At 42.8% G+C, this 113,549-nt stretch overlaps 1 protein-coding gene across 1 annotated transcript; it reads right to left on the minus strand.

Moving 5' to 3' along the window:
- Window positions 1-14,096: 14,096 nt before the first annotated feature.
- IGFBP4 (insulin like growth factor binding protein 4) lies at window positions 14,097-90,509 on the minus strand. The gene is made up of 4 exons (XM_040437687.1): window positions 89,996-90,509; window positions 22,310-22,470; window positions 21,907-22,035; window positions 14,097-18,954 (listed from the first exon to the last, which is right to left on the minus strand). Exons 1-4 carry the CDS (start codon window positions 90,339-90,341, stop codon window positions 18,820-18,822), a joined length of 771 nt encoding a protein of 256 aa, XP_040293621.1. The 5' UTR covers window positions 90,342-90,509; the 3' UTR covers window positions 14,097-18,819.
- Between the last annotated feature and the right edge of the window lie 23,040 nt (window positions 90,510-113,549).

A 113,549-nucleotide genomic window follows, 5' to 3' on the forward strand; every position in this document is an offset into this window, starting at 1 on the left:
CAGTGTGAGGTTTGGAGCCAAATGTGCCCAAGGTTGAACGTCTGCTACTCAGGAGCCTACTGTACCTGTTCAGAAAGACAGCGGCAGCAGGCAGTCAACACGGAGTGGCGGGGGAGAAAATCCATACTCGGCGGTGTGGGGATTTTTCATCAAGTTGCCGGAGGATGTCAGTGTGGCCATATGTAGAATCTGTGGGCAGAAGGTGAAGCGTGGCCAGGTTTCCAATGTTGGCACTACGGCCCTGCGTCAACACATGTAGCGTCACCATAAAGTGGCCTGGGAAAACCGTGGCACTAATGTAATGGTACAGTCTGAAGCAGCAACCGCTGCATCTTCCAGTGGCCCTCACCTCTTCTCCTGCAGTCAAGGCTTCACCACCTCAGCAGAAGGTAACTGTGTTTCTTTCCTATCATCTACTGGTCCTGATGCTCCTGCTCCTCCTTCTACTCCTCCTCACTAATTTTGTCAGCAATCGATCACCTAGGTGATTGCAAAAAGACAACAGTATGTGTGTACTCATCCAATGGTGCAGAAGCTGAACGTTCTCCTGGCCAAATTGCTGGTACTACAGTCCCTCCCTTTTCATGTGGTTGACTCTGCACCTTTCAGAGAAATGATAGCTTGCGCCAAGCCAAGGCGGACAGTCCCAAACTGTCATTACTTCTCCAAAAAGGCTGTACCAGACCTGCACACGTATGTTGAGCAAAAGGTGGGCAAGTCCATGAGGCTGTTGGTGTCTGCTAAAGTTAACGGCTACCGGCGATACGCGTGGGGCACTACTTGTCTGCCATAGGCCCACCGATGTAGGTCCAGGTTTACTTGCTGTACATCATACAGGTATTAGGTGTCTTGATGCCACATCATATTTATTGTGTTGTAGATTGTTAACTGACCTTTCAGTTTTTTGGCACTATTTGCTATTGTTTAACCTGGACTTGTTACATTGTGTCCTTATCTGTGGACTTTGGTGGGAGCTGTGTGTGTGTGTGTGTCTGGTTTTATTTTATACCAGCACTTTGTCTATTGTATACAATTTTTAAAGCTGTTTGTGTGTCTTTTTGGTCCAATAAAATGATGTTTTTAAATTTGTTGATGTGCACTTTGTTGGGGTTTTCTTGGGTCAGTTGGCCTGTTTTTTGTCATTATGACATGTGGAGCAAGGACAATTTCCATCCTTTATGGCCCACTGTGTAAATGTGGTTCCTGCCCAGCCACACCAGCAACTTGGCCAAGTGACCGCACAGCCGCCTCTGCATTCTGAAGCTGTGAGTCCTGTGCCAATGTCCTTCTCTGCCTCCTCATCCTCAACCTTGTCCTCAACCTCTTGTAACGGTCACGTCCACACACACACACAGGGGGAAGGATAGTGACCACTGCGCTCCACGCTCACCCCTGGCCCTGCCTACTTGCCTCATGAGTCCTGATGACAGGGGACAACTGGACGACAGTCCCTAACTTAGGATACGTGCAGGGAAGACAGACAAGACAAAATACGGAACATGAACGGACCGGGTCAGAACCAAGAGAGCTACGCAGTACAAAGGGTTAAGCAAAGAATGGTCAGGAGAAGCCGGGGTCAAATACCAGGAGAGTAGAGAAGTACAAGAGGAGTCCTAAGAGAGTAGTCAGGTGGGAGCCGAGGTCACAATACCAGGACGGATGCGCAGTACAGGAGGAGCAGGCAAAAGGATCGCCAGGGAACGGAATCAGGTGAGTATTCAGTAGTCCAACAAATAGCCGGGAACCTAGAAATTAACAGGCAACCTGTGGCTAGCAGGCTGCCTGTATTTATAGTGGGGAGTGAGGTTCATGTGACGTGGCCAGCGTCACTTGACCGACAGACCAACCAATTGAGCACCGAGTGATCAGCTCGGCGCTCAAGGCAGACTTAGGAGCAGGGAGTCACCCAGCAGTAAAGCCGCCCTGGGAATGAGGTCAAACACAGATCCTCATTCCCAAAGCTAAGCAACAGTTCTGCGGGCAGTGGGGGACCGAGTGCACCTTCGGAACCCCGTTACACCTCTACTGCAGGCACAATTCGGAGTGCTCCTCCAGCATACCACCTATGCAGAGCACGGCGGTGTCACGCTGTTCTTCACCTGGTTTGCCTGGGTGAACGGAGTCCCACTGGGGAGGAACTGCTCTGCATCCTTTAAGAGGAAATCGAACCCTGACTCTCTCCTCGCCAACTGAAGATTGGAACCATGGTCACCGATAACGGGAAGAACATCATGTTGGCGCTACTTCAAGGAGGGCTGACCCATGAACTCTGCATGGCACACATCTTTAATCTGGTTGTAAAGTGGTTCATTAAGTCTTCCACCCAACTGCAAGACATCCTGAAAATGGCCAGGAAATGGTGCATGCACTTCAGCCACTCTTATCCTGCAAAACACGCCCTCCTTGAGCTGCAAAGGCAGAATAGCGTTCCCCAACGTCGCCTGATATCTGGCGCTTCCACCCATTGGAACTCCACATGTTAGACCGAATATATGAACAGAGGAAGGCCGTGAACAATTTCTTAATGATGCAGGAAGACAGGAGCACTCCCCTGTGTAACATCAACATTAGCCAGTGGCAGCTCATGGGTGACACCTGCCGTTTGCTCAGGCCCTTTGAGGAGAACACTTTAGTTGTCAGTCCCCAGGACTACGGGATGAACTACGTCATTCCACTCATTCATGTCCTGGGCGTCTACATCTCAAGGCTGCCTGAGCCCTATGGTGGCTGAACTGAGGAGGAGGAGGAGGACATTCACGCACAGGCAATGTATACAGAAATGTGTGGTTTATCTGCACACGTGACAGGAGAGGAGGAGCTGGAGGGTGATGAGGAAGGCAGATGACCCCCGACACACCATGTCAGTATGCAGTGGCGTACATAGAAATCATTGGGCCCCATAGCAAAAATCTGAATTGGGCCCCTAACCCCACCCACTACCCACCCGTGGCCCATTCTACTACTAATTAAACCGTTAGGGATAAATAACTAAAAAACGAACAAAAAAATAATATTTTCCCATAAGGTTTTGCTCTGGAAATTATTAACGTATATTTAAGTAGACATGGTTCCATACGTATGTAGCCCACTACTGACAATATAAAGCCTTAAAAGGGTATTCTCGTTTCAAACTATTCCCTATCCACAAGATGTGTACACTGCTCAAATATCTCCGGAATTTCCATAGAAATTAATAGAACGGCCGTGCACATGTGCGCGACTGGCCCCTCTGATCATTTCAGGCTTCGGGGGATACAGGGCCTCCATTCTCGTGGATAGGGGATAACTTGAAAGAACCTGAATAACCCTTTAAAGTAGGGATGTCCAACCTGCAGCCGTCCAGCTACTGCAAAACTGCAACTTCCATCATGCAACAGCTGTAGGAACGCAGGTTGGACATCCCTAACTTAGAGTACATGTAAACTAAATGAAGTTTATTAGAAACTATTTTAAGTGACTTAGGGTACTTTCACACTTGCGGCAGGACGGATCCGACAGACTGTTCACCATGTCGGATCCGTCCTGCGGCTATTTCGCTGTGCCACCGGACCGCCGCTCCATCCCCATTGACTATAATGGGGACGGGGGCGGAGCTCCGGCGCAGCACGGCAGTGCACGGCGAAAGCCGCCGGACTAAAAAGCCTGACATGCAGTCAATGGGGACGGAGCGGCGGTCCGGCGGCACGGCGAAATAGCCGCAGGACGGATCCGACATGGTGAACAGCCTGTTGGATCCGTCCTGCCGCAAGTGTGAAAGTAGCCTAAATGACTTTTTCTACGATTTTTTATTTTTTTTGTATGAGAAACAGGCACCTGAAATTCAAGTGCCCATAGTGCTTAATAATCCATACTTTCATACACCGCTGATATGACAGTGGTGTACAGAAGTACAGATTTCACTAGGGCTGCAGCGAGCGATGTACAGCACACATCACTAAAGCCTGGCACAGTAGGCACAGGCAGGAAGAGCGATTTATATGCGAGTAGAGCTGAAGGAGGGCAAGGCAGGAGCTTGCATAGCATCGTTCCTCCTGCTTGTGCCCACTCTGCACAACCCCCCCCCCCCCCCTCCATGAACTCTTCTTAATGCTAATGTGACAGAGTTCACTGTAATGGGGGGGAGCTGCTAGGGCATCGTTGTCTATATAAGCATCAACAGCAAGCAGTGTTAATGGGGGGGGGGCTGCTTGAGGCACATTGTTCTGTATATGATAATATTATGTAGAGGGCAGTGTGCCCCCCCCCCCCCCCCCCCTCCCCTTGAACTCTGCTTGCTGATGCCCCCTGCTGCCCCCTCACACCATTCCCCCCTCCCCACACTTTCCCATTAACTTTTTTTTTACTTTTGACGGTGCACAGCTGCACACTACTTACTTTGTCCGTAGCTGTGCAGGGCACGGTCTCTGGAGACATTACCAGTCTCTGGGGATCGGAGTTATAAATCACTGAGCCGGGCAGGCAGCGCAGTGGAAGACAAGTCTAGCATCCCGCCCGCTCAGTCCTGTCTCTGTCTACTGAGCTAGGCTAGCCAATCAGCATTAGGCTATTAACGCTGCTAAATGCTGATTGGCCGGTTCAACACCCAGCAGACAGACAGAGGAAAGCGCACTGGCATAGGCTGGCTGGGCACTGTCTGTCACTGCAGGAGCCGGCAGGAAGATTGATAAAATATGTAAGGGGAGGGGGGCCCTGAGCACAGGGGAAGCAGGGCCCGTCTGAGCCCCAGATAGGGAGGAGTGATAGTGGAGCCACAGCAGCTATGTCAGTGTAATTAGGGGCGGGGCCTTCCATTCACTCCAGGTCCCCCCCTTCATGGGCCCCATAGCAGCCGCGTGGTCTGCCGCTATTGTAGGTACGCCACTGTCAGTATGCACTGTTGATGGAGGCAGGGAGTCCCTCCGAGTCTTGAACAAATGGCTATATGCATGCTGAGTTGCTTGCGTAGTGACAGCCGTATTATCATGATTCGGCAGAGGTATGACTACTGGCTCTCCACCATGTTAGACCCTCGCTACCGGTCCAAAATGGGGGTCTTTTTTCCACCTGCTGAGAGGGATGATCAACTCAACTATCAAGACATCCTATGTAGACAGTTGGTCGCTGCCTATGTGCGGCATTGCCCATCCTCAAAAAAGTCTGACCGGGGGGGCAATCTGCGCTCACGCTTCACTGCCATGACTGCTGGAGGGGGATAGTAGGAGCAGCACCAACTTCATCAGCAGCAACTTAGGTCTGGAGTCTCTAATGAGCAGATGAATCAGGTGTGGATCAGCCAGGATTTCCAAACGCCAGTGCCTGATGAATCAGACTAGATCATTCTGGGTGCCACATCAAAACTTTGTAAAAAAAAGACCTGTTTCTTGCAGCCACCTGCTTCAGCCACTATTTTGATGCTGCCAGAGTGACGCCTGTCAACTGTCTGACGCACAGTAACTGTTTCACTACCACAGTGGACTAGCTATGCATGTTTCTGCAATGTACAGTGTTGTACACTGATATACAGGCTCTCTGCCGCCAGGAAATAGCTGATTTTAACGCGCTTCGTCACTAATTAATTCGAATCGAATCAAATTTTTTTTTTATTCCGTGAAGCGTCCGAAACTAATTTTTGAAAACTATTTACAATAAACAGTAGCTGCACACCTTCAGGCATTGTGCCGAGGGCACAACACCTCTCCAGTCTGTCAGTTTCCAGCTGTAGTGGTCTGCTGCTGCACTCCCTTCTCAAGGCAAGATCTACAGAAAATAAAGCCTCCTCCTAATACCTATTACTATTGGGTGATTTGCAGAGCTGTGTCCCCTTTTTTTTATCTATACTTACCTTACTTTTATATAGTTTGTTACAGTATTGCTACTTTTGCCCAAAATATTTGTACATTTTCCTGAGGATGGTTTTGTGTGGGGGTGCATTTTTTTGCAGGATGAGGTGATGTTTTTATTGGTACAATTTTTGGGTACATATGACTTTTTTACTGCTCAATATTATGTTATTTGTAAGTGAAGTGATGAAAAAATGGCTGCTCTGGTACCGTTTTTATTTTAAAAAATGTGGGTGTTCATCTAATAGGATAGATGATGTGATATGAGGTTATTGATAAGGAGAACAAGGCGCTTTTTTTTTTTTACTTCTTTACATTTTATCCTTCTTTACGTTTTATTTTTTTGTCCCACTAGGGGACTTCAGCTTTTCAGGGTCTGATCTTCTTTACAATGCTGTACAAAACATGCTGTATTGTACTCCATTGGAACTGTCAGTTCATCTATAAGACCTTTGTAAGGGCTTTGGCTTCTATAGCAGCCGTTAGCACCCCGCAATCACATAGTGGGAGCCCCCTCCCTCTGTAAACCCTTTAGATGTGGTGGTCAGCCTTCAAATACTATTTGAAAAAAACACATCACAAACGAGATATTTAAATGACTTGTGAAATCCAACACAGTGGCCATATGAGATCTGCAAGCTGAATGGCTGAATCCACACTCAAGCCAATCAATGCAAAGTTTCCGGTTGTCAAAGACTGTAATAAGCAGTTTGACTTTGGACTATCTCTAAGGGCGTTATCCTGGCAGTCCCCTGGTTTTCAGCCTTTAAGCCCTATACAGGAATCTGGTCTTATCTGCAGGGGAGCCACCTCTTGAGATAGTCCTACTGTAGTTGGTGGCTGACCCACGGGGTCAGAGATGCTAGGGCGAAGAACTGAGGGATCAGACAATATACATATTCAGAAACAGGCTGAGGTTAGGGCAACAGGGTTTCTGCATATCCTTGAGACTGGTCTGAGGTCAGAGCAGGCAGCAATGGTACAATATGATAGTCAGGCTATAGTAAGGGCACGCAGTGGACAATCAGAGTCGATGAACAGGCAGAGGCATGGTACACAGGCAGAAAACAAAATAAGCACATTTCAGTAATAGTCTTTTTAACTCCAGTGAGAATGTTGACGAGCACAAGGCTGGAGATCATTATGTCAGGCTGATTGGGTTAAAATAGCAGACTTGACATGTTAAAAGGAGGGTGATGCTTGAAATCATTGTTCTTCCATTGTTAACCATGGTGACCTGCAAAGAAATGCGTGCAGCCATCATTGCGTTGCATAAAAATGGCTTCACAGGCAAGGATATTGTGGCTACTAAGATTGCACCTCAATCAACAATTTATAGGATCATCAAGAACTTCAAGGAAAGAGGTTCAATTCTTGTTAAGAAGGCTTCAAGGCGTCCAAGAAAGTCCAGCAAGCGACAGGATCGTCTCCTAAAGAGGATTCAGCTGTGGGATCGGAGTGCCACCAGTGCAGAGCTTGCTCAGGAATGGCAGCAGGCAGGTGTGAGCGCATCTGCACGCACAGTGAGGCGAAGACTTTTGGAAGATGGCCTGGTGTCAAGAAGGGCAGCAAAGAAGCCACTTCTCTCCAAAAAAAACATCAGGGACAGATTGATCTTCTGCAGAAAGTATGGTGAATGGACTGCTGAGGACTGGGGCAAAGTCATATTCTCAGATGAAGCCTCTTTCCGATTGTTTGGGGCATCTGGAAAAAGGCTTGTCCGGAGAAGAAAAGGTGAGCGCTACCATCAGTCCTGTGTCATGCCAACAGTAAAGCATCCTGAGACCATTCATGTGTGGGGTTGCTTCTCATCCAAGGGAGTGGGCTCACTCACAATTTTGCCCAAAAACACAGCCATGAATAAAGAATGGTACCAAAACACCCTCCAACAGCAACTTCTTCCAACAATCCAACAACAGTTTGGTAAAGAACAATGCATTTTCCAGCATGATGGAGCACCGTGCCATAAGGCAAAAGTGATAATTAAGTGGTTCGGGGACCAAAACGTTGACATTTTGGGTCCATGGCCTGGAAACTCCCCAGATCTTAATCCCATTGAGAACTTGTGGTCAATCCTCAAGAGGCGGGTGGAAAAACAAAAACCCACTAATTCTGACAAACTCCAAGAAGTGATTATGAAAGAATGGGTTGCTATCAGTCAGGAATTCGCCCAGAAGTTGATTGAGAGCATGCCCAGTCGAATTGCAGAGGTCCTGAAAAAGAAGGCCAAAACTGCAAATACTGACTCTTTGCATAAATGTCATGTAATTGTCGATAAAAGCTTTTGAAACATATGAAGTGCGTGTAATTATATTTCACTACATCACAGAAACAACTGAAACAAAGAACTAAAAGCAGTTTAGCAGCAAACTTTGCGAAAACTAATATTTTTGTCATTCTCAAAACTTTTGGCCATGACTGTATACTGTCCTCTTCAGTGTAAATTACTTTACACAGTTTAGTGTCATCTGCGAAAATTGATACTTTACTATGCAAGCCTTCTACAAGATCATTCATAAATATATTGAAGAGAATAGGGCCCAATACTGACCCCCGACTAGTGACAGTGACCCAATTTGAGTGTGTACCGTTAATAACCACCCTCTGTTTTCTATCATTGAGCCAGTTACTTACCCACATACAGACGTTTTCTCCCAGTCCGAGCATTCTCATTTTATATACTAACCTTTTATGTGGTACAGTGTCAAATGCTTTGGAGAAGTCCAGATATACGACATCCATTGATTCGCCGCTGTCAAGTCTAGAACTTACCTCCTCATAGAAACTGATTAAATTAGTTTGGCATGACCGATCCCTCACGAAGCCATGCTGATATGGCGTTATTTTCTTATTTCCGTTGACATGCTCTAAGATAGCATCTCTCAGAAAACCTTCAAACAGTTTACCCACAACAGATGTTAAACTTACCGGCCTATAGTTTCCAGGCTCTGTTTTTGGACCCTTTTTGAATATTGGCACCACATTTGCCATGTGCCAATCCTGTGGGACATTCCCTAGTCACTATAGAGTCCGCAAATATTAGAAATAAGGGTCTGGCTATGACATTACTTAATTCCCTTAGGATACGGGGGTGTATGCCATCCGGTCCTGGCGATTTGTCTATTTTAATCTTTTTAAGTCGCTGATGTACTTCTTCCTGGGTCAGACAGGACACTTTTAATGGGGAATTTATTTTTACATTCTGCATGTCATCTGACAGTTTATTTTCCTCAGTGAATACATTGGAGAAAAAAATATTTAACAGCTTTGCTTTCTCCTCGTCGCTCTCTGCGACTCCCCCCTCATTACTCTTTAAAGGGCCGACACCTTCAGATTTATACTTTTTAACATTTATATAATTGAAGAACATTTTAGGGTTAGTTTTATTCTCTTTGGCAATTAATCTCTCGGTCTCTAGTTTGGCCGCTTTTATTAGTTTTTTACATGTTCTATTTTTTCCTTTCCTTACCCTCCTGTTTTAGTAATTTATAGGCTTTCTTTTTGTCATTTATTGCTTTCTTTACAGTTCTATTTATCCACATTGGTTTCTTTTTGTTCCTTAACCTTTTATTCCCATATGGTATGTACCTCTCACAATGAGATTTTAGGATGTTTTTAAAGATATCCCATTTTCTGGCTGTATTTTTATTTTTGAGGACTTTGTCCCAGTTAGTTAGGCCTATGGCCTCTCTTAGCTGGCTAAATTTAGCTTTTTTGAAGTTTGGTATTTTTGTTCCTCCCTGTAGAAACGCTCTTTTGAATGATAATTGGAAGGTTATTACTTTATGGTCACTATTTCCCAAGTGTCCACCAACCTGCACGTCTGTTGTTCTGTCAGGCCTATTGGTTAATACTAAGTCCAGTATGGCCGTCCCTCTAGTCGGGTCCTGAACCAGTTGGGAGAGGTAATTGTCTTTAGTTATTGCCAAGAACCTGTTTCCCTTATGAGATATACAAGTTTCAGTTTCCCAGTCTATATCTGGGTAGTTGAAGTGCCCCATAATAACCACCTCATTATGATTTGCCGCCTCATCTATCTCGTTTAGTAGTAGATTTTCTGTGGACTCTGGTATATTAGGTGGTTTATAGTAAACTCCTATTAGTAATTTATTGTTGTTTTTAGCTCCATGTATCTCTACCTACAGTGACTCCACATGTTCATGGCCCTCACTTATATCTTCACGAAGTGTGGGCTTTAGACAAGACTTTACATAAAGGCAAACCCCTCCCCCTCTCCGGTTTTGACGATCCTTTCTAAACAGACTGTAACCTTGTACATTAACTGCCCAGTCATAGCTATCATCCAGCCATGTCTCAGTTATTCCCACTATGTCATAGTTCTCCTCAAACATCACTAATTCCAGCTCCCCAGTTTTATTAGTCAGGCTTCTGGCATTAGTATACATACATTTGAGAGGTTTATGTATATTTTTTACCCTACACCTTTCCTTCTGAACCTTTCTAGTCACTCCTTCCATTCCTCCCCCAGTCCCACTACCTTGCCCCCGGTCTCTATCTGCACTATCTTCCCCTCTTATAGTGTAATTTCCCTCCCCCCAGTCCCTAGTTTAAACACTCCTCCAACCTTCTAGCCATCTTTCTCCCCAGCACAGCTGCTGCTTCCCCATTGAGGTGCAGCCCGTCCCTACAATAGAGCCTGTAGCCGATAGAGAAGTCGGCCCAGTTTTCCAGGAACCCAAACCCCTCCTTCCTACACCAGTTCTTGAGCCACTTGTTAATCTCCCTAATCTCCCACTGCCTTTCTTGTGTGGCTCGTGGTACAGGCAGTATTTCGGAAATAATACCTTTTGAGGTCCTTGCCCTAAGCTTTTTGACCTAAATCCCTGAAATCATTTTTAAGGACTCTCCACCTACCTCTAACTTTGTCATTGGTTCCGATATGGACCATGACCGCTGGATCTTCTCCAGCGCCCTCCCAGTAATCTGTCAACCCGATCCGCGATGTGTCGAACTCTAGCGCCAGGAAGACAGCACACTGTTCGGCGATCACGGTCTTTGTGACAGATTTCCCTATCTGTTCCCCTAATAATGGAGTCTCCCCTCTACCAGCACCTGTCTGGCCTGCCTGCTCTCCATGGTTCCCTGCTTACTGGAGCTGACATTCCCCTGACTGGCAGAGAAAGTGTCCGGCTGCAACAGTGCCGTCCCTGGACTGACATTTCCCTCATCTGCCAAACGTGCAAACTTGTTGGGGTGTGTCAGATCAGGGCTAGCCTCCCTGGCACTCTTCCCTCTACCCCGCTTTCTAACTGTTACCCAGCTAGCTACCTCACTTTCCTCAGCCTCCTCTCTGTCACCCTCCCCCTCATCTACCCCAAAGAGTGCTTCCTCGGTGAGAAGCAAACTCTTTTGCAAATTGTCAATGCCTCTCAGTGTTGCAACTTTCCCGTTTAGAGACTCGATTTGCAATTCCAAACGGGTAATTTGCTCACATCTTGAACAAAGATATACACCCTCGAACGGCTGTTCCAGGACTGCATACATCATGCAAGATGTGCACTGGACTGCGTTGTCAATTGTGCAACACATACTAAATGGGGATTACAACAGTAAAAAAGTAAAACAGTAAATATGATTTAGAATTAGACCCTGTCTGCTGTAGTTGAAGGACTACCTAGAATTAAGCCAACAACACACAAGGAAATTATATCCAACCTTAGTTTCCAACTTCTTTTCTTAAACTCCTTTTTTTTTAACTCCACTTAATAAGAAGCCCACTTAGTAGAGCAAGCCTCAGGAAGAGCAAGCTCTAGAGAGTCTAGTGGTTCAATTTATAGCACCTGGTTGCCCAGGCCACTCCCAATAATCAAGCAGAGAAAAAAAAAATGGGTTTAAATGGCAACACCCAGCAGAGAAAAAAAAAGTTTTAAATGGCAGTACTAAAATGCAAAAACTTAACTTTCAAGGATCTCTGCTTCAAACCACACTCAGCCACCTGCAATCACTCCCATAAAATCACACTCAGCACTAGAACTCTTTTTTTTTTTAACTCCACTTAATAAGAAGCCCACTTATTAGAGCAAGCCTCAGGAAGAGCAAGTACAGGTACTTATCTCAATTAATAAAATCCGTGAAAGGTCCTCTTTAAAGCTCAGGTACCTTCCACCAAGTAACCAGCCATTGACTGTAAGAAACTAGGGTGCATGCATGTTGGCCCTTCAAGAGATGGAGAGAGAGCACATGCCTGGAGGCAATGCAGCACAGGCCACGACCTGCAGGAAACACAAAAGATGCTGGTGGCAGGGACCGCCACTGGTGAGTAGCAGAAGGTGAACAGATCCCAGCTGCCGGCTTATGTGAAGAGGGGTGAGTAGTGTGGCACCTGTGTGGGACAGTGGCTGGCATATGTAGGCATTGTAGAAAGGATAAATTTGACTTGGCCTACAGAGCATGAAAGTTGTTTTTAAAAGGTCATTTAAACATCAATTACCCTAAAGTCAGTATACTAGTAAACTTCTCCTAGGCTCTGAAATTAAAAATCTACTATGAATATTGACATGGACTGTTCAAGGTCCATGTAAGTTTCATTCTGTATCGGTTAGCACTGGCTGCAGGTGTATGTTGGTACGTGAGAGACAGAGTGGGCCCCTTGTCTATTCCACCGAGGAGCTTCACAAGTGGAAAGCATGAGAAATCAGATGCCCGGAGGTTATCATATCTGCCAACGATTTGTCTCACCCTGACCATATCAGTACTGGTATATGTAAGGTATGTCAAAATCAGGTACCCCATAAAAAAATAAACGAATACATATTACATTCCCAGCTTCAGCAATCTAGAAGTATAGCTGTGGTAATAGAAAAGTCAAACTCATAGCATTTCTATTAAATCACCAGTAGACGGCAGCTGAATGACCAGCACAGATCATATACCACTGCTAAATGCAGGGGGAACTAAAAGACAGACCTTTTATTCCTGGTTGGACAGAATACACAGTTGCTCTTCTGCCTACCTGACTGAAGGTTATGCTGTCATTGCAGGTAAGAGAACACATATTTAGGGCAATAAACAGGGCAAAAGTTATTTAATTCATATCCCTGTAATTAGCAAAGGCTGCTGGTGATGCTGTGTGAGTAAATAACACACTGCACAAATGTTAGTGGAGTACACTGACGTGTCACATGGCGCCAGTGTATGGTGAATGTGATTGTAATAGGACCTTATGTTAATATATTATATTATACTGCACTATTTGCCTACTGTGATGCAGATTGAGTATCAATAGATCTGCACATGGTTAATTATTTTATATAAGGACGTTATACCTGTATATGAGAATGTTATTATTAAATAGATAGATGTATATTAATATGTATGGACAGAATACACAGTTGCTCTTCTGCCTACCTGACTGAAGGTCATGCTGTCATTGCAGAACATGTTTCAATAAAAGCACTTCCAGTTTCACCCAGCCGGCACCCTTCGCACATTGAAATTATTGACCATACTTTCAGCATATGTGCAACATATATCATTGAATACTTTAAGACATTTTGTTGAGGGTGGGAAGTTTGGTCAGTATTCCTCTTCTTAAAAATGCTAGTAAATTGACATATTTTATGACATCTTTGCCCTATTTTCAATGTTTCATTTGCTTGCTAAATATAATACGTAACTTTCTGATAGTCTCCTTAAAAAATTCCTACTATTTGCTTTTACAGAGTGTATAAATCCTTCACCTAGCCACTGGAGATGCTGAATGTGACATAAATATGTGACAAAAAATTCATCATGCTTAACCATTAGGTCCTGGAAATTAGCGAGACCCAATTGCAGGAGGTGCTCACCTTCAGTCCACCATCAAAAAGAAGTCAAGAGGGCTTGTTGAGGGGTGAAGTTTTGGTCACTATTCTCTTCTTAAAAATGCTAGAAAATGGACAGATTTTATGGACATCTTTTCACTATTTTCAATGTTCATTTTGCTTGCTAAATATAGTACGCAACTTTCTAAATAGTCTTCCTTAAAAATGTCCTACTATTTTGCTTCTACAGAGTGTATAAATCCTTTACATAACCTCTGGAGCTTCTGAATATGACATAAATATAGGTCCTGAAAATCGAGACCCAATTGCCAGAGATGCTCACCTTCAGTCCACCATCAAAAGAAGCAAGATGGTTTCCATTCCCCAGTGCCGCAAAAGGAAAAACTGAAGTGTGTAGTTACTTTTTCTTTGAGGGAGGTTAGAGATGTACCAAGACAGACATTTTACTGTAGTAGCTATTATGATTTTGGAAGTCACCTGGACAGAGACGTGATGGAAACATCAGTGTGTTTATTGTTTTCACATTTAACACCAAATAGATATGTAAAAAATGCTACATCATTTAAAGGCCAACATTAACCCTTGTCGTAATGCTTCCTTCTTCTTGCAAATGTCTCCGCTTTGGTTGGTTGAGAAGGCAGTTGTACATTATCCTGTATACCATGAAGACTTTAACCTTGGTAGATCATGTGATAGGAAGATTTTTCACAGAAATACCATTGCAATTCAGAGAAACAGGCCAAAACCCACCAGAACATTAAACAAAACACAGAAATTACATAAAGTTAATGTCCACCTTCGACTATATTAGCCCATAAAGGGTAGCCTTATTGCTATACATAGTGTTATAGAAGTCGGAGCTCTTTTTAATGAAACAAAGCTAAATATCCTTTGTATACACATGAAATTAAATGCTGAACACCTGACTATATGTAGTCACACTAGAGGGAGCAAGGAGGTTAGTGAAGACTGTTTTATTATGAGTCTAATGTATAAATTGTATACATTAAGCTACTAGGCTTCCCTCTAGTGGTGATTACCGGAAGCCAGAATTTATATTTAACTCTATGTCCTATGATGAGGATCAGAAAAACTTCTCATCACTATCAAGATATATTAAGAAATTAATCAGCACAGAATTTTAAACCTAAATAACCAACATAGTATTAGAAAGTGGATATTTTCTTTAAGTTACGTTTGCACTTTTTTCCTAAGCAATAGGGAGGAGTGAGTTGGTAGACTGATTACAGTGTTGATTAAAAGTTCACCAGTCACCATTATACAACGACAATAGATTTTATTGGTCCAAGAAAAGAGAATCCAAACTCATATAGTCCATTCACCTCTCCCAGTGCATATTGTTGGCTGGTGAAAGGAATTATTGTGAAATCACTAGTCAGTCATATAGAGTCAATCCCCCTTGATAAAAATAAAACACCATTCAATTCCTACTGCCTACTCTGCAGATCCACATCTCCACTGGTAAGATTTATAAAAAATATCTTATTACACTAAGTCTACTCCAGACACTATTTGCATTGCTTCCTCTATTTGCTGCATATAAGAATAACCCTCCCTCCCACTAAGCTTATAATGTATGCCTTATATAATACATGAGAAAAGAAGATGAGTGCAAGCCTGACTTGAACATCCTGTTGAATGTATCCTGTTGGAGGCTATACAATTTAGATGTCTGAAAACATGAATTAATAATGGTATAAGGTTGCAGTGGTGATCTTCAGTAATGTAATTTCATGATCAATATCCATCTCGACACAGCATTTTATCAAAATACACTCCTCAACATTGAAATTGCAAAATCAAGAAGGACAAGCCATAAGGTTATGCAAATCAAGGAAGTAGAATGTGTCGCTAAGATCTGCAGATTATAAAATTTTAAGCACCTAGCTCCAATCTGTGGCATGTGGGAGAGGCATAAAATCAGATTAAGAGCAAAGTATTTTAAATGAAGTCTCAAAAATTTTATCAAATTGTGTGGGATGATTGTGTGATGCCTCCTGTTCATCAGCATGCCAGTTATCACCACTTGTTGCAAACTGAGAGGAAAAGAATCCTTGAACTGAGAGACCTTGGTTTAGCACTCTGACAGTTTGCTACGTGCCTAGATCGAGATGTCAGCACTGTTCAACTTTTCATGTCCCAGTGGTTGGGAGAATAGCAATCAACTGGCATGACAGCAAGATGTGCACAGGGGTGAACCTCTGCACTGATGGATGGTCTGATTGAGCCAGATGTCCAGTTACAGGTGTTCAATTGACCTCAAGCTGTCAAAGACTAGAAGGCAATGGAGGCTGGAATAGAGGCCCTGCTTTAGTCTTGGATGCAGTAATAGCCGGAGATTGGTCTGTGGACCACATGGGCAATACCATAGAGAGGCTTTCACAATACAACGTCACACCAGTCCTGCTCCTGGTGATATGGCATGTGATGGCATAATGTACGGTAGCCAGAACCCCCTAGAATTAATTTCAGGTACACTAATATCTCAGGTTTATTCTGATTTGGTCGTGGAACAAAAAGGTATTGACATTTCTTCAAAGTGTCCAGGAGCCATTTTTCACAGTGAAACGCTAGGCCATATGTTGCTCATGCTACTGTGAGTAGCGATGTGGCTAAACATGGTACCAATGGTCTTCAGCGTCTCCAAACTTTTCCCATCAAACACACTTGGGACGTCATTGGACGGCAATTATAAAGGGAGCTGCCAGCAGTAAATCTTGATGACTTTGCGTGACATGCAGAACATTCCTCGGACAACCATTATAATGTCACTGATACCATGTCAAAGTGTGTGTATTTCTGCACGTGGTGCTCATGAATAAATCATGCTGTTTTAAATATTTTTCCTTTTTTTAGCATTTGCATATTACGGTATTAATATGTCTGTCGATCTTGTGCTTGCCATAGTTCGACGACTTTTCCTTTTTGTTGTTGCAAGTTCTATGTTGAGGAGTGTAGATCCAAAATTCTGTGCAGATTTATTTCCTTACATATCTTTATTGTAATCGGAGATCCATTGTGTGTTATGCTTATTACCTCCTTACACAGACATATAATTTAAATGGGTTGTTAGAGTTTTTTTTTTATTATTTTAATATCTTAACTGCTTTTACCACAGATGCCAACAAATCCCAGGGCATTTAAGGCACTCCCCAGTTCCAACCCCTCAACCACTTAAATTTGCACAAATCACACCTCTCGATTCTTAGATTTGTCCCATTACCGGGACTGTTGGTGACTATGCTTTCACAAAGACAACCTTCCTTCGGACAACCCTTTTCATGAAAAAAATGTGGCTACCTGCAGCCAAAACAAGAGGGAGTTTATGAAAAACTGTCCTTCTACCCCTAGTGGCTGCTGTAGACAGGAAGAATTTTAACTTGATAGCTGTGTGAATGAAGCAGCAAAAATAGAGTTCTGCTTAAAGCGGTTATCCAATATCTAAAATATCTCCCCCAATGCCCGGGTCCCTTGCATGAATTATACTTACCTGCTCCGGATCCCTGCATGGCCACTGCTGCATCTCCCCGTCACTTGGATCAAAACATCTGGCGACGGGGGGGGGGGGGGGGGGGCGGAATCAGCCTAAGGCAGGCCGCAATGGTGACCTGCCTCAAGGGGGCTCGTCTTATCAATATTGACTGGATTTCAATTTCTCTATTGTCCATTCACTTGCATTTTGTTAATTAATAAAAATAAACTATTAGCACTTCTATTTTTGAAAGCGTTCTTACTTTGCAGCATGTTTTGCACACCTGTCTAAAACTTTACAGTACTGTAAAAAATAATCTTGGTCATGGTGGTCATGATCAGTGGTACACTCCTGAAAGGGAAACACCACTCTATCCAACATACAACATTTTTACAGTTCAAATCTGAATAATATTTTGAGTATCTTGGCAAATATTTTAATTATCTGGTAATGATTTTATTGATATAGTTTCACTCTCCTTTCAGACAGAAAGCTATACATGGATTCTTATTATTAAGGATCAGTGCATTGTGGGAGCTCAGGTGAGAGTTACAAAGTTAGATAAGTTGTGCAGATAAATTATTCAAGTTTTGTGTAGATTTTAATTGAGAAAATTTGTTCAAAAAGGGAATTTTCTCTATAAAGCATAAGCAGAAGATCGTACTAGCATGAAGGTAGTACTGGCAAGGGCCCATGTTACCTATATCACAATACAAACCTCAGTACATATGTTACACAATTACTGAACATTACAATATTTATGGAATCTACTTCGGGATTACCATTAACCAAATGGGCATAATCCATAGGATAAGGCATGTAAAGACATGGTAGAGTGATGAGAGATCCATGCCTTGTTTACACTACGTATATGCACTCTAAATTATGAGTATTAAAAAATATACAAATAATAGAATTTATCAATTGCAGCCAGCCTACTTGCTGATGGACTATCATTTATTAATGTAATGATACTGACACTTTATGCAGACTAATCTGCTTCTGTGGGGGTTTCTGATTCTGTCCTGTTTCCTATCTAGATGAAGAGTGCCACCATCAATGACAATGTATACAAGCCAACAGTTCAATTTTTGCAAGACTGTCCTATTAACTGAATTATAAAGGGGGTGTGGTCTGTGATGAGTTACAAAAAGAGGCATTAGTAGGCTGTTTTGGGGACACCCTTGGTTGTTAAGAAAGTCTTAAAATGTCCAATGATTTGGGATGCAAATGTTTTACGCAATCAATTACCAACTGCGTAAATTTCACTTTCAAAATTCTACAAATCATATAGAAACAAGCAGTCAAAACCTCATCATGCTACACATTCTGTATTTCCACACGTCTTCTACACAACTTCAATTGGCTCATCGAAAGTTCCTAAAAAATAAACCCATCTACTTTGCTTCAGCTGATTTTCTTGAAAGCACTAAATGCTATTCCAAATACTTGACTCCTAAGGTTTAAAAAAACTATATAATGCCTTTTCTCCAAAACCCCGGAATACCCTAAAGCCCACCCAAATAATATGTCAATTTCTCTGCCTAAGTTAACTTCAGCTTATCTAGATTGTGTTCCTCAAAAGGTTCCTCAGGCAAAGAATGAGTGATGTAGTCTCTTTAGATTCAACATTAAGAAGATTGCATGTGCCCACTTGCTAAATCTCCTTTATTAGAATAGTGTGTGGGGAGATGGATTTCAAGTGGAGAAACCTCCATGGACCCTATTTTCTGATGAGCTCTGAGGTCAATTGACAGTCTGGATCATGAGTAGGATCATAAGGCACAGGCAGTGCAACCCCAGTTCTCCGATCAACACACCAACATTTTCCACGTTGTCCATCAAGAGCTGGATGGCACTATGAGAAACAGGCAAGAGTCAAGTCAGTAAAAAAAAGAAATCATGTATTTACCTCTTTATTCTATGTAAGTTACAGATATATTTGTTTTTACTCCCTTTTTAATTATATGACTTCCAAAACGGTCCTTCAACATGATCCATATTTAGGTCATATTCGTGACCGTTGGAATCAAAATAGGAATTTATGCAAACCAAGAGATGATTTACATGAAATTTGGTTTATCAAACTAGAAATGAAATATTATGAACATGTTGGTCATGATTGTTCCTTCTATGCCTCTGGGCATTCATAATACCTAGAATGGGAGTAGTAGACAGCAGCTGAGATCTACTCTAGGAGGTTCTATAACTATTGTTAACAAACCTAGCCTGACCAAAGGTGCTAATAAAAGACAACAAATTAAAGACAATTATTAAAGATCCAGTGGCTCTAACAATTGTTGGCCTTGCTGTAAATTAATGCCGTGCCTTCCCCATACCTTAGAGCTTGCTACTCCAGCACCAAATTTTCCAAAGCAACCTGAAAACTCACCTCTTCAGTAAAGCCTATAACAACTATGCTGGCCCTAAACAACCATATGAACAGCTAATAAAACTACTCTCCTCTTTTACATTGTAAGCCCTAGTGGGTAGAGTCCTCTTCCCCTTTGTACCATTCTCTCTGTACCAGTTATTTCATGTTTGTCTCACTTATTTTTGTATTGTTTTATGTATGGAAACCCTTTAAATATGTACAATACTATGATGCCATGGAATTAATGGAGTGTTAAAAAATCTGAATAAAAATGGTAATTTTACTTTACTATCTATGGTTAATAATCCCCTCACTGCAGCATTAAAGTCTTAAACAGTTCATCACTTCCAGAATGCAGGGACCCCTACGGATTCTAAGTATGAAGAGGCTGTAGGGATGCTTTAGCGTTGCATTTACAGGGTTGTCTCACTTCAGCAAATGGCATTTACCAGGTAGGCAAAGTTAATACAAGAAACTTATGTGTTGTGATTGTCCATATTGCCTCCTTTGATAAATTTTTGTCATCGCACTATATACTGCACGTTTCCAGGAGTTATGGCCATCACTGCAGCGCAGATACGTGGTGGCTTGGATGGGAGCTGCGGATCATGCATATGCACGCTGCCATGGTCCTGGGCACCAGAAAGAACACCGCTTTTTCCTTTAGTGTGTAAGCACAGCCACAGCTGCTGGATTTCACTGGTGGGCATAACCACTGACACTGGTGTAACTATAGCGGTAGAAGCGGTCGCAGTTGCGACCGGGCCCCTAAGCCAGTGGGACTGTACTTTTCCCTTTATAAGATGCAGTGCATCTTGCAAAGGGAATACTCGTGAGTGCTTCCGTAATGGAAGCGCTGACTAGTATGCAGGAGGCGTGAAGCGATGTGAGCGCTGTACTTACCCCTCCTACTGCTTGCTCTTCTCAGGTCCCGCGCTGATGCGTCCTGGCTGCCTGCAGCGTCAGGACATACAGAGTGCACTGTGGCCTAAAGCTGCAGGAGGTCAGGTGACTGTGCAGTGCTGGCCCTGAGAAGTGAAGAGAGCCAGGACAGGGAGAGTGGCGGCAGGAGAGGTAAGTTACTTTATTATTTTATAGTCTGATCTGAGGTCTGATATGGAGGTCTAATTGGGGATCTAGGGGGGGTCTGGAGTGGTCTGACTGGGGGTCTGGAGAGGTCTGATTAGGGGTCTAGAGGTCTAATGGGGGTCTGAAGTGGTCTAATGGGTGTATGGAGTGGTCTGACTGGGGGTCTGGAGGTCTGACTGGGGGATCTGGAGGTCTGATTGGGGGATCTGGAGGTCTGACTGGGGTCTGGAGGTCTGATCTGGGGGTCTGGGGAGGTCTAATGGGGGGTCTGGAGAGGTCTGATTAGGGGTCTATAGGTCTAATGGGGGTCTTATTAGGGGTCTGGAGGTCTGACTGGAAGTCTGAAGAGGTCTGACTGTGGGTCTGGAGTGGTCTGATTGGGGGTCTGGAGGTCTAATGGGGTTTGATTGGGAGTCTGGAGGTCTAATGGGGGTCTGATTGAGGGTCTGGAAGTCTAATGGGGGGCAGATATAGGGGTCTGGAGGTCTAATGGGGGTCAGATATGGGGGTCTGGAGGTCTAGTGGGAGTCTGGAGGTCCAATGGGGGTCTGGTCTGAGGTGTAATGGGGCTCTGGAGGTCTGGTCTGAGGTCTGATACAGGAGTCTGGAGGTCTAATGGGGTCTTATCTGAGGTCTGCTATAGGGTTAGGGTCTGACATAGCGGTCTAAAGGGGGTCTGGTCTGAGATGGGGATCTCATTTAGGGTTTTATATGGGGGTCTGATCTGAAAGGTAGTTTTTTTAATTTTTTATACTGGTGCGGTGTGTGGTACCTGTATTTTCAGGGGACTGTTTCTGCAGGATAGTATTGGGGGGCACAGCGGACACAGTATTGGGGGTGGCAGGATGGGGTGTTGATAAGGTGGGAGGATGATGGAAAAGTAGGAAAGTAAGATGTCTGTTTGTTAAACCTGCAGAGACAAAACACGCTGAAAGAAGTCACCATGATGTTCTGTCTGACAGGAGAAGAAGAGGAAAGAGAGTGTCTACATCAGAGAGGAGACGCCACTGGATGTAAGAGGTACATATCTGGGGCTGTATTACCCTGTATGTTCTGTAGCGCTGTATGTAATATTTTCCAAGTATGTTTTTAAAGGGGTTGTCCGCTTTTCTTTTTCATACGAGCGCTGCCTTCTCTGCTCTGTGTACCTGCTCATCACTGCAAATGCTGCGGCGAGCAGGTGAACAGAGCATAAAAAGCACTGTACGAGATGGAGGAACTGAAAACATTTATTGTTGAACCTGTTTAGTTTTTAAAAAAAATGATGTACTATATTTCAGATACAACTTTGATAAAACATTTAATTATTAATGATCATTATTGAGAATTGGTAAGTGATCAATATACCTGCTTGGGGTTGAAGTTTCCATCCCGGTCACAATTTGGGATTGGGTAACTTAGAAAATCCTCCTGTGTCTTGGTCCTTAGAGATGTCAACCTATCTAATGCTATAGTCAACGCCATGTGGCATGTACCCTAGGAAGAACAACAATTTAAGGTAAATACCACCAAGATAATGAGAAGCCCACACTACATGCTTTGGTTATAGGGGTTGTCTAGTATTAAAGAAGCAAGTCTGCTTTATTCTAAAACAGCTCCACATCTGTCCATGTGTTGTTTTTGGTACTGTATTTAAGCTTCATTAAAGTGAGTGAACCTGACAATACCACCATTCTCGTGTAGTTATACAAGCCAAAGCTTAGTTATGGTCACGTATGTTGAAACCGGTACCATCATATACCTCTCTTACCATTTGGACAGGTAGATTGTTTACTGTCTTTTGGCCGCCCGTAGAGTGCTTTTTCATTCTGTGCATTGTGTTCCGGTTTGCTTTTGCCTGTTCTTTTTGGATGCAGATCTTGTCGTTTGTAGGACACGGATTTAAGCTGACATTTGGGTAGTCATCCTCGGCTGAAAAAAAAAGATACATCATTCATAGTTAAACATATTTTATCCATATAGGAAATTATCTATCACAGTTTGCACAACAGTAATTTGGCCTAAATCCTATGTTTTTTTGCTTATACTATTATGGTAATACCCAATATGACAAATTCACGGTTAAGTGACTGTAAACCTTGGTTATCATCTCAGTTAAGACAAGAATCATTTTTACTTTTTTGTGCATTCAAAGGGGTTATTTGGGCTACAGATACTGATGACCTATTCTCAAGTGAATGGGAGCTGAATTTCAGTACGCAGGCACCCAAAACTACAGAGTTTATGGAACCTTCTGCATCTGATATTGATGACCTAGCCTGAGGATAGGCCATCAATATCTGTAGCCCAGAGAACCTTTTAAACTGGAGAATGCTCTATACATATGGCATCCAAAAGAGCGTTTACAGCAGCACACAGGAGGCCCTACAGTTCCATAATAGGGAACCATATGGCGTTTGTGTACAACCATTAAGCTCTGCCATTAGCACTTTTAACACCTGAAATCATTCACAACCATTATACCTTGAAGTTTAAGGGATTTAAAGGTAAAATTTTTTATTGAAATCTTGAAACTAAAAGATAGACATGTGAATTGAATAAAACCAAACATCCTTGCCAATTCATCCCAAAGTAGTGTAAAGCAGGCTGGTTGCTATGCATACACTGCCGGACAAATCCTATGTATCCTTAGCAACCGGTCTACCTCTACGGACCTGCAGAGAGATTTCTTCAAATAAATTCAGATAAAGAATCTCATTTTCAGAAACTTCTTAGGTTAAAGAAGTTGTTCAGGATTAGAAAAACATTAATGCTTTATTAATGCAATTCAGTTACATTGAAGTTGCAAAACCACACACAACCTGTGGACAGGTGTGGCACTGTTTTGGAAAAAGGTAGCCTTTTTTTTCTAATCCTGCACAACCCCTTTAAGTTTTGTTTTTTTCACCTATGGTTCTGGTTCTGGTTAAAGTTACATTAACGTTGTCTTATTTCTAAGCTGTAAATGCAGGGTTACAAAAATGATGATTCCATCACATTCCATCTCTAGAATATTTAGCTTTCCAAGAATATTTGTTCCAATGGCCTGTCGCTGGCAGGAGAAGTCTATGTCTGTGTAATTAACTTCAGCACTGTCTTACTTTTAGGAATAACACTTGACCTTTACCCTAGAACATAAATCATGAATGTTTTACAAATAACAATTTCTATGACCAATAATGGAGCTTAGTAACATGAAGGATCAAGGCATCGTGTTATTTTCAGAACAAGTTAAAAAGCAATGATAACCATTACGCTTTCATTTCACTTGCTGCTTATGGTGATTATAAGGTACCCAAAAAGGCCACATGGCCCAAGAAAACTGCAATAATGTGCATATTCACAAAATATAAAATCAATAAGACAATTTTATTAGACTACATAGACATACAGACATCATTTAAAATTAGTTTACAATAAATCAAGTGCTGGTACAAATAAGACCAAGCACAAACACAGCATCCACCAGAGTCCACATATAAGGACAAGATGTATATAGTCCAAGCCAAAAATACAAAACACAAACAAGGAATCCGCAATGAGTGAGTAATAATGTGGCATCAAAATGACATGAAATTATACCAGAAAAAAATAAATATATGAGACTCAGACTATAAAGGTGGATCTGAGTCACACAAATGACACCCCATGCGTATCGCTGGTAGAGTCCGGGTTCCTCAGGGGTGAATGTCTGTGTGTTACAGAGTCCTTTATATATACAAATAGAATTAGTTATAATCAATAGTTAATAGAATCACCTGAATATTAACAAAGTACATCCTAGTGTCGTCATGGCATCCTAGGTCCCACACCGTGCATACGCAAAATGGCCACCAACAGGAAACATCAAAACACAGTGATCACAAGTAATAAGCCACGCCTCTTAACAATGGAACGTAAATGCGTTCTACATGGAGTGCAATAGTATGAAGGTCATAATAAAAGCCGTACATTGCGCGACTTCCAAATGGAACGCAAATGCTCTCCATGTAAGACGTGGATATATCTTAATAAAAAAATATATATAGTGTGATGTATGTGAACATAATTAATCATATTAAGGGAAACCTTAAAAAAGAACATGATTATAATGGTTAAGTCAATAACAAATAATTACATGATTATCTATGAATTAATAAAAAAGCATGATATGTGAATATCACAATTTGCAATATGAGCTGTGTGTACATAAAAAAAACATACCCCAAGTAGCCAAAAATATATATATAAAAAACTTAAATATGATAAGAAATAATGTACGTATATAATAATGTATGTATATATCAAAACTAAAATAATAAAACCATTATAATGAATTAATTTGCAAATTCCACACATGATTATATAAAAATAGCAAAAAATATACATACAGAATATCCAAAATTTTATTTATTGATTTCACACATGATTATTTAGTAAAAAATACACATAAAAATGTGTATAAATTACCTATTTCATGATTTATTGGCCAATAAATACTATAGTACCTTGTAAATTCATAATATCAATATACATATAAAGCATCACATATTAAATTCATGATGTCATGATTCTTGATAAATACCATTAAAAAATCCCCAAATAATTTATACAAAACATAATGCACAACAAGAGGCCTAGGACGCCAGGAGTTAAAAAAAAAATGTTTTTTGACTTTATTAAACAGTGAAATGATGTCCATCATTGTGCAAACCTTATAGCAGATATAAGGGTTGCACAGTGATGGACATCATTTCACTTCCTTTGGTCTCTTTTCTCACCTTATAATGGATCTTTTGGAACCCCCTGTATACCTATCGTCCTGGTCTATGGCTACTAACCATATATTGTATATGTACTCTAGTATTTTAAAAAAGTAATTTTTTTTAACTCCTTTTTGGGTATCTTTGCATTGAATTTGAGCCATTAGTGCACTCTTTTTCCATTGTCGTGTGCCCCCCATATCCATTGTTATCATGCTTATCTTTTGCCATGGATCCTCATGGTTATGGCCATGGGAGCCAGTAAATACTGAAAATTACTGTTAATCAGGGCTCATATGTGAGTAGTTGCTATAGGCTCCCATACTGTTTGGCATCCTGTTGCAAAATAAAATGTTAAAGGGGTTTTTAATCTCAGTATATCAACACTAACCGATCAGAATAATAATCCCCTGACTAGAGGCATAACTTTAAGCTCCTGTGCTACAATGCAAAATCTATGATTGGGCCCCCAGTCTCCAGGACGCAGGTGTGATAAAAGATTACAACTTAAATTACCACGTATAAAAAAAAAATCTATAGATAAAGAAGTACAAAAAATGCACAGTAATAAAAAGTCATAGCTCGTATGGACCAAGATGGCAACAATGTCCATGTTGTAATCTCTTAGCCTTTTTGACAATTTACTACTGCAATGTATGTTCTTTAGACTTGGTGGCTTTTTATGTATGTGATGTGTTATTTATTGAATAATATTCCACTAAAGGTTCCTCTGGGAGTAGAATATTGATGACCTATCTTGAGGACTCCAGGCACAGCCACTGATCAGCTGTTTGAAGAGGCCAAGGAGCTGCGGGCTATCCAAAGCATGCTAAGCACAGCACTGTATATTGTATGATAGGCCATGTGACCAATGAGCACCGTAGCCTCTACAAACAGCTGATTGGTGGCTGTGGCAGGAGTCAGATACCCACCAATCATATATGGATGACCTATCCCTTTAACAATGAGTTGACTACTTATTCTACTACAAACTATGAGTAATTTCTGTAGGATTTATAATTTGTGTTCTCAGTTGCAATAATATATTTGGTGGCCAATCCTTCATAGAATAGTGTCACACACACAATACAGTGCTGCATAAGCAGTCGAGTAGCCACACAGCATAATATTAGGCAGGTTGTTGTGATATTATGGCTAATCAGTGTGTAAAGGGAGCTTTAACTATAAGACAAATGATATATTTGCCCCAGGCCCCATGGCAGTGCCCCTACCAGCAGTGGTGCCATCTCCAACAATGTTTGCGTCCTCTGGATGCAAATATAATAGAAAACTAAAGTTTAGCAGGGAACCATCAACTCGCTGCCCCACAATGCACTCACATATAGCATAATTTACACAGCCCCTTCCCTGTCTCCTTCAAGATTAGCTAGCAAAATCATGGGTCTGATTGTAGGGGGGACATGAGCATTCTGCAGAAGAAAGAGGAGGAGAGAGACCAGCAATGCTCATCCCTCTTCTCTGCATTTCTTGTTACTTTTGAAGGACCTCCTTGTCCCTTGACCAGATCTGTGCCGGTCTTTCAAGGGGTTTTCTAGAATTTTTATATTGATAGCCTATCCTCAGGATAGGTCATCAATATCAAATCGTCGGGGTCTAATACCATCCTATCAGCAATTCTGGATTGGCCCCTTCTCCAGAAATAAGCACCAGAAGTATATAGTATACTATGTAGTCGATGGACATAACTGTGTAGTTCCAGTGGCAATTTCCAGCACCAGAGCTAGTCCCAAACAGCTGATTGGTGGGGTGGGGGGTGTCTGACCCCTACTGACCTGATAATGATTGCCTATCCTGAAGACTGGCCATCAATATAAAAATCCTGGAAAATCACTTTTAACCAGAGAACAATTCTGCAAAGTTTCAGACAGAAGGATATTACGAGGTGCTATGTAAGCATCTGGGGTCTGATCTGGGGTGTATATTTTTTTTTTTGGTGGCTGGTTTAGGGATCTGTATACAGGGAGTCTGCATGTAAGCAGGTCTTGTTTGGGGGGAGTCTGTATCTGTTTAGAGTCTAGAGGAGTATTTAGGGAGTTGGTCATGAAACTTTTGCATCTATTTATTTATTTATTTTATGCACTTATATCGCACTACTATATTCCGCAGCGCTTTACAGACATTAGCGTCACACTGTCCCCAATGGGGCTCACAATCTAAGTTCCCTATCAGTATGTCTGTGAAGTGTGGGAGGAAACCGGAGTCCCTGGTGGAAACCCATGCAAACACGGGGAGAACATACAAACTCCATGCAGATGTCCTTGGTCAGATTTGAACCTAGGACCCCAGCGCTGCAAGGCACCGTGCTAACCACTGAGCCACCATGCTGCCCTTTTTCTTTCTTTCTTTCTTTCTATCCATCCATCATTCTCATCTGGATCTTTTGTGCATTTTTATGGTGAAAATAAGACATTACTGTCTGCTGCTCTAATGCTGGATGGCAGAAATCATAGTGAGTTAAGGGATATGCAGCCTGATACACACTGACACAGACAGAAAGGAGCCAGGAAAAGTATTAACACTTTGGAGAGTTGCTGCTTTTGGCAAATTTAATAGTAAAACAACATCAAAGCTGCAGTGCAAACCCCAGTGTTGGGTCCAAGGTGTTAATGGGGTCAACCCTGGCTCTTATAACCTCCCCCACCACACTGTCTGCTTTCTGCCTTTCTGCAGCCCCAGTTCTCTTATGAGTTCATGGAAAGTCTGACAGGCCCTCCAGAAGGTGCTGGCTGGTCCTCTCAAGCATAGCTGCCGTGACATCCATCCAAGATGGTAATCTCAGAAAGCAGGATGGAGCCGAGCCAGATTGGCAAGTGATTTTCTTTTTTTTATGGGCAACAAGAGAGGATGTAAGGAATTTCAGCGTCTTGGCTGCTGGACGACTGTGCAGTTTTTTTTTTTTCAAAGAGATTTCTGTCTTAAAATTCCTGTATAATGGTTTTTTAATTATCATGTAAGAAAATGTTAATGTACCAGACCATTGGTAATTTAATTTTCTTTACTTTATCTATTACCAACTTAATAATAATCCCACACCAAGCTTTTCTATACTCTTACAATGTATGTGTTCACCGTATATCCATCACTTTCCAGCCATTTCACCTTGTGAACACCACTGCCTTTCTCCATAGATGGTACCTCTGGTTTGAAGGCAACTCAATTAAAATTGCAAAAGCATTCCTGCTACAGGTAGGATCTATACTATGTAGGTAATTTCATTTAGATAGACAAACTGATTTTCTCACAAGTCCTAAATATAAAGTAAAATAACAAAATCTAACAAATGAGTCAAATATATTAGACCTGGTCATTTATTTATTGAGGAAAATGATCTCATACCAAATGTCTGGGAGTGGAAAACTATGTCAACTTTTGCTTTCAGTATATGGTGTGCTTCCTATGTGCAGCAATAACTGCAGCTAAACATTTATGGTAATTATTAATTAGTCCTGCACATCGGCTTGGAGGAATTTTAGCCCATTCCTCAATACAAAACAGCTTCAACTCAGTTATGTTGGTGGGTTTCCTCCCATGAACTGTACACTTCAGGTCCTTATACAACATTTCTATTGGATTAAAGTCAGGATTTTGACTTGTTCATTCCAAAACTTTAACTTTATTCTTTGGTACAATGACTTGTACGCCGCTTGAACTCTGCCCCTGGGCACCTTCAGAACCTAAATAACATATGGAATAAAAGTGTTTTTAGCGAAAATAAGCGTCGGACAGCTATACTGTAAGTAGCATTCCAATATGGGGACTATAATGCAGATCATGGTGTTAGTGTTTTATAATGGTCAGTTTAGGTGAAAGACTCCCTTTAATAAAAGAATGACCAATTGCTGTCCTTCACTCTAGCTCCATTTGGCAATATTCTTATTCCCAGCTTGCTTATTCCAGCCAGTGTACAGATGGCGGTCATGTGCACCACCGCAAAAAATGACTGGTCCCAGCGGCGACTTGTCCCAAGTAGCACGTGACCCAGCAGTGATGTGCAACTTAGGGACACATGACTGCTGAGGCCCATCTGAAAGATCATCAAATAGAGTCAGGAGGGCTGTATTGGCAAGGAGAAGGTGGGTTTAAATCTTTTATTCTTTACCACTTACTACAGGGGCTATCTAAAAAGGGCCAAACGCCTGGAAAGCCGCTTTAAGGATTTCTGTCATCTAAACTTGCATTAAAGCCACAGAAACTGCAAGCAAATTTTTGCAAGTGCTGCAAGGTTTGCTGATTACTGCAAAATTACAGAAAAGTGCTGCAATTACAGATAAGTGCATAGTTTAACACTAGGCCACAGTTTAACACAAGGACATAGGAATTAAGGATTGATAAATTTTCCTTGTGCATTCTTTGCTTGATTCTAGCAAGTTCCCCAATTATAGCTGTCAGGGGTTTGAATTTAAATTCACATTTACGGTTTCTTTTATACGTTACTGTTCATCCCCATTTAAACATGTGCTCCATGGACAATGCTACTAAGTGTGCATTCTGTACAGTGTATGCATGCCTTGAAGAGCTGTTTGAGGGTGAATACATTTGCATTAGATGCAAGCATGTTGCATATCTAGAAGCCCAGATTCTGGATCTACAGTATCTCACAAAAGTGAATAACACCCCTTACATTTTTGTAAATATTTTATGGTATCTTTTCATTGGACAACACTGAAGATATGACACTTTGATACAAAGTGTACAGCTTGTATAACAGTGTAAACTTGGTTTGCCCTCAAAATAACTCAACACACAGCCATTAATGTCTTAACCGCTTGCAACAAAAGTGAGTACACCCCTAAGTGAAAATGGCCAAATTGTGCCCAAAGTGTCAATATTTTATGTGGCCATCATTTTCCAGCACTGCCAGAAATCCTCTTGGGCATGGGGGTTCACTAGAGCTTAACAGGTTGCCACTGGAATCCTCTTCCACTCCTCCATGATGACATTATAGAGCTGGTGGATGAGACCTTGCGCTCCTCCACGTTCTGTTTGAGGATACCCCATAGAAGCTCAATAGGGTTCATGTGTGGAGAAATGCTTTACCAGTCCAGCACTTTCTTCCTCAGTTTCTTTAGCAAGGCAGTGGCCGTTTTTGAGGTGTGTTTGGGGTCGTTATTGTGTTGGAATACTGCCCTGCGGCCCAGTTTCCGAAGGGAGGGGATCATGCTCTGCTTCAGTATGTCACAGTACATGTTGGCATTCATGGTTGCCTCAATGAACCGTAGCTCCCCACAGCTGGCAGCATTTATGCATCCCCCAAACCATGATACTCCCACCCCCATGCTTGACTGTAGGCAAGACACTTGTTTTTGTACTCCTCACCAGGTTGCCACGACACACACTTGGCACCATGTGAACCAAATAAGTTTATCTTGGTCTCATCAGACCACGGGACATGGTTCCATTAATCCATGTCCTAGTCTGCTTGTCTTCAGCAAACTGTTTGCGGGCTTTCTTGTGCATCATCTTTAGAAGAGGCTTCCTTCTGGGACGACAGCCATGCAGACCAATTTGCAGGCCTGTTTGCAGCCATGCAGGCCTGTCTGGTCAGCCTATGTATTTTATAATGAAGAATTAAAGAAACTGGATTTTATCCTGAGCCTACTGCTGGATTTTTCCACTGGTCAGGAATCCGTGCACGGAGAAGGAGGACGGTGGGGGAACTGAAATCTCTTTTTTTCATATATGTTATGCAAGCTGTACACTGACTACTTTACATTGTATAAAAAGGTCATATCTTCAGTGTTGTCCCATGAAAAGATATCATTAAATATTTACAAAAATGTGAGGGGCGTACTCCCTTTTGTGAGATACTGTAAATACGCAGCTTGCAACATGCAGAAGCACTGCAAACGTGGAGAGCAGCTTAGACCTCACTGTGCTGGCACTGGCTTGGGTCAGTGAAATGGAGGTGGGAGGAGGAGGGCATGATCAGGACGATGGGGTCAGTAGTTGAGTTAATGTCATGAGAAAGGGTACAGGAAAAAGTGCCAGGGAGCCTAGTCCTGAGCTGAAACACCCTAGTAAATGTTTGAATGATATTAGGGACGCAAACCCAGGGCATTTTTCCTAGCAACCAGGAGAATGACTGCTGTAAGCATGGGAAGAGGAGTGCATCAAAAGTCAGGCAGGTGGCAGTGGTTGCGGATTCCATTATTTGGTGGACATACAGGGTCATCTGTCGTCGAGACCATAAATGCTGAACACTGTGTTGTCATCTAGTTGCTCGGGTTTGGCATATTGCAGAACAGATAGAGAGATTGCTGGTTGGGGCTGGGGAAGACCTGGTGGTCATGGTACACATTAGTACCAATGACAAAATCAGGGAGAGATGGAACTTCCTTAAAAATGATTTTAGGGAACTAGGAAAGAAGTTCAAGTCCAGGAACTCCAAGGTAGTGTTTTCAGAAATACTACCAGTGGCATGAGCATCACTAGAGAGACAGCAGGAGCTTAGGGAGTTAAATATGACACTGAGACAGGGGCGGACATTCCGCCTGTGCAGCCGGTTCAGCTGCAAAGGGACCCAGCCTATGAGAGGGCCCTCCAGCTCAGCTGTCTGTGCGTTCACAGGAGGTACAGACAGCTGATTGTAATGGTGAAGCAGAGAGCAGCAGGCTCCCCGCTTCATCATTTATCATCACTCCATGCAGCATGTAAAAGGGGCCCACCCAGTGGCGTCACCAGGGGGGGCCATGGCCCCCCCTACATCATGCTGTGCCCCCCCCCATGTGCCCCCCCAACTAAAATGCCCCCCCCTAAGTGAGCCGCCGCCGCCGGGCACAGGGAGATGAGCGCTTCCATTGCGCTCATCTCCATTGTAATCTGCCTGTGCCAGCGGAGGTGCAGGGGAGGGAGAGGCGTGTCCCTTCCCCTTCCTCTGATAGGCTGCAGGCACTAGGCCGGCAGCCTATAAGAGGCCGGCGCAGGCGGTGCGATGACGTCATCGCGCCGCCTGAGCCTTACAGCGCGGGACACAGGAAGAGTCTGCGTCGCATCGCTGACACTGAGGTAAGTATAAGTGTTTTTTTTTTGTTTGTTTTTTACAATAGTGTTACTGGCACATTTAGGGGGCTTATTACAATGGGGGGGACTTAATACTGGCACATGATGGGGGGACTTAAAACTGGCACATGATGGGGGGGACTTAATACTGGCACATGATGATGGGGGGGACTTAATACTGGCACATGATGGGGGGGGCTTATTACAATGGGGGGGGGGACTTAATACTGGCACATGATGGGGGGACTTAAAACTGGCACATGAAGATGGGGGGGGACTTAATACTGGCACATGATGATGGGGGGGACTTAATACTGGCACATGATGGGGGGGCTTAATACTGGCACGATGGGGGGCTTAATACTGGAACATGGGGGCTTAATACTGGCACATGATGGGGGGCTTAATACTGGCACGTAATGGGGGGCTTATTACTGGCACATTGGGGGGCTCTTGTTACTGGCAGTGGCACGTTATTGAGGGCACTTATTACTGGCACATTATTGGTGGGCACTATAGGGGCATCTACTGAGGCCACAAAGAAGGGGTGTTTTATATGGGGGGCTCTGTACAGTAGCATTTTATACTGGGACACATTATGGTGGGTGGAGTCATCTACGGGGGGCACTAAGAAGGGGTATTTTATACTTGCAAATTATGGGGGACACTGAGGGCATCTACTGGGGCACGATATATGGGGCATTTTATACTGGTACATTATGGGGGGCACTAGCAGGAAGGGGGGAGAGGAGCACTATGGAGGCATTTACTGCGGCACTATATAGGGGTATTTTATACTGGCACATTATGGGGGACATTAGCTCAACTGTGGGCATAAGGGGGTATGTTTTGCACATTATAAGGAGAATTATTTCTACTAGGGGGCATTATGGTGGGTTTTATTACACCCCCATGGTGTGACCCCCTAGTAGCAGCACCAGCCTCTCCCTGCTCTGCTATTCCTCTGCCCCTTCTCCAAATCCTTATTATGAAATCTTTCTCATTAGGATAAAGCACAACATCAGCTCCACTGAGCCCCCGGCCAAGTGTTGAAGTGGCGTCCGAAATCCCCAAGGGCCAAGCCAAGTAACTGTAAGTGTTCATGTGAAATATGTTTATTTTATATATGTACACTCCTGTGAGAGGCGGGGAGGGATATCTGTGGATGACACTGTTATGGAGGGGGAAATGGGGATGACACTGTCATGGGGTGGATCTGTGGATGACACATATAGCATAAGATGCTATATACGGTATGTGGCATCCACAGATCCCCCCCATAGCAGTGTCATCCACAGATCCCCCTCTCTATAAAAGTGTCATCCACAGACAGCTGGACTTTTCTTCCCTGTTGCGGTTTTAGGTATTGGGTAAAGTATTGCAGCATTTCTAAGCATACTTGTGTAAATGTATCGTTGTTATAGCTGCCCCCCCCTACTTTTGTCCTGGCCCCCAGTGTGCCCCCCCAAAATCTGAAAGCTAGAGACGACACTGGGCCCACCTCACTATCTGACTTCAGTCTCAGGTCCTACTGCACCATTCACAGCTCTGAGGAGCAGAGCCTTAGCAACATGTCCTGAGCTGCATCTGCGATGGCCCCCGCCTCCTTACAGCTCAGTCCTGCCGTGTGGTGGGCAGTGTCATGAATAGTTTGACACCAGCTCAGCCAGGCCTGTGCTGAGCCACTTCACTGTGTACTAGCTTGGCCTCCCATCTAGCGATGTCAGTATCCACTCCCCTGTCGAGTGTTGCTGTAGCTCCACCCCCTTGTAGTAGCCCCACCCACATCTGGTCCTCACCTAGCGCTCCTGGTGCTGAATGTGTGAAGCCTGCAGCAATTTAGGAGGAGGTGAGTGAGGACTGGAGGCTTCCTGTGTGTTCACTGCCTCAGTCAGGCACTGAACCTGACTATGTTATTTTTTTACCCCACCCATCCCCCCTGTCCCCCTCTGGCCCTCCTGTGACTGTCCCTTACTGACATGTAGCTGGCCAGCTAAGACCTGTCCTAGGTTGCTAATATAGCTTATATGTTTATACAGCTATACCTGCCTATAACCTTAATACAGTTCCTATGTTTGTGTGTTAAAGACAAAAGCAGAGTTATTTACAGTGACTTCATGTTGGATGTCATAAAACTGTTATATATATTGTGTTCACAGAAGCAGAAAATATAATGTGCCTTTAAGATTCATTATATAATGTAAGGTAAGCTCAATGACACAGCAGAAACAACAGAAAGCATAGAGTTAAACTGTTGTTGCTGGGCAGGAGTCTAGACCAATCACAGCCAGCCTCACACACAGCCTGTGTGGGAAATCCCCCTAGCAGGAGCTGCTAGAATCATTACACCAGAGGAGAGAAGCTGAACAGACATTCCCTCCACTAAGAGCTGTGTTTTATGGAAGCAAGAGGCCAAAATAGGTATTTAAAACAGTTATATAATGTTCCTACTGTTAATATAGTTATTAGAACTGTATACTGAACCAGTTATATATGTGTTTACTTACAGTTCCACCAATTGCAAACTTATTTTCCACCAATTTATGTAAGTTTTACACAATGATTTCATTTTTGAAGCAAAAAAAAATCATGTTTAGTGTTTCCATAGTCTGAGAGCCATAATTTTTTCAGTTTCTGGGCGATTACCTTGGGTAGGGTATGATTTTTGCGGGATGAGATGACGGTTTTATTGGCACTATTTTGGGGTGTGTGTGACTTTTTGATCGCTTGCTATTACACTTTTTGTGATGTTAGGTGACAAAAAATTGTTTATTTAGCACAGTTTTTATTTTTTACGGTGTTCATCTGAGAGGTTAGGACATGTGATATTTTTATAGAGCCGGTCGATACGAACGCGGCGATACCAAATATGGATAATTTTTTTTATTTATGTAAGTTTTACACAATAACAGCTTTTTTAAAACAAAAAAAATGATGTTTTAGTGTCTCCATATTCTGAACCATAGTTTTTTTATTTTTTGGGCGATTGTCTCAGGTAGGGGCTCATTTTTTGCGGGATGAGGTGATGGTTAGATTGGTACTATTTTGGTGGGGAAACGCCTTTTTGATCGCTTGCTGTTGTACTTTTTGTGATGTAAGGTGACAAAAAAATGGTTTATTTAGCACAGTTTTTATTTTTTATTTTTTACGGTGTTCATCTGAGGGGATAGGTCATGTGATATGTTTATAGAGCCAGTCTAAACGGACGCAACGATAACTAATATGTATACTTTTTTTTCCCCCCCTATCTTTTACCAATTTTTTTTTACTTTATTTGGGGAAAATGACGTTTTTGTTTATTTTTACTTGAAACTTTTAATTTTTTTGGGAAAACGTTATTTTTTCAACTTTTTTTTTCACTTTATTTTTTGTTCCACTTTGGGACTTGAACTTTCGGGGGTATATTCCTTTACAATGCATTCCAATACTTCTGTATTGGAATGCATTGGCTGTATGAGTAATACTGTGTGTATTACTCATACAGCTTCCGGTGCCTGTGAGATCCAGGGGGCTGGATTTCACAGGCTCTTCCCCGGAAGGCAGCGCAGATGCCGCGCAGATGCCTCAGGAAGGCATCGCGCTGCCTTCCATGCCATCGGGTCCCCCCCACAGCCCCATGGGGACCCGATGGCACCACTGCCGCACCAAGTAAAAGCCGCAAACCGCAGGTCTGAATTGACCTGCGGTTTGCGCGATCGCCGACACGGGGGGGTCACGGGACCCCCCCGCGCATTTAGCCGAGGTGCCTGCTCAATGATTTGAGCAGGCACCTTGTACCGATCCCCGCTGCTGGGCGGCGGTGATCGGAACAACACATGACGTACCGGTACGTCATGTGTCCGTAAGGGGTTAATACGCACCACAGTATCTTTTTTTTTTTAATCAGATAATTTTTATTAACATTTTTTCAAACTACTAACACATAAGAAAGAAGAATCCTTCAGCAAGCATAGAATTGGGTATATACATTACACTTGGTCATTCAGACAGTTATCAAGACATTTTCATACATGACAACCAGTTTACAAAATTAAAGGCACTTTATCTACAGATATACCTCTTCATTTGTGATAGCCAAAGAATAAAAAGAAACAAAAGAAAAACAATATTCAATAACCCTCCCCTAACCCTCCAGCCCACCCCCCCTCCAGCGATGAGACGAGCACTCCCCCACTATTATAATTGTATTGCCACTTGGCCCCTAAGTAAAACATAACCGACACCTCATGTGCAGGCCCATCTCTCATCCCAGCTATGTGGAGTTATTCACGAATCTTACTCACCACTGTATCTAAAGGGTCTCCACCATCTTTGATGCCCCTGATCACCCCTTCCTCTCCCTGTAGGATTGGGGGGGAGATGACAAATTGGGGTCCCTTCTGCTGCCACACATCATAGTATTAATCTTTACCTATGACCTATGTTTATGTCTTTATGTGAGGTTTGGGGGTGGGGGGGGCCCAGGCACATTCTTGGCACAGGGGCCCTCTGCTGTCTGTGTCCGCCCCTGCAGTAAGATATGTAGTTCTGTGCAGTCTATGGAAGATGTCCATAAACTACAAGCTGACTTGGACACTCTGAGGGATTGGGCATCAACTTGGCAAATGAGGTTCAATGTGGATAAATGTTATGCATTTTGGTAGTAATAATCTCCATGCATCATATGTCCTAGGGGATGTAACACTGGGGGAGTCATTTATAGAGAAGGATTTGGGTGTCCTTGTAGATGGTAGATTAAATTACAGCATACAATGTCAATCAGCTGCTTCTAAGGCACCAGGATATTGTCATGCATTAAACAAAACATGGACTTGTGGGACAGGGATGTAATATTACTATGGCTTCATCTGGAATATTCTGTTCAGTTCTGGGCACCAGTCCATAGAAAGGATGCTTTGGAACTGGAAAAATTACACAGGAGGGCGACTAAAATGATAAGGGGCATGGAGGGTCTTAGTTATGAAGAAAGATTAAAATAATTACATTTATTTAGTCTTGAGAAGAGATGTCTAAGGGGAACATGATTAACCTATACAAATATTTAAATGGGCCATACAAAAAATATGGTGAAAAACTGTTTCATGTAAAATGCCCTCAAAATACAAGTGGGCACTGCCTCCGATATGAGAGGAAACAGTTAAGTCTCCAGAAGCGTCAAAGCTTCTTTACTGCAAGAACTGAGAATATGTGGAAAAGACTACCTCAGGACCTGGTCACAGCAGGAACAGTGGACAGTTTTAAAAAGTTTTTGTTTTTTTTAAAGTAAATTACATTAATGCTTATGAAAATGTGTAGAAATCTGAGTCTAACTTCCTTATGGGATTCGTTTCCCCACCTATCCCTTAGTTGAACTTGATGGACTTATGTCTTTTTTCAACTGTATTATATATGTAACTATGTAAATAAGTGGCTCAGAAGCTGTTGCAGGAAGAAAGGGTTTGGGTTCATGGAGAACTGGGCTTCTCAGCTACATGCTCTACAGTAGGGACGGGCTGCACCTTAGTGGAAAGGGTGCAGCTGTGCTGGGGGAAAGAATGCTAAGACGGCTGGAGGAGCTTTTAAACTAGGATCTGGGGAGGTGGAATCATACCAATAAGGGGGTGGACAGTGTAGATAGAGAGTGGGATATAGGAGTGGATAGTAGGATTTAGTGGGGGCTGAGGTTAGTGAGGAGAGTAGGGGGAAGACTGGGCACTAATGTACATACATGAAAAACAGAGCTGCTGGTAACATGAACCTGTTACAAACGAACAATATAAACCAAGGTTCCTATAAAAATGTCAGATATTCACTTTCCAGGAACTGAATGTCAGAAGTCAAGCAAGCAAAATGGGGAGCTGGAGTCTATGGTACTAGTCAAACACATAGATGTAGTTGGTGTGGCTAAGACATGGTTGGACTCTTCTCATGACTGTGTCTATTTTTGCAGAGGACACCAAGCTACGTAGTACTGTGCAATCTATGGAAGATGTTCAAAAACTACAAGCTCACTAGGACACTGAGTATTTTGGCACCAACTTGACAAATGAGGTTCAATGTGGACAAATGTAAAAGTTATGCATCTGGGTAATTATAATCAATGGTCATCATATGTCCTAGGGTAAGTAACACTGGGAGAGTCACCTATAGAGAAGGATTTGAATGTACTTGAGGGAAGATTAAAATAATTAAATTTATTTTTACCTATACAAAAATGTAAATGGACCATACAAAAAATATGTTAAAAAGCTGTTCCCTTTAAAACTCCCTCAAAAGGCCAGGGGGCACTGCCTCCATCTAAAGAAGTTAGGTCTCCAGAAGCCTCAAAGCTTCTTTACTGTAAGAACTGTGAATCTCTAGAATAGTCTACCTCAGGACGTGGTCACAGCAGGAATAGTGGGCAGTTTTAAAAAGACCTTAGATGAATTCTTACAAGTAAATTACATTAATGATTATAAAAATGTGTAAAAATCTGGGTCTCACTCCCCTTTTCCTAAAATCAGTGTCCCAACCTATCCCTTGGTTGAACTTAATGTATTTAACCGTATTAACTATGTAACTATGTCTAACCTGAACTATTTTTCAGTTTCACTGATTATCATTCATCATTCTACCATCACCATGCTTATTTTTGGACAATGTTTCAACATCTACTGCAATTTTTCCTATATGTGTGCAATCATAGCTAGGTTTTCCTTTCCCAGGGACAAAGCGGCCAAGGCAAAGTTCCTGGCAACCACACTCAGCACTCAGGTCACATGCCCAATGTACACCCAAGGGAATAGATCAGCCCGCTTCCATTTTTATTACATTTTCTGTCCTAATGCTACCCTCTCTTTTTTAGCTTTTAGCCACAGAATAAATTGATGGAATGTTCCTTTGTCTTTCGCTCAACCCAAATGTTTAGAGTGTTCTGGTTGAAATATATTTGAAATGCCCATGAGAAAAAGCCATATATAGTTTTGTTGTGTTTTTGATGCAGTTTTGCCTTTTACAGGTGAAACACATCAAAGCTACGTTTCCCTGTGAAAACTGCAACCACATACAAAATTGATGTGGATTTGACTATGGCTTAACCGCAATGTCTGAATATGCCCTGATAAACACAGAATGAGGTCACACTTACTAACATAAAGGTAGGTTAAAACATCAATTTCCAGCAGCATGCAAAAAGGAAAAAATGCTATACAGGGGAGGTTAGACAAGTGTATATTAGCACAGGGTCTTGCAAGACAATCGAACCCTCAATCCATATCAACTAATACCACATGCATATTTTAGTTGGATATAGTTTTAATGGTACATGTAGGAGGTGGGGACCAGCCTGCCTCATCTAGTAGTATGAACGTGACAAAAGGTGTAAGCCTGCATGGTACACTACGAGTAACCCTATGACTAATACCACACAGCCACCTCCCTCATGAATGACCGCTAGGTGAAGGATGTTCATCAGTATTTTGCACCTCTGCAGCCTCATTCATATACCACTGTGACTTCTCTGCATCCTGTTGGGAACTGGTGTTTAGCCTGCCCTTGTATAAGTAAGTTTGTCATCTTTCTGTGGTTTTGAGTAGACTTGATGGCTTTTTCTGTGATTTCTTAAGTCCATGATTTTCATGTGCTTTATCTTCCTACTTATGGCACTTTAATTGTAGGTGATGTGAGCCTAGCCCACATGCGTTTCATCCTGATATCCAGGAAATCCTTGCAGATTACTCCTGCCAAAGCTTTATTGCTTTAAACTCGAGGAATGTGTGGCCACTCTCCAGGTCTCCCTACTGCTCAAACTCCAGCTGCTGAGGGGACTCTAGACCTCATCCTTCTTCCTCCTCCTACCAGGCTGGTTGTCTTTAGGACATTTACTTTAGTTCTCTACAGAATTTCAGATAACCTGCGCTATGGCCTTCCTATAGGAAAATAATAAAACCTGCAGCCACACGGATTTACTGAATATTATCTTTATGGTTAAAAATATCCTGTGCAATTGGCAAAAATACAATAAAAACAATCACTTAGATTATACTGTCTCACTCTTCTACTAAAACTCTATTCTCCATCAACATCATTTCTCCCTATATGTTCTCCTATTACTCCATGTATCCTCACCTATATAACCTCCTATTACTTCATATAATCTCTCCCTATATCTCCTCTTATTATTCCATATAACATCTCCCTATATCTTTTCCTATTACTCCATATAACCTCTCCTCATATATCTTCCTATTACTCCATATAATCTCTCCTTATATCTCCATATAACCTCTCACTATATTTCCTCCTATTACTTCATATAACCTATTCTTATACGGTATCTCCTCCTATTACTCCATATAACTTCTCAATATCTTCTATTACTCCATATAACTTATCCTTATATCTTCTATTACTCCATATAACCTCTCCCTTTATACAGTGGGGCAAAAAAGTATTTAGTCAGCCACCAATTGTGCAAGTTCTCCCACTTAAAAAGATGAGAAGTCTGTAATTTTCATCATAGGTATACCTCAACTATGAGAGACATAATGAAAAAAAAAAATCCAGAAAATCACATTGTCTGATTTTTAAAGAATGTATTAGCAAATTATGGTGGAAAATAAGTATTTGGTCAATACCAAAAGTTCATCTCAATACTTTGTTATATACCCTTTGTCTTCACAAGGTTTTCACACACTGTTGCTAGTATTTTGGCCCATTCCTCCATGCAGCTCTCCTCTAGAGCAGTGATGTTTTGGGGCTGTCGCTGGGCAACACAGACTTTCAACTCCCTTCAAAGGTTTTCTATGGGGTTGAGATCTGGAGACTAGCTAGGCCACTCCAGGACCTTGAAATGCTTCTTACGAAGCCACTCCTTCGTTGCCCGGGCGGTGTGTTTTGGATCATTGTCATGCTGAAAGACCCAGCCACGTTTCATCTTCAATGCCCTTGCTGATGGTAGGAGGTTTTCACTCAAAATCTAATGATACATGGCCACATTCATTCTTTCCTTTACACGGATCAGTCGTCCTGGTCCCTTTGCAGAAAAACAGCCCCAAACCATGATGTTTCCACCCCCATGCTTCACAGTAGGTATGGTGTTCTTTGGATGCAACTCAGCATTTTTCTCCTCCAAACACGACGAGTTGAGTTTTTACCAAAAAGTTCAACTTTGGTTTCATCTGACTATATGACATTCTCCCAATCCTCTTCTGGATCATCCAAATGCTCTCTAGCAAACTTCAGAGGGGCCCGGGTATGTACTGGTTTAAGCAGGGGGAGACGTCTGGCACTGAAGGATTTGAGTCCCTGGCGGCGTAGTGTGTTACTGATTATAGCCTTTGTTACTTTGGTCCCAGCTCTCTGCAGGTCATTCACTAGGTCACCCGTGTGGTTCTAGGATTTTTGCTCACCGTTCTTGTGATCATTTTGACCCAACGGGGTGAGATCTTGCATGGGGCACCAGATCGAGGGAGATTATCAGTGGTCTTGCATGTCTTCCATTTTCTAATAATTGCTCCCACAGTTAATTTCTTCACACCAAGCTGCTGGCCTATTGCAGATTCAGTCTTCCCAGCCTGGTGCAGGTCTACAATTTTGTTTCTGGTGTCCTTCGACAGATCTTTGGTCTTGGCCATAGTGGAGTTTGGAGTGTGACTGTTTGAGGTTGTGGACAGGTGTCTTCTATACTGATAACAAGTTCAAACAGGTGCCAATAATACAGGTAACGAGTGGAGGACAGAGGAGCCTCTTAAAGAAGAAGTTACAGGTCTGTGAGAGCCATAAATCTTGTTTGTTTGTAGGTGATCAAATACTTATTTTACCGAGGAATTTACCAATTAATTCATTAGAAATCCTACAATGTGATTTCCTGTATTCTTTCCCCCAAATTCTGTCTCTCATAGTTGAAGTGTACCTATGATGAAAATTACAGGACTCTCATCTTTTGAAGTGGGAGAACTTGCACAATTGGTGGCTGACTAAATACTTTTATGCACTAGTAAATATAACTCACAGCAGAATTCAGTTTCTTTGATTTTGTCTTATTATTCAGTTTGCTCGGTACATATAGTTGAATGGCAGTGTCTGATTTCACAAAATACTGATTGACGGGTGCGATATACCTGCTTCCACAAAATACTGAATAAGGGGTTTGATATACCTGCTTCCACAAAATACTGATTAAAAGGGATTGATATACCTGCTTCCACAAAATACTGATTAAGGAGATTGATATACCTGCTTCCACCAAATATTGATTGAGGCCTGCGATATACCTGCTTTCACAAAATAATGATTAAGGGGTTCTATATACCTGCTTCCACAAAATACTGATTAAAGGGTGCAATATACCTGCTTCCACCAAATATTGATTGAGGCCTGCGATACACCTGCTTCCACAAAATAATGATTGAAGGGTGCGATATACCTGCTTCCACAAAAAACTGATTGAGTGGTGCGATATACCTGCTTCCACCAAATATTGATTGAGGCCTGCGATACACCTGCTTCCACAAAATACTGTTTAGGGGATGAATATACCTGCTTCCACAAAATATTGATTGAGGCCTTCAATATACCTGCTTCAGCAAAATACTGATTAAGGGGTTTGATATCCCTGCTTTCACAAAATACTGATTGAGGGGTGCGATATACCTGCTTCTACCAAATATTGATTGAGGCCTGCGATACACCTGCTTCCACAAAATATTGATTGAGGCCTTCAATATACCTGCTTCAGGAAAATACTGAATAAGGAGTTTTATATCCCTGCTTCCAAAAAATACTGATTGAGGGGTGCGATATACCTGCTTCCACAAAATACTGAATTAGGGGATTGATATACCTGCTTCCACAAAATACTGATTAAGGGGATTGATATACCTGCTTCCACCAAATATTGATTGAGGCCTGTGACACACCTGCTTCCACAAAATACTGATTAAGGGGATTAATATACCTGCTTCCGCCAAATATTGATTGAGGCCTGCGATATACCTACTTCCGCAAAATACTGATTGAGGGGTTTGATATACTTGCTTCAACAAAATACAGATTGAGGGGTGCGATATACCTGATTCCACCAAATATAGATTAAGGGGTTCTATATACCTGCTTCCACAAAATATTGATTAAGGGGTTTGATATACCTGCTTCCACAAAATATTGGTTGAGGGGTGTGATACACCTGCTTCCACCAAATATTAATTAAGGGGTTCTAAATACCTGCTTCCACAAGATACTGATTAAGGGGATTGATTTTTCTGCTTCTACCAAATATTGATTGAGGCCTGCGATATACCTGCTTCTACAAATTACTGATTAAGGGGATTGATATACCTGCTTCCACCAAATATTGATTGAGGCCTGCGATACACCTGCTTCCACAAAATACTGATTAAGAGGTTTGATATACCTGATTCCACAAAATACTGATTGAGGGGTGCAATATACCTGCTTCCGCAAAATACTGATTAAGGGGTTTGATAACCTGCTTCCAGAAAATACTGATTAATGGGATTGATATACCTGCTTCCACCAAATATTGATTAAGGCCTGCGATACACCTGCTTCCACAAAATACAGATTTATGGGTTTGATATTCCTGATTCCACAAAATACTGATTGATGGGTGCAATATACCTGCTTCCGCAAAATACTGAGTTAGGGGGATTGATATACCTGCTTCCACCAAATATTGTTTGAGGCCTGCGATACACCCACTTCCACAAAATACTGATTAAGCGGTTTGATATTCCTGATTCCACAAAATACTGATTGAGGGGTGCAATATACCTGCTTCCGCCAAATACTGATTTAGGGGGATTGATATACCTGCTTCCACCAAATATTGTTTGAGGCCTGCGATACACCCGCTTCCACAAAATACTGATTAATAGGATTTATATACCTGCTTCCACCAAATATTGATTAAAGGGATTGATGTACCTGCTTCCACCAAATATTGATTGAGGCCTGAGATATACCTGCTTCCATAAAATACTGAATAAGGGGTTTGATATACCTGCTTCCACAAAATACTGATTAAGGGGATTGATATACCTGCTTCCACCAAATACTGATTGAGGCCTGTGATACACCTTCTTAAACAAAATACTGATTGAGAGGTGCACTATACCTGCTTCCACAAAATACTGATTAAGGGGTTTGATATACCTGCTTCCACAAAATACTGATTGAGGGGTTCTATATACCTGCTTCCACAAAATACTGATTAAGGGGTTTGATATACCTGCTTCCACAAAATTCTGATTGAGGGTTGCAATTTACCTGTTTCCACCAAATATTGATTAAGGGGTTCTATATACCTGCTTCCACAAAATACTGATTAAGGGGTTTGATATACCTGCTTCTACAAAATACAGATTGAGGGGTGCAATATACCTGCTCCCACCAAATATTGATTAAGGGGTTCTATATACCTGCTTCCAGAAAATACTGATTAAGGTGATTGATATACCTGCTTCCACCAAATATTGATTGAGGCCTGCGATACACCTGCTTCCACAAAATAGTGATTAAGGGGTGCGATATACCTGCTTCCACAAAATACTGATTAAAGGGTGCAATATACCTGCTTCCACCAAATACTGATTGAGGCCTGCGATACACCTTCTTAAACAAAATACTGATTGAGGGGTGCGATATACCTGCTTCAGCAAAATATTGATTAAGAGGTTTGATATACCTGCTTCCACAAAATACAGATTGAGCGGTGCGATATACCTGCTTCCACCAAATATTGATTATGGGGTTCTATATACCTGCTTCCACAAAATACTGAATAAGGGGATTGCTATACCTGCTGCCATCAAATATTGATTGAGGCCTGCGATACACCTGCTTCCACAAAATAATGATTAATAGGTTTGATATACCGGCTTCCACCAAATACTGATTGAGGACTGCAATACCTCTTCCACAAAATACTGATTGAGGGGTGCGATATGTCTGCTTTCACCAAATATTGATTGAGGCCTGCGATAAACCTGTTTCCACAAAATACTGATTAAGGGGTTTGATATACCAGCCTCCACCAAATACTGATTGAGGCCTGCAATACACCTGCTTGCACAAAATACTGATTGAGGGGTGCGATATACCTGCTTCCACCAAATACTGATTGAGGCCTGTGATAGCTGCTTCCACAAAATACTGAATAAGGGGATTGATATACCTGCTGCCATCAAATATTGATTGAGGCCTGCGATACACCTGCTTCCACAAAATACTGATTAAGGGGTTTGATATACCAGCTTCCACCAAATACTGATTGAGGCCTGCGATACACCTGTTTTCACAAAGTACTGAATAAGGGGCTTGATATACCGGCTTCCACCAAATACTGATTGAGACCTGCAATATACCTTCTTCCACAAATACTGCTCTTCTCTAGGGACTTTGGCACAGGGTCATTTTGAAAATGACAGGCAGAGGAAGAGGCCGGCTGTTCCGCAGGGGTGGTAGGGGTTGGGCAGGTGCACCAGGCTGGAACCTAAGTGGGAAGTTTGAGAAGGTGCGTGCGATTACGTCAATGGACGCACCAGAGTTGGTTGATTGGCTCACTCAGCCTTCCGCTTCTGCACCCTCCTCATCCTCATCCTCATACACCTGCTTCCACAAAATACTGATTAAGGGGTTTGATATATCTGCTTCTACAAAATACTGATTGAGGGTTGCAATTTACCAGCTTCCACCAAATACTGATTGAGGCCTGAGATACACCTTCTTAAACAAAACACTGATTGAGGGGTTCACTATACCTGCTTCTGCAAAATACTGATTAAGATGTTTGATATACCTGCTTCCACAAAATGCAGATTGAGGGGTGCGATATACCTGCTTCCACCAAATATCGATTAGTAGGTTCTATATACCTGCTTCCACAAAATATTGATTGAGGCCTGCGATACACCTGTTTCCACAAAATACTGATTATGGGGTTTGATATATCTGCTTCCACAAAATACTGATTGAGTGTTGCGATTTACCTGTTTCCACCAAATACTGATTGAGGCCTGTGATACACCTTCTTAAACAAAATACTGATTGAGAGGTGCAATATACCTGCTTCCACAAAATACTGATTAAGGGGTTTGATATACCTGCTTCCACAAAATACTGATTGAGGGGTTCTATATACCTGCTTCCACAAAATACTGATTAAGGGGTTTGATATACCTGCTTCCACAAAATTCTGATTGAGGGTTGCAATTTACCTGTTTCCACCAAATATTGATTAAGGGGTTCTATATACCTGCTTCCACAAAATACTGATTAAGGGGTTTGATATACCTGCTTCTACAAAATACAGATTGAGGGGTGCAATATACCTGCTCCCACCAAATATTGATTAAGGGGTTCTATATACCTGCTTCCAGAAAATACTGATTAAGGTGATTGATATACCTGCTTCCACCAAATATTGATTGAGGCCTGCGATACACCTGCTTCCACAAAATAGTGATTAAGGGGTGCGATATACCTGCTTCCACAAAATACTGATTAAAGGGTGCAATATACCTGCTTCCACCAAATACTGATTGAGGCCTGCGATACACCTTCTTAAACAAAATACTGATTGAGGGGTGCGATATACCTGCTTCAGCAAAATATTGATTAAGAGGTTTGATATACCTGCTTCCACAAAATACAGATTGAGCGGTGCGATATACCTGCTTCCACCAAATATTGATTATGGGGTTCTATATACCTGCTTCCACAAAATACTGAATAAGGGGATTGCTATACCTGCTGCCATCAAATATTGATTGAGGCATGCGATACACCTGCTTCCACAAAATAATGATTAATAGGTTTGATATACCGGCTTCCACCAAATACTGATTGAGGACTGCAATACCTCTTCCACAAAATACTGATTGAGGGGTGCGATATTCCTGCTTTCACCAATTATTGATTGAGGCCTGCGATAAACCTGTTTCCACAAAATACTGATTAAGGGGTTTGATATACCAGCCTCCACCAAATACTGATTGAGGCCTGCAATACACCTGCTTGCACAAAATACTGATTGAGGGGTGCGATATACCTGCTTCCACCAAATACTGATTGAGGCCTGTGATAGCTGCTTCCACAAAATACTGAATAAGGGGATTGATATACCTGCTGCCATCAAATATTGATTGAGGCCTGCGATACACCTGCTTCCACAAAATACTGATTAAGGGGTTTGATATACCAGCTTCCACCAAATACTGATTGAGGCCTGCGATACACCTGTTTTCACAAAGTACTGAATAAGGGGCTTGATATACCGGCTTCCACCAAATACTGATTGAGACCTGCAATATACCTTCTTCCACAAATACTGCTCTTCTCTAGGGACTTTGGCACAGGGTCATTTTGAAAATGACAGGCAGAGGAAGAGGCCGGCTGTTCCGCAGGGGTGGTAGGGGTTGGGCAGGTGCACCAGGCTGGAACCTAAGTGGGAAGTTTGAGAAGGTGCGTGCGATTACGTCAATGGACGCACCAGAGTTGGTTGATTGGCTCACTCAGCCTTCCGCTTCTGCACCCTCCTCATCCTCATCCTCATACACCTGCTTCCACAAAATACTGATTAAGGGGTTTGATATATCTGCTTCTACAAAATACTGATTGAGGGTTGCAATTTACCAGCTTCCACCAAATACTGATTGAGGCCTGAGATACACCTTCTTAAACAAAACACTGATTGAGGGGTTCACTATACCTGCTTCTGCAAAATACTGATTAAGATGTTTGATATACCTGCTTCCACAAAATGCAGATTGAGGGGTGCGATATACCTGCTTCCACCAAATATCGATTAGTAGGTTCTATATACCTGCTTCCACAAAATATTGATTGAGGCCTGCGATACACCTGTTTCCACAAAATACTGATTATGGGGTTTGATATATCTGCTTCCACAAAATACTGATTGAGTGTTGCGATTTACCTGTTTCCACCAAATACTGATTGAGGCCTGTGATACACCTTCTTAAACAAAATACTGATTGAGAGGTGCAATATACCTGCTTCCACAAAATACTGATTAAGGGGTTTGATATACCTGCTTCCACAAAATACTGATTGAGGGGTTCTATATACCTGCTTCCACAAAATACTGATTAAGGGGTTTGATATACCTGCTTCCACAAAATTCTGATTGAGGGTTGCAATTTACCTGTTTCCACCAAATATTGATTAAGGGGTTCTATATACCTGCTTCCACAAAATACTGATTAAGGGGTTTGATATACCTGCTTCTACAAAATACAGATTGAGGGGTGCAATATACCTGCTCCCACCAAATATTGATTAAGGGGTTCTATATACCTGCTTCCACAAAATACTGATTAAGGGGATTGATATACCTGCTTCCACCAAATATTGATTGAGGCCTGCGATACACCTGCTTCCACAAAATAGTGATTAAGGGGTGCGATATACCTGCTTCCACAAAATACTGATTAAAGGGTGATATACCTGCTTCCACCAAATACTGATTGAGGCCTGCGATACACCTTCTTAAACAAAATACTGATTGAGGGGTGCGATATACCTGCTTCAGCAAAATATTGATTAAGAGGTTTGATATACCTGCTTCCACAAAATACAGATTGAGCGGTGCGATATACCTGCTTCCACCAAATATTGATTATGGGGTTCTATATACCTGCTTCCACAAAATACTGAATAAGGGGATTGCTATACCTGCTGCCATCAAATATTGATTGAGGCATGCGATACACCTGCTTCCACAAAATAATGATTAATAGGTTTGATATACCGGCTTCCACCAAATACTGATTGAGGACTGCAATACCTCTTCCACAAAATACTGATTGAGGGGTGCGATATTCCTGCTTTCACCAATTATTGATTGAGGCCTGCGATAAACCTGTTTCCACAAAATACTGATTAAGGGGTTTGATATACCAGCCTCCACCAAATACTGATTGAGGCCTGCAATACACCTGCTTGCACAAAATACTGATTGAGGGGTGCGATATACCTGCTTCCACCAAATACTGATTGAGGCCTGTGATAGCTGCTTCCACAAAATACTGAATAAGGGGATTGATATACCTGCTGCCATCAAATATTGATTGAGGCCTGCGATACACCTGCTTCCACAAAATACTGATTAAGGGGTTTGATATACCAGCTTCCACCAAATACTGATTGAGGCCTGCGATACACCTGTTTTCACAAAGTACTGAATAAGGGGCTTGATATACCGGCTTCCACCAAATACTGATTGAGACCTGCAATATACCTTCTTCCACAAATACTGCTCTTCTCTAGGGACTTTGGCACAGGGTCATTTTGAAAATGACAGGCAGAGGAAGAGGCCGGCTGTTCCGCAGGGGTGGTAGGGGTTGGGCAGGTGCACCAGGCTGGAACCTAAGTGGGAAGTTTGAGAAGGTGCGTGCGATTACGTCAATGGACGCACCAGAGTTGGTTGATTGGCTCACTCAGCCTTCCGCTTCTGCACCCTCCTCATCCTCTGTATCTGCACCTTCCTCACTCTCTGCTGTGTGCACCCCCAAAGACACCACCACCATCATAGCCCCTCCTCTCGAGTCAGAGGTATTATTTTCCCATCCATTCCCTGACCTTACCGATGCGCAGCCATTTTTGGCATTGGATGAGGAAGAGGAGGTAGCAATGGCCGCTACCCAGCGGTCTGACGACAGTACCCAGATCAGCCCAAGGAGGGTGGTCCCCACTGTTGCTGCCTACTCTGAGATTTCTAATGTCAGTGGTGGAGAAGATGACGATGGACGTCACCTGAGTTCATAGGGAGAGACGGAGAAGCAGATAGGGAGGAGAAGCAGGCAGAACTCGCAGTGCACAGGAGGCAAAAAGGCAGACTGCAAATGTATCTGGAGCAAGCCCGCCACCATGCACGGTCACATCATGCGCTCCCTGGACGCCGACACATGGCTCCGCAGTGTGGGCTTTTTTTTTACGTTTTAGCTGCTGACAATAGTGTTGCCATCTTCAGCCTGTGCTGTCAACACATAAATTGCGGTAATCCCAACACTCACCTAAGGACGACCGCCTTAAAAAGACACCTGGCCTCCTATCACCGAGCCCAGTGGGAGCAACACCGTCAGAACCTACAAAGCCACACTCCCGGCACTCCACGTCCTGCCTCTTCTCCTTATCCTATGGCCACGTTCAGCGGCAAGTGAATATATCTCTGACACACAGTGTCGGTGCCAAGATACATTTGACTAATAATGGACGAACATCTGCCGGGACGGTTCGCGAACCGCAAGTTCACGGTGGGTCCCTTCATTAATGGCAGGCGAACCTGAAAAATGTTCACCTCATATTTGCAGCAAAGAAATAATTACTAGAAGTGCACAAATAGTCCCACAACATGGACAGTGACATACCAGATGTATTATTCGAATTTGCGATCTCCATTCATTATTTTTTTCAATGCGAAATATCGGCAATGTAATTTTCACATACGCGCATGCGCACACAAGTTATAATTATTTTTTCCAATACCGTTTGTCACTACGTGTAGCAGAGGGAACGCAGTAAAACAGAAAACAAATGCTGCAGTACCCAAATGCACTATATAGAAAGTATATCATTGGTATACACCCCGCTTCTATCAGTTTTTTGGGGGGCGACTGGTATATAACACCAGTTATTATTTTTTCCAATACCGTTTGTCACTGTGTGTAGCAGAGGGAACGCAGCAAAACCGCAAACAAATGATGCTGTACCCAAATGCACTATATAGAAAGTATGTCATTGGTATATAACACCCCGCTTCTATCAGTTTTTTTGGGGGGCGACTGGTATATCGCACCAGTTATAATAATTTTTTCTAATTGCGTTTGTCACTCTGTTAGAAAGTATGTTATAAGTGTACTGCACATCTATCAATAGTACACCTATACCAGTCCTTAAACAGTCTGTCCCTGCTCCACACAGCAACCTTTCCCTACACTGACAAAAGACTGAATGTAAAATGGTGGCCAGATCGGGTCTATTTATAAGGTAGGGGGTATGTCCATGTGCTGAAACTTTTCAATTGGCTCTCCTGTACCACCTGATGGATGTGTCATAGGTCAAAGTTCTTCATAATGTAAAATAATATGGTGGGCGCGAATATCGCTATATGTTCGCATGTTCGGCGAACGAGCAAAGTTCGGGGCGAACTGCAAGGCCATCACTACATCTGACCACAGACACGTGGTCTAGCAAACACTGGCAGGGAAGGTACATAACTTTTACTGTCCACTGGGTGAACCTTCTGATGGCCGTCAAGCATGCAACCCGTAGCACCCGTGTGGATTTGGTGTTACTGCCACGGATTGCATGCAGCCCTGCCTTTTCTTCTTCTCCTCCTACTCCATCCTCCGTCTCCTCCTCGGCTGACTCCTCCTTTTCCACTGCTACCGCCTCTTCCGCTGCACCTTCCAAGCTCCCCAGAACCTATTCGACGTGCCAGTTGAGACGTTGCCACATTGGTCCTGCACTGCTTTAAGCTCTGCATTCACAAGCCGATCAGTGGATAACCCCGCTCAATTTGACAGTTGGTAAAGTGGTGTGCGACAACGGTGCCAATCTGCTGAGCACGCTGAAACAGGGCAAATGACACACATGCCGAGAATGGCACACGTCCTGGACTTAGTCGTGCAGCGATTCATTGCCAAATAGCCCGGGGTCCAGGATGTCTTGTGGCAGGCCAGGGAAATCTCTGGCCATTTTAGAAGATCTTACATGGCCATGGCTCGCCTTGCTGACGTTCAGCGGCGACACCAAGTGCCCGTCAGACGTCTGATTTGTGACAGCCCAACACGTTGGAACTCCACCTTGTATATGCTTGATAGGCTGCTGGACCTATCAAGCATATACAAGGTGAAGTTCCAACGTGTTGGGCTGTCACAAATCAGACGTCTGACGGGCACTTGGTGTCGCCGCTGAACGTCAGCAAGGCGAGCCATGGCCATGTAAGATCTAAAATGGCCAGAGATTTTCCTGGCCTGCCACAACGTGCCGTTATGACTACCTGTACGAACTCTGCAGTAGGACAGGGTTCTGGGGAGCTTGGTTTCTTTTCACCGCACCAGTGGCTGCTCATGCACGACGCAGGCAGACTTCTGCGGCCATTTGATGAGATCACCATACTGGTTAGTCGCAGCCAGGGCACCATTAGTGACATCGTACCTTATGCCTTTTTTCTGGAGCGTGCATTGCGTCATGTCATTGATCAAGCCGTCGAGGAGCAGGAGCTGGAAGATGAGGAAGTCGCAATGCTGAATGAATTCCCAGGGGGGGCTACTCCATCTGAGACAAGTCAGCAGGAGTCTGAAGAGGAGTCAGAGGAGGATGGTGGCTGGGGGGAGGAGGAGGAGGAGGAGCAAGAAAGGCAGGCTTTGAGGGGGACTTTAAACTTTTCAAGGATCCCTGGTGTTGTCCGTGGCTGGGGGGAGGAGACCGAGGATGACATTCTCCTGGGCGATGAGCAGGAGCCAGGGCGCTCCACCACTTCCGATTTAGTGCAAATGGGGGTTTTCATGCTCCAGTGTTTGAAGAGGGACTCCCGTATAAAAAGCATAAAGGGCAAGGGCCAGTACTGGGTGGCAACGTACTTAGACCCCCGGTACAAACACAAAATGGCGGACATGTTACCAGCATCACAGAGGGCTGTCAGAATGCAGCATTTCCAGGCCTTGCTGCGAGAGATTCTGCATTCTGCTGTTGCGGGCGCTCGCAGAGGAATTTCAACTCACAGCGAAACAGGTGCGGGTACCAATCCTACCGCACCCACAAGAAGAGGGCGGTTTGAAGAAATTGCAGAAGGCCTCAATGGTAAGGTGTGTCTTTTTGCTGATGACACAAAGATTTGTAACAGGGTTGATGTTCCTGGAGGAATACACCAAATGGAAAAGGACTTAGGAAAACTAGAGGAATGGTCAAAAATCTGGCAACTAAAATTTAATGTTGATAAGTGCAAGATAATGCACCTGGGACGTAAAAACCCAAAAGCAGAATATAAAATCAGTGATACAGTCCTAACCTCAGTATCTGAGGAAAGGGATTTAGGGATCATTATTTCAGAAGACTTAAAGGTAGGCAGACAATGTCACAGAGCAGCAGGAAATGCTTGGGTGTATAGCAAGAGGAATTACCAGTAGAAAGAGGGAGGTGCTCATGCCGCTCTACAGAGCACTAGTGAGACCTCATTTGGAGTATTGTGCTCAGTACTGGAGACCATATCTCCAGAAGGATATTGATACTTTGGAGAGAGTTCAGAGAAGAGCTACTAAACTGGTACATGGATTGCAGGATAAAACTTACCAGGAAAGATTAAAGGACCTTAACATGTATAGCTTGGAAGAAAGACGAGACAGAGGGGATATGATAGAAACTTTTAAATACATAAAGGGAATCAACAAAGGTAAAAGAGGAAAGAATATTTAAAAGAAGAAAAACTGCTACAAGAGGACATAGTTTTAAATTAGAGGGGCAAAGGTTTAAAAGTAATATCAGGGAGTATTACTTTACTGAGAGAGTAGTGGATGCATGGAATAGCCTTCCTGCAGAAGTGGCAGCTGCAAATACAGTGGAGGAGTTTAAGCATGCATGGGATAGGCATAAGGCCATCCTTCATATAAGATAAAGCTAGGGGCTATCCATAGTATTTAGTATATTGGGCAGACTAGATGGGCCAAATGGTTCTTATCTGCTGACACATTCTATGTTTCTATGTTTCTATGTGTTGGTCACTTTGGATATAAGATCATTCTTGCAGCCAAACCATCGACAGCCGCCCTCCGAATCCAGCCTCAGGGAATGCCTAGACCGACAGGTGTCTGACTACATCGGGTTAACGGCCGATGTGGACCCTCTGAGAAGCGAGGAACTACTGGGTGTGCAGGCTTGACCTGTGGCCACAGCTGGCACAATTTTCCATGGAACTCTTGGCTTGCCCCTTGTCGAAAGGACATTCAGCGCAGCAGGGGGGATCGTAACCAATAAGCGCACTCGCCTAGCTCACGACAGTGTGGACTACCTCGCATTTCTAAAAATGAATGAGGCATGGATCGGGGAGGAATTCAACACCTGTGATGACTACGTTTAATTAAATTTCCTAATGTCAGCCCACACATATCCGCCACCACCCAGAACAAAGAATGGTCCTTGTCTTATGTATATACAGTGGCATAAAAGTCCTTTTCTGTCAGGCGAGTGCCTAATTTTTGGGGCCTGTACTGGCCTACAGTAAAATTGTTATCCAGTGACCATCTAGTATACCTCCAGCCACATAATCACTTATTATTTTCTGTCAGGTGAATGTCTAATTTTTGGGGCCTGTACTGGCCTACATAAAAATTGTTACCCAGTGACCGTCTAAAATACACCAAGCCACATAATAACTTGCTCTTTTCTGTCAGGTGAATGCCTATTTTTTGGGGGGCCTGTACTCCACTGGCCTACAGTAAAATTGTTATTCAGTGACCGCCTAATGTACCTCCAGCCACATAATCACTTGTTCTTTTCTGTCAGGTGAAGGCCTAATTTTTGGGGCCTGTACTCCACTGGCCTACAGTAAAATTGTTATTCAGTGACCGCCTAATGTACCTCTAGCCACATAATCACTTGTTCTTTTCTGTCAGGTGAATGCCTAATTTTTGGGGCCTGTACTCCACTGGCCTGCAGTAAAATTGTTATCCAGTAACCGCCTAATGTACCTCCAGCCACATAATCACTTGTTCTTTTCTGTCAGGTGAATGCCTAATGTTTGGGGCCTGTGCTCCTGTGGCCTAAAATAAAATGTTCTAGGCTCCAGCAGGGCACATTTTTGAGAGTTTCCATTTAAGATGCATAAAAATGGCCCCTGATTAAAATACATATTTTTTGTGGGAATGTTTGCCATTGATCCCCCTCTGGTATGTCACTGTCTATGTTGTGGGACCATTTGAGCACTTCTAGTAAGTATTTGGTGGCTGCAAATATGACCTGAAGGTTTTTCAGGTCGCCTGCGATTAAGGTCAATGGGGTCCGCCACGAACGCGCGGTTCGCGAATATTTGACCGTTCGCGAATCGTCCCGGCCGATGTTCGTCCATCACTACATATTCGATATCACCGTGTCCATAACGACCAGCTCTATAAATATATCATATGATCCACCCTGTCTGATAAACACCATACAAAATCAAATAAAAACTGTTTTTAAAAAAGCCATTTTTGTCACCTTACATCACAAAATTTGCAACACCAAGCGTTTAAAAAGCCGTATGTCCCACAAAATGGTACCAATAAAACAGTCACCTCATCCCGCAAAAAATTAGCCCCTATATAAGAAAATCGCTCAAAAAATAAAAAAAAACTAAAGCTCTCAGAACATGGAGACATTAAAAACTGCTATTATTGTGTTAAAGTGAAATAAAAATAAAAAAGTAGACATATTAGGTATTGCTGCGTGTGTAACAACCTGATCTATAAAAATATCACATGACCTAACCCCTCAGGTGAACACCATAAAAAATAAAAAGTCATTTTTGTCACCTAACATCACATAAAGTGCAACACCAAGCGATCAAAAAGGCGTATGCCCCCCAAAGTAGTACCAATCAAACTGTCACCTCATCCTGCAAAAAATGAGACCCTACCTAAGACAATCAGTCAAAAAAAAAAAAAGCTATAGCTCTCAGACTATAGAGGCAAAAATTCTATTATTGTGTAAAACATAAATAAATAAGAAAAAGTACGGTATATATATATTAGGTATTGCCACGTCCATAACTATCTGCTCTATAAAAATGTCACATGACATAACTCCTCAGGTGAACTCTGTAAAAATAAATAAATAAAAACTGTGCCAAAACAACTAATTTTTTGTTCACCTTGTTCTATAAAGTGTAATAATGAATGATCAAAAAATCTTATGTACCCAAAAATTGTACGAATGAAAACATCAACTCTTTCTGCAAAAAACAAGCCCCTGCACAAGATGATCGGCAGAAAAAATAATAATATGGCGTTCAGAAAATGGAGACACAAAAACATAATTTTTTTTTGAAAAATGCTTTATTATGTAAAACTGAAACAAACAAAGTAGACATATTTGATATAATTTCATCCGTAACAACCTGCTCTATAAAAATAGCACATGTTCTATAACCTGTCAGATGAATGTTATAAAAAAATAAAAACATTTTTTGGTTACCTTGCCTCACAAAAAACGTAATATAGAGTAATTAAAAATCATATGTACCCCAAAACAGTACCAATAAAACTGGCACCTTATCCCCTAGTTTCCAAAATGGGGTCAGATTTTGGAAGTTTCTACTATAGGGGGGCATCAGGGGGGGCTTCAAATGGGACATGGCATCTAAAAGCCAGTCCAGAAAAATCTTACTTCCAAATACCATATGGCGCTCCTTCTGCGCCCTGCCCCTGCCATGTGCCCTTACATCAGTTTACGACCACATGTGGGGTGTTTCTGTAAACCGCAGAATCAGGGTAATAAATATGAAGTTTTGTTTGGCTGCTAACCCTCGATGTGTTAAAGAAAAAAAATGGATTAAAATCTGCCAAAAAAGTGAAATTTAGAAATTTCATCTCCATTTTCCTTTAATTCTTGTGGAACACCTAAAGGGTTAACAAAGTTTGTAAAATCAGTTTGGAGTAACTAGAGGGGTATAGTTTCTACAATGGGGTGATTTATGGGGGGTATCCACTATGTAAGCCCCACAAAGTGACTTCAGACCTGAACTGGTCCTTAAAAGGTGGGTTTTGGAAATTTTCCAAAGTTATTACCACATAAAGTGGCAAATGTCAGATTTGCAGAAAATAGCCTGGGCAGAAGGGCGAAAACTGGCTCAGGGTAGAAGGAGTTAAAGACTGTTCAAAAACTAACAGTGCCAGCATTTTTCTTTAAAAACATGGAGTCGACCAATTTCTGACATCTCTGAACACGTATTCTTCTGCATCTTTGAGTTTTCCCTCATAAACCACTTTTTTTTTTCACTCCACAATTTTTCTATGGGAGGTCAGGGGACTGGGCTGTCCACTCCATTACCTCAATCTTGTTTGTCTGTAACTGATTTGTTCTGGGTCACGGTCACTGTTAAGACACCCATTTCAAGGGCCTTTCTTCTTTGGCATAGAGCAACATGATCTCCTCAAGTAATTTGATATATTCAAACTGATCCATGATCCCTCTTATGCGATAAATAGGCCCAATACCATGGTATGAGAAACCTCCCCATATCATGTTTTTGCACCACCATGCTTTACTGCAGGGGTGCACAACCTTTTCTGGTTGGGGGCCACATTGTCAGCCTAAACCAATTCCAAGGGCCGAAAATAAAACTTAAAGGGGTTCTGCAGTTTGCTTCCAGAGCTTAGCCGCGCCCAGGCCAGTTGATACAAATCGTGACGTCACTGGGCCTGCTGTAAACAGTGAGAAGGCCGCGGCGCTCCTGGAGTGCTGCTGCCTTCTCAAACAGTTGATCGGCGGGGTTCCTGGGTGTCGGACCCCCGCCGATCAGATACTGATTAAACAAACTGCAGAACCACTGGTGCTACTAACTGAAATACTATATTTTTGGCATATTGAACATACAGTATATATCATAAATGTCTAGTCACACTTCTAGTACTCCCATCTACTGGGAGAATACATGTGAGCAGCCACAAGACATAGACATACATGTCTGTTACCAGATGGTTGGGGGCCACACAGAATGGTATCAAGGGCCGCATGTGGCCCCTGGGCCGCAGGTTGTGCACCCCTGCTTTACTGTCTTCACAGTGTACTATGGCTTGAATTTAGTGCTTGGAGCTTGTCTGACATATGGTCTGCAGCCACTAGACCCAGTCAATGTGTGGGTCAGTCAATGTGTTCTTTGGCAAACGTTAACCTATTCAGGACGTCTGTTTTTTCAACAATGGGACTTTACAGGGAGTCCTTGCTGGTAATTTGACGTCACTTAATCGTCTTCTGATTGTAGCAGTACTCACTGGTAACTTCAGGTCTTCTTTGATCTTCTGGAGTTGATCATTGGCTGAGACTTTTTTGCTATCTTTGGTATCTTTCAAGGCATCTGAGATCATTTTAGCAGAGCAGCCTATAATTTTGACTTCACCAATTTAACTCCTCTTTGGTATTATCTTGAACATGCCACTTTCAATTAAAGATGGTTGTTTCACGTCAGATATTGGGAGCATGTCGCTAGTATACGCCCCCAATGTCTGATAAGTGTGGGTTCCACCTCTGGTACCCATTCCTACCCTTAGAATAGAGCCTCCATATATTCCTATGGGAGCACTGAAAATAGTGGGGCAGCGTGCTTGGCTAATTTTGGCAGTCCCATTGAAATTAAAGAGAAGTGCACCACATAAGTGCGGCGACCACTCAATTCACTTTTATGGGGCTGACAGAAATAGCCGAGCCAGTGCTAGGCTATTTTCGGTGCTTCCCATAGGAATGAATGGAAGGTGGCCGCACATGTGCGGTGCACCCTCCTTCATTTTGTGTTCCATTCTAAAGATAGGTACGGGTCCCAGACGTGGGACTCACACCTATTAGACATTGGGGGCATATTCTAGCGATGTCTGAGGTGAGACAACTCCTTTAATGATTCAATTACTCATAATGAGCATCATACATGTCCTAATTATAGGGTCTGTTTTTTTTCTTCTACACTTACAAGTAAATAATTTGCTATGTAGAAATATCACTTCTACCAAAAACAGTGATTTATCAGGTTAATGATTTTGGACTGCAATTTTTTGAACTCTGCTGTATTATTCCATATAACCTGTTCTTATATCTCCTCTTGTTACTCTATCTCACCTCTCCCTATAAACAGTTTTGTTTAATTCCTGATACTCAAGGTAACATTTTAGAATTAGAATTACATATATTGTCTTCTATGATAGAAGAAGCTCTGAGAGTATTCATTTTGCAAAATATGCCATTGTTTGAGCCCTGAAATACATCTAATGATGACAAAACAATTCTGGTCTTTTTAAGAAAACAGGTGAGAATTTAGGAGATGATATATCAGGGATCAGCAAACTTCGGCACTCCAGCTGTGATGAAACTTCGACTCCCAGCATGCACATTTGCTTGGCTGTTCACAGAACTCCTGTAGAAGTAAATGGAGTATGCTGGTAGTTGTAGTTTCACAACAGCTGGAGTGCCGGAGGTTGCTGTCCCCTGCGATATATGGGGTTGAGAGCTGGGTGTAGGGATTTCTCTCAGCTCATTAAAACCTAGGGTAGGGTAGCATGCCAAAGTAAATGTGCTCTATTTTGTCAGCCTAACATTTTCATTTTCAGATTTTCTTCCTAAAATGTAATGGAAATCATTATTCACCAGAGTGAGAAGCTGAACAATCATTCACTCCACTAAGAGCTGTGTTTTATGGAAGCAGAGAGGCCAAAATAGGTATTTAAAACAGTTATATAATGTTCCTACTGTTAATATAGTGATTAGAACTGTATACTGAGCCAGTTATATGTGTGTTTACTTACAGTTCCACCAATTGCAAACTACAAATACCATACATACAATTGCAACCATTCAAATTCCATATTGCAATCCAAATTGCATACAACCATACCAGATCATACTCAACCAATCTGCAAATAGTTACTGCTAACTGCATACTGCAAATTGCGACCAAATTCAGCAAGTGAACTATTAGACCTCATATATACTTCTCAGAGAGATCATAAAGTGCTTAAATAACTTAAAGTGGAACAACCATCTTAATCATAACAGTTGAACAACCATCTTAATCATACCGCCATTTTGTGATATCTTTTCAACACGTGGTATGTACATGGACTATCTGCTGCGGAGGCGGCAGTGTTATATATGAAGAAAAGTGGAAGTTAATAAAGAAGTTATTTCAAGCATTTGGTGTGCTCTTTAAACCTACTGTTTCCATATAACGGCGCTAGAGGAATTACAGAGTAACAGACAATCTGGTTAGACTAAAAGTCAGAGATATCAAAATTCTTCTAATGCCACAGCGCAAAAGGCACTTCATAGTGCTGCTTTTGCCACACTGGAATCACACTGAAAATGGGGTCCTATACCCTAAATGAATGGGGCAGCAGGTCGCACATGACTACTGCCAATCCAATCATCTACATGGGACTTACAGCCAAATGTTAGACAAATTCAGCAGTCTTTAGAACTTTGCACAAACCAATCAACAGACCTGGGAATGTGCATTTTCATTAAAAAATGGGCATGACCGAAACACAGATTCTTTGTGAAGAGAATCCATAAGAAGTGAGAAGACAATTATACGTGAAATGTCATAAGTGGAGTATAGATGACCCACATGAGGTGACCACCACAGGCGGGAAGGATGGGGCACAAAGCATACATTGTTTGAGATGATCAGCCTCACATTGCATTTCTTAGTATTTGAGGGAACTGACACAACACAATGTTTGAGTCTGGTTAACATTTAACTGTCCTAGCTGAGGGTCACATTTAAGGTCACAAAGATCAAAGGCTCATTTACCCTTCAGTTTGATACAATTCACTTGTCCTAACTTTCCCTCTTTTTTCAGTTCAAGATTAACATATAACCCCTTAGTGACCGACCTGTTTTGGGCCTTAGCAACCAAGCAATTTTTTTCATTGTCACATTCCAGGAGTTAGAACTTTTTTTTATTTTTTTGTCAATGTAGTCATATGATGACTTTTTTTGTGAGAAAAGTTGTAGTTTTTAACGGCACCATTTTGGGTACACATAACTTACTGATTAACTTTTATTAACTCTTTTGGAGGGGGATGGGAAAGAAACAGCAATCCTGCCATTGCATTTTTATGTTATAAATTTTGTGGTGTTCATTTTTCGCCATAAATAACAACATTATAACTTTATTCTCTGTGTCAGTACAATTACAGTGTTACCAAATACATATACTGTATTTTTCGGACTATAAGAAGCATGCAGGACGGCATACAGCATGAGTAGGTAGTGCACATAGGTGAGCACCATGACCTGACGCTGTGGGACATCAGGTCACAGTGCAGCACGGCTGGAAGAAGACCAGGGAGCAGTTAGTGGCAGTGCCATCAGGAGCAGACGAGGTAAGTCTATTTTTTTTTTTTAAACGTCTGATCTGAGATCTGATGGGGGTCTGATCTGATGCTGATGAGTTCTGATCTAAGGGGGGTTCTGATCTTAGGCTGATGGGGGTCTTATCTGATTCTGATGAGGGTCTAAGCTGAGGCTGATGGGGGGCTGAGCTGAGGCTGTTGGGGGGGCTGATATGAGGCTGATAGGGGTTCAGATCTGAGGCAGATGTGGTATGATCTGAGGCTGATGGAGCTTGGGGGTCTGATTTTGGAGTCTGATCTGAGGTCTGATGAAAAACATTTTTTTAAATTATTTTCCTCATCCAAATCATCGGTGCAACTTATAGTCCGAAAACATACTTTTTTTTAAATGTTGTACTACTATTACACAATGAAACTCTTAAAAATGTTGTATGAAGGCTTTTTTTTTCAGGATGACTTTTTTATTGGTATCATTTTAGGGTACAAACACTTTTTGATCACTTTTTTATTCCATTGTTTTGGTGGCAAATAAGCAAAAAACATCATTTTTAAAAAAATTTTGTCACATCGTTCATAGTACGGGATAAATTACATGATAACTGTAGTGTGGGTAGTTGAAGATGTGGTGATGGCAAATATGTGGAGGGAATTTTATTTTTCCAATTTTTTCATTAAAAAGCTTTTTTTATATAAAAAGGTGTATTTTTTAACTTTTTTTTAACCATTTATTAGTCCCACTAATAATCGCTTCTATAATGCAATATACTGCTTTAGCAGTTCAGTGTATTATACTGTCAGTGCTATACTGACAGTCACCAGCATGTTGCAAAGAGAGGCACAACTGGATACAGATATACTTCAGGCTTGCCCGGGGGCCTTCATTAGACCCTAGGCTATCATGCAAATACATCAGCACCCTGTAATCACATTTGCAGGGTGCTGATGTGAGGCAGAGGGAGCTCCCTCCCTCTAAGCCACTTAGATGCTATGGTTGCTATTGACTGCAACATCTAAGGGGTTAAAAAGTCCGCATTGACACTTCTGCCAGTCAGAGCCATTAAAGTAGGAGCCCAGCTCTCACGTGAAAACCAGGAGCATACTCCGCTTTGCGCTGTAAGGGAGACCCATACAGTGCTAAGACTAGACTGTCATAGACTGTCATAAAAAGGTGGCGACCAAGCCTAAGGCATCTTAGCGACTGGCATAAAAAGGTGTACAGGTGGTCACTAAGGGGTTAAAGGAGAATTCTGTTTCAGGCTTGACAGTCCAATATCCAAGATGCCCTACTGATAGGACCTACAGTGATCCGCTGTAACATGTCAGGAAACCTGGCAGCAAGTGTTCCTTGCAACACCACCACAGGAGAAATGAAGCTCCTCTTTGAAATGGAGGACTGTCTGTGCAATAGGGCAACATGGTGGCTCAGTGGTTAGCACAGTTGCCTTGGGTTCCTGGGTTTGAATCCGACCAAGGAAACATCCGCATGGAGTTTGTATGTTCTCCCCATCTTTGCGTAATCTCATTTGCAGGCTGCTGATGGGAGGCAGAGGGAGCTCCCTCTCTCTGAACCACTTAGATGCTTCCTCCAGGTACTCTAGTTTCCACCTACAGATTGTGAGCCCCATTTGGGACAGAGTGATGCTAATGTCTGTAAAGCGCTGCGGAATATAGTAAGTTAATATAAATAATGTATAGATGTTCCAGCTCCTTTGTAGCTGCTCCATACAATAAATGGGTTTTCCGCCATACACCGATTACAGTCACTGACTACAACTTCCAAATCAAGGCACCATACATCATCCCTCTCATTATTTACCTTTAAAAGTGTGGTCACATATATTTCCAAAAAACAGGCAGTATAGATGGCGATGTGAAATAAAACATAGTCTGGTGCTTTACTTTACATAAAACGTCTGAGGCCAATATCAAACTATTCATCTTTACAGGATCTTATGCAGGTAGAAGACAAAAAAAAAGCTGAAACAGCAGAGATCTGGAAGATGTGACACTAGTGACTCAGATTACGTGTATAGCTTTCAGCTGAAGATTTTAGATGGAAAACTCTTCCCATGGATCAGCACAGTGCTGACCACTGGTCTATATAGCAGGACACAATCATACTTTTGACTAATGTGCAACTTGATCCACTGTGAGACCTAAGTCTCGGCCTACAAAAGCTTTTACCTGCTGACTCTGGAAGTTGGGTACATTAGTAGCAAGCCTATCTGCTCTATAGCAAATATTTGACATAATTCCTGTAATTTCTCCCAGTTCTCTGAATTATGAAGCCCTTTATCTTTCCGTCACTTCCAAAAAATAATGTGACTCAGCTAAAATCTCACAGGATACTTTGCAACTTATGACCTCTGAACAGCAAACAAGCATTACTTTATCATCTATCTATCTATCTATCTATCTAATGTCTATCTATCTATGTCCTATCTATCTATCTATCTATCTATCTATCTATCTATGCACAGTGTTTAACATCTTGCTGCATTATCTATATAGCTACAGACTAATCCACTGTATTATGATGATTGATAGATGGATAGACGATAATGTAGATAGATAGATAGATAGATAGATAGATAGATAGATAGATAGATAGATAGATAGATAGATAGATAGATAGATAGAATTTAATTTTTATTTTAAATTAGATAGATAGAATTCAATTTTTATTTTATTTAATTTTAAATTCTATAGATAGAGAGATAGATAGAAAGGCAGATATTAGATGAACTGATAGATATACATAGACCGATAGATATACATAGACCGACAGACAGACATCTTTCAGCAGTTACATAAAACATTACAGTACTCTGAATAACCGCATTAGGAGATTTTTCTCTGTTGACTTTTACCTTATGAACCCTGTAATATTTTTCAGATCTGGTCATACTCAGTACTAGTGTTGAGCAAAGCAAAGCAGTCAAAGCAGAATTCGATCATAAGTTTAGGAAAACTTTGATTATCAACTAATCCAATTTTTATTGCACCTCGTAGTAAAAAAATCTGGTTTTCCTAAAATGGCGGTTGCACATGTCTTTCAAAGTTGTAATGGACCTCTTTTGTGCCCCCTTCACAGTAATAATCCCCATTGTGCATCCTTCACAGTAATAATCCCCATTGTGCCCCCTTCACAGTAATAATCCCCATTGTGCCCCCTTCATAGTAATAATCCCCATTGTGCCCCCTTCACAGTAATAATCCCCATTGTGCCCCCTTCACAGTAATAATCCCCATTGTGCCCCCTTCACAGTAATAATCCCCATTGTGCCCCCTTCACAGTAATAATCCCCATTGTGCCCCCTTCATAGTAATAATCCCCATTGTGCCCCCTTCATAGTAATAATCCCCATTGTGTCTTCTTCATAGTAATAATCCCCATTGTGCCCCCTTTATAGTAATAATGCCCACTGTGCCCCCTTCACAGAAATAATGCCCATTGTGCCCCCTTAATAGTAGTAATGCCCACTGTGCTAGTAATGCCCTCTGTGCCCCCTCCATGGTAGAAATCCCCTTTGTGCCCCCTTCACAGTAATAATGCCCACTGTGCCCCCTTCACGGTAATAATGCCCTCTGCGCCCCCTTCATTGCAGTAATGCCCTCTGGCTCTGCTTTTCAGCGATGATGAGCTTTTTGAGGACAGTCAGCAGTTACAGGCCAGCCCAGACTTGAAAGAGAGGTTCGCTGTGGGCTCCTCTAGGTGTGCAACTAATGATGATGATGACAGTCAGGTGAGAGCACATGTTGCGAGAGGTCAGGAACGTGCACAAGAGACAGGTGAGGGTGACACAAGTAACGACCAAACTTTTGAAGATGATGATGGAGCCGATCGCATGTTGGAGTCGGGTGAAGAGGGAGCATGATCATCATCATCAGGGAGTGAAGGTGGCAGCTTGTCCGTGAGCCAGCAGGTTGGAAACAGTGGGAGATCTGGAGCCAAATGTGGGCGAGGTATACCATCTGCTACTCAGGAGACTACCTGTGAGAAGCACATTTGCAGTGCACAGGTTCATAAACACAGCGGCAGGCAGGTATCACGCAGTGGTGGATGGAAAATGCAATACTCGTCAGTGTGGGAATTTTTCAAGTCACTGGGGGACATTAGTGTGTCAGAATGCAGGATGTGTGGGCAGAAGGTGAGGCGCCGCCAGGGTGCTAATGCTGGCACAACAGCCCTGTGTCAACGCATGATTCTTCACCATAAACTGGCCAATCATTTAGTCTTACAGCCTGATGCATCTTCCACCAGCCCATGTCCTCTCTCTCTGGAAGTCAGGGCTTGTCAACGTCAGCAGAAGGAAGCAGAGCTGTTGTTCTTTCCCATCGACTTCAATGTCGTCTATTGCTCCTGATGCCCCTCCTTGTCACTTCTTTCGACAGCAATCGTTCACGATCGATCACAACCGTATGCATGCACTCATCAAATGGCGCAGAAACTGAATGTGCACCTGGCCATGTTACTGGTACTACAGTCCCTCTTTTTCCATATACAGTTGCAAGAAAAAGTATGTGAACCCTTTGGAATGATATGGATTTCTGCACAAACTGGTCATAAAATGTGATCTGATGTTCATCTAAGTCACAACAATAGACAATCACAGTCTGCTTAAACTAATGACACACAAAGAATTAAATGTTACCATGTTTTTATTGAACACACCATGTAAACATTCACAGTGCAGGTGGAAAAAGTATGTGAACCCTTGGATTTAATAACTGGTTGAACCTCCTTTGGCAGCAATAACTTCAACCAAACGTTTCCTGTAGTTGCAGATCAGACGTGCAGAACGGTCAGGAGTAATTCTTGACCATTCCTCTTTACAGAACTGTTTCAGTTCAGCAATATTCTTGGGATGTCTGGTGTGAATCGTTTTCTTGAGGCCATGCCACAGCATCTCAATCGGGTTGAGGTCAGAACTCTGACTTGGCCACTCCAGAAGGCGTATTTTCTTCTGTTTAAACCATTCTGTTGTTGATTTACTTCTATGCTTTGGGTCGTTGTCCTGTTGCAACACTCATTTTCTGTTGAGCTTCAGCTGGTGGACAGGTGGCCTTAAGTTTTCCTGCAAAATGTTTTGATAAACTTGGGAATTCATTTTTCCTTCGATGATAGCAATCCGTCCAGGCCCTGACTCAGCAAAGCAGCCCCAAACCATGATGCCCTCACCACCATACTTCACATTTGGGGTGAGGTTTTGATATAGGTGTGCTGTGCCTCTTTTTCTCCACACATAGTGTTGTGTGTTTCTTCCAAACAACTCAACTTTGGTTTCATCTGTCCACAGAATATTTTGCCAGTACTGCTGTGGAACATCCAGGTGCTCTTGAAGAACTGTAAATGTACAGCAATGTTTTTTTTGGACAGCAGTGGCTTCCTCTGTGGTATCCTCCCATGAAATCCATTCTTGTTTAGTGTTTTACGTATCGTAGATTTGCTAATCTAGACAATGGACATCCAGGTAAAATATCGGAGCACACACTACTCACTAAAAGTTAGGGTTTGGCTTGTGGGTGAAATTTCAGGATGTACCTAAAATGCACTCTAACCTTTACAGGTGACCTTCTATAAACTTTTAAATGCACATATTCAATGTTTCAGTACTTTTTGCACAACTTGCTGTTCTCTAACAAAAAGCTTAACAGCAAAATTCCATGAATCGTCCAATAGATTTGCTGCTTCAATTAGAATTAGTATTACAACAGACCTCCTCATCATGCTGTTCACGTTTTGACATCATGAGACCAAGACGACACCTAATAATTGATCAACAGCACCTCGCCATTGCGAGGCTTCAAGCAGGATGTTTTTAGATGGAAGTGGCCACTGAGCTTAGAGAGAAACAGCATGTCATCAGCAGGTTGCCACAGAGATACAGAGAGACTGGAAGACTCACAGAAAGGCATAGAAGTGGACGTCCTTTGGCCACATCCCACATTGATGACCACTTCATTGCGAACAATTCCCTGTGGAACCAGATGATGAATGCCACGCAACTCCAGGCACATTTAAGGGGGGTGAGAGGCACCCAAGTGTCACATCAGGCCATTTGAAACCATTTAAGGGAGGTGAGAGGCACCGAAGTGTCACATCAGGCCATTTGAAACCATTTACATCAGCGTGGTCTGCATGCTAGATGATGTGCAAGGATACCTGACCACATTACCAGGCATCATTGTCTTAGGCCAGGGAGCATCTACGCTGGATAAGGGACCAGTGGGCCTCAGTGCCGTTCACTAATAAAAGTCAGTTCACGCTGAGCAGAAATGATGGCCACCAACGATGTTGGAGACGTCAAGGAGAGCACTATGCATTAGCCACTGTCGTCACCAGACAAGCCTTTGGTGGTGGTGGTGTTACAGTGTGGGCAGGTGTGTCTAGTCAATACAGAACTGCCCTACACTTTGTGAATGGTACAGTGACAAGCCCATACTACTTGAATAATGATTAATCCAGTCATTGTGCCTCTGCATGAACAACACAGGCCTAATTTCACCTTCATGGACAATAATGTGTCAGCTCATCGAGGTTGTATCATTAGGGAACGGCTACTGGAGACTGGAGTGGGCTGGCCTGCACTTTCTCCAGATCTGAATCCCATTGAAAACCTATGGAATCACCTGAGTCACTGTGTAGAGGCTCGTAACTCTGTACACCAGAACCTCATGGGATACCATGCCTCAGCAGACAATAAGTCATGAAAAGCATGAGACGTCGTTGTCAAGCTGTAATTGATGCTCAAGGCCACATGACAAGTTTTTGAGACACTGACATTTTTGTGGAGGTATACCCACCACTGTTTCAATCACTGTCTTTTTTCAATAAATTGTTTAAGATAAGGAAGTCACCATTGCATGCTTCTACTTAAATGCCCTTCTTTTATGATATAATATCACTGTAGCATGAACTTTTTTACGTGTTCCATAAATTTCACCAGAAAGCCTCCCTAACTTGTAGTGAGTAAGCGAGTAGTGTGTGTATATACTCTCTCTCTCATATATATATAAATATATATATATACATACATACATATATACATATATACATATACATATACATACATACATACACATACATATACATACATATACATATACATATACACACACATACACACACACATACCCACGTACAGACATATATACCATGTAATATTCCCCTGCAGGCACACTATAAAAATATCTTCCCCATAAAGCAAATGGCAAAAAATTTCAAAATCGATGATTTGCCACTCTTGGTCGGTTCATTTCCAACAATTTTTTTTATAAAAAGTGATCAAAAGTAGTACACACCCCAGAATGGTAGCAATGAAAAGTACAAATCACCCCGTCAAAAATGAACGCTTACACAGCTCCCTATACATAACTACAAAAAAGTTATAGGAGTCAGAATACAGCAACGAAAAAATAAAGAAGACACATATAAGGTATCACTGGATTCATACTGACCTGTAGAATGAAAGTAAGTGGTCAATTTTAGCGCACAACGAATGTCGTAAATAAACACCCTGTATAAATGTGGTGGAATGCATCATATGCACAATTAAGTGGTGGCATTGGAAAGTACAACTTGTCCTACAAAAAACAAGCCCTCATACGGCTATGTGAACAGAAAAATAAAAACGTTATGGCTCTGGGAAGGCAGGGAGCGCAAAACGAAAAAGAAAAAACACAAAAAACCTCCGGGGGGAAAAAGGGTCAAACGTACTTCTCTGTATTGTTTACAGAGCATAATAACTCCTTCAGTACCAGGCCCATTTTTGGTTTTGCATTTCTGTCCCCCCCCCCCCATTCCAATAGCCATAACTTTTTAATTTTCAGTTCATATAGCCACATAAGGGCTTATTTTTTGCAGGACAAAGGCTAGCCAAAACTAGGATTGGAGCCTCCACAGACATAAGGTATAAGAGAAAGATATGCACCTGTTCTTGTTTAGAGCCACATCTGGTTTTGGCTCACAATCACTGATGGAAATCACTGACCAATCACTGACGTGTGAATGAGGCTTTGTCCTGCAAAAAATAAGCCCTCATGTGGCTATATGAACTGAAAATTAAAAAAGTTATGGCTATTGGAATGTGTGTGGGGGGAGGGGGCAGAAATGCAAAATCAAAAATGGGCCTGGTACTTAAGGAGTTATTATGCTCTGTAAACAATACAGAGAAGCACGTTTGACCCTTTTTCCCCCAGAGGTTTTTTGGTGTTTTTTCTTTTTCGTTTTGCGCTCTTTGCCTTCCCAGAGCCATAACGTTTTTATTTTTTTGTTCACATAGCCGTATGAGGGCTTGTTTTTTGCAGGACAAGTTGTACTTTTTAATGCCAACGGCACCATTTAATTTACCATGTCTTTTTTACTGGAAAACGGGAAAAAAATTATTTGTGGTGAAAACAAATAAAATTCCGCCAAGGTTTTTGGGGTTTTGACATCATGGCATTCACTGCACACTACAAATGACACGGTGTCCTTATACTGCGGCTCAATATGAATACAACAATACAAAACTTGTATATTTTGTTTTGTCTTACTACTTTATAAAAAAAATTAAAACCTTGAGAAAAAAAACAAAATTTTCCTTTCATAACAATTTTTTGACAGCCATAACTTTTTTTTATATTTCGGTCTACAGAGCTGTTACGGTGATCAGCGCAAAAGAAATAAAAAAATATATATATTTTAAGAGTTCAGTCTTGTTCAGACTCGGTGATACCTAATATGTTTATTTTTTATTGTTTATATATTTTAATATGTAAACTTGGGAAAGGTGGGCGATTTTAATTGAATTTAATTTATCAAACTAGTGTAAAGTAGAACATGCTTAGTTGCCCACAGCAACCAGTCAGATTCCACCTTTCATCTTTGACAGCTCCTTTGGGAAATGAAAGGTGAAATCTGTTTGGTTGCTATGGACAACTAAGGCAGTTCTACTTTACACCAGTTTTAAAAATGATACCATTAATATTTAATTTTTTTATTTATTTATTTTTTATTTTACAGTGATAACTTTTAACCCCCTTAGGGGGCTAGAACCTCGGATCTTTTGATCCCTTGCCCTATTCACGCTAATAGAGAACACAAAAAAATAAAGGGAACACAAAAATAACACATCCTAGATCTGAGTTAACTAAATATTCTTCTGAAATACTTTGTTCTTTACATAGTTGAATGTGCTGACAACAAAATCACACAAAAATTAAAAAATGGAAATCAAATCTTTCAACCCATGGAGGTCTGGATTTGGAGTCACACTCAAAATTAAAGTGGAAAAACACACTACAGGCTGATCCAACTTTGATGTAATGTCCTTAAAACAAGTCAAAATGAGGCTCAGTAGTGTGTGTGGCCTCCACGTGCCTGTATGACCTCCCTACAACGCCTGTGCATGCTCCTGATGAGGTGGCGGACGATCTCCTGAGGGATCTCCTCCCATACCTGGACTAAAGCATCTGCCAACTCCTGGACAGTCTGTGGTGCAACGTGACGTTGGTGGATAGAGCGAGACATGATATCCCAGATGTGCTCAATTGGATTCAGGTCTGGGGAACGGGCGGGCCAGTCCATTGCATCAATGCCTTCGTCTTGCAGGAACTGCTGACACACTCCAGCCACATGAGGTCTAGCATTGTATTGCATTAGGAGGAACCCAGGGCCAACCGCACCAGCATATGGTCTCACAAGGGGTCTGAGGATCTCATCTCGGTACCTAATGGCAGTCAGGCTACCTCTGGCGAGCACATGGAGGGCTGTGCGGCCCTCCAAAGAAATGCCACCCCACACCATTACTGACCCAATGCCAAACCGGTCATGCTGGAGGATGTTGCAGGCAGCAGAACATTCTCCACGGCGTCTCCAGACTCTGTCACGTCTGTCACATGTGCTCAGTGTGAACCTGCTTTCATCTGTGAAGAGCACAGGGCGCCAGTGGCGAATTTGCCAATCTTGGTGTTCTCTGGCAAATGCCAAACGTCCTGCACGGTGTTGGGCTGTAAGCACAACCCCCACCTGTGGACGTCGGGCCCTCATATCACGCTCATGGAGTCTGTTTCTGACCGTTTGAGCAGACACATGCATATTTGTGGCTTGCTGGAGGTCATTTTGCAGGGCTCTGGCAGTGCTCCTCCTGTTCTTCCTTGCACAAAGGCGGAGGTAGCGGTCCTGCTGCTGGGTTGTTGCCCTCCTACGGCCTCCTCCACGTCTCCTGATGTACTGGCCTGTCTACTGGTAGCGCCTCCATGCTCTGGACACTACGCTGACAGACACAGCAAACCTTCTTGCCACAGCTCGCATTGATGTGCCATCCTCGATAAGCTGCACTACCTGAGCCACTTGTGTGGGTTGTAGACTCTGTCTTATGCTACCACTAGAGTGAAAGCACCGCCAGCATTCAAAAGTGACCAAAACATCAGCCAGGAAGCATAGGAACTGAGAAGTGGTCTGTGGTCACCACCTGCAGAACCACTCCTTTATTGGGGGTGTCTTGCTAATTGCCTATAATTTCCACCTGTTGTCTATCCCATTTGCACAACAGCATGTGAAATTGATTGTCACTCAGTGTTGCTTCCTAAGTGGACAGTTTGATTTCACAGAAGTGTGATTGACTTGGAGTTACATTGTGTTGTTTAAGTGTTCCCTTTATTTTTTTGAGCAGTGTATTATGGTGAATAGGATTTTGACGGGCTCCTTATCGAGCAGTGCCTCGTGCACAGCGCACCAGGGAGGTTACTATGGCAGCCATGGGAAGCTTCAGAAATGTAAAGGCTGTCATGGTAACCAATAGGAGCCTCACAATTTCACTGTGGGGGCTCCGATTGGAAGGCAAAGGGAGCCACATCCTTAAGTATGGTTTCCATTAATTTCCGCACTATTGATATATTAGGCTTACTGGCCTATAGTTGCCCGATTCCTCCCTACTACCTTTCTTGTGAATGGGCATAACATTTGCTCATTTCTAATCTTTTGGCATGACTCCTGTTACCAGTGATTGGTTAAATAAATCTGTTAATGGTTTTGCTAGTTCACCGCTAAGCTCTTTTAACCCCTTAGGGACGCATGACGTATCGGTACGGCATGTTTCCTGAGTCCTTAAGGACCCATGACGTACCGGTACGTCATGTGGTGTTCCGATCACTGCCGCCCCCAGGCACCACGGCTAAATGACCCCCCCCCCCCCCCGTGTATCGGCGATTGCCGCAAACCGCAGGTCAATTCAGACCTGCGGTTTGCGGCTTTTACCTGGTGCGGCGGTGGTGCCATCGGGTCCCATGGGGCTGTGGGGGGGACCCGATGGCATGGAAGGCAGCGCGATGCCTTCCTGAGGCATCTGCGCTGCCTTCCGGTGAAGAGCCTGTGAGATCCAGCCCCCTGGATCTCACAGGCACCGGAAGCTGTATGAGTAATACACACAGTATTACTCATACAGCCAATGCATTCCAATACAGAAGTATTGGAATGCATTGTAAAGGAATATACCCCCAAAAGTTAAAGTGAAAAAAAAGTTGAAAAATAAAGTTTTCCCGAAAAAAATGTAAAAGTTTCAAGCAAAAATAAACAAAAACGTCATTTTCCCCAAATAAAGTTAAAAAAAATTGGTAAAAAATATATACATATTAGGTATCGCCACGTCCGTATCGACCGGCTCTATAAACATATCACATGACCTAACCCCTCAGATGAACACCGTAAAAAATAAAAAATAAAAACTGTGCTAAATAAACAATTTTTTGTAACCTTACATCACAAAAGTACAACAGCAAGCAATCAAAAAGGCGTTTGCCCACCAAAATAGGACCAATCTAACCGTCATCTCATCCCGCAAAAAATGAGCCCCTACCTGAGATAATTGCCCAAAAACTGAAAAAACTATGGCTCTCAGAATATGGAGACATTAAAACATGATTTTTTTTTTTTTGAAAAAAGCTGTTATTGTGTAAAACTTACATAAATAAAAAAGTATACATATTTGGTATCTCCGCGTTCGTATAGACTGGCTCTATAAAAATATCACATGACCTAACCCCTCAGATCAATACCGTAAAAAAAAATTAAATAAAAACTGTGCTAAATAAACCATTTTTTGTCACCTTACATCACAAAAAGTGTAATAGCAAGCGATCAAAATGTCACACGCACCCCAAAATACTGCCAATAAAACCGGCATCTCATCCCGCAAAAATCATACCCTACCCAAGGTAATCGCCCAAAAACTGAAAAAATTATGGCTCTCAGACTATGAAAACACTAAAACATGATTTTTTTTTGCTTCAAAAATGAAATCATTGTGTAAAACTTACATAAATAAAAAAAAAGTATACATATTAGGTATCGCCGCATCCATGACAACCCGGTCTATAAAAATATCACATGATCTAACCTGTCAGATGAATGTTGTAAATAACAAAAAATAAAAACGGTGCCAAAACAGCTATTTCTTGTTATCTTGCCTCACAAAAAGTGTAATATAGAGCAACCAAAAATCATATGTACCCTAAACTAGTACCAACAATACTGCCACCCTATCCCGTAGTTTCTAAAATGGGGCCACTTTTTTGGAGTTTCTACTCTAGGGGTGCATCAGGGGGGCTTCAAATGGGACATGGTGTCAAAAAAAACAGCCCAGCAAAACCTGCCTTCCAAAAACCGTATGGCATTCCTTTCCTTCTGCGCCCTGCCGTGTGCCCGTACAGCGGTTTATGACCACATATGGGGTGTTTCTGTAAACTACAGTATCAGGTCCATAAATATTGAGTTTGGTTTGGCTGTTAACCCTTGCTTTGTAACTGGAAAAAAATTATTAAAATGAAAAATCTGCCAAAAAAGTGAAATTTTGAAATTGTATCTCTATTTTCCATTAATTCTTGTGGAACACCTAAAGGGTTAACGATGTTTGTAAAATCAGTTTTGAATACCTTGAGGGGTGTAGTTTCTTAGATAGGGTCACTTTTATGGAGTTTCTACTCTAGGGGTGCATCAGGGGGCTTCAAATGGGACATGGGTATCAAAAAAACAGTCCAGCAAAACCTGCCTTCCAAAAACCGTATGGCATTCCTTTCCTTCTGCGCCCTGCCGTGTGCCGGTACATCCGTTTTACGACCACATATGGGGTGTTTCTGTAAACTACAGAATCAGGGCTATAAATATTGAGTTTGGTTTGGCTGTTAACCCTTGCTTTCTAACTGGAAAAAAATTATAAAAATGGAAAATCTGCCAAAAATAGATTTTTTTTTAATTTCTGAAAAATATCAAGATTTGCTTCTAAACTTCTAAGCCTTGTAACATCCCCAAAAAATAAAATATCATTCCCAAAATGATCCAAACATGAAGTAGACATATGGGGAATGTAAAGTAATAACTATTTTTGGAGGTATTACTATGTATTATAGAAGTAGAGAAATTTAAACTTGAAAATTTGCAATTTTTACAAATTTTTGGTAAATTTGGTATTTTTTTATAAATAAAAATGATTTTTTTTTACTTCATTTTACCAGTGTCATTAAGTACAATATGTGACTTAAAAACAATCTCAGAATGGCCTGGATAAGTCAAAGTGTTTTAAAGTTATCAGCACTTAGGCCTCTTTCACACGGGCGTTGCGGGAAAATGTGCGGGTGCGTTACGGGAACACCCGCGATTTTTCCGCACGAGTGCAAAACATTGTAATGCGTTTTGCACTCGCGTGAGAAAAATCGCGCGTGTTTGGTACCCAAACCCGAACTTCTTCACAGAAGTTCGGGCTTGGGATCGGTGTTCTGTAGATAGTATTATTTTCCCTTATAACATGGTTATAAGGGAAAATAATAGCATTCTGAATACAGAATGCATAGTAAAACATCGCTGGAGGGGCATCTCCTTCTGGCTTCATCTGATCTCTTTGCAGCAACAGGACCTTTGGTGATGTCATTCCGGTCATCACATGATCCATCACCATGGCAAAAGATCATGTGACGTACCATGTGATGACCGGAGTGACGTCATCAAAGGTCCTGTAACTGTATTTAATGCTCACCACAGGTCCTATTCAACAAAGGAGACAGAAGGAGATGCCGGCTACGCGATCAAGTGGACTAAGGTGAGTTAAATTATAATTATTTTTTTTTTAACCCCTACAGCCCTATTTTACTATGCATTCTGTATTCAGAATGCTATTATTTTCCTTTATAACCATGTTATAAGGGAAAATAATAATGATCGGGTCTACATCCCGATCATCTCCTAGCAACCGTGAGTGAAAATCGCACCGCATCCGCACTTGCTTGCGGATGCTTGCGATTTTCACGCAACCCCATTCACTTCTATGGGGCCTGCGTTGCGTGAAAAACGCTGAATATAGAGCATGCTGCGATTTTCACGCAACGCATAAGTGATGCGTGAAAATCACCGCTCATCTGAACAGCCCCATAGAAATGAATGGGTCGGTATTCAGTGTGGGTGCAATGCGTTCACCTCACGTATCGCATCCGCGCGGAATACTCGCCCGTGTGAAAGGGGCCTTAAAGTGACACTGGTCAGATTTGCGAAAAATGACCAAGTCTTTAAGGTGAAATAGGGCTGAGTCCTTAAGGGGTTAATAGCTTTGGGTGTATCCCATCAGGCCCCAGTGACTTATTCGTATTAATTTTAGACAGCTGACTTCGAACCTCTTCCTCTGTAAAGACACATGCATCAAAAGATTCATTAGTCTTCCTCCCTAACTGAGGTCCTTTTCCTTCATTTTCCTTTGTAAAAACTGAACAGAAGTATTCATTGAGGCAGTCAGCCAGTTCTTTATATTCTTCCATATACCTTACTTCTTTTGTTTTTAATTTGGCAATTCCTTGTTTTAGTTTCCTTTTTTCATTTATGTATCTAAAGAATGCCTTATCGCCTTTTTTCACTGACTGAGCTAATTTCTCTTCTGCCTGTGCTTTAGAAGCTCTTATAACTTGCTTGGCCTCTCTCTGCTTAAAGGATAACTGTCGTATATATATTTTTTTGGAGTATTGGATTGTGGTGATTAATATCACCTTGGTGGCCCTATTTCAACTTTTCACTGTGTATTCAATTACCCCTTAATTCCACATTTTTGTTCCCTGTACTGCCTACTTTTACCTGTGCTTAAAATAGGGTTGCTAGGCATGGTCCGTCTATCTGTTGATAGACGGAGCACGCAGCGTGCAGGCTCACATTACTGACAGCCAGAGACTGTAAGTAAATGATTAAAGCCAGGTCCTCCACAGCACCTGATAACAGTGCCTGGGCTGTGTGCACTTCTCCCTGTGCCTGCGCTTGGCAGACGCTCCCTCACTCAGCAGACTTTTAGAATGCAGAGTTGAAGCAGCGCAAGTCCAGGGAAGGGAGATCTGCCATCTGCTCAGTGTATAAATGAAAGCAACATGTGGTAAGAGGACCCCTTTGTGCTGCAGGAGATTAACCCTTCAGGGGGGAGGGCTCTGGTTACTGACACTTTTGGGGGGCTATTGTTACTGGCTAGTGAGGGCAGGCGGGATTAGCCTCAGGGTGAGGGCAGTGGTGGCCATCTTAACTGAATAGTGAAATTGCAGTTTTATACAGACTGGTTGCTAAGGGCTGAATCTTATTAAATATGGGGTAAGTCAGTCTAATAGTAACTGATTCTGGAATATCATGTTATTAGTAACTACATTAGGGTCTAAATGTGACAGTTATCCTTTAATCTTATAAATTTCCCTTTCATCCTCGTTTTGTTTTTATAATTACTAAATGCTATCTTTTTGTTTTTAATGATTTTGGCCACTTCTGCTGAGTACCACAGTGGTCTCTTCCCAGTGGCATAGCTAGAAATGACTGGGCCCCACAGCAAATTTTTGAATGGGGCCCCCTTCCCGAAGTAATTTTTTCGCAACCCCTTCCTTTCATGCCGCCCTCATTCCTGTGGCTAGTAAAGATCGCTCTCTCAGACCAGGCCAGCAGCTTTTCCATCCGTTTTCTACACTGTCTATACTGTCACTGTATATAATTTAATTGTGTAATACTGTTGAGGGGGCCCTGACAAAATCTTGTAGTCCTCCTTCTCCTGGATGGGCACCAAAGCAGCCGCTTCCCCTGCTTCCCCTATAGTTACGCCCCTGTCTCTTCCTTTTTTTGCTTTTACTGACTAGCCTAATGCAATTATCTGTTGCCTTCAATAGTGCCACTTTTAAGTAGTCCGATTTCTCCTGGACTCCATTGAAACTGTTCCAATCTGATAGGGACTCGGATACCTCTAATCAAATTTTAGAAAAGTCAGTTTTTCTAAAATCTAAAACTTTGTTTTTTTGTAGTTGACTCAGTCACTGTACTTATACTAAACCACACTGACTGGTGATCACTAGATCCCAAGCTTTCCCCTACAGTAATATTAGATCCCAAATTCCCATTTGTGAATACTAAATCTAAAATGGCCTCCTTCCGGGTTGGCTCCTCAACTACTTGCTGTAGAGATAATCCAAGTAGGGAATTTAGAATATTTGTACTCCTGACAGAACTAGCTATTTTGGTTTTCCAGTTTACATCAGGGAGATTAAAGTCTCCCATAATGATAACTTCCCCTTTCAATGTCATTTTAGCTATTTCCTCAACTAGTAGATCATCTAATTCTTTGACTTGGCCAGGTGGTCTATATATCACACCTACACGAGTTACCTTATGATTATCAAACTGCAACGTAACCCAAACTGACTCTAAATTGGTCTCGCTAACTTGTATTAAATTATATTTTATGCTATCTTTCACATACAGGGCCACCCCCTCCCCCTTTCTTGCCTTCCCTGTTTTTCCTATATAGAGAGAACCCTGGTATTATTATATCCCAGTCATTACTCCCATTGAACCATGTGTCAGTAACAGCCACTAAATCTATATTCTCAGATGCCATTATAGACTCAAGTTCATTGATCTTATTGCCTAAACTGCGAGCATTTGTAGACAAGACTCTCAGGTTGTCATTTCTTAACCTATGTGCTACTGGCATCTTCTGGCATTGTTCCGGGGGGCAGTCGGACTGCTGGATTATCACTCTTTTGCCCCCCTTTCCCAGTTTAAATGCTCTTTAGCAAATACTTTGAACTGTTCACTGAGGACATTCGTTCCCTTGAGAGAAAGATGCAAACCATCTTTCTTGTACATTTCTTTTCCATTCCAACGAGAGCTAACATGAGACACAAAGCCAAACCCTTGGTGCAGACACCATTCACCAAGCCATACACTGAATTCCTTAATGCGCATCTGCCTGTCATGCTGAAGGTTATGCACAGGCAAAACTGCTGAGAATGAAACAGTCGATGCAACCTCCTGTATATCATTACCAAGTGTGTGAAAAGCTTCCTTCACCTTTGAAACCTCATTGCAAGCCAGATCATTTGTCCCAAGATGGACAATAACATCCACCTCCCTTTCCTCCTTTGCTTGCCTAACAATATTAGGATACGTCGTCTGTCCCTGCTAGCGGTAGCACCAGGGAGACGTCTCACAATTTTTTTTTCTCAAACTTCAGACTTCTTATGATAGAATCGCCCACCAACAGCTGCTTACTATCAGTCCTCACCTTATCCTTTTTGTCTTTGGCTGCAGTCTTGCATACTTTAGGCATGGGAGATGATTGTTCCTCACCCACTGTGCCTGAACCATCCTCCATGTTGCTCTTGCGCTCTGAAAGTGCTGCAAATGAATTATGGAGAGCCACAGGCTGTGGGACATGTCTTCTATCCACAACTCTAAGTCTACTAGAACCTGCAGTAACCCATCTTCCATTTCTAGGGGGCCTCTGTGGCAGTGGCATTGCAACGTTCCCAGTCTGAGTTTGTTTAACAGTTAATTTACAAATCTCAGATTTCAAAAATGCAATTTCCTGCTGCATTACAGAAAGCTGTCTACAGATCAGACAGCATCCAAACCTCCAAAAAGTGGAACCTGAAATAAAAACACAACAATTCCTGCACTGAACCAGGTCTGCTATTTTAAAGAGGGGAAAGATTTTAAACAAACCTTACTTTTTTAGATTGTATCCACCTCCAGATTACCTCCTGAGTATTTCCAATGCACCTATAAATGCTGCACTTTGAGAATGCTGCAAGCTATAATTAGGCAAGCTAATACTATGTTGCTATATATACACAAAAGCACCTCCCCAACAACAAATTTAACACCGTAATCACCCTATGCTCATTTGCAATCAGACAATAGCAAAAACCTGTCTAACAAATTCCTTACCTGTTCTGAAGCAGAGTGTCTGAGTAGCCACCAATTCATTATATACATTTTATTATATTCCTGATTAATTATCCATATACTTACCATTACCATGTCCGCTGAGGATACAAATAAAATACCTGGGACTTCAGGTTCAGTCATAGTGGAAGAAGAAATTCTACAGTCCATGATTAATAATTCACTGACAAAATCTGCGGTCTATTCCGCCATATCTCCATTACAAGAGGCGATTGCACAATCTGTAGCCATGGCTATCACCAATGCCCAAACCATGCAGTCTCCTAAAGACTGCTACCCCTTCCGACCAATTTTGGTCTACGGAGGCCGCTCAGAAAAGGAGCTTTTTTACAGATCCCACCCCTACGAAATTGCAAAAATTACATACAAAAAGGGATCAGGATACTACTAAAGCTTTTTCAAAAAGCACAATTACCGCTGCTAAAGCAGTCAATATTGAACCCTCCGCCCCTGAGGTTGTCAACATGAAGCGGGCTTCTAAGGCTTTGAGAGTTAAGCCAGACTCATATAACTCTTCCCCTTCTGAGTCCCCCTTAGATGAGGCTGTTAATTCAGACATTGATAATATGTCCCTGTATGAGGACATTTCTGATGAGGGAGACAAAATTTTGGGAGAAGATGAAAGTTCTTCATCCCTTATCTTGGATGGGTCGGGTACTCCTTTCTTTGACCCTGTGATGATCAAACATCCTCAGTCAGATCAGTGGATACTTCAACCTCAAGTATCCAAATTTGTTTCATTATGGCTTAAGAAACCATTAGACAAGACAGCTAGAAGTAAGCTGCATTCTGAATGCCCTAGGCAAACGCTCCCGCACAAAATTGCAGATACTCCTGAAATAGATCCAACTCTTATAAATTTTTTGTCTAAATCTGCCAAAAATCCTAAAAAAGGAGTCGATCGTTCTTTTAGAACGATCCAGGACAGACTGTTGGATGTAGTCGGTCCACTAACAAATATTTTAGATTTGACTGAACAAGCCTCTACCTCTGGAAATCCGGTGGACCTATCGGTCCTGAAGGGTTGGGCCCAGAGGGCAATATGTTTAGTGGGCAACACCAATGCATCCATTTGCATGGAAAGTAAGAGGTCTATCCTCATGCGGCTAGACCCGCAGCCTGTACACTTGGACGCTTCAGACAATACCCCATCCTCAGAAGGTTTACTCTTCGGAGATTCCTTTGTGAAGGACATACAGTGCTGCCCATAATTATTCATACCCCTGGCAAATTTTGACTTAAAGTTACTTTTATTCAACCAGCAAGTAATTTTTTGACGGGAAATGACATAGGTGTCTCCCAAAAGATAATAAGACGATGTACAAGAGGCATTATTGTGGGGGAAAAAAAACATTTCTCAGCTTTTATTTACATTTGAGCAAAAAATACAAGATGTTCCGCCCTGTGGAAAATCTCAGATGACGTGGTCGGAAACCAAAAGTGACACCTGTGCTGGCCAGGAGGATAGTTAGAGAGGTGAAAAAGAATCCAAGGATCACCACCAAGGCCATCCTGGTGAATCTGGGCTCTGCTGGTCGCAATGTCTCATGGAAGACAATCCAACGGACACTGCACACTGCTGGGTTCCACTTCTCCAGATAAGGCACACAAAAGCTCGCTTGGCCTTTGCAAAAGCTCATCTGGACAAAGAAGAAGACTTCTGGTCTTCTGTGCTATGGTCAGATGAAACAAAAATTGAATTGTTTGGTCACAATGATGTTTCCTTCATTTGGTGTAAAAAAGGAGAAGCCTTCAACCCAAAGAACACCATCCCCACTGTCAAACATGGTGGTGGGAACCTAATGCTTTGGGGGTGTTTTTCAGCCAATGGACCAGGGAACCTAATCACAGTAAACGGCACCATGAAAAAAGAGCAATACATGAGGATTCTCAATGACAACATCAGGCAGTCTGCAGAGAAACTTGGTCTTGGGCACCAGTGGACATTTCAGCATGACAATGACCAAAAACACACAGCAAAAGTGGTGAAGAAATGGTTAGCAGACAACAACATTAACGTTTTGGAGTGGCCCAGCCAGAGTCCAGACTTGAATCCAATTGAGAATCTGTGGAGGGAGCTAAAGATTAGGGTGATGGCAAGAAGACCCTCCAACCTGAAAGATTTGGAGCTCATTGCTAAAGATGAATGGGCAAAAATACCTGTGGAGACATGCAAAAAGCTGGTCTGCAATTATAGGAAGCGTTACATTGCTGTAATAGCCAATAAAGGCTTTTCTATTGATTATTGAGAAGGGTATGAATAATTTGGGACTGGAAACTTTTTGCTTAAATGTAAATAAAAGCTGAGAAATGTTTTTTTTCCACAATAATGCCTCTTGTACATCGTCTTATTATCTTTTGGGAGACACCTATGTCATTTCCCGTCAAAAAATTACTTGCTGGTTGAATAAAAGTAACTTTAAGTCAAAATTTGCCAGGGGTATGAATAATTATGGGCAGCACTGTAAGTAAATACGTAGGGCTCTTTTCATCCCTAGAAAAGGCCCAGACATCACTAAAACGTGTCTTCCAAGGCCGTGTTTTTACAAGGGCTGATTTCCCAGCCGGGTGTCCCAGGAGGGACAATATTACAGAGGCCCTCCCCCTCCTCGGCCAGAACATCCTACTTTCCCAATCACCTACTATGCCACTACTCCGTTCCAGAGGCAATAGAGTATTCCCAAGATCAAGATCCTCTGCAGGTAAAAGATCTTCTTCCGTATTCTTCCTACATTCCCTTGGGTGGTTGAATAAGACATTTTATCCACGTCTGGGCTATGATTTACTTTAGTCACTTCCCTTCCTCCATAAACCTGCATTAGCAAAAAGGGGCGTATGCCAGTCCATGATAACTAGGTGTGCTGCCGGATGCTGCACTCATTTATGATGAGGTGTACGTATCGGGCAATCTGTGCACCTATACCAATTTCAGAGTTCTTTTATGCCAGAAAACTGGCGTAAAAGATGATAAATGTGATGGGATCACTGCCCCTGATCCCTCATCGCCTTCACCATGCCCCCTTTTGGAGAACATTTTTGTGCAAGTGGAATTTAAAAAATCGCAAACCTGCAGTTTGTGACATTTTGACAGGACAAAACTTTCAGATTTCAATGATAAATGTGCCCCAAAGTATTTGGCAAACCCATGACTTGTCCACTAATGTTCCTGATGATATTTTTGGAGGAAACTAAACACAGGTATAAAATACAAACTTGGAATTTGGTTCTTAAGGGCCACAGTTTGGTTGTGAGCGCAGTATGAGCACATCCTCCCCGTCTAGCTGAGCCGCTGTGCACTAGAAACCTTGTCTGTTTACTGACTTTTACCACTCTGCCCTGAAAGTCTTTGACAAATATTGAATTCTAAAGTACAAATAATAACAAGAAGATAAAGAGAGTCCCATAGACGCCAGATCCATTATCCAGATCAGTCATCAGGCACAATAAGCTCAGGGATTACACGTAAAACCTGAGAGCACTGCGGTAAATTAGGATAAGGACACTAGGAAATTACGGTTTTACAGTTTGATGAGAATCTTGAGCCACTCTTGTCCATGGGTTATGACTGGTATTGCAGCTGACCTCTATTTATGTGAATAGAAATGAATTGCAATACTAGACACCGAACAATAGAAAGGAACCGCAGCACTCACAGCATACTTGAGAAAGACCATGTAAGGTCGAAACGTCACACATTTTGGTGAATAAACAGGGGAATTTGTGAAGACCTGTGAGTGCTGCAGTTCCTTTCTACTTTTCACTTAAATGGGGACACTCAGGACTGGTACCCATCACCGCTGGCACCACAATCTATTAAGCTAAAGATATCAACCCGTAAGTACTGCTACAATCCATACTTATGTTTAACCTAGAAACCGAACAATGGCAACAGTGGCACTGTTTCTAGGAAAAAAGTACCCGCTTTTTAAAATTATCTCAGACAACCACCTAAAGGCTATGAACAATTTCCATTTTTTTAACTATTGATTTAATTAAGGGCTAAAAATTATTTTTCATTTAGTGTTTAGGTACACAGGAGCAGGCAGTGTGAAGACTTAGAGGTGGAGCAGGCACGTGTGGCAGGAAAGCCTGCTCCGCTCCTCATCTGCCTACTCCCGCGCTCCCACCAACGTTCTCACCGCAAATCTGCCGGCCGGTCCCTATCAACCAACACCAGACAGGGCCGGACGGTCTCTATCACCCTACACCAGCTACAGCACACCTGACCCTGCCACCGAGTGCATGCTGCGGCCGGTCATTATCAGCAAGCATGGGCTGCGGCCACCGGGCTCTCCCTCTTCAGGTAACTCGGATGTCTGGTACATTGCAGGCTGTTGTTCCTATGCAGCGCAGCCTGCGATGTGCCAAGCATAAGCAATGCACCACACATTTTATATTTCTTTGCCATGTATTAACCCCATAAGACAGTTTTTGCCCCCATTTTAGGAGGAAAAAAAGTGCATCTTACGGGGTGAAAAATACAGTGCTATCCAGACGTATACTAAATGTTTTAACAATATATGTAAATGCCAACTGGTTCTAAGCACGTTGAGCCAGTTCCATACCGTTGAAAAAGTAATATCAATGAATACCAGTCCAACAACAGGGCATTCTTTTGCCCTTGGTCTCCATCAGGGGAATGAGGCTCTATGGATGCATGTGACAAATGATCTAGGAGCTTTCCACATACACCAAGCAGACACCGCAAAGGAATACACCCTCAACTGTATGAACCTAGCCTAAAACCACACAGAGAGCTTCATTGGATGAGTGAATCAATCAACTATTCAATCATTTAGAATTATGCTGTCCTATCCTGCACAGCTTTTGAGATGGGCAGCGATAGTCCTAACTTTCTTAGATGGGAATTCATGGAGGCCTAGGTGACAAGTGATAAATCCCACACCAAGCTATTTCATCCCTCATGAAGTAGATGATGTCTGGTGTGCTGTCTGGGCTGTAAGTTGCTTTGTGCATGATCTGAATACCTTTCACAACAGCCAAGTTTCACTAAGAAAGATGTTTAAAAAAAATCCAGCTCTGGGTTGACTCCAGCATACCTCCTAACATTTGAAATCACCAAATAGGGACATTTATTGTATAGCTTAAACAAAGAAATATCGCATACCTCCCAACCGTCCCAGGTCCGGCGGGTCAGTCCCGGATTGCAGTGGCTCTCCCGCGGTCCTGATACAGTGGAGGTATTTCCCGCTTTCTGGCAGCTGTCTCTGCTTCCATAGGAAACAGAGACAGTTGCCAGTATTATGATGAAGCAGAGAGCTGGCATCAGCTCCCTGCTTCATCATTCCTCCCCCCTGCCGGCTCTCCACACCTCTGGTCTGTGTGGGGTCGGGGCCGGCCAGCCATCAGCCTCGGCTCCACCTCCTCCACAGACCAGAGTAGCCGATGTCCTGCTGCTGTTAGGAACAAGGTAAGTATGTGGTGTTTATTTTTTTTACTTTCTGTGAGGGGGACATAACTGGGCACATTACTGGGGGCACAGCTAGGCATATTACTGGGGGAACAGCAGGGCATATTACTGGGGGCACATAACAGGGCATATTACTGGGGGCACATAACTAGGCATATTACTGGGGGCTCAGCTGGGCATAATTCTGTGAGGGGGCACAATGTCCTGTTCGGTGGCATGAAGGGGAAATAATTACTATGTGGGGGCATTAAGAGGACTGGTTGGGATTAGGTGCATAGTTATGTTTTGGGCAGAGTTAGAGGTGTGGCTGAGAGCAGAAAAAAATTGTACTTACATGTATTTATAGGCAAGTTTGGGAGGCCTGCACTAGAAGTATAGGACAGGCAGTCTAGCTACAGCATAAAACACACATTGCTATGTCACCTGTTGCCTTCAAATATTTTACTTTGTATCCTAGTGGTTAAATCTATACAAAGTCAAATGGATGCACCCATCAGATCTATAGAAAAGGTTTTTGTGTCTGGATCCAACAGTCATGACTTAAGGGTAAATTTCTATTTAAGGGGTTATCCAACCCCTATAATGCCCCCTCTAATGCCCAGGCCCCTTACACAGGCTGTACTTACCTTGCTCCCCGGCACCCGCGCCGCTTCTGATGCCCCAACAGTCGCCGCTGCATCTCCCCGTCGTGCGGATCAAAACATCCGGCAATGGGGGGGCAGCCAATAGCAGGCCGCGACGGGAACGAGCCTCCCTAGCATCGCGGAGATGCAGCGGTGGCCGTGCGTGCATCAGAAAGCGACGCGGGTGCCATGGAGCAAGGTAAGTACAACCTGTGTGAGGGACCCGGCCATTAGAGGGGGCATTATAGGGGTTGGATAACACCTTTAAGGTAACTTTTCAGGACAAGCACTACATTAGGAATAACAGTATATGACTTGTATCTTGCATTTATCAATTTTGCCCTCTAAAGGTTCCATCTCTCTTGTCAGTTTTCCCTACACTCAGCTCCGAAGTGGGTAGAGATTAGCTGCTGATGGCTCCCTTACATAGCACACATAAAGAAGAGGAGATCCTGCTTCCCTATCTCTCACATACACATAAGCAGCATGGAAGACATTTTACAGAAGTAATTAATAGTGTAGTTGTGAATTCAACACTCGGTGCAATAAAACACTTATTAGGGCTAGGAAAGCTGTAGCTAGTAAATTTATTGTTCTCAACCTGTATGTCAATACCTTGGTCCAAACAAAGTTGACCCCCACCACCACCAGCTACATCCCTGAGAACAAGTAGCAGCATTTGTGCATATGTGGGTCTGTTTATCTTTCACTGTGCAGCTTCTACCTTCTCCCTTATCCAATCTTCGTTGACTTATATGGGCAGCATGTAACTGGTTTCCTCAGTCGGCTGATAATCTATCTTGTATCTCAAAATGGATTTTAGCATTGAACTGAGTGAATGATCAGAGTAGGTGGCAGGGGAGAAGTGAAAAAGTGACTCATAAATAGAGAAAAAGTCATTTTTCTACAATAAGATATATTAAAAAGTTTATTATATTCATTTATTCTATTGATTTATGCAAAGTTTGTTGAAAAGTGACCATTTTAACAATGCACCAGACTGACTCAAAATATTGCAAATTGCAGAATGAGGGCCGCTTAGTGTATAGGAAGTTTTTACATGGATTCAAAGACAAAACCTATCAACACACGATACTAAACCAGATACATAGGTTGGCTTCCCCTTATCTGTGGCAAAGATTTGCTATACTGCCCTAGTACTGTCCTGTATTCAATTACCCTGGCCACTGCAGAGTAATTTGTTGGTGCCCCCCCACGGGCAATGAGCATCTGGGGCACATGCCCACTAGTCATCCTTTAGCTAAGCGCCTGTGCCTATGCCAGAAGGCAGTGCTAGGGGCATTAGTGTTCAGTGGCATAGCGTGGGCGGGGGCCCGGGGGGGGCCATTGCCCCATGCGCCAAATTGCAGTGGGCACCAGGCAGCAGGCAATAAAATGAGGGCGATGCAAGCCTATGACTCCCGTCCCCTCTGTTATGCCTCATAGTCTTCAGGCCACTATGCCTGAAGCCTATGAGGCAGTTGAATGGCGCAGGAGATCACGATTACCTGACTGTGACCTCCTGCGTCGGGTCTCACGAGATGGGCGCAGGAGGGCATGGTGATGTGTTCCTGACCACCTGTGTCAGGACGCCCGAACACAGGCCACAAGCAGTGACGAAGAGAGATGAGTATATATATTTTTTTTATGTATGCGCCCTAAGGCAGGCTCTACTGGGAGCACTATGGAAGTGGGGAGGACGGAGGAAGATTACTATATGTATATAGTGGGTAATAATGAGTAATAATGATAAAGAGGGGGCCAATACTTCATACACAGAGGGGGCCAATACGTCATACACAGAGGGGGCCAATACTTCATACACAGAGGGGGCCAATACTTCATATACAGAGGGGGCCAATACTTCATATACAGAGGGGGCCAATACTTCATATACAGAGGGGGCCAATACTTCATATACAGAGGGGGTCATTATACTATTAATACAGGGGAGCCAATACTTCTAAATCAGAGGGGGTCATTATACTATTAATACAGAGGGGTTTATTATAGTAATAATACAGAGGGGTCAATTATATATAATAATAAAGAGGGGACACTTTGAAGGGGCTTTATAAATACTTGGGCTACTACAGTAGTCTTTATAAATACTTGGACCACTATGGGAGGCATTATAACTACTGCAGAGGATGATAGTAAAGTGAGGAATCTGAAAAAAATAATTCTGTGATAAACTCTGCAGAGATGAGACACAGCTGACAGAAGGTATCATGGCGGTCCTATCTCCGAATGAAGACGTTGAGGAAAGAGTGTACAGTATCTCAGAGGAAAAGTGACTGGATGTAAGGTATGGTGTTGTATTCTACTGTATTTTTTGTACCAATATATGTAATGTCCATCCACATATTTCTTTCAAACTAGGGTTGGGGGGGGGCTTCAGGCCACACTGTGCGTGATCTGAATTCTACAGCCTCCCATCCATCTACTAGATTATCTGTACTCAGAGAGTTATCATTGTGTTACGTGTGGTGTTACATAGGACTGCAGTGGACATCTACTACACTATCTGTAAAAAAGGGGCGTGTCGACAGGTTTGGGAGGGGGGCACAATAATTGGCTTGCCCTGGGTGCTGGCACCCACACTACGCCACTGCTAGTGTCTCATGTATCATGTAACATTTTTACATTGACTAGTGGGGTCATTTATCAAACTGGTGTAAAGTATAATTGGCTTAGTTGCTCATAGCAACCAATCATATTCCATCTTTCATTTTGGACAGCTCCTTTGGAAAATGAAAGGTGAAATCTGATTGGTTGCTATGGACAACTAAGCCAGTTCTACTTTACGCTAGTTTGATAAATGACCCCATAGATCTATATGACTGATACCAAGTGACTGAGTGATAGTCATCCCAACCAACATCAGTTCTGATTGGCAAGGTGTATTGTAGCGCTAGCAATATCGCACTGGACTGTTACAATATATTTTAAGGAAATCCGGCTAACTGTACAGATTGCAATTTCACAAGAAAAGACAGCAAATACATGTAGGAACAATACAAAGCTGGTTTTAGGAAACCGTTCCTGAGGTTAAAGGGAATCTGTCATCAACTTTATGCTGACCTCACTGATGGCGGAATAAAGTAGTTACAGATATGCTGATTTCAGCGGTGTGTCACATGAGCTAAAAGTAAGTGGTTAGTGAGCACCAGCTTTATCATCACAGCCCGGACCTGGAAAAGAGTCATGGATGCCTGGAGAAGAATCCTGGCTATTCACGAGCTCCTGCTGTCCCCACCCACCTGCTGATGATTGGCAGCTTTCTCCTTAGTTTTTTCACTAGGAGAGAACTTTCAATCATCAGGAGGTGGATGGGGAGAGCAGGAGCTCATAGGTCACTGTGACTCTTCTCCAGTATCTGTGACTCTTTTCCAGGCCCTGGCTGTGATGATCATAAAGCTGGTTATCAGCATCCATTTACTTTTAGCTCAGGAATGACACACCACTGAAATCAGCATGTCTGTCACTACTTTATGATGACATCGGTTGAAGGTAGCATAAAGTTGATGATGGTTCCCTTCCAATTGGCTGCATGGAAAGTTAAATTGTGAGTATTTATAAAAAAAAGAATGGGTATCCAAGTCCAATTCTGGGATGTCGCTCCAGAAATTAGGATGATCAGACAAACAAAAATGCTAAAGCAACCAAGAATCCACAGTATGAATAATACAAAATACAAATACATAAAAACTACCCTCTAGAGATATTGGTGCCTGTTTATTATACATTGTGATATTATTCAAGAAATATGTCTTGGGGCAATAGCTGTGTGAATGATTGTGGAAACCGTGCACTGCTCTGCAGATCTACAATACCATATGAGATACAGACCTGCTGTTTTCTCTGTGAGGAAAACCAGAAACAAACCTATCACATTAATTCAACCTACCAAGAATTTCCATATGCCTGTAAAAGTCCAAACAATTTTATGGGTTATTGTCTTATGTAAACTGAACACCAAAAGTGGACAGAGAACTGCATTCCCCGCAACCGTCCTTCATCCTACCTCTATACATGACTTGTCATTTAATCCTATAACTGCATATGCAGATGTGGAGCTGGGAATAGGATCTCACAAAACACACTCTTGTAGGCGACAAGTATCAACAACACCCCCAGTCCATTCCCATCAGTCACATGTAGATATCAATACATTTGCCATAAGATATTATTATACAAGTAAATCTGGTGCTAAAAGAGTTAAGAATTTGATTCAGTGGTATAGTTATATCCTGGAGGCATTTCCTGCCTTTGAAGTAGGAGAGACACAATTGCAAGTTCCTTAAGACACAAGAGAAGAACAAGGTTGCATGAAATTACTTTTGTCCTGTGGTCAATGTTGTTTAATTCTCACCTGCTGTTGGAAAAGTTCCCTGTATGGCTTCTATCTCCCCGATTTCGGTGCAGACCCCCTGTCCATTCATAAGGGTATGCAGGGGCTTTTCAGAACCTTTTGTGGGGTAACAGCGAAGCCCTGAACCACATCGGGCAGTGTAGACCCCACATGTCATCCCTTTTTGGAGGGCGCAGGTGGCACAGCAACCACACCCAGGTTCTCTTACCAGCTCCAGGCACCCAACAGGGTCCAGACAGCGAATAAGCTTCTCCTGTGAGCAAGGAGGGCACTGTATGGCTTCATCAGCCACTCCAAAAGATGCCAAGGAGATCAGGATTAATGCAAGGTGGCAGTGCCCAGACATTGTGTGGTGTGTGACTATCAAGTAAGGTTTAAGGTGAATGAAAAAGTGTTGCTGGGGCAGAGCGGGCAGCTTGGTTAAGAATTAGCACACAAGAATATGAAATGATGTAGCTCTGCTTCTCTCCATAGCAAGAATGAAGGGGACTGAGGTTTTACTGCACTGAGCAGATAGATGTGGACTTTATACTGGCTATAAGCCACTCCTATCTCGAGTCCCACTGCTAGGAGAAAGGGGGAGAGTGTAAGGACTGGGAACGAGAGGGACAACAGGAGATGTAGGAGAACACAGAAATAGGAAGAAGAAAGGAGAGAGAAAAATCCAAATGAACAGAGCACTTGTAATGCTGTATATACAGAGCCCATAAAAAGTATTCACCCCCTCCCTGTTTTTCCCAGGTTGTTGTGTCTAGTCAAAATAATAGAAAGCCTTATTCAACCCCTTCACTTAGCAGTGGCACCCTTGGCATCAGCCAAAGCCTTGAGTCTGTATAAATACAGTAGGTCTCCACCAGTGTTGCTGATGCTTCAGTTTTTCTCTATTTTTCTTCCTTTTACATTTAACAAGAATTTTTTTCTGCACTTTTCAAAACCAACAGTATTCAAGACAGACAACTGCAGGCTGGATAGATTCCAATGAATTGAATAGCACACGGGCAGACATTGAGTTTGGATGAAAGTGTTACATTTGGTGGTCTGTAGAGCACCTGGCTTGGGGAACGAGTTCTGGACCCTTTAGAAAAGACTGGGTGAGTCAGAGGGGATATATGGTGAGTAATAAAGAACAAAGAAAAAAAAAAGAAAGATTAGGGAGATTCAAGTCCACGCAGGAAAGTCTTATTTGTCAGGTAATTGAATCTGCATCAAGCTAGTAGAAAAGCTCTTAACTCTGTGAAGTCACTGATAAAAGTTAGGGACATGGTGGTGTCACGGACACTCCCATGACAGGTGCCAGGAGATCAGAGAGACTTGCTCTTACAGTCCCTCCAGTGACAGAGTTTAGAAGATCTGAGAGACTGGCTACACGTTAGGTCATCTGACAACCTGTCTGTTTTCACTTGTTGCAGTGTTGTTGTTGGTAATGACCACACCTCTTGTCTCAGGTGTAGCTTGTGGTCATTACTGCTCCTCTATTTAGTCTGGACTCACACTTCATACCATGCGGTTGATATTCTCTGCCTAGAGTTGGAAGAGCTGGTGTGTGGTCCTCATCTGAGTTCCTGCTCATCCATTTTGTATTGAAGGTAAGTGTACTTCTCTTGGTATTTTGTTGCTCCCATTTGCTTGTTGTTTACTAAGTCTCAGGGAGACGCTGGTTCATTCATCTGGGAACCAGTGGTCTCACACCCTGTCACTAATCCTAGGGATTTTCAGGGTGACTAGGGCCTAGGTTTACGGTGTATGAATATTCCCACCTTCAGGGTCTATTCATACTGACAGGAGTCAGGACTAGGTTTAGGGTTTCCTTAGGTGCTCACCATTTCCCTTTCGCTAGCATTGAGGCCTAGTTCCTAGTCATTTTCCTTCTGGTGTTACTCCCCCTACACTGTGACATTATCAACCGCTGAAAAACCGCCATTTTGTTTGTGTCAGTGCAGCGATGGATACGATTTCTGCACTGGTTGGACAACTGCAAGGGCTGTCTTTGGAGGTAGCTGACCTCCGCAAGACCGTCTCACAGATCCAGAAACCACAGGTGGCTGGTTCCGGCAGCGGGAATCAGGCCTGCCTTGAACCTAAGGTTGCTCTCCCGGACAGATTTTCCAGGGGAAGTGACAACTTTATTCGGTTCAGGGAGTCGTTATATTTTAGACTACGTCCTAACTCTTCTGGGGACGAGAGTCAAAGAGTGGGTATAATCATTTCTTACTTAAAGGTGACGCTCAATGTTGGGCTTTTTCGTTGCCGACCCGATTACAGTCCCTCTGGTCGGTAGATTAATTTTTCAGAGCTCTAGTGTCACGGCCTATGGTGTATGCTGTGACACCGTTGCCATGCTTGCTGTTGCTAGTGGCAACATGTTGCTGTTTTGGCATGTTGTGGCAGTGTCACGAGTTTTGCTGTGTGCGCCGTGACTTGCTGGCCACGCATGCTGTTGTCTGCGGCAACCTGTTGCCTTTTGCTTGCGTGTGCAATTCCCCTTTAAGCAGTGTCTCCCTGCTGTGTGGTGTGTGTGTGGGGTTAATACACTGGCTGGAGCAAATTGGTGAGTTGGGTGTGGTCTCAGGTCTTCTTATATACTCTATCTTGGAGAATGAGATCAGTTTGGTTTGTCAGCCTTGCATGGATGAGATCTGAGGGCCATCCAAGTTTGACATCAAGGTTATTAGCAATGTCACCGGCTATGCCATACGGAGTGCTTCCTCCTTGTCTTCCTTCCCCTCCTGGTGTGTTGTTTATGGTTTGGGTTTGAGTTGGAGGTTTGTTGTAGGTCTTATTTGTGGTTGCATGTCTGGGATGTTGTTGGCGTTTGTCCCTGCATGTGTGCAAGACGTTTCCCTTTGTGTATGTTACCTCCAAAAGGGGGTCCCATTGGTTTCCCGAAGGGGTGAACCAAAAAATATTAGCAGCCTTGGCTGGAGCCACCTTGCATTGGTGTCCGCATGGGGGTCCAGGTTGTTTTGGTGTTTTTTTATCTTTGCTGCAGCAGGTGTTTGATGTTCTCTTGTTACACTGTGTTCTTACCTGCCGTGCAGTTGCTGCATAGTCTTTCTCCCTGTCAGCTACTGCGCCGCTGGAGACGCCCTCCTGTGATGGATGAACAGGAGGTCTCTGCCCTGTCACGATGTTGAGGGCGATGCAGGGATTTCTAGACTTCCAGATTCGTCGGTAGAGCCACCTTATTATTGAAGGCGGCTCATGCAGCCAGGAGACTAGGGCTATTTTAGGGAAGCTTTAGGAGGTGACAAGCTCCCTTTTCCCTGCCTATGGCCTAGTATTTGGTGACATTGTACGGTGGGGTGTTTTCCCCACTCCCCACCGTGACATCTAGGTCTTATCTACGATGACCTGGATCAGATCTCCCTGGCCGAGACTAAGTTGCGTGGCTTACGGCAGGGAGAGCGTTCTGCGGAGACCTATTGCTCTAAATTTAGGATATGTGCTACGGATATGGAGTGGAATGATCCAGCTCTCCGTAGTCAAGTCTGTCAAGGGTTATCCAAGAGCCTGAAGGACGCATTGGCGTTTCACGAATAGCCTGAATCATTGGAAGCGGCCATGTCCCTTGCTGTACGTATTTATAGACGCCTGAGGGAGAGATCTAAGGTTCCTCATTCTCAGGACCTACTATCATATAAGGTGGTGGCCTCCTCCGACACTCTGGGTAGAGAGACACTTGAGTTCAAGTCTGGTGATGAACCAATGCAGCTGGGAGGAGCTACTCCTGAACCTGGTGATAAGAACTTTAGGCTTAAGAAGAGACTCTGCTTTTTCTGTGGAAAAAGGGGAAATTTTGTTAACGTATGTCCTTATGTCCAGCGTCAAGGTGAAAAAGAAAAAAAAAAGTTTAATCCTCATCTCATTCTTGGTGGTGTGGGTGGAGAATCTGAGAATTTACTTTTGTCATTTGCCGGTAGTACTCGATTTCTCCTGTCTGCCAAGGTGGCGCTAGATTCCAAAACTGTGGGAATTGAAGTGTTTATTGACAGAAGGGCAGGGGTTAACCTAGTTGATGGTCAGTTTGTCCGTATGCATGGGTTGACAACAAGTGCATTAGACAAAAATATTTTGGTATTTGCAATTGATTCCGCTCCATTCACACAGAAATGTTTATCACAAATGGTGCAGGACATTCGTTTAAAGGTGGGTAATTTTTATCAATTATCCATTTTGTGTTTTGTGCTGGAGGGTCTGCCTGCTCCCTTGGTGCTAGGTTTACCATGGTTAAGCAAACATAATCCTACCATCGATTGGCTAGCGAGAAAGATTCTTGATTGGAGTGATTATTGCATAGACAACTGTCTTAGCACATCGCTTTCTGTTGTAACCACTAAAGTTGTACCTTCGTTTATTTCAGATTTTTCTGATGTATTCTCTGAAAGTGGAAACCAGGAGTTACCTCCACATCAGGAGTATGATTGCCCCATCAACGTTGTTACCGGAGCTAGGTTGCCCAAGTCTCGGTTGCATAATCTTTCTGAACCCGAAAGAGCAACCATGTGAGAATACATCACCGAGAGTTTGGCTAAAGGTCATATTAGACCATCCAAATCCCCAGTGGATGCAGGGTTCTTTTTTGTTAAGAAAAAGGACTGAACTCTTAGGCCATGTTTGGCCTTCCGTGAGCTTAATCGCATTACTGTCCGTGATCCCTATCCCCTTCCTTTGATCCCGGATTTGTTCAATCAGATTGTCGGTGCCAAGGTGTTCTCTAAGTTGGATTTGAGGGGGGCATATAATCTGGTAAGGATCAAGGAGGGGGACGAATGGAAGACGGCCTTTAATACCCCTGAAGGTCATTTTGAGAATATGGTCATGCCTTTTGGGTTAACCAATGCCACTGTGGCTTTTCAACATTTCATCAATGACATCTTTCATCATCTGGTGGGAATGTTGTTGTGTATCTTGATGATATTCTAATTTATTCTCCTGACATGGAGACTCATCAGGATCACGTGAGACAAGTATTACAGATCGTAACGGAGAATAAATTGTAGGCTAAGTTGGAAAAGTGTGTATTTGCAGTTCAGGAAGCGCAATTCCTGGGTTACATACTCTCATCTTCAGGTTTTCGTATGGATCCAGAGAAGGTCCATGCTGTGTTGGACTGGGATCTACCCGAAAATCTGAAAGCACTGATGTGGTTTTTGGGGTTCACTAACTATTAAATTCATTTTGAATAACTCGACTGTGGTTAAACCTTTAACGGACATGACTAGGAAAGGTTTGGATGTCTCAGTCTGGTCTAATGAGGCATTATGAGCCTTTTCAGTGGTGAAGGAATGTTTTGCTTCTGCTCCTATACTGATGCAACCGGATGTGTCACAGCCATTCATTGTGGAAGTTGACGCATCTGAGGTAGGGGTAGGAGCAGTCTTGTTGCAGGGCCCTTCACCTAGTAAATGGCGCCCATGTGCTTTCTTCTCCATAAAGCTCGCAACTGCTGAAAAAAATGACGTAGGTAATAGAGAGTTGCTGGCCATTAAGTTGGCTTTTGAGGAATTGCGTCATTGGTTGGAAGGAGCGATTCATCCTATTACGGTAATTACCGATCACAAAAATCTGGTTTACCTGGAGTCGGCTAAACGTCTGAACCCAAGGTAGGCCAGATGGTCGTTGTTTTTTACCAGATTTAAGTTTTTTGTCACCTATCGCCCTGGGGTAAAGAATGTTAAGGAGGAAGCTTTGTCGCGTAGCTTTCCTGGGGGGAGTGATTCGGAAGATCCTGGTCTGATATTGGCTAAAGGGGTGGTAATATCTGCTCCTTTATCCTGACCTTGAGGCAGAGGTGTGGGAGGCCCAGGGAGATGCACCGGAGTACTGTCCTCCGGAGAAGTTGTTTGTTCCTTCCGAATTACGACACAAGGTGTTCGAGGAACATCACTGTAAAGTTCTTACAGGACACCCTGGGAGCAGATCGACGGTCGATCTCATTTCTCAAAGATTCTGTTGGCCGGGGTTGCGTAAATGTGTTGAGGGCTATGTGTCAGCTTGTTGTACTTGTGCATGTGCTAAGGTGACACATACTCAGACTTCAGGATCTCTAATTCGATTGTCCATCCCGTCCCGACCTTGGACTCATTTGTCCATGTACTTTATCACAGATTTGCCGAATTCCTCAGGAAAAGCTGTGATTCTTGTGGTTGTTGATCGCTTCAGAAAGATGTCGCACTTTATAGCATTATCAGGTCTACCGAATGCTAAAACTCTTGCACAAGTGTTTGTCGATAACATCGTGAAGCTACATGGTATTCCCTCTGATGTGGTGTCTGATAGGGGGACTCCGTTTGTTTCCAGATTCTGGAAGGCGTTCTGTACTCGCCTGGGGGTACAATTGTCCTTCTCTTCGGCCTTTCATCCTCAGTCGAATGGACAAACTGAATGCGCTAACCAGAATCTGGAGACTTATTTGAGATGTTTTGTCTCAGAGAATCAGGAGGAGTGGTCTTCATTTTTGTCTTTTGCCGAGTTTTTTTGAGGAATATGGGTTCCATCCGCAGTTTGGCACATTTTCTGGTACTGAGACTTCTGGTATACCTGAAGAGAAAAGATATTTGCCTCTTCTTTATCATAGATTTGGGGGGGGGAGGGAAGAAAAAAAAAGGGCAACAAGTATAATAGTATGGCTGACAAGAGACATATGAGTGGTCCGGACCTGAGAGTGGGTGATTCTGTGTGGCTGTCCACAAGAAACATTAAGTTGAAGGTACCTTCTTGGAAGTTGGGTTCAAGGTTTATTGGTCCATATAAGATCTCTGCTATTATTAACCCAGTAGCCTTTCATCTTGAACCTCCGTAGGCTTTAAAAATTCATAATATTTTCCACAAATCATTGCTGAAGAGATATGTTGAACCTGCTGAACCGTCCTCCTTGCCTCCCACTCCTGTCATGGTGGACAGTAATCTTGAATTTCAGATTGCCAGGATAGTGGACTCACGAATTCTCCGTGGATCCCTTCAGTACCTCGTTCACTGGAAGGGTTACGGTGCAGAGGAGAGAATGTGGGTTCCAGCAGCCGACGTTAATGCTAGTCGCCTTGTAAAAAGCCTTTCACAGGGCCCATTGGGATAAATTCGGTCCTGGGGGTCCAGAGGTCACCCGTAGAGGGGGCGGGGTACTGTCACTGTCCCTCCAGTGACAGAGGTTAGAAGATCTGAGAGACTGGCTACATGTTAGGTTATCTGACAGCGTATCTGTTTTCACTTGTTGCAGTGCTGTTGTTGGTAATGACCACACCTCTTTTCTCAGGTATAGCTTGTGGTCATTTCTGCTCCTCTATTTAGTCTGGACTCACACTTCATACCATGCGGTTGATATTCTCTGCCTGGAGTTGGAAGAGCTGGTGTGTGGTCCTCATCCGAGTTCCTGCTCATCCATTTTCTATTGAAGATAAGTGTACTTCTTTTGGTATTTATTTGCTCCCATTTGCTCATTGTTTACTAGTAGCTGGTTTGTTCATCTGGGAAGGAACCAGTGGTCTCAGACCCTGTCACTAGTCCTAGGGATTTTCAGGGTGACTAGGGCCTAGGTTTACGGTGTATGAATATTTCCACCTTCAGGGTCTATTCATACTGACAGGAGCCAGGGATAGGTTTAGGGTTTCCTTAGGTGGTTACCATTTTCCTTTTCCTAGTCCTCGGGCCTAGTTCCTGGTCATTTCCCTTCTGTTGTTATTCTGGTGTTCCTCCCCTCCCCCTACACTGTTACACTGGCAACATATGGGTTAATCTGACTGGTTCCTTGTGGATCATTTGTGTCTGTGTTGTTTTGACAATGACTACACCTCTTGCAGGTGTTGTTAGTTTGGTCATTTAACTTCCCCTATTTATTACTGCTTACCCCTTCTGGGAGTGCGGTTTATAGCTTCAGTTTCTGGACTCTGGGCTAGCTGGTTGTTGTATTTCGGTTGAGCTCCTGGCGCTGCCTTTGCTCCACGTGAAGTTAAGTGTCGTCTTCCCTATTTGTATTTTGTTTGTTGTATTTCCCTGTCTTTTGGATCTAGGCCTGAGGGAGACTCCTGTTCATCCTTCTGGTGGAGGAATAGGTTGTCTCAAGTCCTGTCACTATACCAGGGCCCTACAGGGTGTGTTAGGGCTCTAGGTTCCTGTGTACGAACTTTCCTACCATCGAGGTCAGTTCATACTGATAGTTAGTCAGGTCTTGGATTAGGGTTGTTCTAGGAGGTGAACTTCTCCTCTACCCTAGTTTCCAGGCCTAGTTTCTGTCCCCTTTCCTTCTGTGCTTGGTGTGGAGTTTCCAACCCACACCACATCCGTGACAGGCGGATCTCGAAAAGCTCTGGGGCATATGTCCAGGCAGTTCTAACTTGATATAAATGTACGCCTGTACTGACAGAAGAGGAACATTTAGCTCCATGTCCAACAGCAGCTTGGAGATTCACCATCATACCATGCCATCAGAATCTTATGAGCTTATGGCACAACCAGATGCCATTAAGGCCATAGAGGTGAGTCTGTTTACCATCTGGAAAGGATTGTACAGTACATTCATCTTAATGATACTATTTACACAGCAAAACCCCATCCCTTTGAGGAGAACAGCACTCAAGCACTCCTTTCATTGGTAAAGAAGGGGAGAACTGCAGTTCTCATGTAGAATGCAGCGGATTTTCCTCCAGGATTTCTCATTATTTCCTGCATCCATTTTACCATGATCTGTCTCAAGCTTTCCATGGCCAAATGATGGAAATAAAATGCCACCACCATGCTTCTTGGAAAGAATTTCATTGCTGATGTGTCATGGATTGACCTCTCTCATAACTGTCCTCTTTGCACTCAATGTTTTAAGATAATCTGCTGGGTTTCATATCCTGAAGCCCAGTATGCTGGGTATGTCATACACACATTTTCACTACATAATGAGAGCTTTTGCAATTTTCTAGCATTGTTTTCTTATCAGTTATCCATGGTTTGCAGATCTTTTCTGTTAGTAATTAAATCTTCATGTTTACTTTCAAATGATGAGAATCTGTCCTGGTCATGTGGTGATCACAGAGGTGCACAGCAGGTTACTGATGCAGTACAGATCTTGGAACTGTGAACCGTGGATTATCACATGACCGGGACAAATTTTTTAAAATCTTCTCATTCAATTCCTACAAGCAGAGATTTTGAGAACCATGAGTCATTGATACAAGTGTCTATTAGAAAAGTACATAAATATACAGTTATATTCAATATACAACAAATGAAAGTATCTCTTTTGGGAACCCCATATAACATCATCATTAGTGATGAGCGGCAGGGGCAATATTCAAATTTGTGATATTTTGTGAATATTTGGTAGAATATTCATCATATATTCGCAAATTTGAGATTATTTTCTGGATCGCGAAAAATCGGCAATGTAATATTTGCGTAATGCGTGCGAAATACAGGTGTGGGCCACTATAGCTACATTTTTCAAGCTGCTAGAAGTTTCATGAGACTGGAGAAAATGGTTGGCACGGCAGAACATTACAAAAGCTTTTTATGCAGATAGAGTGCTCCAATATATTCACGTTTGCGAAATCGGCACTAATGATGCAAATATTTTGGCACAATACATGCAAATTCACATTTTAACAGGTCTGACTACGTATTAGTGATTGGTGCACTTAGTATTGTGAACTTGTGACATCACAGCACTATGTATGTATGGACAGCACACAGCTACACTATATCACAATCTAACCTACACTGACTATCTGTATTATATACAGTATATAAGCTAACTAACTAACTATCTAATGTAATGACACGGCAAAGCACAGAGCACAGCAATAAAACTCATGTCTCTCTCAGATCTGCAAAATACTGCAGAAAAGGGCTGCTGGGGAGGTTCTTATATAGTAAGGGGTAGGCAACTTTCCTATTGGTTGCTAGGGATGTTACTAAGCTCAGACAAAGACATTGCAGCCTTTGCAATGGCCCACAAGCAAGAAGGGAGGTTACTGATGAGAAAAAAATCTAGAATATTTGAAATTTCGAATATATATATATATTCTAAATATTCGCGAATTCTCGAAGTGCCGATATTCTCAATTAATATTCGAATATTCGCGCCCAACACTAATCATCATACCCATTCTAAAAGTTACAGCTCTTCCAGGGGACCGATAACTTTCCTAGGGACACGGGACTCAAACAAGTACATCTGCACAATGAGAGAAATGAGATGGGGGAGGGGTTTCTTCCACTGTGACTGAATGCCACTGAGAACTGATAGGTAGAGACAGTGACCAGGTGACAGAAAAATAACCCAGTGAGAAACAATGTAACTGACAAATGACTGGTCTACTTCCTGTCCCAGAAATCTAAAGGGCCCTTTACACGGGCCAAGAATCACAAAGATGATTGCTAACAAGCATTATTAGGAACAATCGTCAGCGATTATCTGGTGGTGTAAATGTACCAACATTCACCTGATGAATGAGCGAAACGCTCGTTCATTGGGTATTTCACTCATTTGTGTGCACACAAAAATCATTCGTTACTGCTGCTGGCAAACAACGAGCCTATATGGGGATAAGCAATGGCATTAGTAAATGCAGTACTCTCCTCCACCAGCGATCAGCAGATTGTTGGGAAGGAAGGCTTCCGTCCCGACAATCTATCGCTCTGTTGTCCCTTGTAGAGGGACCTTAAGGCCGGAAAAGTCTAGAGCAGGGATGCCCAACCTGCGGCCCTCCAGCTGTTGCAAAACTACTACTCCCAGCATGCCCAGACAGTCTACAGCTATCAGCCTACAGCAGGGCATGGTGGGAGTTGTAGTTTTACAACAGCTGGAGGGCCGCAGGTTGAGCGTCCCTGGTCTAGAGGACAAACAACTATGTTCACAAGAAAAACACCCACAGAATTCAGTTAAAAATTATAGCCTCAACCTGTCCCTTCCATACATCTTTGACCTAATCTAATAACTCACCACATGTAAGTTCTGGTCCTCACAAGACCTACTTCTTTGCTCTCCTCTTACGTGCGCCTAATACAACCATCTCCAGAATTTCTCCCATGCATCTCCTATACTCTGATTCTCACTACCCCATCAAACTCCCCCCACCATCCAAACTTTCAAAAGCATTCTGAAATCACACTTCCCCAGGAAAACGCACAGCGAACAATAACCTTACTACAACTACATCTGAGCAACTTCTATACTCACCTACAGTACTGCCTCATTTTTTCACTTGTAGTTTGAACGTGGGCAAGGTCCTCTCCCCCTCCAAATCAGTCTGTCTCTCACTTAGTTTGTGCTTATTGTACTTGGTTTTTATACTATATTTTGTATGTCAACCTTTTCATATGTACAGTACCCTGATATTAATTACATATTAGCCCCTTACCAACATTTCCATACATATACTACGTGGCAGGCAAGTCTTCCTGCAAAATGATGTAAGTATACAGCATGGTGATCAGGCGACCACAGTTGCTGTACAATCATTGTGGGACCTGTGACTTACAGTCAGGCCGAGACTGAATGAGAGCTGAGCTGCAGTACCCAGGAACGGCCACTACACAGAGTATGGGATCAGTGCTGTAGGAACCATCTCTATCCACTGCACAACAATGCTACTGCAGAATAACTGATCGGCAGAGTTGCGAGGTGTGGGACCCCGCTGATCAGATAGTGATGGCCTATTCAGAAGACAAGTCATTACTTGTAATGGACTGGCCCTTTAAGGGTTGTAAATGATGTAATATGGTCACAAAACCATTTTTTGGGGGGGGGGAAACATATTTATTTATTTTTTACAATTTTTTGTTTTGTTTTTAAAAACAACTGCGGCAAGATGTTAGCTTAGATTCCTTAGGCCTCATGCACATGACTGTAGTATTAGTTCGTGTCTGATCTGTATTGTTTTGGGCCGGTGTCATCTGTGTGCTGTCCACATCCGTGTGGCCATTCCACAAGTTATCAAACATGCCATATTCTTGTCTTTCTTGCACAACAGAATAGGCATTTCTACTGATGAGAGTGAAAAATGTGCAGCATGGGGAAATATAAAATGCAATTCAAAGTGTGTGTTTTGGTGCATTTTTGGGTGAATGTTATTCCCCCCCCCCCAAATGCAGCATGGCCCAAAAAATGGCAGGAAAAAACTATATCTGAGGAAGGCTTAGAAAAAATGCCAGATCCAGCTATGCCATATTAAGAGACATTAATTTTGCTATAGGGCCCTGTGATTTCTGTGTAATTAATCCTGCTCTGGTACTGCGGTTTGTCAGCTACTGCACAGGCTATGTGTTTATTAGTCCTCTGCATATAATGAGTATTCTTGTGTTTTTACCTGGCTTCTTTAGGCTACTTTCACACCTGCGTTCAGGTGTCCGCTCGTGCGCTCCGTTTGAAGGGGCTCACGAGCGGTCCTGAACGCAGCCGTCCGGCCCTAATGCATTCTCAGTGGAGGCGGATCCGCTCAGAATGCATCCGCCTGCCAGCGCTCAGCCTCCGCTCCGCTCAGTGAGCGGACACCTGAACGCTGCTTGCAGCGTTCGGGTGTCCGCCTGGCCGTGCGGAGGCGAGCGGATCCGTCCAGACTTACAATGTAAGTCAATGGGGACGGATCCGTTTGAAGATGACACAATATGGCTCAATTTTCAAACGGATCTGTCCCCCATTGATTTTCAATGTAAAGTCTGAACGGATCCGTTCAGGCTACTTTCACGCTTAGAAATTTTTCTAAGTTATAATGCAGACGGATCCGTTCTGAACGGATGCAAACGTCTGCATTATAGGAGCGGATCCGTCTGATGAAACATCAGACGGACCCGCTCCGAACGCTAGTGTGAAAGTAGCCTTACTGGAGTACTGTTTGCTTTCTTCTTGCTTGCTACTGTGTTTGACATCAGACTGTTTATTGACTATTCTCCCCAGGGTTGCCAACCGTCCAGAAATTTCTGAACAGTCCATAAGAATAGGTGACTTTTTTCTTGTGTCCGTGATTTTAATCATAATAATAATAATTTTACAGCTCAGAGTAAATGCTAGTAATAAGTTCTTATTAGTATATTGGGCTATATACATGTATTACTTAGAATCTTTATCATTCATTATGATTTTCCAATTTGTCCATAAACATTTTTGGCTGTCTGGGATTTGGGATAAGTTGTCCAGAAAAAAAAAAAAAATCTGCTTGGCAACCCCAATTCATCCACCTTTGCATCTCTGTACCTATTGTCTCTCTTGGTTTTGACTCTGCCCTTTTTATGACATTGCTATTGGATACGGTTTTGGTTTTTACATTTGACTGTTCTGTATCTTACCCTGTCTAGTATGGATACTTAACCTGCCAGCAGCTACCCAGTGAATGAAAGACATATTGCACACCACTCACAGGGACTGCTCAGGGTTATCTAGTTAGGTTCCTGACAGTGAAATCACTTTTCTCAGGGCAGCTATTCCACTGTAGGCAGGAACTTGTACTGTAGGGTGTTGCAGGACAAGTTAGCCAGTTCTTGTCGAAACAGGTATCTAGCACCAAGTCTGTCAATGGATGTGTTGTTTTCTGGGCAGGTTACTTGTGTTCTATCAGTTTTGCTACAACATGGTAGGTGAAGGGCCGTGTTAGAGAAGTTCTTGGGCTTTAAAGGGCATTTGTCAGCAGATTTGTAGTGAAGGCATCTGTGTTGGTCCCATGTTCATACATGCCCGCATTGCTGAGAAAAATGATGTTTTAATATATGCAAATGAGCCTCTAGGAGCAACGAGGGCATTGCTGTTACAACTGGAGGCTCCACTTTCTTTGCAGCTACCATGTCCTTTCCACTTTGATTGGCTGGGCCAGGCATGATGACGTTTTCACTGTCTGGTCCTGTCAAAGTATAGAGGGTGTGGCAGTTGCAGAGAGAGCTGAGCCTCAAGGTTAGTTGTAACGGTTAGTTGCGCCGCAATCTGCGACTTCTCCTGTCACACGTCAGGTCTAAAAAAGTGGGCATGTCTGCTTCAGGCGTAGAAAAAGGTCTAAATGTAATACAGTAAGGAAGTTGTCTTACACTTAGAACTGGTGGCGTATCCACTGCCAGCTTAGGGGTTTATTAAGGCCGGCGTCTAAAATGCCAGTCTTAATAAATGTGCCCCTATGATTGCACCTGACATCTATAGGTTTTCCAACTGCATGCTAAGTGACCTACAGCCTGGAACAGAGCATACCACAACACACTGCAAAGACAAGAATTTCACAACACCAACAAATATATCTCCATAGCCTCCAACACATAGTTCATGAATCTGATTCATACACTGCAGCACACTGTTCTCAGTTGTTGACCCTCCATACCACAGACTCTTATCTCTAAGAGCATCTCACAGGGGCTTCTTTGTCCCTAGCAGGTCTCTCTGGAGCTGCAGCATTCTTTGCAGAATTCTGAGGTCCTCCCTTCGTCAGGCCCCTTCTTTGGTAACTGCCTCATGCCTCCAACCTAGTTATTTCCTTTCCTCGGTAACAGGACACCTGTGCCTTACACATAGCTTCAGCCACACACTGATTCACTTCCTGCTAGCAACTAACTTATATAACTTCTTCCTGGAACCTGATACAACTGTGAAATCTAGTGAAAACAGTATTAACAATTACAAAAGAGACAACAGTAAACACATTTACATAGGCAAACTGCCACACTGGTAGGGAGTGGGATACTCCACTTCCAAAATTCTGCATATTACCATGGAAGAGCCCCTACAAATTGTTGTCACTCCAAGGAAACCCTACTTCCATTCCTACTTCAAAGAATCTTGAAGTAGAGTGAACTGGAAGAGACAGAACTGTTTTATGGTCCATATTTGTTGACTGCTGTTATCTCAGAATATACCAGTTTGTTAACTTAATTGTATTTATTGCATAGAACACTACAAATATAAATGTCAGACTAACCACGATTGACAGACCAGGACCAGGTTTTCCCCTATGAGAATTGGCAGATAGCTTGTTCTGGATTAGGAGAGATCGGAAGAAAATAAACCATTTCTGTTATTTTAAAAGACAACTCTGGCAAATATCAAATTCTGGATTAGATGAGATTGGCAGAGTAGATGTTTTAACCAGTTTTTGTTATTTTAAAGGACAGAGTCTTGGCCCATAGCAGATTCTGGATTAACATAGACTGGCAGATGAAGTGCAGTAAGCGTGTCACTTTTATTTTGTAGGATGTGGTTTTGGCAGTAGTCTGGTCTGGATTAGAAGTTCTCATCAGGCAAATAACAGGGACTGTAACTTGTCGTTTCACTTTGAGGTTAAAAATTTATATGGTGATGTGTTGGTAATATTTTTTTTCTGAGCTGAGAAGATTAATATATAGTTTTGTGGGAAAAGGTTCAGTAAAACTTGTAATTTTTACATTTATATCTGCAGTCCTGTGAACAGTGATGGCCAGTTCGTCCGCGAACACATGCGGGCTGCCATCTTAACTCACAAGTCCGGCGATGCACAGGTAAGTCCTTACCTGTGCCTGTGCGTGAGCCGGTCTGAAACAAATGCGGTCACCGGGAGCAGGCAGTTCTGAGAACAGCCACCTGGGGCCTTCATCGGGCTGTTCTCGGAACTGCCTGCTCCCAGTGACCGCATTTGTTTCAGACCGGCTCCCGGCACAAGTAAGGACTTACCTGTGCATCGCCGGACTTGTGAGTTAAGATGGCAGCCCGCATGTGTTCGCGGGCGAACACGGAGAACTGGCCATCACTGCCTGTGAATACCTATTGGTACAAGGAGGAGGTGTTATCAGTGACTGACAGCTTCCTCTGTAGGCACACTTATGCAGACAATGCTGTCAATCACTGATAACCCCTCTCCCTGTACAGATAGTGCCTTACAGGAGCTATAAATGCAAAAATGACAACTTTTACTGAACCCACAAAACTAGATATTCATTTGCTCAGCTTCTCCTGCTCTATAAGACGGTGACTGCAGATTACATTGCATTTCTTGGCGACAGGTCCTCTTTAAAGTAGCACTGAGCATATTTAAAAACATGTTGATACATACTTGTTATGGTGCAACCTGATATTCTTTTGATTCTATTCTCCCTCAGCATATCTACCTAAGATGTTCACCATTTATTTTTGGCTGACCTGCACAATAGCAGGAATCACACTGCTAACTGTGCACAAGAGGATCAGGGCAGTACGACTGAGCTACTTAGCATGTGTGACCACCAGTTCTGACATTATGAGAAGAAATCAAAAGAACAGCAGGAGGAACCCTAAGGGTCCATTCACACGTCCGCAACATGTTTTGCGGATCCACAAAACACTGACATCAGCAATGTCCGCACATTGCCGGCACTAATAGAATATGCCTATTCTTGTCCGCAATTGCGGACAAGAATAGGACATGTTCTATTTTTTTTGGGAACGGAATTGCGGACCCGGAAGTGCGGGACCGCAATTCCGTGTCCGGGCAGCACATCGTGCTGCCCCATAGAAATTAATGGGTCCGCAATTCCGTTCCGCAGAATGCGGAACAAAATTGCGGACGTGTGAATGGACCCTAACAAGTATACAGGGAGTGCAGAATTATTAGGCAAGTTGTATTTTTGAGGATTAATTTTATTATTGAACAACAACCATGTTCTCAATGAACCCAAAAAACTCATTAATATCAAAGCTGAATATTTTTGGAAGTAGTTTTTAGTTTGTTTTTAGTTTTAGCTATTTTAGGGGGATATCTGTGTGTGCAGGTGACTATTACTGTGCATAATTATTAGGCAACTTAACAAAAAACAAATATATACCCATTTCAATTATTTATTTTTACCAGTGAAACCAATATAACATCTCAACATTCACAAATATACATTTCTGACATTCAAAAACAAAACAAAAACAAATCAGTGACCAATATAGCCACCTTTCTTTGCAAGGACACTCAAAAGCCTGCCATCCATGGATTCTGTCAGTGTTTTGATCTGTTCACCATCAACATTGCGTGCAGCAGCAACCACAGCCTCCCAGACACTGTTCAGAGAGGTGTACTGTTTTCCCTCCTTGTAAATCTCACATTTGATGATGGACCACAGGTTCTCAATGGGGTTCAGATCAGGTGAACAAGGAGGCCATGTCATTAGATTTTCTTCTTTTATACCCTTTCTTGCCAGCCACGCTGTGGAGTACTTGGACGCGTGTGATGGAGCATTGTCCTGCATGAAAATCATGTTTTTCTTGAAGGATGCAGACTTCTTCCTGTACCACTGCTTGAAGAAGGTGTCTTCCAGAAACTGGCAGTAGGACTGGGAGTTGAGCTTGACTCCATCCTCAACCCGAAAAGGCCCCACAAGCTCATCTTTGATGATACCAGCCCAAACCAGTACTCCACCTTCACCTTGCTGGCGTCTGAGTCGGACTGGAGCTCTCTGCCCTTTACCAATCCAGCCACGGGCCCATCCATCTGGCCCATCAAGACTCACTCTCATTTCATCAGTCCATAAAACCTTAGAAAAATCAGTCTTGAGATATTTCTTGGCCCAGTCTTGACGTTTCAGCTTGTGTGTCTTGTTCAGTGGTGGTCGTCTTTCAGCCTTTCTTACCTTGGCCATGTCTCTGAGTATTGCACACCTTGTGCTTTTGGGCACTCCAGTGATGTTGCAGCTCTGAAATATGGCCAAACTGGTGACAAGTGGCATCTTGGCAGCTGCACGCTTGACTTTTCTCAGTTCATGGGCAGTTATTTTGCGCCTTGGTTTTTCCACACGCTTCTTGCGACCCTGTTGACTATTTTGAATGAAACGCTTGATTGTTCGATGATCACGCTTCAGAAGCTTTGCAATTTTAAGAGTGCTGCATCCCTCTGCAAGATATCTCACTATTTTTGACTTTTCTGAGCCTGTCAAGTCCTTCTTTTGACCCATTTTGCCAAAGGAAAGGAAGTTGCCTAATAATTATGCACACCTAATATAGGGTGTTCATGTCATTAGACCACACCCCTTCTCATTACAGAGATGCACATCACCTAATATGCTTAATTGGTAATAGGCTTTCGAGCCTATACAGCTTGGAGTAAGACAACATGCATAAAGAGGATGATGTGGTCAAAATACTCATTTGCCTAATAATTCTGCACGCAGTGTATAACTGCAGAATCTAGAGACAGAAGTGTGTTTTTTAATGATTCTAGCTGAAAAAAATTGTTTTTCATGATTAAACAGTTTATATTGCCATATTTTGGTCAATAAGACACCCCCCCTCCCCCAAAGTGCGTGAAAAGGGCAGTATGTCTTAAGAAGCAAATACTAGTACACAGTAGGACAGGGGAGCAGTGAATACAGCACACTGGTGCTTGCTGTACTCACCGCTCGCTGGTCTAATCTGGATGACGTGCTGCACCGTGACATTACATTCCTAATGAGGAATGGGAGTCTGATGGAGGTATGAGGTCTAATCTATGAGAGTCTGGTCTGAGGTTTAAAAATGAATGGGGGTCTGTCTGATCTGAAGTCTAATGGGGCTCTGATTTGGAGTTCTAATCTGAGGTCTGATGGGGATCTGAACTGAGGTCTAAAAATGAACAGGAGTCTGAGTTGGGGGTCTTATCTGAGGTCTGATGGTTTGACCATATTTTTTGCTTCCATTATGGAAGTGCTCATTAGTACACAGTAGGACAGGGGAGCCGTGAATACAGCACTGCTGGTGCTGGCTGTACGCACCATTCGCTGGTCTTCTCTGGATGCCATGCTGCACTGTGACATGACATCGCATTCCTAATGAGGAATAGGGGTCTGACCTGAGGTCTGATGGGGGTATGAGGTCTAATGATCTATGAGGGTCTGATCTCAGGTTTAATGAATGGGGGTGTGATCTGAGGTCTAATGGGGCTCTGATTAGGAGGTCTGATGGGATCTGAACTGAGGTTTAATAATAAATGGCAGTTGGACCTGGTGTCTGATTGATGATAATAAATATTTTTTTCTTATTTTCTTCCTCTACATCCTAGGTGTAACGTTAATATTTATTTGTGGGGCAACCCTTTTACGCTTATCTATGCAGGGGATATGGAGCTCAACAAAAAGAGCTTCAGTCATTATGAAGATATATTAAACCCTAAATGACTGCAATGTATTTTTTTATTTCTGTTTCTGTCTTGAATCACATGACTTGGCCGTGTTTTTGATTCTACAGTATGTAACAGGTTATGTGCAGGTGTCATCTGTACCTTACTCTGTAACTTCTTACACATTCATGCAAATGTGATGGATTTCATTTGTTGTTCTTAACTGAAAACCAATAAAAAGAATTTAAAAATAAAAAAATAAAATAAAATCAGCCCAATGTATGGACCTTAAATGGTCCAAGGTTGGAGATACAATTTTCTATGTAGGTAGGAAATAATTCAGTTTTATATAGCGAGTGCATTCACTGCTATTATTATTGCATACCCAGATTATAACATGCAGAACTATTAGATCATTTGCTGGTTTTTATTTCACTAATCTTTTTTTATTTGATCAGAATCATATATAGGGCTGCCCAAAGTATACAGTATATCTAATGCTAAAGTCAAGAATCGGATCCATGTTAGGAAACTAACTCCCAGCTTGCCCTGACTTGCCAGCAACTCTGGAGAGTCACAAGTTGCATACCACTGTCATACACAAATATGTACTAGGTATTCTTTATAAAATTAGGGTGGTTTTATGCAATATCCGGACCTAGTGGTCACATGGCAAGCAGTAATAGTGCACAACAGAACGGATAGAGGCAGCATCTGGAATACAGCAGTGGTGTCCTACTTATTATATCTGCTGGGTTTTCAGATTTTTAGCTTGGCCTATTACAGATTTTGCTATGTAGATTTATTTCAGATTTTCTACATTGGGTCAAGTAGTTAGCAAACTGCATTTACTGATCTTTGATGCCACCTAGTGGATTATCCTTGGCAGATCCATGAATGAGACACAATAAACAACATGCTGCTTGCATAAAGGACACTTCAGACAAATGTCATATATTTCACCAGTTCCGACCTCATTTAGTCTATTTTACTGATAAGGGAGCATTTAATGTAACATATTATTTACATGGTATCTTTGAAAGTAGATAAGTCCATCAAGTTCAGTGGTGTGATCGAGGAAAAACATCCAGCGAAAGGGAATCCTGGGGACATAAGTTGTTTACGAAAGGGGTCAAAGGAGGATGTTGAGAATCATTCTGATGAACAGTCGGTGCAAGTTACAAGTGGATACGACACTAGTGCTCCAACTAATTTGTCCAAATGCACAACTAGTCCCTTCATAGCACAGATGGGATAGAGCAGAGGACAACCACTGCAAGTGCCATTGCTGTCTAAGGGAAACAGGCAAAATTCCAGTGGCCAAAATAATGTATAAATTGGGTCACTGAGCAGGGGAAAAACATTGCCTGGTCACACAGATGGTGCATTCACACAACCGTATGTATTTTGAGGTCTGCAAAATGCGGATCCGCAAAAAATTTGGATGACATCCGTGTGGTGTCCGTGTTGCATCTGTTCTTTTTATGGATCCATTGTGACAAGTACTATTCTTCTCCACAAAATGGACAAGTATAAGGCATGTTCTATCTTTTTTTGCAGGACTGCAGAATGAACATACAGATGCGGACAGCGAACAGCGTGCAGTCGACATATCTTGCTGCCCCATTTAAATGACAGGTCTGCATCCAGTACGCAAAAAATGCAGATCGGATACAGACCAAAAATACGGTCATGTGAATGGGGCCTAATCCAGATTTTGTTTGCACCATGGCGAAGAGTCAGAATTTGGCACAAGCAGCATGAATCTATGAGTCCTTGCAGACAGGTGCCTAAAGCTCAGGCTGGTGGAGGTGGAAAAGTGGTGTAGGGAATGTCGAGAACCACCACTCTGATACAAAGTGTATAATAGAACTATAAATACACACACACACAGAGCATACGTGAAATCTCTACATAACATATGATTACAGCGCTCACGCTCTTAACCCTTCAGGAAGCAGTGATTTCACGTTTTTGCGTTTTTCGTTTTTACTCCCTGCCTTCCCAGAGCCAGAACGTTTTAATATTTCCGTTCACATATGAGGGCTTGTTTTTTGCGGGACAAGCTGTACTTTCTAATGGAACCATTTAATATTGCATACAATGTAGTAGGAAGCTGGAAAAAAAAATCCAAGCAGGGTGGAATTGGAAAAAAAACCCACTAAATTCTGCTACAGTTTTATGGGTTTTGTTTTTACAGCGTGAAACTTATGCAGTAAAACTGACCTGTTATCTACATTCTCTAAGGGCGGGTTCAAAATAACGTAATCCATAAGATGGAAGTCAAAAACAGAAGCCTTTAAGAGGCATTTCGTTTTGATCCTTCATAATACAAGTATGTGTGCAGCGTAACGGATCCATCCTGGTTTCCATTATGCAGGAGTCCAGTCATGCATAACAGAAACCAGGACAGAGCCGTTATGATTCCCATAGACTTGTATTATGACGGAATGCAAAACGGAAGCCTTTAACCTCTTAAGGACATAGGGCGTACAGGTACGCCGTTGTGCCCTGGTACTTAAGGACACAGGGCGTACCTGTACGCCCTGTGTATTTTCGATCACCGCCGCGCGACGGGCGGTGATCGGAACCCCGTGCCTGCTCAAATCATTGAGCAGGCACTTGGGGCAAATGCACCGGGGGGTCCGGTGACCCCCCCCCCATGTATGCGATCGCAGAAAACCGCAGGTCAATTCAGACCTGCGGTTTTCTGCGTTTCCAGGTTGTTCGGGTGTCTGAAGACCCGATAACCCGGAACAGTATGGTGATGGTGGTGTGATTTCACCCCACCAATCACCATCCAGCGATCCTGAGTGGTGATGGTGACATCACCACTCAGGATCGCTTTCTGATTGGTCTGTAGGCGGTCCGGCGGCAGATTCAAAAGAGGCAGGCGCTCCTCTCCTCCTCCTTTTGTGTTCCGGAGCCGGAGGAAAGAGGAGCTGCCTGCACGAGTGTCTGCCATCGCTGCCAGCACCCCACAGGATCTGATCTCTGCCCCCAGGACCCGATCTGTGCCCCAGCACCCCCCATCAGGTACATAGGGACAGCACAGGGAAAGTTTGGTTTAGGCAGGGAAAAAAAAGGGAAAGATAGTTCCTGAACTTTTCTAAACTTTGATTGCATCACAGCTGTGTGACCCTAGACCCCCCAGGGGTGCTGCCACTTGCCCCCCCCCCCCTACCCCCCCACCTTTTTTGGGGTGCATTTTTTATTTTTTTTTGTGTACGCTGACTGTGGCCGGCACTTAGTGTCCGGCCACTGTTAGCGCATCGCACACCCCACCGCTGATCAACTTCGGACGGTTGATCAGCGGTTTTGAATTTTTTTTCCCCACATTTTTTGCCCTTTTTTTAGTTAGTTTATTATTATTTTTTTCTGTTAGTTTTAGGGTGAGTTCGTGAACACCCGTGCCCCCACACACAAGCACACAAAATAAAGAGTTACACACACGCACATATACACGCAGACACACACTCCCCTATGGCCCGCCGGACGTTCTCGGCCGAGGAGGCATACGCCCAGCTTGCCTCCGACTCCGAGAGTCCCAGTGAGGATGAGGATGACCCCACATTCCTGTTGTCATCCGCATCCTCCTCATCATCTAGCGATGATGATGAGCCCCCAAGGCGGCGGAGACGCCGCCAGGCGGAGCAAGGGGACCGCCATGTTAGGGACCCTGTGGCATACACTAGTACGAGCAGCTCTGGGGCTCGTACTGGTTTCCCGGCCCACCAGTTAAATCTAACCCCCCAGATTAACACGGTTAAAAAAAAAAAAAAACGGTGCCAAAACCGCTATTTTTGGCACTTTTCCATTTCAATCCGTTTTTTCCGGTAACAAAACAAGGGTTAACAACCAAACAAAACTTAATATTTATTACCCTGATACTGCAGTTTACAGAAACACCACATTTGTGGTCGTAAACTGCTGTATCAGTAAAAGGGAGGCCGCAAAAGGAAAGGACCGACATGGTTTCTGGAAGGCCGATTTTGATGGCCTTTTTTATTGACACCATGTCCCTTTTGAAGCCCCCCTGATGCACTCTAGAGTAAAAACTCCCCAAAACTGACCCCATCTAAGAAACTACACCCCTCAAGGTATTCAAAACTGATTATACAAACTTTATTAACCCTTTAGGTGTTCCTCAACAGTTAATGGCAAATGGAGATGATATTTCAGAATTTCAATTTTTGGTAACCTTGCCTCACAAAAATGTAATATAGAGCAACCAAAAATCATATTTACCCTAAAAATTGTCCCCAAAAAAATGCCACCTTATCCCGTAGTTTCCAAAATGGGGTCACTTTTAGGGAGTTTCTACTCCAGGGGTGCATCAGAAGAGTTGAAACAGGACACGGTGTAAATAAACCGGTCCATAAAAATCAGCCCTCCAAAAACCAATCATCCCCATTTGCCAATAACTCTTGTGCAACACCTAAAGGGTTAACGACGTATGTAAAATCAGTTTTGAATACCTTGAGGGGTGTAGTTTCTTAGATGGGGTCACTTTTAGGGAGTTTCTACTCTAGGGGTGCATCAGGGGGGCTTCAAATGGGACATGGTGTAAA

Source organism: Bufo bufo, chromosome 6, assembly GCF_905171765.1.
Source record: "Bufo bufo chromosome 6, aBufBuf1.1, whole genome shotgun sequence".
In the NCBI taxonomy this organism is placed as follows: domain Eukaryota; kingdom Metazoa; phylum Chordata; class Amphibia; order Anura; family Bufonidae; genus Bufo; species Bufo bufo.

Coding starts and splice junctions, on each gene's coding strand:
- IGFBP4 (XM_040437687.1), bottom strand. CDS start 90,341: ATGTCTGGGCACTGCCACCTTGCATTAATCCTGATCTCCTTGGCATCT. Junction 22,471..89,995: donor GGGAACTTTTCCAACAGCAG/GTGAGAATTAAA, acceptor TTTTTTTTTCAG/CCGAGGATGACTACCCAAAT. Junction 22,036..22,309: donor ACAATCTACCTGTCCAAATG/GTAAGAGAGGTA, acceptor TGTTCTTCCTAG/GGTACATGCCACATGGCGTT.